The sequence below is a fragment of the Delphinapterus leucas genome, chromosome X (genome assembly GCF_059928025.1).
Source record: "Delphinapterus leucas isolate spDelLeu-1000000601 "Yukka" chromosome X, BTC_Dleu_Yukka2, whole genome shotgun sequence".
NCBI classification, from domain to species: Eukaryota; Metazoa; Chordata; class Mammalia; order Artiodactyla; family Monodontidae; genus Delphinapterus; species Delphinapterus leucas.
The window spans coordinates 39,624,993-39,769,171 of NC_143150.1; the positions used below are offsets into that span (position 1 = coordinate 39,624,993).

General features: G+C 47.9%; 2 protein-coding genes across 3 annotated transcripts in view; both read right to left on the bottom strand.

Moving 5' to 3' along the window:
* Positions 1-7,086, bottom strand: part of PRPS1 (phosphoribosyl pyrophosphate synthetase 1) — an 18,932-nt gene extending 11,846 nt beyond the window's left edge. Inside the window, exons 1-2 of one of the 2 annotated variants that reach the window (XM_089904224.1) lie at positions 6,816-6,920; positions 2,010-2,097 (exon numbers count right to left, since the gene is read on the bottom strand). In XM_089904224.1, coding sequence (XP_089760350.1) covers positions 2,010-2,059 — 50 coding nt within the window. In that variant the 5' untranslated portion in view covers positions 2,060-2,097; positions 6,816-6,920. Of the gene's footprint in view, positions 1-2,009; positions 2,098-6,815 lie in introns of both variants that reach the window. The other variant, XM_022556726.2, reaches the window with a different exon arrangement.
* Positions 7,087-28,475: 21,389 nt separating this feature from the next.
* On the bottom strand, positions 28,476-92,605 carry FRMPD3 (FERM and PDZ domain containing 3). The gene is given in 15 exon segments (XM_022556753.2): positions 28,476-32,301; positions 33,885-34,703; positions 52,206-52,350; positions 59,727-59,906; positions 61,739-61,828; positions 63,862-63,988; positions 64,324-64,460; positions 67,893-68,012; positions 69,698-69,829; positions 72,596-72,703; positions 76,153-76,257; positions 85,907-85,952; positions 89,244-89,346; positions 92,334-92,544; positions 92,546-92,605. Coding segments are annotated over 15 exon segments (5,325 nt in total). The 3' UTR covers positions 28,476-29,359.
* Positions 92,606-144,179: the final 51,574 nt, after the last annotated feature.

Below are 144,179 nucleotides of genomic sequence, written 5' to 3' on the forward strand. Positions count from 1 at the left end.
CTACTGAGCCCTTGCACTCTGAAGCCCACGCACCACAACTAGAGAGAAGCCCGTGTGCCACAATGAAAAGCCCATGCGCTGCAATGAAAGATCCCGCATGCTGCAATGAAGATCCCACATGCTGCAACTAAGACCCAATGCAGCCAAATAGATAAATAAATAACTAAATAATAAATTCTGAGAGGGACTTCCCTGGTGGCGCAGTGGTTAAGAATCTGCCTGCCAATGCAGGGGACACGGGGTTCAAGCCCTGGTCCAGGAAGATCCCACATGCCGCAGAGCAACTAAGCCCGTGCACCACAACTACCGAGCCTGCGCTCTAGAGCCTGCGACCCACAACTAGTGAGCCCACATGCCACAACTACTGAAGCCCGCGTGCCTAGAGCCCGTGCTCCGCAACAAGAGAAGCCACTGTAATGAGAAGCCTGCACGAGCAGCCCCCGCTCACCGCAATGAGAAGCCCGCAATGAGTAGCCCCCGCTCTCCGCAACTAGAGAAAGCCCGCGTGCAGCAACGAAGACCCAATGCAGCCAAATAAATACATTTAAAAAATCAACCAATTGCACTGTATGGACCTTATTTGCATACCAATTCAAGCAAATTGTTTAAAAATCCCACATTTATGAGACAAATGTGAATACTGGCTAATTATTTGATATTAAGAGATTACTGTTAATTTGTTTCAGGCAAGAAAATGGTATTGTGGTTAATGAAATGTATATGGGTGATATGACATAATATCAAGGTTTGCTTCAAAATAATCCAATTGTGGGGGGCGGGGAGGGGGAATAATAAATGAAACAAGATTAGCCGTGAATTGATAACTGCTGAACTGGGTGATGGGTGCATGGCAGGGAAATCATTTACTGTTCTCTCTACTTCTGTATATGTTTGAAATGTTCTATAACAGGAAGAATGAATGAATGAATGAATACCACTCAGGATTAGGCTGCCTCTTGCATCTGCTCACTTATGAACCTTCTGCAGGCCTGCCATTGTGAAAATTTGGAAGACTGAGGTTTATCGTCCCTCACAAAGTAACTCACCTCACACTAGAGGTAAGTGGGTCCAACGTGTTTCTTCAAAAGGTTTTGACAGATCTGCTCATACACTTTTACAGATACCCAGCTGACAGATATTTAATTTTGGGTGGAAGTACAACTTGATGGGTCCACCAGGACGCAATGGCTACGAAGAATTTTACGGCAGGATCCTGAAATAGTGATGCTGAGCAACATGATGAACTGAACAGCAATTCTGTGGACCCCAAGACACAGCTGAACAGACATCTATTAATCACCAAGATCAGCCTTAGGAAACAAGTAAATCTGTCAGCAATGTCAACTATGCTAATGCCAAAATTGCTTTCTGGAGACTTTGTTTTAAATTCAAATGGACAGGCACGAGAGGGTCAGGGAGGGCTTCCTGGGAGAGCAACTTGCATGCTATCCAAAGTGTAGGCCCTAGAGCGTCACTGTCCAGTAAGGGAGTCACTGGCCTCAAGTGGTTGTTGAACACTTGAAATGTGGCTAGTGTGACTGAGGAGGTGAACTGAGATGCGCAGTAAGTGTGAAATACCACACCTTACTGTGAAGCTGGTATAAATAAAATTAAAATTATCGATTTTTTATATTAATTACATGTTAAGTTTTTAAAAAAACCACTCAAATGGACAGGACTAAATAACACCTTGTGGAGGTGAGCCTGCTCTGCAAGTTCCTCACTGTGGTGGGCCCAAACAAGAGGCTGCGGGAGTTTCAAGAGACTTCCAGATCTCCTTTACTAACGCTGCCTGCCCTTTGAGAGGTTCCAGGCTGAGTCCCTTCTGTGTTTTATGGTGCACAACTCTAGGGCCCTGACTGAGTACTTCAAATATCCAGCAACTTCAAAACTGAAGAAATTTTATTTTATTTTTCAAGAAAATTTTATTTTATTTTATTTTTCAAGAAAATTTTATTTTATTTTATTTTATTTTAATTTTTCACTCCCTGCCCCCCCTGCCACCTCACCTCCTTGACCAAGCTCTCCACTTCTCTGGGGGAGAATGAAAGTCAGGCATATTGATTGCCAATAAAAAGCCAATCGTGTCCTCTACACCTGGCGTGGGAAACATAAACATAAAATGGAAATAAAGTGAATCTAAAAGTGCCTTTTGATTGGTGGTATTCTTAAGAAAATCTCAAGAATTTAGATGGATGTTGGCACGTGCAAAATATATGGGATTAACTAACAAAGGTTAGAGTTCTTAGGAAAATCCTAGGCAACCAAGGTTAAAGTCATCCCCCTCTCAGCCTATCCAGAGTAACCAAATAAACCAAAGTTATTTAAAAATATTGAAGAGAATTGAGTCCAAAAATTTAGTACATATAACAAGAAAGAAACAGACTCACAGATATAGAGAACAAACCAGAGGTTACCAGTGGGGAGAGGGAAGGGGGAAGGGGAAGATAAGGGTAGGGGATTTAAGAGGTACAAACTACCATGTATAAAATAAATAAGTTATAAGGATATATTGTACAACACAGGGAATACAGCCAATATTTTATAATAACTATAAACGGAATATAACCTTTAAAAATTGTGAACCACTTTGTTGTATACATGAAGCATATAATATTGTACATCAACTATACCTCAATAAAAAAAATTTAGTACATTCAGAAGTTTCAAAAGCCAGATGAATACTGTAACAGCAAAAAATTTAAAGAAAATACTCAGAGTTGGGCAAGTTACTTAACCTCTGAATCTTAGTTCCTTCATCCATAAAATGGGGATAGTAAGAGTACCCCCTCAGAGCAGTGTTGAGGGGATTAAATATTAGATGTGTATAAAGTGCGCAGCATAGGAACTAGCACATTTTAAGCATTCACTATTTATTAATTATTAATATCATCATTGCTGATAGCAGAACTCGTTCAACTTTTCTAGAAAGCAAATTTGGCAATAGGTATTAAAAAGCCTGAGAGGGACTTCCCTGGTGGCACAGGGGTTAAGAATCCGCCTGCCAATGCAGGGGACACGGGTTCGAGCCCTGGGCCAGGAAGATCCCACATGCCGCAGAGCAACTAAGCCCGTGCACCACAACTATCGAGCCTGCGCTCTAGAGCCCGTGAGCCACAACTACTGAGCCCATGTGCCACAACTACTGAAGCCCGCGTGCCTAGAGACCATGCTCCACAACAAGAGAAGCCACCGCAGTGAGAAGCCCGTGCACCGCAACGAGTAGCCCCCGCTCACCGCAACTAGAGCAAGCCCGCACGCAGCAAGGAAGACCCAACGCAGCCAAAAATTAAAAAAAAAAAAAAAGCCTGAGAAGTGGTGTATACCCGTTAACCTAGTAATTCCCCTTCTAGATATTTATCCTAAGGAAATAATCAGAAACAGTCAAAAGATTTACATTCAAGAGTTTTCATATAAAAGAATCAGATCAAAACTTTTAAATATGTAATAGACTTGCTTATCTAAAATTATAGTAAAACCATGACAAGACTATACAGCTATTTAAAACCATGTAGACTAAATATTAAGAGAAACTACTCAAAATATATTGCTGAGTGAAGAAAGCTATAAACAACCTATCTTACTTTTTAAAAAAAGTACATAAACAAACAAACATCTGGAAGTTCATAAATCAAATGTTAAGTTTATCTTGGGTGGTGGAATTATTTGGAATGTCTTTTCTCCCCTCTGTCCTCTTCTATATTTTCCACATTTTCTGCAATACCATCACCACCCCTTACCAACACTGTGAATTTGTTAGACAATTTTCTAAGAACTTTACTCCTATCTCATTTAATTGTCACAATAGACTCTGGGTAGATGCTACTTTAGAGATGAGATCACTGAGGCAAAGAAAGACTTAGGATTCAAACCCAGCTTCTCTGATTCCAGAGCCTGAACCTTTAACCTCTCATAGTTATTTGTGTGTGTCATACACCCACATATATGTATGTATGTTTCCTCAAAAACAGGACAGCAGGGGCTTCCCTGGTGGCGCAGTGGTTAAGAATCTGCCTGCCAATGCGGGGGACACGGTTTGAGCCCTGGTCCGAACACTGGTCCAGGAAGATCCCCCATGCCTTGGAGCAACTGAGCCGGCGTGCCACAACTACTGAGCCTGTGCTCTAGAGCGCACAAGCCACAACTACCGAAGCCTGCGCGCCTAGACCCTGTGCTCTGCAACAAGAGAAGCCACCTCAATGAGAAGCCCTCGCATGGCAACGAAGAGCAGCCCCCACTGGCAGCAACTAGAGAAAGCCTGCGCACAGCAAAGGAAGACCCAATGCAGCCAATAAATACATTAATTAATTAATTAAATCTATATGTATATGAAAAAACTAAAAAACTGGACAGCAAAGGATGATCCTGACGTCAGAAGAAAGCTACTCAAGACAGCATCAACCCCTGAGGTTCAGCCAAATTGCTGCAAAACAGTCTCATTTGAGGATGGGCTCTGCAGTTCCCCATCTGATGACCCAAAGCACCCACTGAGCTGCCCTGTCCGTGACCTTTAGATCCCAAGAGTCACACAGGGCAGCAGTTACCACTTATGCAGTGCAGAAAAGCCAAAGGTTGGGGGAGGGAGGTAAGGGGAAGCTCCATAAGCAACATATTCGATTATGTTCAATGAAGATTTCAGAACATCTAAGGAACCAAAAAGCTAATGATTAAGCCAGAAACAAGGCAACTTAACCAGTCAGCAATTTTCCACATTGGGCTTAATCTTATCCAATGTTTCCAAGCATGTTACTGTCCAGTTGTTTAAAAATGAATTCAGGGGCTTCCCTGGTGGCGCAGTGGTAGAGAGTCTGCCTGCCGATGCAGGGGACACGGGTTCGTGCCCCGGTCCGGGAAGATCCCACATGCCGCGGAGCGGCTAGGTCCGTGAGCCATGGCCGCTGAGCCTGCGCGTCCAGAGCCTGTGCTCCGCAACGGGAGAGGCCACAACAGTGAGAGGCCCGCGTACGGCAAAAAAAAAAAAAAATGAATTCAGCTTTTTATCTCAGGGAAGTACACTGGGACTCCTGCTAATTCCGATAAATCAATCAGTTAGAACAGTAAAGTGTTCTCCCCCTCCCCTCTCCCAATATAGCCTCAGGTCCTGATGTGTTGCAATAGGCAGAGGGTCCACAAAGAAAAAAAAATCTTTGTATTTTTTCATGAAGCATAGGAAAAGGACTTAATAGTCACAGTTCTCTAAGGGGAACCAAAAAAACCTCTAAATGAAAATCATTCTTGTCCCCTAGCTATAGTGCCACTTGCAAAGTCTGGTCCTGTTTTGTTTTATTACAGCCCATGAGTCATAATGCTGTGGTTAAAGCTAAAGACAGCAGCTCGGCTAGCCTTTTGACTAAGGTACTGCCTGGTTACAAATGGCATCAGTGTTTGCAGTATCATTTGCATCACAACCAATGGTACAATGATCAAGAATCCAGAAGGAAGCTGTCCACTACAGATGAATGCTCTTATCAGCAGGGTCTACAAAGGATAGGGGGAGTTACACTTTGGTAAACAGTTTAAAGAAAGATAAAAGGGAACAAAAGCATTTAGGAAAAAATGTTCAAAGCAATCTTCACTAATTTAACTGATTCATTAGGTTTGGTGTAAACTTTCCCCTTAATAGAGGACTGACTGTAAGACTGTGGGCACTGCTCTGATTTGATCAACAGGGTATCAACGAGAAACACAAAAAAACACCTAACAGAACCAGAAGATGCTATGTTTAGGTGGAAGGGGTATTGAAAGGATCAGGTGACCAAGCTATCTCTAAGATGGCCCCAAGGTGCAGGAGCACGGTAGAAGCGGGGGGGGGGGGGGGGGGCGGGGGGGAGGAGGTGCAAATTTAATTAGCAAGGCAATGAAAACAATTCATTGCAATGAATTGAATGAATTGCAATGAATGCTCTATGCATTCCTGGCCTTCCACTCCATGACCTTTTCTCGATTATCTTAATATTCCGGGATAAAACTGTTTCCTAAATCCCCCGCACAACGTTAGAAGTGGGCAAGTTCAGGATAGACTTTGGTACTGAAAAATATGCTTTTGTATTGTCTAGACCAGTAGCTACACTTGGGAAGATCAAGGATTCCAGAATTAAGGTTCCCTAAGATTTTCTGGATGGCTCAAACTGAGATGCTGGCAATCAGGATGCAGTTAATGCATCATTTTATCCGAGCAACTAGATTTAACTTAAGTATGGCTCCGAGTCTAAAGATGTGAAAAGCCAACGCTTGCCAATCTAAGGGAAGTCCTCAGTATTAATTTTGGCGGCCTCAGTACATAATGTCAAATTCCCTCAACAGGAAATCCGACCGACACCGTTTCGAATTGAAAAGCTACTTCTTAGACTCTAGGAGAAGCACTACGAGGGCTCAGTACGCAGTAGGATCTCCCAGGCAAGCTGGTCTAAGAGCTGAAGAGAACCCAATCTGATCTGTACGGCTCAAAAGCGAAGCGACAAAGCCACGTGTCCCCACTGCCGAGCCTAGGCGTCTTTTCCCTCTAGCCGCTCTAGGCAGCCACCATCCCCGCGTTGGGTCCTCCAGCCCTTGCCTTCAAACCCAGTAGCTTCGCCTCCTGCTCCATCTTGACTCCACCCAACCGCACGGTGAGAATGAACGTGACCCTCCCGCGAGAGGTAAAATAACGGAAACAGCCCGTGGGGCACGCTTGCCACAGAGCTGCCCCGTACCCCCCCCCAAAGCCGGCCCTTCAGAACTCACGCGGTGGCCCCATACCCCTACCCTCTGCTGCCCAAGTGTCGCCTGGCCGCCCCGGCAGGTGAGGCCGGTCGGGGTCCCAACTTCATCCTCACCAGGTCTCCTGGTTGCTGAATTTCTTAGTCACCACCTTGCCCAGCTCCAGGCCCAGGCGGTCGGCAATCTTCTGGGATAGGTCCTGGTGGGAGCTGCCGCTGAAGATTTTGATATTCGGCATCTTGGCCAACTACCCTAAGCACTCTTTGCTTGGTGATCGCTGCTGCCGCCGAGACCCGAACCGAGTCGGCCCAGAGACTCAGTGCTAAGCACTTCGCATTGCTACTCCGCCATCTTACATTCCCGCCGGCGCGCGGCTCTAAATTGCCCAGCGCCGGGTAGGCGGAGTCAGCGGGGAAGTTTACACCCCGCCCTTTCCGATTAGCTGAGCGCCGGCGAGGGGCGGGTCCTTGTTGTAGTTCTGCCTACACCCGGCTGTCTCAGGGATTGACTGGAAGCCCTGAAGGGGGCGAGGCTAAGGAATCGCCCCGCCCCCTATAGCGAGGCAGTCCGAGAGGGCTGACTAAAAAACGCTGAGATACCCGCGCTTGCCTGGGGGTGGAGGGGTGCTGGTGACGCGTAGGGCCAGATCTTTCCCGCAAGTCACTTTTTTTCTTCAGCACCTGAAAGCAAGCCTGGCTCTGGTTTACAGTTTCTTTTAAGAGTATCTGTTTATCAGGATGGCAGCCACAGTTCGTCTGAATGAAAGGGAGACTTCTCAACGTGATTGAGTGTATGTTTCTGAACATGATTTTTGTCTTTTTGTAAGGATGGGGCTGAATTAAAGCACGTTTGCATCACTCACAGACGCCCATAGCACAGGCTCATCCAAAGGGCAAACAAGCAATTTCAGTGTCGCCTTTGCCTGGCAGACAAGTCCCAAGGGGAAAGTGACTGAGGGCAGGCTACCTGAGTCATCCAGGGACACTGCAAGAGAAGTCTCATTTTGTTTTCAGCGCTGGGACCAAGTATGTTCAAACAAGTGATGAAGTATGGATTTTCCACGATATCTGGGCAATAAAGGTCTGATTTATCTGACCCTTGGAAAGGAGAGAAAATTTAGAATACTTATGGGACTTCAGATAAAGAACCCCGGAGGAATCAGAAAACCTGGTTTTTGGTCTTGTCTGCCTCATGTTGTCCTCAGCATCATATTCTGCGTGTTACTAATGTGTCCTTTTACACCACTATTTTATTATTTTTATGATGATAACTGCTAATTGGACCAAAGAGGGCCTTTATTCTCACCATATTTTCATTAAACATATTCCAACCATGAGTTAGAAGAGAAAAATCATACAATTTTAGAATCATACAATTTTGTTATGAGTGCCATAATGCTCATAACTACAAGCTGTAAAAATAAAAGGGACTTCAAAAATCATCTAGTCTGGGCTTCCCTGGTGGCGCAGTGGTTGGGGGTCCGCCTGCCGATGCAGGGGATACGGGTTCGTGCCCCAGTCCGGGAGGATCCCACATGCCATGGAGCGGCTGGGCCCGTGAGCCATGGCCGCTGGACATGCGCGTCCGGAGCCTGTGCTCCACAACGGGAGGGGCCACAGCAGTGAGAGGCCCGCGTACCGCAAAAAAAAAAAAAAAAAAAAAAAATCATCTAGTCTACTGGCTTCATTTTACATATGGTTGAAACTGAGACCAGAGATGGGAAGGAATTTGTCCAAGTGGCAAAGGCAGAAAATATTTAAAGCAGCATCCTGGCTTTCCCTTCCTGCCATTTTCAGCAGTGTCCTCAGAGGACCTCTCCTTCTGACCTTTTGTCATAATTTTATGAGTTCAGAAATGTAACACAGGCCTAGGTGTATAGGAATACTTGAAGAAGGAAGTAGACTGCAAGGCAGAATATTAGTAGTCTTCCATCACATTTCATTCATCAAAGATTTACTGAGTGCTTCATTGCATACAAGGCAGTACACTAGGCACTGAGGGGACTATAAAGTATTTGCCTCCAAGGAATTTGTTCTTTCAATATTTAATGAAATATTTATTGAATACTTCTAATGCACCGGGCCATGTTCTGGGCACTGAGAATACAGCAGTAAACAATCAGAAATCCCTGCTCTCATAGAGTTTATATTCTCAAACAATAAACATGTAAATGAAGAAATTGTATAATATATCAAGTGGTGATAAGCGATGTGGAGAAAAATCAAGCAAGGAAGTAGCAAAATGTGCCATGATGGTGGTGAAGGGGAGGAGTCTAATTTTAAATAGGGTAGTCAGAGAAGGCCTATCCGGGAAGGATACATTTGAGCAAAGACCTCAAGGAGTTAAAGGACTGAGCCATGTTGATATCTGGGACAAGCAGAGGGTACAGCAAAAACCCTAGGACAGGAGTGCATCTAACTTGTTTGAGGAATCGTAAGGAGGCTGATGTGTCTGGTGCAGAGTGAGTGTTGGGGTCGAAGGGGTAGAGCACACCAGTAAGAAAAAATAAGATCAGTGAACTAAGAGCAATTGGTGGGAAGGTGCCAACCATGTAGGACCTTGTAGGTCATTTTAAGGAGTTTTGCTATTACTGAGTAAGGGTATTTACCAAAGAATGACATGATCTGACTGCTCTCTTAAAAGGAATAGAGCGTAGGCAGCAAGATAAGAAGCAGAGAGACCAATTAGGAGATGGCTTCCTAGTAGAGATGAGACATTTATACAAATATTTATAAGACATGGCACAATTTAATACACTACCATAGAGAACCCTGTGTTTGGGTAAAGGGTAAGCTGCTGTAACACAGACCCTAAAACACAGTGGCTCAAATAACACAGATTATTTCTCTCTTGCATAACATGCTCCCAGGCCAATGGGACAATTCTGCTCCATGCTAGGTCATGAGCACATCCATGTTCCAGCCCATGGGAAGGAGGAAAGAGAAGAGGCAAGGGATTTCTTTTTAAACAAGTCACGTGGAATTTGCTCATTTCATTTTCCATCACATCCCTTTGGAATGAGCTTAGTCACGTGGCAAGAGCTTAGTTGCAAGTCACACCTACCTGCAGGAAAGACTAAGAAATGTCTTGTTAGGTGGCCCTGTATTCAGGATGCAGAGGAAAAGGGGATTTTGGAGGTACAACTAGACATCCGACCCAAACAAAGTCATATGCAGACTCAGCAGTAAAAAATATCACCTCTGCCTGGGACATCCTGTCCAGATATCCTGGAGGTATTTCTGGCAGCGGAAGCACATGAGCTAGGCCTTGAAGGATGGGCAGGGTTTTGACAGTGATGAAATAAAATGCATATATTGTGGCAAGACTAAATGTTTCTCTGCCCGTTTGGGCCTCCTCCCTCCCTTTTAGTGTGTATTGTGTATCTGCACTAACCAGACCTCCCTAGGAAATAACCTTCCTTCTCAGTCTTGTAAGGGTTCACTATGACCCACTACTCACTTTGTATGCACAGATCAGGATTATGTAAACTGTCAATGTATGATTTGATGTATAACCCTATGTCTCAAAAACTTATATATAACTGTGCTTTGACCTTTAACGGGCCGAACAGTCCTCACAGCTTTCTGAAATATTGTCTCCCACATTATAATCCTTGGGTTGGCTTGAATAAAATTTTTCATTTCTTTCTTAGTTCGATTAATTTTTTTTTGACAACAGGCAATGATTGGCAGGAGGTGGTTCTCCCCTGGCAGGAAGCAAAGTAGAGGTTTTGAGGAAAGGGAAGTAGTCTGCTTTGGCTGGAGTATCAGGTACCATGTTGAGATTTTATTCTGCCCGTGGTGGGAAGCCACTGACTACTCTGGAATAAGGGAATGACATGATCATAATTGTGCTTTTGGTAAATTTAACTGTGTGAATTAATAATAGGGAAGAGATTGGATGCAGGCAAATCAGGTTGGGAGGGTAAGTTAGTAATGTCCTTAATTGGGCCAGTAGCTGTAGGGTTTAAGAAGAGGGATGGGAGATGTGAATCTCAACCTTTTGGAAATCATGGACCCCTTTGAGAACTTTATGAACACAAGGGACCTTCTCTCCAGATAAATGATCAAAGAGCCCTGCGCTTATTAGATTAAAACTAATAATCCCATTAGGGCAAAAACTAAGTAATCTAATCAGAGAATTCGAGAATATAAATGTATGTGGGAAAAATGCTGTTGTCTTTGTTCCTTTTGTCCCTATCTAGAAAGGTAAACAATGTTAAGGCATGGGAGATAGGTGTCTTAGTCCATATCTAAGGTAAGGTAGTCCTGAGGAGAAAGTTTAAAGGAGACTTGAGTTAAAGTCATCTAGGAAAAAAATGTCCTCAGACCTTTAGGGATGGATGAACATGGACAAATTAGGCCATCAGAATAGGAACAATGTGTGCGAAGCTGGCATAAGGATCCTAAGATGTGAGGTTTTGAAAAGAGTATGCTGAGTTATATGTAAATGGTGATGGGTTCTGTAAGTTTGATATCATTCAAAAGAAATGTGCCGTGGGGCTCCCCTGGTGGCGCAGTGGTTAAGAACCCGCCTGCCAATGCAGGGGATACGTGTTCGAGCCCTGGTCCGGAAGATCCCACATGCCGCAGAGTGACTAAGCCCATGCACCACAACTACTGAGCCTGAGCTCTAGAGCCCGTGAACCACAACTGCTGAGCCTGTGCTCAAGAGCCCGCGTGCCACAACTACTGAAGCCCGTGCGCCTAGAGCCCGTGCTCCACAACAAGAGAGGCCACCGCAATGGGAAGCCCACGCACCGCAAGGAAGAGTAGCCCCCGCTCGCCGCGACCAGAGAAACCCTGCGTGCAGCAACGAAGACCCAACACAGCCAAAAATAAATAAATTAAATAAAATAAATTTATTAAAAAAAAGAAATGTGCTGAGATCCTTCTACACGCCAGGGCCTCTGGAGGATGGGTATACAGAGAATGAACAGTACACAATCCTTTCCCCCTAGCAGGCAAGACAGTTACAGAAATAAGGTTAAGTATGGGGGGTGGGGCGCGAGAAATGCAATCAAATTGAGAGGATGTGCGAAGGGTCTTGCAGGAAATGGGCCTCCTAAGACCAAGGATTGCAACCTTGAGAAGAGGATTGTTGCAGAGAAAGAAGGGGTGCAACAGGATGGTCATGTCCCAGGTCTCAGGTGAATCCCTGGGACGAGCTGCCAAGTATGGGTTCTTGGTTTTGCGCAGGAAAGAATTCAAGCCATAGTAAAGTGAAAGCAGGTTTATTTAGAGAGATACACATTGACAGAATGCAGCCCGTCTCAGAAAGTGAGAGCAGCCTTGGAAGAAACATACTTGACAGACAGAGTGTGGGCCCTGAAATATGGGGTGGTTAGTTTTATGAGCTGGGTAACTTCTAGGCTAACGAGTGGGAGGATTATTCCAACTATTCTGGGGAAGGGGTGGAGATTTCCAGGAATTGGGTCATCGCCCACTTTTTGGTCTTTTATGGTCATGGCGCTCGTGGGTGTGTCTTTTTATTTTTTTGGCCTCACTGCACGGCATGAGGGATCACGCAGGATCTTACTTCCCCAACCAGGGATTGAACCGTGACCCCTGCAATGGAAACGTGGAGTCCTAAACACTGGACCACCAGGGAATTCCTGGGTGTGTCATTTAGCATGATGATTTATTACAATGAGCATATAATGAGGCTCAACTTCTAGTGGAAATAGCATCTTCCACCATCGGCGTAGTTGGTTCTAACCAGTTTATGTTGTGTCCTCAACGGCTATGTCATTCTTTTAAAGGTCGTGCCCTGCCCCCTTCCTGACTCAGGTTTATCAAAGGCCCTGGGGAAGGCGAATGCACAAGTGGGGTGAGGTGAGGTGAGGGAAGGTGTGTTGGGAGCTGAGGCAAGAAAGGCAACTAGAAGCCTTTTATGTATCAACTTGTCTAGGCTGTGGTCCCAGTTCCTGAATCAAACACTAATCTGGAGGTTGCTGTGAAGGTATGAGGCTTCTCTAGTTGAGGCACGTGGACTCCACAGCACACTCAGTAGTTGCGGTGCGTGGGCTTATATTTGCCCCGAGGCATGTGGGATCTTAGTTCCCCGACCAGGGATCGAACCTGCGTTGGAAGGTGGATTTCTAACCACTGGACCACCGGGGAAGTCCCGGTATTTTGTAGATGTGATTAATATTCCTAATGCTTGTCTTTAAGTAGAGGAGATTTTCCTAGACAATTTGGGTGGGTCTGATTCAATCAGTTGAAAGGTCTTAAGAGCAGAACTGCAGTTTTTCTGAGGAAAAAGGAATTGCAGCCTGCCCTTCCTGATGGCCTGCCCACAGATTTCAGACTTACTGAGCCAGCCCCACAAAGGTATAAGCCAATTCCTTACAAGAAATCCCTTAATATACACTTCCTACTGGGTCTTTTCCTCTGGTTGACCCTGACCTATACAAAACCAGATTGTGGAGAGCTTTTTTTTTTTTTTTTTTCTGTACACGGGCCTCTCACTGCTGTGGCCTCTCCCGTTGCGGAGCACAGGCTCCGGACGCGCAGGCCCAGTGGCCATGGCTCACGGGCCCAGCTGCTCCGCGACATGTGGGATCTTCTCGGATCGGGGCACGAACCCGTGTCCCCTGCATCGGCAGGCGGACTCTCAACCACTGCGCCACCAGGGAAGGCCTGTGGAGAGCTTTGAGTACCGCTTTCCGGGTGCTGAAGGTAAAGGGCTGGAATCCTGATCCCCAAATTGGAGAGGAAGGGAGGAGCAGGAGCAGACTATTTTGTTCTAGAAAAGGCTGAGGAATGCCCTCTTGTCCATATTTCACATTTCCAACTAACTCCAAAGCTCAGGCCACTGGGAGAATTTTGTAAACACCCACCTCCTTGGAAGGGCCCCCTCCCCTCCCCTCCCCACATAGGGTAGGTATGGCTTTGCTTCCTTTTGAAATTCTAGGCATTATAGGAGGGTCTAAATTCATCCATTTATTCAGTCAGTCACTTCTTCTGTAGGTATTTCTTCGGCAGCAACTATGGGCAAAATAACAGTGCTCAGCCTTTGGATTACAGGAATGAATAAAACACGACCTTTTCCTTGAGAAGCTTTACAGACTCATAAATGACTACTTTAACAGCAGGCAGAGAGAAAGAATTCCCCCTGTAGGACTAGAAGGAAGGAGTTGCAGCAGAATCTCTCTTTCCTGGGCCTGCCACTTCAATCCCAGCGCGCAGGCTTGTTTTTTTTTTTTTTTTTTTGGCTGCACCGCGCGGGCTTGTGGGATCTTCCCCGACCAGGGACTGAGCCCTCGCCCCCTGCAGGGGAAGCGGGGAGTCTTGACCACCGGACTGCCAGGGAAGTTCACGCAAGGCTCCTTCTAGCGTCACCTTTGACTAGCTGGACCTCCTTGTCATCTTCAAGCAACCTTTCCTGCTCTTTCTGGGTATTAGCATTTCTTTCAAGACATTTTCTCTTTTCTGTCTACTGCCTTTGTTCAGATTTTTCCCTCTCGAGGCCAGTGTGGCCTGTCATTATTCATATCCTCAGCTTCGAATTTTCAGCCAACTCCTAATTCAATGCCAAATTGATGGCAGGTGGGCGTCTCTCTTTTGTAAGCACATCAGAGGGCTTTCGGGCCACCAGAAAGCACATCACATCTGTAGAGACAGCCCAGTGTGCTGCAGCCCACGCTGAGAGCACCAGCTCTCAGGAGTCAGCCCTTGCATTAGGACCTGGACTCCCAAACTTATGTTCTCTGTGTCTTCAGCAAGCATGCAAGCTCTTTGAGGCCAGAGACCCTGCATTTCCCACAGCCTCTTGCACAGACCCTCAGAGTAGATGCATTTTATTTTATTTTATTTATTTATTTTCACTTGTGGGAGTCTTTTAAAAGGTTTTTTTTTGATGTGGACCATTTTTAAAGGCTTTATTGAATTCATTACAATATTGCTTCTGTTTTATGTTTTGTTTTTTTGGCCACAAAGCATGTGGGATCTTAGCTCCCTGACCAGGGATCGAACCCACACCCCTTGCACTGGAAGGTGAAGTCTTAACCACTGGACTGCCAGGGAAGTCCCTGGATGCTTTCTATTTTATTTATTTTATTTTATTTTTTTAACAGGGAAGTCCCTGGATGCTTTTTATTTTATTTTATTTTTTAAAATTATTTATTTATTTTTGGTTGTGCTGGGTCTTAGTTGCGGCATGTGGGCTCCTTAGTTGTGGCATGCAACCTCTTAGTTGCGGCATGCATGTGGGATCTAGTTCCCTGACCAGGGATTGAACCCTGGCCCCCTGAATTGGGAGCTCGGAGTCTTAACCACTGTGCCACCAGAGAAGTCCCCTTGGATGTATTTTAAACCCTTAAGGATTTGAACTGAAAAACTGGATTGACACCGAAGATATATTAGGAGGTGAGTATTAATGGCTTTTCAAAAGGATTCACTTTAGGAGTCCTTTGAAAGAGCAAAGGGCATACATGTAAATCATGGTTTTATTAACAAACGTGTATCTTTTTTGTGTGTGTGCTGTGTGGCATGGCTTGTGGGATTTTTAGTTCCCTGACCAAGGCCCTTGGCAGTGAGAATGCAGAGTCCTAACCATTGGACCACCAGGGAATTCCCAACAAAAGTCTATCTTAAAAGCAGCCCTGCCTGTTCCAGAAGATTTATCTCATAAAACAAAGTTTGCTGTTTTACCTTAGGATTTGCCTGGACCCTTTAGATGCATTTCACTCTCCTAGGGTGCCTGTGAGTTGGTTTCCCGTGAATATAGGCTTTATTGTACAAGTTCAGTATCCCAGTGAGTTAGAATCATCTGGGGATTTAAAAGAGATGGGAGATTTCAGTCCCCCTTGACAGAAGGGAATTAGATGAAAGCAGCAGGGCCAAGCAGGCTCTGTGGTCTGTTCTGGTGCTTAACTTTTATGAGTTGGGGAGTTCTCCCAGTTTAATTACTGATCTGAGGAGTGTTTGGGTGATGCTAGAAGTACTTGCCTTTGTCCAAAAAATGTTTAATGTAGAGAAAATGTGCTTTTTTAAAGCTAAAAGGCCCTCTAGTTCAACCCACTCCTTTTATATGGCAAGACACTGATACTCAGAGAAGGGAAGTGAATGCCCAAGGTCACACAGCTAGTTCTTGGAAGAGCTGCAAGTAGAACCAAAATCTCCTGGCACCTGATGCAGCTCTGTTAACAGCGCCAAGCTAGCGTGGGCTCAGGGCTGCAGAAACTGCAAGTCAGATCAAAACCTCTTCCATTGTTCAGCAGGGGGAACATCTGTCTGTTTTCGACTTGGCTCTTTGAATTTTTCCAGGTCCCTGGAGGCATACATGCCTGCTGTACCAGGTTAGAAAAGGGGCAGGAATGCTTGTCTTTGCCTCTCTTTCCTAGCAATTCCCCTGTCCTTGGGGGCCAAGGGTCATGCCATTGCCATATAGCATTTTTCCCCTTTTTTCCTATAAACTGTACTAGGAAGCAGGAATGGTAGTTGCCTCCAAGAAACTGCAGAACAGCTTGCCCACACTGCAGGTTTAGCTTCCAATTTAAATGAGGGGAACTCCCTGGCGGACCAGTGATTAGGACTCTGCACTTCCACTGCAGGGGGCACGGGTTTGATCCCTGGTTGGGGAACTGAGATCCTGTATGCTTTGTGGCTTGGCCAAAAAAAAATTATTTTTTATATGAGGTAGGGAGAGACAGGTGGGCTTCTGAGTTTACAAGTGGGCAGGCTAAGGGATTGAGTGATTAGGGTTCTAGAGAAGGCGAAGAGAACACTGTTTACCTTGATGGCTTAGACCCTCCCCACTGGCATAATCCCATAACTGAGAGAAGGGATTTCCAGCAGCCCCGTTACCAAGGTCACAGGCATGCATACCAATTAAAATATCAGATTCATTGCGTCCTGCATTGGATATGACTAGATCTAACTTTGTAGGAAGCCCTGAGGCGCAGCATACTGCTCTGTGTGTTAATCAGATGGCTCAAAACCAAACATATGCCCATGATACCAGTTTTTACCTGGGGAGAGGAAGAGGTCATTTTGAAGGGAGAACAGGCCTAGAGGGTTATTACCATGTAGGGCATTGAGAAGCCAGAAGAATGCTTGAGGGCCCAGGACATCCTGGCGAGAACAGGGGGTAGGGAAGGAACCAGGAGGTGGGAATCGAAGCCAGCTTTGCCTTCTAAGCCATCTTGCCATGATCTGAGAACTGAACTACCCCTGCCCCCCACCATGGGTCTTCAAAAATCGTTTCTCCGGCTGCCCTTGGCATGCTGCCATAGGTTGGCAAACCGCTAGGGTGGGAGTGGGATGCACGGGAACTAAACACTGGGCACGGTAGCTAGAACTCGAAGCTGTCACCGGGAAGCTGGCTAAGAGTTTGGAGTTGAAAGCCATTTCCTGTGACCTAACCCTAAATGATGAAAAAAACCGAGAAGTTCAAGCCTCCTTGAATTATAGCTGCTTCTAGCGAAGAGGATGAGAATGAAGAGAGGAGAGGAGGGTGTCAGAGAAACAAGCTGGGATATTGGCCAAAGGCCAAGAAGAGTCTTGGGTCTGCCTGACTGTGTCCACCCCTGGACGTGGGTCTTCACTGAGGTAGCAGGTGGGCTTCCCAATTTCAAAAGAAAGGCCCAAGAGGGAGGAGGCAGGCCTCAAATATGTCTTTTTTAGGGGAAGGTGGTTTTGACGGAAAATAATGGATATTTGAAGGAAACAGACACCCAGTTTTCTAGTGCTAGGCTCTTGGTGCAAGCTTAATTAGTTTCTGTGGACCAGCTGCAAACGGGGCGGTTCAATTTGTACTTGTTAAGCTCATATGGCTAGGATTTGGGATTTTTATAGCTGTTTTATTCAGCACCACATCATTAATCCTCCGAGCCTCAGAGAGAGGCTGAAGACTCAGTCATCTTCACTTTAGAGAAGAGACCCAAGCAGGTGAAATGACTTGTATCCCATCATATGGCAAGTCAGCGGCTGGGCTGAAGATAGAACCAAGCCTTGATTCTAGGGGGAACCGCTCACCTTAGCCCACATGGCCTCCCTGCTTTGCTTGCTCATTACAGATGCGGAAATCTCGGCTGGCACAGAATCTGGCTCCCCTGTCTGTGCCTGGAGCTGACCCTGTGCTAAAGTGTATAAGAGGCAACACTGGGACTGAGAAGGAGGCTTTGATAACGCTGCCCCATCTCCTTCCTGGCACCCTGTTATGCCAGGTCTCTCATCCCCAAAGAAGTGCCTGACCCCTACCTATGCCCAGATCCATGGAAATAGGCCAGTCCTAGATGTCCTCCCCTTGGGGCCCACACCACTAGTTGGTTCGTCTGATGGACCCTGAGTGTGTCCAGCATTTCCACCAAAGCATCTCTGGGGTAGAGGAGAGTGAATCTGGACGCTGGGAAGGTGGACATGGGAATGAAACCAGAAGTATCAGGCACAAGTCTCAAGTGTCTTTGAAATGATGTTTTCTTTACAGGGTGTGCAACTTCTGCATTCCTCTCCATATTTTTATATAAAATCATTGAAGATATCATTTGTGTGATATTTGCCTCCAAAATCTTTGAGAAAAATGCAAATGCATAAGGAGTATGGGTCACAGCCTTGGGAGCTCAGACCCCAACTTGAGGAACACAAGGGGGGTCCCCTCATTTTGATGGTGCCTTTTTGGACACAGCTGCTCTACCCACAAATTTTCATGCACAGATACCACTCCAGCCCCTGGTTCCGAGAGGCATGTGGCACTAGGGCCACCTGGCGAAGGGAGTCAGGTGGGCTTGCCGTATCCCACACCTCACACCCCAACATTACCAATGTCTGGTTACCCACAGGCTGCCTGTACCCTGAACAACTGTAACAGGTTATCCTCTGATGAGTGTGGCTGCATCCATGCCTCTGTTTTCAGGGGAAGGGCTTCAGAGGTGGCACTGGGCTGAGTACTGCCGGGTAGCAGGTGAAATCTTGGGCTGGGCTTGGAAACCAACTGGCTTACCGCTTACCAGCTGTGTGACCTCAGGATAGGGATTTAGCCTCTCTAGGCTTCAGCTTTCTCCTAAGAAAAGTGGATATGCTCATAGTATCTCTCTCAAAGGATTGTTAAGGCGATTAAATAAGATCGTGGGGAATTCCCTGGCAATCCAGTGGTTAGGACTCTTTTTACTGCCGAGGGCACAGGTTAAATCCCTGGTCGGGGAACTAAGATCCTGCAAGCCTCTCGGCATGGCCAAAAAAAAAAAAAAAAAGAAGAAATAAAACTTAAAAATAATGAGATTGTGGGGCTTCCCTGGTGGCGCAATGGTTAAGAATCCACCTGCCAACGCAGGGGACACGGGTTCGAGCCCTGGTCCGGGAAGATCCCACATGCTGCGGAGCAACTAAGCCAGTGTGCCACAACTACTGAGCCCACGTGCCACAACTACTGAAGCCCACGTGCCTAGAGCCCATGCTCTGCAACAAGAGAAGCCACCAGTGAAAAGCCCGCGCACCGCAATGAAGAGTATCCCCCGCTCACTGCAACTAAAGAAAACCCACACGCAGCAATGAAGACCCAACACAGCCAAAAATTAAAATAAATAAAATAAATTTTTAAAAAGTGAGATTTTGCATGTAAAGTACTTAACACAGTGCCTGGCATAGGGTAAATGCTCGTACACAGTTGCTTGTGCACATTTAAGGGCAGCAGTCAAGTTTTCTGTGTTGTGCAAGGCTCCCGACCTACTACAGCCACATATCCCTTTCAGCCGAAGCAGTGAACATAGGAATGAGGAGTCAACATGCAGAAGGACGGACATCACAGACAGGAGGGCAGGGAAGCTCAAACTGAGCACATTGCTAAGTGGTAGGTCTAGAACCTGCAGCTGGAAACGTCAGCGAGGGCGTCAGAGGAGGTCCCTGTGGTGCTGGGAGCGTGGGTAGCACTTGATGCGTGGGCACGTGGTCATGAGTGGGAAGCAGTTGCTAGAAACCCAAAGTGAAACAAGCAGTTCTGTACTTGTGAGAAGGCAGGCCTCCATAATTTCCACCTAATGGTGGCTTCCAGGAGGTCAGGGCATTGAAACCAAGAGACCCGCCTGGAATCTGGAATCCAGGACATTTTGCCCAGGCCCGAGACTGAACCCTCAGAGGCCATTTCCTCCCACTCCATGGAGGACCTCCTCCTTGCTCCAGACACACACCCACACTCTGGCTTCCAGCCTACAGGATGGGGAATGGGGTGGAGTTATTACTGCCATCCTAGTGGCTGTTTGGAGGAATTTGATCCTAAGACATTATGCTAAATTCATGTTTCTTCCCAGTGCGGGCAGCTGATCCTTCCCTGCCCCTTGGGCAGTAAAGCTCTGGCTGAGGCAGGTCCTTTCACATCATTGTTGATGAAATTGCCTATTATCCGCAGTGCCTTGACAACAGCTTGGAAAAAATGTGACTGTCCCAGCACCACAGGCATCCTGGGCCCACACCAATAGCGTGAACCCATTTTCCTTGAATGGACTGAAGTTGGAAAGGCAGGAGTCAGGCTCTGGGGATTTGTGTCAGGTATGGGATGGCTGGAGAGCATCAGCTTCAGGCTCCAGCTCAGGCCAAAGCTGGTGAGCAAGATACTGGGGGGAAGATGTCCCTGCCAGCCCCCACTCAGGGCTCCCAGCTCTGCAGAGAAAGGCCCTGGGACCACAGAAAAGGAGCTTGGGGAGTTGGCAAAGCTTTTGGAAAGTAGTTGGTGAAACTCAGCTGAGTGCGTGGGACGCTGGGCGATGGACCTGACTCCTCATCTTTGATAGGAGGATGCCAGGCTGCCTGGCCTCGTCCAACTGCACTGACCCGGATTAGTCATTCCCAGAGGAGAGAGGACCCTTTTCACGAGGTACAGAGGCCTGGGAGGACTCACTCATGGCAGACATCTCATTCAACACTCATGCATTCAACAAATACTTATTGAAGAACTACTATGTGCCAGGTGGGTGGGTACCCAGAGTATAGAACCAAATAAGAATGCTTTCTGACTTTAAGGAATTACCAGTGTAGTTCAGGAGCCCAAGTTTCTGGACTGTCCAGTCAGGTCGTCTTGAGTGGTGGCAGGCCTCATTTTATACTGGCACCAACTTCCTGAGTCCCAACGTGATGTTGTGGGACAGTATCCCTGGCAGGCACATCCCTGATGGGCAGCTCTCAGTCTGACTGTGTTGTCTCTGGCTTCTCCTCCATGCTTGGCTTCCAAACCACTATATATATTTTTTTTTAGTTTTAAATTTTATTTATTTATTCATTCATTTATTTTTAATTTTTTGAATTTTTGAATTTTATTTTATTCATTTTTTAATATACCAGGGTCTTATTAGTTATCTATTTTATACATATTAGTGTACATATGTCAATCCCAATCTCCCAATTCATCCCACCACCACCACCTCCCTTCCCCCCTTGGTGTCCATATGTTTGTTCTCTACATCTGTGTCTCTATTTCTGCCCTACAAACCGGTTCATCTGTATCATTTTTAGAGATTCCACATATATGCATTAATATATGATATTTGTTTTTCTCTTTGACTTACTTCACTCTGTATGACAGTCTCTAGATCCATCCACGTCTCTACAAATGACCCAATTTCGTTCCTTTTTATGGCTGAGTAATATTGCATTGTATATATGTACCACATCTTCTTTACCCATTTGTCTATTGACAAGACACTTAGGTTGCTTCCATGAGCTGGCTATTGTAAATAGAGCTGCAATGAACATTGTGGTACATGCCTCTTTTTGAATTATGATTTTCTCAGGGTATATGTCCAGTAGTGGGATTGCTGGGTCATATGGTAATTGTATTTTTAGATTTTAAGGAACCTCCATACTGTTCTCCATAGTGGCTGTATCAATTTACATTCCCACCAACAGTGCAAGAGGGTTCCCTTTTCTCCACACCCTCTCCAGCACTAGTTGTTTGCAGATTTTCTGACAATGCCCATTCTAACTGGTGTGAGGTGATGCCTCATTGTAGTTTTGATTTGCATTTCTCTAATAATAGTGATGTTGAGCATCTTTTCATGTGTTTGTTAGCCATCTGTATGTCTTCTTTGGAGAAATGTCTATTTAGGTCTTCTGCCCATTTATTGAATGGGTTGTTTGTTTTTTTAATATTGAGCTGTATGAGCTGTTTATATATTTTGGAGATTAATCCTTTGTCTGCTGATTCGTTTGCAAATATTTTCTCCCATTCTGAGGGTTGTCTTTTTGTCTTGCTTGTAGTTTCCTTTGCTTTGCAAAAGCTTTTAAGTTTCATTAGGTCCCATTTGTTTATTTTTGTTTTTATTTCCATTACTCTAGGAAGTGGATCAAAAAAGATCTTGCTGTGATTTATGTCAGAGAGTGCTCTTCCTATGTTTTCCTCTAAGAGTTTTATAGTGTCTGATCTTACATTTAAGTCTCTAATCCATTTTTTTTTTTTTTTGGAGTACGCGGGCCTCTCACTGCTGTGGCCTCTCCCGTTGTGGAGCACAGGCTCCGGACGCGCAGGCTCAGCGGCCATGGCACACGGGCCCAGCTGCTCCGCGGCATGTGGGATCTCCCCGGACCGGGGCATGAACCCGTGTCCCCTGCATCAGCAGGCTGACTCTCAACCACTGTGCCACAAAGGAAGCCCTCTAATCCATTTTGAGTCTATTCTTGTGTATGGTGTTAGGGCGTGTTCTAATTTCATTCTTTTACATGTAGCTGTCCAGTTTCCCCAGCACCACTTATTGAAGAGACTGTCTTTTCTCCACTGTATATCCTTGCCTCCTTCATCATAGATTAGTTGACTATAGGTGTGTGGGTTTATCTCTGCGCTTTCTATCCTGTTCCATGGATCTATATTTCTGTTTCTGTGCCAGTACCATAGTGTCTTGATTACTGTAGCTTTGTAGTATAGTCTGAAGTCAGGGAGTCTGATTCCTCCAGCTCCGTTTTTTTCCCCTCAAGATTGCTTTGGCTATTCGGGGTCTTTTGTGTCTCCATACAAATTTTAAGATTTTTTGTTCTAGTTCTGTAAAAAATGTCACTGGTAATTTGATAGGGATTGCATTGAATCTGTAGATTGCTTTGGGTTGTATAGTCATTTTCACAATATTGATTCTTCCAATCCAAGAACATGGTATATCTATCCATCTGTTTGTGTCATCATTGATTTCGTTCATCAGTGTCATAGTTTTCTGAGTACAGTTCTTTTACCTCCTTAGGTAGGTTTACTCCTAGGTATTTTATCCTTTTTGTTGCAGTGGTGAATGGGATTGTTTCCTTAATTTCTCTTTCTGATCTTTCGTTGTTAAGTGTATAGGAATGCAATAGATTTCTGTGCATTAATTTTGTATCCTGCAACTTTACCAAATTCATTGATTAGCTCCAGTAGTTTTCTGGTGGCATCTTTAGGATTCCCTACGTATAGTATCATGTCATCTGCACACAGTGACAGTTTTACTTCTTCTTTTCCAATTTGTATTCCTTTTATTTCTTTTTCTTCTCTGATTGCTGTGGCTAGGACTTCCAAAACTATGTTGAATAATAGTGGTGAGAGTGGACATCCTTGTCTTGCTCCTGATCTTAGAGGAAATGCTTTCAGTTTTTCACCATTGAGAATGATGTTTGCTGTGGGTTGTCATATATGGCCTTTATTATGTTGAGGTAGGTTCCCTCTATGCCCACTTTCTGGAGAGTTTTTATCATAAGTGGGTGTTGAATTTTGTCAAAAGCTTTTTCTGCATCTATTGAGATGATCATATGGTTTTTATTCTTCAGTTTGTTAATATGGTGTATCACATTGATTGATTTGTGTATATTGAAGAATCCTTGCATCCCTGGGATAAATCCCACTTGATCACCGTGTATGATCCTTTTAATGTGTTGTTGGATTCTGTTTGCTAGCATGTTGTTGAGGATTTTTGCATCTATATTCATCAGTGATATTGGTCTGTAATTTTCTTTTTTTGTAGTATCTTTGTCTGGTTTTGGTATCAGGTGATGGTGGCCTCATAGAATGAGTTTGGGGGTGTCCCTTCCTCTGCAATTTTTTGGAAGAGTTTGAGAAGGATGTGTGTTAGCTCTTCTCCAAATGTTTGATAGAATTCACCCGTGAAGACATGTGGTCCTGGGCTTTTGTTTGTTGGAAGATTTTTAATCACAGTTTCAATTTCATTACTTGTGATTGGTCTGTTCATATTTTCTATTTCTTCCTCGTTCAGTCTTGGAAGGTTATACCTTTCTAAGACTTTGTCTATTTCTTCCAGGTTGTCCATTTTATTGGCAGAGTTGCTTGTAGTAGTCTCTTAGGATGTTTTGTATTTCTGTGGTGTCTGTTGTAACTTCTCCTTTTTCATTTCTAATTTTACTGATTTGAGTCCTCTCCCTCTTTTTCTTGATGAATCTGGCTAAAGGTTTATCAATTTTGTTTATCTTCTCGAAGAACCATCTGTTATTTTTATTGATCTTTGCTATTGTTTTCTTTGTTCCTATTTCATTTATTTTTGCTCTGATCTTTATGATTTCTTTCCTTCTACTAACTTTAGGTTTTGTTTGTTCTTTGTTCTCTAGTTCCTTTAGGTGTAAGGTTACGTTTTTTATTTGAGATGTTTCTTATTTCTTGAGGTAGGCTTTTATTGCTATAAACTTCCCTCTTAGAACTGCTTTTGCTGCATCCCATAGGTTTTGGATCATCATGTTTTCACTGTCCTTTGTCTCTAGGTATTTTTTGATTTCGTCTTTGATTTCTTCAGTGATCTCTTGGTTATTTAGTAACGTATTTTTTAGCCTCCGTATTTTTTTTGCGGTTTTTTTTCCCCTTTAATTGATTTCTAATCTCATAGTGTTGTGGTCGGAAAAGATGCTTGATATGATTTCAATTTTCTTAAATTTACTGAGGCTTGATTTGGGACCCAAGGTGTGATCTATCCTGGAGAATGTTCTGCGTGCACTTGAGAAGAAAGTGCAATCTGCTGTTTTTAGATGGAATGTCCTATAAATATCAATTAAATCTATCTGTTCTATTGTGTCATTTAAAGCTTGTGTTTCCTTATTAATTTTCTTTCTGGATGAACTGTCCATTGGTGTAAGTGAGGTGTTAAAGTCCCCCACTATTATTGTCTTACTGTCGATTCCTCTTTTATAGCTGTTAACTGTTGCCTTATGTATTGAGGTGCTCCTATGTTGGGTGCATATATATTCATAATTGTTATATCTTCTTCTTGGATTGATCCCTTCTTCATTATGTAGTGTCCTTCCTTGTCTCTTGTAACATTCTTTATTTTAAAGTCTATTTTATCTGATATGAGTATAGCTACTCCAGCTTTCTTTTGATTTCCATTTGCATGGCATATCTTTTTTCCATCCCCTCACTTTCAGTCTGTATGTGTCCCTAGGTCTGAAGTGGGTCTCTTGTAGACAGCATATATATGGGTCTTGTTTTTGTATCCAGTCAGCGAGCCTGTGTCTTTTGGTTGGAGCATTTAATCCATTCACGTTTAAGGTAATTATCAATATGTATGTCCCTATTACCATTTCCTTCATTGTTACGGGTTTGCTTTTGTAGGTACTTTTCTTCTTTTGTGTTTCCCACTTAGAGAAGTTCCTTTAGCATTTGTTGTAGAGCTGGTTTGGTGGTGCTGAATTCTCTTAGCTTTTGCTTGTCTGTAAAGCTTTTGATTTCTCCGTCGAATCTGAATGAGATCCTTGCTGGGTAGACTAATCTTGGTTGTAGGTCCTTCTCTTTCATCACTTTAAATATATCATGTCGCTCCCTTCTGTCTTGGCGAGTTTCTGCTGAGAAATCAGCTCTTAACCTTATGGGAGTTTCCTTGTATCTTAGTCATTTTTCCCTTGTTGCTTTCAACAATTTTTCCTTGTCTTTAATTTTTGTCAGTTTGTTTACTACGTGTCTTGGCGTGTTTCTCCTTGGGTTTATCCTGCCTGGGACTCTGCCCTTCCTGGACTTGGGTGGCTATTTCCTTTCCTATGTTAGGGAAGTTTTCGACTATAATCTCTTCAAATATTTTCTCTGGTCCTTTCTCTCTCTCCTCCTTCTGGGACCCCTATAATGTGAATGTTGTTGTGCTTAATGTTGTCCCAGAGGTATCTTAGGCTGTCTTCATATCTTTTCATTCTTTTCTCTTTACTCAGTTCTGCAGCAGTGAATTCCAGCATTCTGTCTTCCAGGTCACTTATCCGTTCTTCTGCCTCAGTTATTCTGCTATTGATTCCTTCTAGTGTAGTTTTCATTTCAGTTATTGTATTGTTCATCTGTTTGTTTGTTCTTTAATTCTTCTAGGTGTTTGTTTTTTAATTATTCTAGGTCTTTGTTAAACATTTCTTGCATCTTCTCGATCTTGCCTCCATTCTTTTTCCGAGGTCCTGTATCATCTTCACTATCATTATTCTGAATTCTTTTTCTGGAAGGTTGCGTATCTCCACTTCATTTAGTTGTTTTTAAGTTTTTTTTAATATAAATGTATGTATTTTTTTTTTTGGCTGCATTGGGTCTTCGTTGCTGCATGCGGGCTTTCTCTAGTTGCGGTGAGTGGGGGCTACTCTTCATTGTGGTGCATGGCTTTCTCATTGAGGTGGCTTCTCTTGTTGCGGAGCACGGGCTTTAGGCGCGTGGGCTTCAGTAGTTGTGGCTTGTGGGCTCTAGAGCGCAGGCTCAGTAGTTGTGGCACACGGTCTTAGTTGCTCCTTGGCATGTGGGATCTTCCCGGACCAGGGATCGAACCCATGTCCCCTGCACTGGTAGGCAGATTCTTAACCGCTGCGCCACCAGGGAAGCCCCATTTAATTGTTTTTCTGGGGTTTTATCTTGTTCCTTCATCTGGTACGAAGTCCTCTGCCTTTTCACTTTGTCTCTCTATGAATGTGGTTTTCCTTCCACAGGCTGCAGAATTTTAGCTCTTCTTGCTTCTGCTGTCTGCCCTCTCCCAAACCACTTTAGCCACGACTTTTGCAAACATGAGAAAAAGCATCTGTGCCCAAGCTGTGGAAGGAAGTTACTCATCAGGGCTACTGTAAATGGTTGTATAGTTTGTACAACCGGCCATCAAAGTAAGTGGGGCTGAAATTACCAAGACCTGTGCCCACAGGTCTAGCATCACCCAAAGGACTGGTTTTTTGTTGTTGTTGTTGCTGTTGTTTTCTAATTCATCACAGTGGGTAGGTCCCACAGGGAGAATCTTTTTCTAGTTGGCACAAAGGCATCTCATAGGCTAGAGAGGACCTGTGATTACCAGAAGGACCTAGAACAGGAGAAATAGAATCATCACCCACCATTAGGTAACTCTCTGAAAAGCCGGAGAAGTCAGCTCTGCTTAGGGTCCTGCTGCTTCTGTTGTATGGAAATACCCTCTCCCAAGAAATCGCCAGAGGCCATTGCAAGGGATTGGCTAGCCTGAGCTACAAGGCAGTCAAGCTACGTTCTGAGGTGACTGGGAACGTTTCAGAGGGAGAGGCCCCATTTCCCAAAGCAACTTGAGAGCTGACCTGAATCCCTATCTCCCAATTCCCAGGCTGTCCGGTGCTGAGCAGCACATTGTTTTTATGTGCCCAGCCCACCCCATCAGCTCTGAGGTCACAGCCATGGTGGCCAGGTGAGCCAAAGGACCCAAGGTCAAGAGAAAGGAGTAGACAGTATCCAACTCCCGTGACCAACAGGAGACTTCTAAGACGGGCAAAGGGGAGGCGGGAGGAGCAGGATCCTCATCTCTCCTCAACCACCAGGGCCCAGGTAGATGGGCGCAGAGGCCCGGGGGAGCACCCAGCAACCAACAATTCAAGGACACAAGGACACCCACACAGAGGCACTGCAAAGACTTATTGGGATAGTAAGATGAATAGATTTAATCATTCTTGTTTGAAAAACAAGACATAAATTAGTATATATATAGAATTTATATATTTTATGTAGTATATATACTATATACAGACATTAGAAAATATGTTCTCTCCGTGAAGCCGAGGGAGAGGTGAAGGATGGCGGTGGAATGAATGACACAGGCGGGGCCTGAGTGGTGAAGGGGCAGGATCAAGATGTTGGGAGAAGAGGCAGACCACATCAGCAGGCAGGCTCGCGGTGGTCGCGGGGGGCAACGGTTCCCCACTGGCTGCATCTCTGGCCCATTAAACAACTTGGTCCTGTGGGAGGAGAGGCAAGGAAGAGGGGGCTGGCTTTTGCAGAAGGAGCTCCCCTAATCCTTGCCGGGAGGAAGCGCCACTCAGGGGGTCCTTTATCGCACTCGGGGATACCAAGGGTGGGTGCGGGTTAAGCACAGTGTACATCTTTATAAAACTCACATAAGAACGGAAGGTTTCACGTGAGCCTCTCACGGAATGATGAAAGAGAGGCAGACACAGGGCACGAGCTTGTGGGAAGTGGGGGGTATGGAGAGGTGGATGAGAAGCAATCTATACAGAAGAAACATTGGCTTTCTTTGTTCCCTACAATGGGCAATTAGTAGGGACTCCGTGTCTTCACTCCCAGGAACGTTGTAGTGGGGGCGGTGACGGCAGCAGATGTGTGTCAAGGAGGATGCTAAACAGTGTGGATTCCCTTCCAGATGACTCCAGGGGAGTGGGGGGAGAGAAAGAGAGAGAGAGAGAGAGAGAGAGAGAGAGAGAGAGAGGTGCCGGACTGCACCAGGTAAGGCGCTCAGCTTCTTTTCTTAGAGAGACAAATCCACAGGGTCAATACACAGCCAAAAGCATATACTCAGGGTTAACATATCACGCTAGCTTCCAGAAGTTTAAGATATAGTCATCAACAGCCCCCCTGGCCCCTCCCCCCCACCCCCACCCCCCACCCCCCACCCCCCATCTGTAGCTAAGTCGGACTCCTAAGGACAGTCTGTCTGGTAGAGAGATGTTGAGAGGAGCCGCACGCCGGCAGCGACAGCCCCTGCACTGGGCTGGGCCAGGCGGGCTCTGAGGCCTGCGCTGGGTCTCCCCAGGGCAGACGTGTTCACCAGGTACCTTACCCAGAATGAGCGGGGTGATCCCAGATGCTTGCTCCCTAGTGGACTGAGTCGCCCTGCCTGTCAGCGAGGGGCAGGGCACTTTGGGGATGGCTGGTGTGGAGCTACTGGGCCCGGGGGCGAGCGCTCCCTGAGGCCGCCAGCCTGCTGGGCCGGCCACAAACAGCTGAGCGCGGCTGTTTTCTGCAGACCCACTACCCGGGCACAAGCCCTCTGGGGTGGCTCCTGCCGAGTTAGTGTGAGCCCAGGGTGGGTGGGCACGTCTGGACTGCATGCCCGAGCCTCTCCGCTCGCTCGGCGCTGTGGCCTGCTGCTACTGCCACTGCTCCCCAGAGGGGCACAGGAGCCAAGAGGAGCTCAAGGCCCACGGGCCCCCTGCTTCAGGCCCGCCTCCCTCCGGCTACCACGATGGAGCAGGAAGAGGACCTGACGTCACGTCTCAGCCCTAGAGAAGAGAGGCTATACAGATCTGCGGCTGGCGTAGTGACGGGGGAGGGGGGGCCTTGGCCCTCACAGTGACGCCCAGAGGCCAGGGAAGGGCTGAGGATACCCAGGGTGGCAGTTGCCGGGAGCCCTCAGGGACAGCCTCAACGCACGGAGCTGTCACTCCCTGGAGACTGAGGGCTCTGGGACCCTGACTGGCCCAGCAGACACCTATACTCACCACAAGATGCAAAGACCACAAAGCTCAAACCTGGGGCCACGGTTGGGGAAGGGGGGCAGGCCCGAGCAGATGGCCTACTTGATAAGGGTTTTTAAGGAGCGGGTGAATGTGCTCATAACAGTCGCTGAAGTGGGGGAGCCCGGTGTGTGCCCCGCGGCTGCTGCCTGCTGCTGCTGCTTAAGGCTCCGGGCGGTGGACTCCTCGGCTGCGCGCAGCAGGAAGGTGTAGTTCCTCACCACCTCTTCCACCTTGGCCAGCAGCTCTTGGCGCTGGGCCTCAGAGCGCACGATGAACACCAGCCGCACGAACGTTTCAATGAGGCTGCTCAGCACCTGGAAGCTGCCCGTGATGGCCGCCAGCATGTGAGTGGGGCTCTTGTCCACGTTGGCCACGCGGCGGCAGGAGGCCCGGAGCTCCTTGAACTTGAGAGCCAGCTCGAGCTTGTACTCAGAGATCTGGGAGACGTAGGGCTTGGGGGCGCGGGCCTCGGGGCTGGCCACGCACTGCCTCAGGACCGTCAGCAGCTCGTTGGTGTCCAGCCGGGCGGCCAGGAAGCCGTCAGGCAGGCCGTAGGCATGGGCCCGCAGGGCATTGATCTTGGCCAGGCTCCCCTCGAAGGTGGACACCCGCAGGTCGATCTCCTGGGTGCGGGAGGCCTCCGGGCTGCTGCAGGTGGCGGCATCCAGCACCTGCAGGGTCCTGCTCACCACGGGCACCACCTGTTCGTCCAGCTTCATGCCGGGCAGGATCTTCATGGGGATGGAGTAGGAGAGCTCGTCCTTGCCATCGCTGGTGTCATCCATGTCGCACTTGCGGTAGTAGAAGCAGTAGCGGATGGAGCAGCACTTGCCACTCTCGCTGTCCTCGTCCAGCTCCGCGGGCTTCCGGTACACCTCTTCCGGCAGTGAGAACACGGCCATCTGTCTGGGGCCTTTGGTCTCAGGGGCAACGTGGACGTAGGAGGGGTCTCCCAGGGTCGGGGATTCCAGCGACATGCTTTTGGGACCCACGCCTAGGGGGAGGCCTGCCTCTACCTCCTTGGCCTCCCTGGGCAGCATGCCCAGGGGTGGGTGCGGGTAGACGTCCGAGGTCAGCGAGGCCCTGTCGCCCTGGTCCAGCTCACTGATGCTGTAGCGGCGCATCAGTTTCCTGTAGTTGGGAGCTCCTAGACACTCGCCCCCCGAGGCACATGTGGTTAGGCATGAAACCCCGCTCTCAGGGTCCGATCGGCACTCTCGGGATTCCAGGCTGGTGGAGCGGATGCGCCGGACACTGGTGGGGCTGCCGAGGCTCAAGCCTAGGCCGGCCTCTGGCTGCCTCTGGGTCGGGGGGACCCTGTCCCTCTCCCTCCCCCGGAGGCCAGGCACCGGCGTCTGGGGGGCCTGAGGCCGGGCCCCCCGGCACATGCGCTTGCAATCACAGCTGCGCCTCTGCTCTCGGGACATGCCGGGCCCCTGCTGCACGGGGCTGCTGCGGAGCTGGCAGCTGCAGCGGCCTGGAGCTGGGGGTTGCAGGTACTCGGTGCCCGACAGCTCCCCCTGGCTTGGTGGCTTGAGAAGTTCCTCAAGGAACTCCAGCTCATACTGCTTCACCTTCTGCAGCTGGGCCTGCCGCTCATCGGTCTCCTTCTTCTGGCGGGTTGGGAAGGTGGCAGAGAATAAGTTGCGGAGCCGGAAAGGACCCCGGGACGATTTGGGCTTGGTGGGGCCTTCGGAGGCCAAGTGGGCTCCATCCAGGGTCGTTTCGATCTTTCTGGAGGGCATGGTGCTCACCTGCCGGCTGGCAGCCTGAGGCCTCAGCGGGCTCTGGCCTCGCTGCTGACAGCTGGGGCTCTGGCCTCGTGGCGGACAGCTGGGGCTCTGCAGAACCATGGGGTAGCCGGCTCGGGGGACCAGGCTGGTGTCTTCAAGCTTGCTGCTTTGGGGGGTGCTCTCCAGCTGCCCCTTCTCCCCCTGGCCGGAGACGGTGCCCTGCTTGTGCAGGGAAGGCTTAGCACCCTCAGGCCCGCCCTTGCCCGCCACCTCCCCGGTACCTTGCTTGCCCACTGACTCTCGACTCACTCGAGAAAGATAGCTTTGGGGAGGGAAACTTTGAATAGGCAGCCTGTCCTCTTGTGAAGAGAGGTACAGGCTGTCAGCTCGGCTGCCTGTGGGTGCTCTGGAGCCGGAAGAGACTTCTGGGCTCAGCTGCGGCTGGGAATTCCGTGAGGCCTCTGGAGCACTGGGACTCATTTTGAACTTAAGATTCTTATTGGCACTGCTGCTCATCATGCTAACTTCTGGACTTCCCATGCTGACCTCTGACCTCCCCATGCTGGCCTCTAACCTCTCCCCACTGTTGGGGGGGCTCCCCAAGGCCCCACCAGGGGCAGATAGACTCTTAGTATGAACCACCTGCTGTAGGGCGGCCGAGATGATGGCTGGGGTCACACTGCCCTTTGGGTCCAGGATAAGCTTGGGGCTCAACCTGACCTCCTTGGGCAGGCTCTCCCTTAGCTCAGAGACCTGCTCTTCACTGAGGGACGGTGTGGCCGCCCTCAGTGACATCTCTAGGCCCGCCCGAGTGTGGCCAGGCCCTTTGTCCTCAGGAACTGGGGACAGCAGGCTCAGATTCTTCTGCTCACTCAGCTGAGGGGACAGTGCTGGGTGCACACCCAGGGCGTACGTTCGCTCGTTCTGTGGCTGCGCCTCTGACGGGGGCACCTTCCTCCGAGCACCAGGGGCGCCAGGACTCTGGCCTGTGACAGCTGGCTGGAGGGATGGGTTGGGATCCGGGCGCCCGAGAGAATAAGGGGCCGTGAGAACGGCCTGGGCTGCACAGCTCTGGATCCGGAAGGGCAGGTCCTTGCGGGCCAGGAGGCTGTCCTTGTTGAGATGCTGGGCCAGGAAGTAGGTGGTATTCTGGTGCTGCTTCATGGCTGACATCACCTCCGACATGTCCGTGAGCTCCGAAGAGTTGGTTTCGTGGCCCGAGTCCAGCGACGATTCAGGGGTGATTGTGGCCAGCACAATCAGACCTGGAGGGACAGGGATAGGGTCTGCAGCATTTACTCGTGTCAAGTCCTTTCCAACCATATGTAGAGAGTCTATGAGGGTCAAGGTTAGTCAGCAGGATTTCAAGCTGGAAAAAACCAGTCAGGCCTGGGGGGCCTGCAGGGCTGAGGGTGGGAGGTCGGGAGGGGAGGGGACAAAGAAAGGCAAGCTGGGAGAGGGGTGATGAAGGGCTGGAATCCGAAAGAGAAACAAAAGAGGCCTAGAGAAGATCTGGGCAGTTTGATGGCAAATTAACATGCAGATCACAGGCAAAACAACATGCTAATCATCACTATTTTTAGATTCAACAGCTAGGAAATTTTTGTTAATTGTCCTGAAGAGAGCCAGCAAAGAGAGCTCCCTCTCTCTCTGGCACTCCTCATCTGGCCAGGCCTGCCTACAGTCCCTGCAGCTGAGGCCATTTAGCTGAGCTTGGCCTCTCTCTGGCTATCACATGGGCCTCTAGCCTGGGAGCAGCCAGTGCTTGGAGCTCCAGACTCTGAGCAAAGAGAAATGCCAGGCCTGGGGGCCGAACACATGGGGGCTGCCCGACACCAAGGATGCGCTCACATACAGAAAAGGCAGGTACTCGCTCTGGTCAGCGAGGCTCCCTCTGACCCCAATTGCTTCACCCTCTCTGTCCACACTTGCCCTCGCCTCACAGGCTTTCTCATATGCCTTATTCCTCCCTATTTCCTTCCTGTCACTGTATCACTGACCTCTTTGTTTGAAGGCATATGCGTGTGGAAGGATGTATGTGTGACTATGGGTGCATGTCTGACATCCGTGCTTGTCTACAAGATGGATGTATGTGGGTCTATAACAGGGAATAGCATGCATGCTGTATAGTTTGCCCACCGAATAATAATAACAATAATAGTGGCTACCACTTACAGAGTCCTTACTATGTGCTAGGAAGTGTTTATGTACTTTGCATGAACGATCTCATTTAATCCTCACAACAACCCTACGTGATAGGACTATTGTTCTCAAATCCATTGAAGATGACAAAAGTGAGGCTCAGAGAGGGTTAAGTGCCTTGCCAAAGCAAAGGTGACACTGAAAGTGGTGAAGAAGCCAGGACTCGGATGCGTCTGAGAGCCAAAGCTCTTAGGCGGATAAAGGTCTCAGCCCTGAGCGGTGAGGGCTCCTGGCTCCCCTGATCCCAGGTCCCTAGGTGGTTAGTTGGTCATTTTGTTTTTCTTCCAGTCATATGCATGCTGGATGTTCTTTGCCTGTCTTCTATATGTCTCACAATCTTGCTCTGATCCTCCATCCTGGCCTGGCTCCGTAGCTGTCACGGCCCCAATCCCTGGGGTCCATCGGCAAGACATTTCCAAAGCGATAGGAATGGTGAGAGCCAGAGCTCTAGCGGGGGCTGAGCAGTAGATCCCTGCCGCAGCTTCGTCGCTCCCCCGACCCTACCTGAACTGTCTCTGGCCCATCCACTGCCCTGACACACCACGCTGACTTTGACCTCTGCTTGGGAAGAAGAAATGTCACCTGCTGGGTCTGCCTGGCCAGGAGAAGGAAAGGGAGGCAAGAGGGAGGAGGAACGCGCTGTTACCTGCAGTCTGAGGGGCTGGGGGGTGTGGTCCATCCTCTGAGGCTGCCAGGGCTTCCAGAGCCTGCAGAGTGGACACCAGGGCATCATCTAGCTCCTGGGCATGATCTCGGACTGTCCGGGTCTGCACGCTGTCAATCAGTGTCACCGGAATCTCATCGTACAGGAGCCCACGCAGGTGGCGTCCTTGCTCCTGGCTCTGGACGGCCCGGCGCTTGGGGTCCTCTTCATCAGAACTGTTGTCTCGGAAACCAGGAGGTGGGGCAGCAATGGAAGGCAACAGCGAAGTGCTCTCATCTTCCTCCTCTTCCTCCTCCTCACTCCCGGGGGGTGGGAGGGACATCAAGTCTACCATATTGTCACGAGAGGAGCCAGACCTCCCACCTTTGCGAGGGCCCAGCTGCTCCTGGAGTTTGGCTTTGCAAGAGTCACAGTAGAAATTCAGGGCTTCAGCCCCAAGGGAATTGTCCAAAGTGTAGGACCGGGCCCTGCTGGCACAAGGCTCATGGTCTAGGCTAGCTGCATCAAAGTCAACAGGGATCACATAACCTTGGCCAGAACTCTTGGACGTGGGGTCAGACTTGGTCCGGGGCCTGGTCTCCTCAAAGAAGATTAAGTTCTCATTGACATCTGTCCGGCTTTCCTGATCCTTCCTTTGTTCCCGCATGTGGAGGTAGCAAAAGCTGACAAGCTCAGAGTCGGCAGGCGGGGGCGTGCAGCGGCTCGACTTCCTGGGGCTGGTGCCCATGCTGCCCACATAACTACTCTCCTTTTTCCCCAGGTGGCCCCCAGTGACAGGGCGGTGGGCGCTGTGCATGTAATCTAAACCCAGAAAGAGAATCAACACATGAGCCCTGGTGCTGAGGACTGTGGCCGAGTTTCCTTGGAGTCTCGGGCCTGGGTCTCTGGAGCCCAGTTGGGTGGTAGGTACTGAGAGGGAGCATTATCTGGCTGCTAGAAAGGAGGGCAAGGGGCAGCCACGCTGCTGCTGCCCCTGAAAGTAAAGTGAGTGGAATCAAATGGCCTGGGCTGCTAATAGCCCCATCACCTGTGAAATGGGAAAAGGCATGGGCTGGGGTGGGGGTGAACACCTTGGTATCTGGGCACAGCTGGACTCTTACACGGGTATGTCTGGTCTGAGAGTCAGCTGTAGGGTGAGGTTTGTTTTATGTCCCCCCTGGAACTGTCCCTGTCTCAAACCCCAATCTGTTCAGAACCTGAACCACCCCCAGTGCTCTGTTACACTCGTGTTATGCTGGATCTCTTGAGGCAGAAGGAAATGAATCTGACAGGTTAGGAGTGGTTCAGTGGGCAAGTGTAAAATAGGCTAGTACAATCCCAAGAGTGTGTATTTCAAAGAGGATTTTCGATGGAGGGGGCCCTAAAAGAATAGAGCCCTACTAGTAAAATTCAGTATATCTGAATGTGTAAAGCATATGAGGGATACGCTGGGATGTGGGAGGAGGGTAGGGGGAGCACTTTTGTCAACTCCTCAAATCATAGGACTTCTCTGTATTCATACAGGGCTAGGCTGCCTGCTCTACATACATGTGGCAAAATGTTCTAGTCAAAAGTTTTTAACGATGGTAAGTGTGTGCATCTGAGAATTATCCATAGCAAATGCTTTCTTTCTGGTTTCTCTCTTTTAGTCTGTTTTGGGGACCCCTTCCCATGTTATCTGTGAGAATATACTCAGACAATGCCAATTCCCTTTGCTATCAGCAGACAGACAGACAGATGGCAGGCATTAACTTAGGCTAAAGTCATAAACATGATCCTATTTAATCCTCACAACAACCCAGTGAGGTAGGTGCTATCATATCCCCATTTTACAGACAAAGAAACTGATCCATTCGTTTTGTGACTTACACAAGGTCACATGAGTTGTAAATGGCAGTATGGATTCTTTTTTATTTTTTTCTTGGCCGTGCCACGTGGCTTGTGGGGTCTTACTTTCCCGACCAGGGATTGAACCTGGGCCCTTGGCAGTGAAAGCACAGAGTCGTAACCACTGGACCGCCAGGGAATGCCCTGGCAGTCTGGATTTGAGCCCAGGTTTGAGGGTCTACAAAGCCCATGTTTCTTTTTTTTCTTAAACATCTTTATTGGAGTATAATTGCTTTACAGTGGTGTGTTAGTTTCTGCTTTATAACAAAGTGAATCAGTTATACACATACATATGTCCCCATATCTCTTCCCTCTCGCGTCTCCCTCCCTCCCATCCTCCCTATCCCACCCGTCTAGGTGGTCACAAAGCACCGAGCTGATCTCCCTGTGCTATGCGGCTGCTTCCCACTAGCTATCTACCTTACGTTTGGTAGTGTATACATGTCCATGCCACTCTCTCACTTTGTCACAGCTTACCCTTCCCCCTCCCCATATCCTCAAGTCCATGCTCTAGTAGGTCTGTGTCTTTACTCCTGTCCTGCCCTTAGGTTCTTTATGACCTTTTTTTTTTTTAGATTCCATATATATGTGTTAGCATACGGTATTTGTTTTTCTCTTTCTGACTTACTTCACTGTATGACAGACTCTAGGTCCATCCACCTCACTACAAATAACTCAATTTCGTTTCTTTTTATGCAAAGCCCATGCTTTTTAACCATTACCCTATAGTTCATCATGATTCTTAAGATGCTGGGAAAAAAAAAATCTCAAATGCCCTTCAAATTCCAGCTGGACAGGGTCAATGTGTCAGTGTTGCTTTTTATTAGTGCTTACAGTCATCACAAAAGCATGGTGCTGTCACTTAACAATGGAGCCGTGGAATACATGAAGCAAAACCTGACTGAATTGAAAGAAGAAATACACAACTCAACTGCAATAGTTGGAGACTTCAATACCCTACTTTCAATAATGGATAGAGCAACTAGGCAGAAGATCAACAAGGAATAGAGGACCTGAACAGCACTATAAACCAACTAGACCTAATAGAAATCTACAGAGAGAGGGGGAAGATGGCAGAAGAGCAAGACGCGGAGACCACCTTCCTCCCCACAGATACACCAGAAGTACATCTACACGTGGAACAGCTCCTACAGAACACCTACTGAACGCTGGCAGAAGACCTCAGACCTCCCAAAAGGCAAGAAACCCCCACGTACCTGGGTAGGGCAAAAGAAAAAACTGAGACAAATGAATAGGGACGGAACCAGCACCAGTGGGAGGGAGCTGTGAAGGAGGAAAGGTTCCCACACACTAGAAGCTCCTTCGCAGGTGGAGACTGCGGGTGGCGGAGGCGGGGAAGCTTCGGAGCCGCGGAGGAGAGCGCAGCAACAGGAGTGCGGACGGCAAAGCGGAGAGATTTCCGCACAGAGGATCGGTGCCGACCAGCACTCACCAACTCAAGAGGCTTGTCTGCTCACCCGCCGGGACGGGTGGGGGCTGGCAGCTGAGGCTCGGGCTTCGGAGGTCGGATCCCAGGGACTGGGGTTGGTTGCGTGAACACAGCCTGCAGGGGGTTAGTGCACCATGGCTACCCAGGAGGGAGTCCGGGGAAAAGCCTGGACCTGCCGAAGAGGCAAGAGACTTTTCCTTTCCTCTTTGTTTCCTGGTGCACAAGGAGAGGGTATTAAGAGCGCTGCTTAAAGGAGCTCCAGAGACGGGCGCGAGCCGCGGCTAACAAAGCGGACCCCAGAGACGGGCATGAGACGCTAAGGCTGCTGCCGCCGCCACCAAGAAGCCTGTGTGCGAGCACAGCTCACTATCCACACCCCCCTTCCGGGGAGCTTGTGCAGCCCGCCACTGCCAGGGTCCCGGAATCCAGGGACAACTCCCCTGGGAGAACGCACAGCATGCCTCAGGCTGGTGCAGTGTCACAGCTGCCTCTGCCACCACAGGCTCGCCCCCCACTCCGTGCCCTTTCCTCCCCCCGCGGCCTGAGTGAGCCAGAGCCCCCAAATCAGCAGCTCCTTTAACCCCATCCTGTCTGAGTGAAGAACAGACGCCCTCCGGCAACCTACACACAGAGGCAGGGCCAAATCCAAAGCTGAACCCCAGGAGCTGTGCGAACAAACAAGAGAAAGGGAGATCTCTCCCAGCAGCCACAGGAGCAGGGAATTAAATCTCCACAGTCAACTTGATGTACCCTGCATCTGTGGAATACCTGAATAGACAACAAATAATCCCAAATTGAGGAGGTGGACTTTGAGAGCAAGATTTATTATTTTTTCCCCTTTTCCTCTTTTTGTGTGTATGTGTATGATTCTGTGGGAGATTTTGTCTGTATAGCTTTGCTTTCACCATTTGTCCTAGGGTTTTATCCGTCTGTCTTTTTTTTTTTAATTAAAAAAAATTTTTTTCTTAATAATTATTTTTTTATTTTAATTATTTTATTTTACCTTACTTTATTTTCTTTTATCCCCTTTCCTCCTTCCTTCCTTCCTTTTTTTTTTTGCATTATGCGGGCCTCTCACTGTTATGGCCTCTCCCATTGTGGAGTACAGGCTCCAGACGTGCAGGCTCAGCGGCCATGGCTCACAGGCCCAGCCACTCCGCGCCATGTGGTATCTTCCCGGACCAGGGCACGAACCCGTGTCCCCTGCATTGGCAGGCGGACTCTCAACCACTGCGCCACCAGGGAAGCCCTCTTTCTTTCTTTCTTTCTTTCTACTTTTTCTCCTTTTATTCTGAGCCGTGTGGATGAAAGGCTCTTGGTGCTGCAGCCAGGAGTCAGTGCTGTGCCTCTGAGGTGGGAGAGCCAAATTCAGGACCCTGGTCCACAAGAGACCCCCCAGCTCCACATAATATCAAATGGCGAAAACCTCCCAGAGATCTCCATCTCAACACCAACACCCAGCTTCACTCAACAACCAGCAAGCTACAGTGCTGGACACCCTATGCCAAACAACTAGCAACACAGGAACACAACCCCACCCATTAGCAGAGAGGCTGCCTAAAATCATAATAAGTCCACAGACACCCCAAAACACACCACGAGACGTGGACCTGCCCACCAGACAGACAAGATCCAGCCTCATCCACCAGAACACAGGCACTAGTCCCCTCCACCAGGAAGCCTACACAAACCACTGAACCAACTTTAGCCACTGGCGACAGACACCAAAAACAACGGGAACTACGAAGCTGCAGCCTGCAAAAAGGAGACCGCAAATACAGTAAGATAAGCAAAATGAGAAGTAAGAAAAACACATAGCAGATGGAGGAGAAAGATAAAAACCCACCAGACCTAAAAATGAAGAGGAAATAGGCAGTCTACCTGAAAAAGAATTCAGAGTAATGATAGTAAAGATGATCCAAAATCTTGGAAATAGAATAGACAAAATGCAAGAAACATTTAACAAGGACCTAGAAGAACTAAAGATGAAACAAACAACGATGAACAACACAGTAAATGAAATTAAAAATACTCTAGAAGGGATCAATAGCAGAATAACTGAGGCAAAGGAACAGACAAGTGACCTGGAAGATAAAATAGTGGAAGTAACTACTGCAGAGCAGAATAAAGAAAAAAGAATGAAAAGAACTGAGGACAGTCTCAGAGACCTTTGGGACAACATTAAACGCACCAACATTCAAATTATAGGGGTTCCAGAAGAAGAAGAGAAAAAGAAAGGGACTGAGAAAATATTTGAAGAGATTATAGTTGAAAACTTCCCTAATATGGGAAAGGAAATAGTTAAGTCCAGGAAGCACAGAGAGTCCCATACAGGATAAATCCAAGGAGAAACACACCAAGACACATATTAATCAAACTGCCAAAAATTAAATACAAAGAAAACATATTAAAAGCAGCAAGGGAAAAACAACAAATAACACACAAGGGAATCCCCATAAGGTTAACAGCTGATCTTTAAGCAGAAACTCTGCAAGCCAGAAGGGACTGGGAGGACATATTTAAAGTGATGAAGGAGAAAAACCTACAACCAAGATTACTCTACCCAGCAAGGATCTCATTCAGATTTCATGGAGAAATTAAAACCTTTACAGACAAGCAAAAGCTGAGAGAGTTCAGCACCACCAAACCAGCTTTACAACAAATGCTAAAGGATCTTCTCTAGGCAAGAAACACAAGAGAAGGAAAAGACCTACAATAACAAACCCAAAACAATTAAGAAAATAGGAACATTAATTACCTTAAATGTAAATGGATTAAATGCTCCCACCAAAAGACACAGACTGGCTGAATGGATACAAAAACAAGACCCATATATATGCTGTTTACAAGAGACCCACTTCAGACCTAGAGACACATACAGACTGAAAGTGAGGGGATGGAAAAAGATATTCCATGCAAATGGAAACCAAAAGAAAGCTGGAGTAGCAATTCTCATATCAGGCAAAGTAGACTTTAAAATAAAGACGATTAGAAGAGACAAAGAAGGACACTACATAATGATCAAGGGATCGATCCAAGAAGAAGATATAACAATTGTAAATATTTATGCACCTAACATAGGAGCACCTCAATACATAAGGCAAATACTAACAGCCATAAAAGGGGAAATCAACAGTAACACATTCATAGTAGGGGACTTTAACACCCCACTTTCACTAATGGACAGATCATCCAAAATGAAAATAAATAAGGAAACACAAGCTTTCACTGATACGTTAAACAAGATGGACTTCATTGATATTTATAGGACATTCCATCCAATAACAACAGAATACAAATTTTTCTCAAGTGCTCATGGAACATTCCCCAGGATAGATCATATCTTGGATCACAAATGAAGCCTTGGTAAATTTAAGAAAATTGAAATTGTATCAACTATCTTTTCCGACCACAACACTCTGAGACTAGATATCAATTACATGAAAAGATCTGAAAAAAATACCAACACATGGAGGCTAAACAATACACTACTTAATAACGAAGTGATCACTGAAGAAATGAAAGAGGAAATGAAAAAACACCTAGAAACAAATGACAATGGAGACACGACGACCCAAAACCTATGGGATGCAGCAAAAGCAGTTCTAAGAGGGAAGTTTATAGCAATACAATCCCACCTTAAGAAACAGGAAACATCTCGAATAAACAACCTAACCTTGCACCTAAAGCAATTAGAGAAAGAAGAACAAAAAAACCCCAAAGTTAGCAGAAGGAAAGAAATCATAAAAATCAGATCAGAAATAAATGCAAAAGAAATGAAGGAAACAATAGCAAAGGTCAATAAAACTAAAAGCTGGTTCTTTGAGAAGATAAACAAAATTGATAAACCATTAGCCAGACTCATCAAGAAAAAAAGGGAGAAGACTCAAATCAATAGAATTAGAAATGAAAAAGGAGAACAACTGACACTGCAGAAATACAAAGGATCATGAGAGATTACTACAAGCAACTCTATGCCAATAAAATGGACAACCTGGAAGAAATAGACAAATTCTTAGAAATACACAACCTGCCAAGACTGAATCAGCAAGAAATAGAAAATATGGTCAGACCAATCACAAGCACTGAAATTGAAACTGTGAATAAAAATCTTCCAACAAACAAAAGCCCAGGACCAGATGGCTTCACAGGCGAATTCTATCAAACATTTAGAGAAGAGCTAACACCTATACTTCTCAAACTCTTCCAAAATATAGCAGAGGGAGGAACACTCCCAAACTCATTCTACGCGGCCACCATCACCCTGATACCAAAACCAGACAAGGATGTCACAAAGCAAGAAAACTACAGGCCAATATCACTGATGAGCATAGATGCAAAAAACCTCAACAAAATACTAGTGAACAGAATCCAACAGCACATTAAAAGGATCATACACCATGATCAAGCGGGGTTTATTCCAGGAATGCAAGGATTCTTCAATATATGCAAATCTATCAATGCGATAAACCATATTAACAAATTGAAGGAGAAAAACCATATGATCATCTCAATAGATGGAGAAAAAGCTTTCAACAAAATTCAACACCCATTTATGATAAAAACCCTGCAGAAAGCAGGCATAGAGGGAACTTTCCTCAACATAATAAAGGCCATATATGACAAGCCCACAGCAAACATCATCCTCAATGGTGAAAAACTGAAAGCATTTCCACTAAGATCAGGAACAAGACAAGGTTGCCCACTCTCACCACTCTTATTCAACATAGTTTTTGAAGTTTTAGCCACAGCAATCAGAGAAGAAAAGGAAATAAAAGGAATCCAAATCGGAAAAGAAGAAGTAAAGCTGTCACTGTTTGCAGATGACATGATACTATACACAGAGAGTCCTAAAGATGCTACCAGAAAACTACTAGAGCTAATCAATGAATTTGGTAAAGTAGCAGGATACAAAATTAATGCACAGAAATCTCTGGCATTCCTATATACTAATGATGAAAAATCTGAAAGTGAAATCAAGAAAACACTCCCATTTACCATTGCAACAAAAAGAATAAAATATCTAGGAATAAACCTACCTAAGGAGACAAAAGACCTGTATGCAGAAAATTATAAGACACTGATGAAAGAAATTAAAGATGATACAAATAGATGGAGAGATATACCATGTTCTTGGATGGGAAGAATCAACATTGTGAAAATGACTCTACTACCCAAAGCAATCTACAGATTCAATGCAATCCCTATCAAACTACCACTGGCATTTTTCACAGAACTAGAACAAAAAATTTCACAATTTGTATGGAAACACAAAAGACCCCGAATAGCCAAAGCAATCTTGAGAACGAAAAAAGAAGCTGGAGGAATCAGGCTCCCTGACTTCAGACTATACTACAAAGCTACAGTAATCAAGACAGTATGGTACTGGCACAAAAACAGAAAGATAGATCAATGGAACAGGATAGAAAGCCCAGAGATAAATCCACACACATATGGACACCTTATCTTTGATAAAGGTGGCAGGAATGTACAGTGGAGAAAGGACAGCCTCTTCAATAAATGGTGCTGGGAAAACTGGACAGGTACATGTAAAAGGATGAGATTAGATCACTCCCTAACACCATACACAAAAATTAAGCTCAAAATGGATTAAAGACCTAAATGTAAGGCCAGACACTATAGAACTCTTAGAGGAAAACATAGGCAGAACACTCTATGGCATAAATCACAGCAAGATCCTTTTTGACCCACCTCCTAGAGAAATGGAAATAAAAACAAAGATAAACCAATGGGACCTAATGAAAGTTCAAAGCTTTTGCACAGCAAAGGAAACCATAAACAAGACCAAAAGACAACCCTCAGAATGGGAGAAAATATTTGCAAATGAAGCAACTGACAAAGGATTAATCTCCAAAATTTATAAGCAGCTCATGCAGCTCAATAACAAAAAAACAAACAACCCAATCCAAAAATGGGCAGAAGACCTAAATAGACATTTCTCCAAAGAAGATATACAGACCGCCAACAAACACATGAAAGAATGCTCAACATCATTAATCATTAGAGAAATGCAAATCAAAACTACAATGAGATATCATCTCACACCAGTCAGAATGGCCATCATCAAAAAATCTAGAAACAATAAATGCTGGAGAGGGTGTGGAGAAAAGGGAACACTCTTGCACTGCTGGTGGGAATGTGAATTGGTTCAGCCACTATGGAGAACAGTATGGAGGTTCCTTAAAAAACTACAAATAGAATTACCATATGACCCAGCAATCCCACTACTGGGCATATACCCTGAGAAAACCAAAATTCAAAAAGAGACATGTACCAAAATGTTCATTGCAGCTCTATTTACAATAGCCCGGAGATGGAAACAACCTAAGTGCCCATCATCGGATGAATGGATAAAGAAGATGTGGCACATATATACAATGGAATATTACTCAGCCTTAAAAAGAAATGAAATTGAGTTATTTGTAATGAGATGGATAGACCTAGAGTCTGTCATACAGAGTGAAGTAAGTCAGAAAGAAAAAGACAAATACCGTATGCTAACACATATATATGGAATTTAAGAAAAAAAAGGATGTCATGAAGAACCTAGGGGTGGGACGGGAATAGAGACGCAGACCTACTAGAGAACGGACTTGAGGATATGGGGAGGGGGAAGGGTGAGCTTTGACAGGGCGAGAGAGAGTCATGGACATACACACACTAACAAACGTAGTAAGGTATATAGCTAGTGGGAAGCAGCCGCATGGCACAGGGATATTAGCTCGGTGCTTTGTGACAGCCTGGAGGGGTGGGATAGGGAAGGTGGGAGGGAGATGTAAGAGGGAGGACATATGGGAACATATGTATATATATAACTGATTCACTTTGTTATAGAGCAGAAACTAACACACCATTGTAAAGCAATTGTACCCCAATAAAGATGTTAAAAAAATAAAAAAAATAAAAAAATAAAAGGAATGTAATCATATAAAGTATGTTTTTTGAGCACAACAGAATTAAATTAGAAATTAATAACAGAAGGAAATTTGCAAAATTTATATACGCGTGGAAATTAAATAAAACATTCCTAAATAACCAATGGGTCAAAAGAGGAATCAAAGGAAATTCGAAAATACTTGGACATGAATGAAAATGAAGACAGTATATGAAAACTTATGAGATCTAACTAATGTAGGGTTTAGAGGGAAATTTATCAACACCTACATTTAAAAAAGAAGAAGGATTTCACATCAATTACCTGACCTTCCACCTTACAAAACTTGAAAAAGAAGAGCGAACTATGGGAATTCCCCGGTGGTCCAAGTGCTTAGGACTCGACGCTCTCAGTGCTGTGGCTCAGGTGCAGTCTCTGGTCAGGGAACTAAGATCCTGCAAGCCACACAGCGCAGCCAAAAACAAAACAAAACAAAACAAAACAAAGCAAACAAAAAAACAAACTAAACCTAAAACAAAGCAAGCAGAAGGAAATAAGTAATAAAGTATAGAGGATACAAAAATGGAGAAAAATAAATGAAACTAAAAGTTGGTTCTTTGAAAAGATCAATAATAATAACAAACCTTTAGCTGTACAGACCAGGCAAAAAAGAGAAGATTCAAATTACTAAAATCAGGAATGAAAGAAGGGACATCACTGCTGACTCTACAGGTATGGAATCATTTATAAGGTGAATATTTTGAATAAGCTTATGCCAACAAATTAGATAACCTGAGATAAAATGGACAAATTCCTAGATATATACAAATTACCAAACCTGACTTAAGAAGACAGAAAGTCTGAATAGGCCAATAACAGGAAGATAAACTGAATTAGTAATTAACTCTCCCCAAATCAATCAATCAAGTCAGTCAGTCAGTCAGTCAGTCAGTCAGTCTGTCAGTCCAGGCCGAAATGGCTTCACTGGTGAATTTTGTCAAATGCTCAAAGAAGCATTTAGAGTAATTTTTCAAAAACCTTCCAAGAAATAGAAAAGGAAGGGATACTTCTCAACTCATTTTGTGATGCCAATATTACCTTGCTACCATAACCAGACAAAGACATCACAAGAAAACTACAGACCAATATTTCTTATGAATTTAGATACAAAATATAGATCTCAACAAAATACTAGCAATCTGAATCCAGAAACATATACCAAGAATTATACACCAAGACCAAGTGGGATTTACTGCAGGAATGCAAGGTTGATTTAACATCCAAAAATCAATTAATATAATACACCATGTTAATAGAACAGAGGACAAAAGCCACATGATCATCTCAATAGACACAGAAAAATCACTTGACAAAGTCCAACACCTTTCATGATAAAACTCGACAAAATAAAAGGGAACTTCCTCCACACGATAAAGGTTAACTATAAAAAACCAAAGCTGGGCTTCCCTGGTGGTGCAGTGGTTAAGAATCCACCTGCCAATGCAGGGGACATGGGTTCAAGTCCTTGTCCGGGAAGATCCCACATGCCGCAGAGCAACTAAGCCCGTGTGCCACAACTACTGAGCCTGTGCTCTAGAGCCTGCAAGCCACAACTATTGAACCCGTGTGCCACAACTACTGAAGCCCATGCGCCTAGAGACCGTGCTCCGCAACAAGAGAAGCCACCGCAATGAGAAGCCTGCGCACCTCAATGAAGAGTAGCCCCCGCTCACCGCAACTAGAGAAAGCCTGTGCACAGCAACGAAGACCCAACACAGCCATAAATAAATAAACAAACAAATAAATAAATAAAAACAAAGCTTAACATCATACTCGATGGTGAAAGACTGAAAGCTTTCCCCCTAAAATAAGGAAAAGTCCAGGATTTCCATTTTCACCACTTCTATTCAACACCATACTTGGATTTCTAGCCACGACAATTAGACAGTAAAATGAAATACAGTCATCCAGACTGGAAAGGAAGAAGTAAAACTATCTCTATTTGTAGATGACATGAACTTATATAAAGAAAAATCCCAAGGAATCCACTAATAAGCTATTAGAACTAATAATCTCAGCAAGGTTACATACAGGATAAAAGTTTAATATACAAAAATCAATTGTATTTTTATGCCCTAGCAATAAACAATCTAATTGTAAAATTAGGAAACAATTCTATTTATAATAGCATCAAAAAGAATAAAATACTTAGGTATAAATTTAATAAAAGAAGTACAAGACTTGTATACTGGAAACTACAAAACATTTGTGAAAGAAATTTGAAGAAGATTTAAATAAATGGAAAGACTCTATGTTCATGGACTGGAGGACTTAATATGGCTAAGATGGCAATACTTCCCAAATTGATCTATAGATTCAACACAGTCCCTATCAGAATCCCAGCTGACTTTGTAGAAACTGATAAGGTAATTCAAAATTTCACATGGAATCACAAGAGACCTAGAATAACCAAAACAATCTTAAAAAGAAGAACAAAGCAGGAGGACTCATACGTCCCAATTTTAAAACTTAACTATGAAGCAATGGTAATCAAAACTGTGGTACTGGCATAAGACTTAGACATTATAGGTTATATGGAATAGAACTGAGAGTCCAGAAATAAACTCTCTTTTATGGTCAAATAGCCCAATTTAAAAATGAGCAAAGGATTTGAATAGATATTTCGCAAAAAAAGATATGCAAATGACCGATAAGCACACGAAAAGATGCTCAACATCACTAATTATTATGGAAATGCAAATCAAAACTACAGTGAGATACCACTTCACATCCGCTACAATGGATATAATAAAAAAGATGAACAATACAAGTGTTGGCGAGGATATGTTGAAATTGTAACCCTCCAACATTTCTGATGGGAATGTAAAATGATGCAGTCACTTTGGAAAACAGTCTGCAGTTTCTCAAAATTAAACATAGAACAGCAATCTTACTCCTAGATATAAATACCCAATAGGAATAAAAAAATGTGTCCCTACAAAAACTTGTACATCAATGTTTATAACATCATTATTCATAACAGCCAAAAGGTGGAAACAACCCAAATGTCCATCAGCTGATGAATGGATAAACAAAATGTGGTCTATCCATACAAAGGAATATTATTAGTCAACAAAAAGAAATGAAGTACTGATACATGCTGCAACATGGATGACCCTTGAAAATATTATGCTAAGTGAAAAAACCAAGCTACAAAAAGACCATATATTATATAATTCCATTTATACAAAATGTCCAGAATAGGCAAAGCTATAGAGACAGAAAAGTCAATTAGTGGTTGCTTAGGGCTGGGTGGGGGAATGGGAATGAGTGCTAATGGGTACAGAGTTTGTTTTAGAAGGGGTGAAAACATTCTAAAACTAAATTGTGGCAAGGGGCTTCCCTGGGGGCGCAGTGGATGAGGATCTGCCTGCCAATGCAGGGGACATGGGTTCGAGACCTGGTCCGGGATCCCACATGCCACGGAGCAACTAAGCCCGTGCACCACAACTACTGAGCCTGTGCTCTGGAGCCAGCGAGCCATAACTACTGAAGCCCGCGCACCTAGAGCCCATGCTCCGCAACAAGAGAAGCCACCACAATGAGAAGCCTGCGCACTGCAATGAAGAGTAGCCCCCGGTCGCCGCAACTAGAGAAAGCCTGCGACCCAACATAGCCAAAAATAAACAAACAAACAAATAAATAAATTTATTTTTTAAAAAAATGTGGCAAGGGGCTTCCCTGGTGGCGCAGTGGTTGAGAGTCCGCCTGCCGATGCAGGGGACAGGGTTCGTGCCCCAGTCCGGGAGGATCCCACATGCCGCGGAGCGGCTGGGCCCGTGAGCCATGGCCGCTGGGCCTGCGCGTCTGGAGCCTGTGCTCCGCAACGGGAGAGGCCACAGCAGTGAGAGGCCCACGTACCAAAAAAAAAAAAAAAATGTGGCAAAGATTGTACAACCCTGTGAATATACTAAATATACTCAAAAACACTGAGTTGTGAACTTTAAATGGGTGAATTTTATGGCTTAGAAATTATGTCTAAATAAAGTTGTTTATTTTAAAAAAAAAGCACAGCCCTGGGTACATGATGAACTCCCAATCATTATAAAAAGAGCAAAAATGTGCTCTGTACTTGAAAGGACCTTATGGGGTTTATCTCACATGATCCTGTCAATCCCTCATGAGGCAGGAACTATTATTATCCTCATGATCACACAGCTGGGATATGGCAGAGCAGGGACTGGAACCCAAGTCTTTCTGACTTCAGATCCCAACCCCTGCTGTTTTCCATAAGCCATGTTGCCTCTCTATACAGTCAATGTAACCACACTGAGTGGGTTCAATTTAGATCATAGTGGCTGTATCTAGGGAACTCTGGGTCAGCTGGGGGAGTAGTATGTAATGGCCTCTGTGCCTTAGGTAAGAAGTGCTCTAGGGGAGCACTGAGCCAGGAGCACAAACTATCAGTTCAGGAAGTCTCTACCCGCAGGCACTGTCCATGGGTCCTCGCCATGTACCCGTGCTAACTCCCTGTGACACAGCTGAACAATCAGAATAGCCAGCCTGGCAATAAGCTGCCATCAGAGGTGGCTCCCATGGGCATGTCCAATAAGCAGGTGGTGACTTCTCTCAGACAAGATCTGGAAGTCTAAAGGTGGCTTCCTTCCCTGCAAGACGGAAACATCGCCCAACATCAGGTTATCAAGGCCAGGTGATGCGCAGCCTGCCACTCGGTATTGTGATTTGCAGATCCAAGAAGCAGCATGGGGCTGTGTGGAGGAGAAAATGTGCCTGGAAAAGCCCAAATCTCCTCTGGACAAAAGGTTAGAAATGCCGGTAAAGCCAGGTGCGGTAGGCTGATGGCGGGGACAGCATGCCTCTCAGATTGTGAATCTGCTGTAAATTGCTCATCAGCTTTCCCCGAGAGGGATGCCCTAGTCTATCGCTCTGTACTCAGCTACTCGGAAGGCTGACTTAAAAGAAATGCTTGCAAAGAAACAGGACGGTGATCCAAGCAGATCAGCATATATATATGCTCAAATATATATCTCACACACACACACGCACACACACACACACACACACACAGCACAGTGTTGACCCGACCAGCTTTCTATTACTTGGCCTTGCTGTATTCTATAGTCCGATGATCATTACTGGTTATAATGACCTAGAAGACTTGGAATACGTTCATGTTCTTTCTGAATCATCATTAAAAAAAAAAAGAGTCTGTTATGTTCAGTCTAGCTTTAGCGCTCTGCATGTTGTGGAGTTTTAACTTCATGAAAATCAGTAAGCCATGCATGGGCTATGTAGTAGCCTTTAACCAATATTCAATTCACTAGACCAAACTGTTTTCTAACCATGGGAGAAAATGTAGAGTGAGTTCCTCCAACTGTGGTCCCAGTTGGGGCCCCCAAAGCCTTATTTTCCTGGATTTCCCCAGGACACGAGCGAATTCAAGGCTGGAGAGATGGTAGCTGCCTCTGGATTTCCCACCAGCGATACAGCTGGAGAACTGGTATTTGTCTGAGCCTTTCTCAAGCCCAGGTGTTGTTCTGTTGTGTCAGCTGAATTTCCTCTAAATAAATGCAAATGTACTTACTGCATTGACATTATCCCTTTAATCATCTCTCCGTATTCCCCCACTAGATTGTAAGCTCAGTGAGGGCAAGGACCACGTCTGTTACTCATGGCTCTATCCGCAAGGCCTGGCACATAATGAATAGTCGAGAAATAGTTGCTGGGTGAATAAATGAAATACCTACTGTGGGGAAACTACTGATAAAGCCTAAGAGGTAACCCTTCCATCCCACTTCCCCATTTTCCTTTTGTTTTCTCGGTCTCAAAGGAGAGGTGATGCTTTCCCTTTTCCACTTGTGGGTTTAAGAGCATCCTTTTGGCCCAGCCGGCTGAGCATTGAGTTAGCTAGCTGGCAGCCAGCAGCTGCAGAGGAACGAGAGTAGAGGGCCGGCCAGAGAGACCAGGCCCTGAGCAGGCTGGAGTTTTGGCCCCCGAGGGAAAAGCTCCGCTGAGGTTGGCAAGATTCCTGTTTCCTATAGGCCTTTGCTAAACAACAGGTAGCACTGGGGCTTCTGTTCTGATATGAAAGTGCGGGCCAATGGAGGAAACCCATCTCAACTTTGTACCAGATACTGATGGCCCCTCACTGTAACCTGGGCAGAGGTCTCCTCAGTGGTGCCGCTTGCTGTCCCCCTTGCCCGTCCTTGGGGCCATGGGATAAGATGTGCATACCAGCCCCGGACAAGCGGAGCTGTGAGGCTCACCCTGTCCCATTGGCCAAGAGCACTGGGTGGCTGCTATTGAACCCAGCATCTAACAGTCCCAAATGCCACACATCTGCGCCCCAAGCGTGGACTCAGGGCCTTGGGGAAGTGAAGCACTGCAAACAGCAGTGACACCACCATGGTCCATGTGGCTCCTGTATGGACACAGAGGCCTTGTGCTAGAGGCAGCCTGAGCCCCCGTCACTCTGCAGGCCCAAGGAGGCTCTCAGGAATCAGGGAGGGGCTCTAAAGCCATGCCCAGCATTTCTAGAAGTCTCCTTTCCAGGCTGCAACACCTCCAAGAGAAATCGATTTGCCTTTGGAACAGCTTCCCTTTTCCCTTTCTCCCTCTCTATCCTGCTCAGTAAGAGGTATCATTGGGTGTGATGACAGAGAGGAAGACCACAGGGGACACTGACAAAGCTAATGCCGGCCTTGCTTTCCTTTGGCCATCAGAGATTTGATAGTACAGATGGCCACCCGCTTCAGAGCTATTCACCTGGAGGTGTGTGGCAGCTCAGCCCCTGGGCTCCTTCTATTCTAAGTCAGTTCCTTTGCTTCTCTATGTGGAGCCTCCTTCATATGCTTTGAGGCCACCTATCCTTTCCCACATCTGTGGTGGATTGCCTTCTAATTCCTGTGGATGTGATGAGATGTAAACGTGGGCCTGTCACGACGTTCGTGATGAAGAGATCATGAGGTGAGAGGGTGGGTGTAGGTACACGGCCCACGGGGTGCTGGTCATCCATCAGGATTGTGTTTCTAGGGGCTTCCCTGGCGGTCCAGTGGTTGGGACTCCGCGCTTCCACTGCAGGGGGCCCTGCAGGTTCGATCCCTGGTCGGGGAACTAAGATCTTGCAAGCTGTGCAGCATGGCCCCCCACCACCAAGAAAAAAAGGAGTGTTTCTACTCTCAAACTCCTCGCTCTAGATCACACGGCACCACACCGTAAACCAAGACAGCTTTGAAGAGAGAAGAAAGAGTCAAGCAGCAAGGCAAGTGGATGGAGCCATCAGCACGTGAGGAGGGTGACTCCTGGGTGGTCAGTCTCAGCTTCCACCCATGATGTTTGGGTGCAGGGATGGGGAAAGCCTCGGGTCTAATACATAGAGTACCTGTTCTTTGGGTCTCCCCCTTCTCCTCCTACTCTGGTTCGGGGCAGCAGCATCTGGACTGGTCCGATTTGTCCTGAGGCCCCTGTTTGTGTCATCACCAGGACAGCCCTGAGGGGTGGCTGTACTGAGTTGCCTAACTGGGAAGCCTTCTGTTTGGGGGCAGCACTTGACCCTGTTTGTTCTCAGTGATCGTCCCCTCCTATCTCCAAGCCTCCTGCTGGATTGCATTCTGGGCCTGCACAGCCTTTCCTACCCCAGCCTTCCATGGCCTCTTACTTCAGGCAGCTCTGTCAATGCCGACTCTGATGGACAAAGAAAGGTTTTAGCTTCAGTTTCCACCTCCACTTTCAACTAAGCCAGAACACCCGTGCATCTCTCTTAGATCACTGTAGCTCTAAAGCTTTGCCTTAGATCCAATGCAATTCTCGAATTGGCTCTATGTATTGCTCGTTTGCTATTTTTATCTTATGTTCCTTGATCAACTAAGACACAAGGTATTGTCACAGGCATCCTTTGTGGGACAGGCCCATCTGAAGGCCAGCTGTCTTTTCCACTGCCTTGTGCCACGTAGGACGCAGTGGTACAGCATGGGCTCCTGGTAAACCAGGCGCTGGCAGAATGGGGTGAGCATTCCATGTCTCCAGGGTCCAAAGAGCCTCTGTTACACTGAAAACCGAGACTGAGCCCTACCTGCCTTGATCATTGGAGGTGGGAGAGGCTGGCTAGCAGGCCTGGAGAAGACCATCTTCCTGGAATCCAGCAGGAGGCGGCAGTACCCCGCAATCAGGCAGGCAAAGTTGGTGGCTTCGGGCCACTCCATCAACAGCACCAGAGGCTGGGGGAGACATGGGAGGAAATGTGAGGACACAGGAAGGAGCGGAGCAGGTGCGTGTCCAAGAGAACAAGAGCGAAGGCAAGATGACTTGCATAGTTATGAGAACATACTTTCTGAACCCCAAATTAAGGCACACAGCCTGACAAATAATTTCTTCTGATTTGAGAATTCATTTATAGTAAACTCTTACCCAGGTATCAAAACTAAATCAACCTTTAATTACACATTTAATGAACCACTTTTACTGAAAAAGACTAAAATAATATAACATCACATGACTGCTGTGTGGCTGTTTGGGTTTTTGGGGGCTCAGCAGATGTGCAGGCCTGCCGGGAGAGCAGGGCTGAACCTGGGAGTCTAGGCTAGGTTGGGGAACATCCTTGACAGGAAGTTCCTCAAGTGCACAAGCTGTCTCTTGCTCATCGCTATAACCCGTTATGGTACCCAGAACAGCCCCCCGGACATGGACACTCTGTGCAACCTGGTTCTCACTGTGTCTTCTGGGCCACAAAGTCTTTATGGTCTGCAGTCCTGCTCAGACCTTCATGCTCTCCCCCCCGTTTTCCTCTGTTTCCCAAAGTGCTCTCACGATGTTAACTGGCGCTCCTTAAAAGAGTTCCTTGGTCAAATATGTGGTGAAATGCTGAGTTAAACAAAGCTATACAGATACTTATACTTACGGGAATTCTCAGATCCTTTAATATATTAACATGCACTGTGAAACTTCAAGAGGGCTTTAGTATTCCAACTTTTTCCAATTATTTGATGGAAAAATCTAGTTTCATAGAACATCTCATGGCAGTAGGGTTGCCTTTTCTGTTTTGTCTTGTTTAACCCACGTTGGAAAATACTAGCATACCCTGTTGACTTCTGTTCCTGACCGTAAATCAGTCAAATTAATCTTGGCGTTAGCTAGTTGACTGCTTCAGAGACCTGGCAACGATATACCCCCCAAATCAGTACCTTTTAAAGAAACCTTCCCAATATCTACATTGTAATTTTATGGTTTGAAAATAAATCTGGGTCAGACTGAAGTCAGCCATGAGAGTATTCTCCCTGCCATAGGGCAGTGGCCTCCAGATAAAGACCACTGAAGGCTGGCTGAAGAGGGAGCCATGGGGTCGTGGGGCATCTCGTCTTTTGAGGGTTTCCGGACCAGGCATTAAGAGCTAAAAGAATTAAGAGCAGGGAATGAGTCTCTTCTCTGACTAGTGAGGGGTGAGGAGTGAGGTGAGGGGTGATTAGGGCCCCCACTAGGGTACTGGCAGTAAAAAGGGACATAATGAAGACTTGATGGAACTTGGTCACCAACTAGACTAGCCTTCTTTGGCTGGATCATCACCTTGGGAACAGTTCTGAATCCAAACCAGCTCAGCTTTTAGCTAAAGTTGTACCAGTTTTCTTTGCTATTTCTCAGGATCCTGACACATAGCTTGAGTTGAATATTTTCAGTTCATATAGACCAGGGGTTGGCAAACTTTTTCTGCAAAGGGCTAGATCGTAAATATTTTAGGCCTTGTGGGACACACGGGCTGTGTTGCAAGACCTCTGCTATTGTAGTGTGAGAAAAGCCATAGATCATCTGTAAGCTAAACAAATGGATGTGACGGTATTCTAAGAAAACTGTTTCCAGAAATAAGCAGTGGCGGGTCAGGTTTGGTTCATGGGCCATAGTTTGCCACCTGATCTAAGAGAAAAGCTTCTTTCCAGTTAAATACAATTGTCTGTATTCATTTTCACACCTCTCAGCTTGTTTCATTTGTCAACAGTGATCTCCTTGTCCACTGGAAATTCTTCTCTTGGCTTCTGTTTCTGTGAGGTGACACTGTGCTCTGGTTCTATAAATCTCTGACCACCTCCATCTCTGTCTCTCTCTTCTTGTGCAACCTCCCCACCCGATGTTCCAGGCTCAGTGCTCAGCCCTCAGTTCTCCGCGAGGGCATCAACTTTCACTTTTGAGCTGGGGATCCCAAAGTCACCATCTCTAGTCTATTTCCCCCTTGAACTCTTCCTATCTCAGAGCTCGTACAGTGCTGGGTCTATATCATACAGTCTCGTGCTGGATCGAATCCTCTCTTGAGTTGTTTAATAGTTATTGTTCATCCAATTATACAGCACGCCACGGTAAGGCATTCAGATTCTGCCCCACAGGCAGTGAGTTAGCGATGCTCCTATGGAACTCATTCAATACCATCAGGAAAAAAAAGGAACCATCCATACTCGGAAGAGCAATGTCTCCTTTCTCCAGTGAGAAAGGGACCAGGGATGAGATGTTACCTTTGGGTCATCATTTGGAAGGGGCAGAGGGGATGTCTGTACCTCCAGTTAATGCATGCTTCTTAATCACAACAGAATGGTCAACTCTGGGTACAACAAAGTAGAGACAGAAGGGGAATAGAATGGGGGTGGGGGAGAATAAGATGCCCTTCCTTTCTGCCTCACCCCCTCCCACCAATGACAGAGGTTTGGGTATGGATAGCTGCTACCGCCATTACTATGAGGTCCCAAGACCTGCTAAGCTGGCCTCCAGAGCATTCACAGACATCATGGCCGTCCCTGCTGCCACTGCTTTATTTCGGACCCTCAACATCTTCCTCCAAGGCCAAAACTTCTCAAGGTGTATGTGAATGGGTCACAAGTGTGCTGAGATCCTAAGCCCCTCAGCTTCTGGGTCCTGTTGCCTCTGGCCACAAGGTACCTCATCTGTTTATTCCAGTGGGCCGTACAAATTGTGGCATTTTCATGATATGGAAAAGGTGGGGACACACTAACCTCAAGACCTTCGGTAGCCTCCTGATCGGCCTCTCTGCTTCTAGGCTCTACCCACTTCACCTCCATATTGCTGCCTGAGTGTCTTCCTAAAACACAACTCTCACTTAAAATCTTTAATAGCACATCACCTAAAACCCACTGCCTTCCAACATCACACAAAGCCTCTTGTGACCCAACCTATAGCTCCAAGCATATCTCCCACTAACTCTGCCCTCCTCCCGCCACTGTCCCTCACCGTATGCTCCAGCAACACCACCTCATTTACAGGGTGCTAGAGAGGTCTTGTTGTTTTACCCATTCATACCTTAACCTATGTTGTTCCCTCTGACTGAAATGCTCCCGTGCCCCACTCTGTCCACCCAGCAAGCTGCTACGCACTGGCTAGATGGCTCATGGACCACGCGACCCGTTGAGAGGTGCAGCTGTGCATCCCAGAATGGGGCCAACGCAGGTCCTGCCCTCGTGGAGTTTATAAACCATCAGGAAATAAGACATAAATGAAGGGAATTTCCTGGCGGTCCAGTGGTTAGGACTCAGCGCTTTCACTGTGGTGGCCTGGGTTCAATCCCTGGTCGGAGAACTAAGATCCCACAAGCCTCGTGGTGTGGCCAAAAAAAAAAAAAAAAAAACAAAGACATAAATGAAATAATCACACAGAGGAATATGATTGCAAGGTATGATAAGCACTATGAAGGAAAAGTAGAGAGACCTACCAGAACACAGAATACCCTGGACTGGGGGATGGGTGGATGGGTGGGTGTGAATGTGTGCATGTGTGACTACTTTGGTTTCAGAAGCTGGAGGGAGCTTCTTTGAGGAAATGGCATTGGCTGACAAACAGAATGAGAGACCACTGGACCAAAGCACAGGCTGACTGGCTGACTGACTGATGGACAGACTGACAGACTAGCTGGCTGCAGAGTAGCCTGACTCGCTGATGTCCTTGCTGACGAGCCGTCTGCAGGACAGGCACAATGCCTCCCAGCCTGACATCCTGACCGGTTAGCCGCCTGGCTGGCTGGTCTGCTGGCCGATGGACAGATCGGAGGCTGAGTGCCTAACTGGCTGATGGACTTAACTGTCTGCCTTCAATTTCCCCTCTTCTCTCTTACCCCCAGTACAGCCCAATGTCGGTAATAAAACAGCATGAAGGCAAAACCTTGTGCCCAGAGAGGGCCGAACACAGCCCGAACTGGTTCAGCACAGCACATCAGCAGCCTCTCGTCTGCATCCACCCACAGCCCACTGGGTCCCAGCACCGGCCAAATGCAGCTGGCGAAAGGGACACAGAAGCAATTTTTGCCAGCAGGGGTAAAAATCACATCAAAGGCAGGCAAGCAAAGAGACCGGATAGGTTTTCTTAGAAACCTTCAGAAACAACATTTTATTTTAAATAGAATTTTAATGATCATGACGTCTAATGTAATGCTTGTCCCGACAGAAAGCACGAGAGCAATAAGGCTCAAACACGAGAAGAGGAGACACACTGGACCGCAAGAGATCCCTTGGGACTTTCCTTTGATGGTTTACTTTCTCCCCTTACGGGCTCCTGCGGTAATGGGGTATGGTAGTGGCCCAGAGCTGTCTCATTCCCAGACTGTGCTGTCTCCTGAAGAAAGATATTTGCATACTACCTCACGTTTGCCCCACTAAGAGCAAGTAAGCTGAGTGAAAACTGTAACTAAATATGCCCAGGCCATCTTCAAATGGAAAAGGAGAAAAGGAGAATGGAGTTGGAGGCATGGCCAGCCCTGAGATGGTACAGCAGGCATTAATTTGACATGCTCTAGCCCCATCTCCTTCCTGGGGTGCCCTGGGAGCTCAAACGCAGCCAGCACTTTGGGATGCCAGCTAGGGAGGGGACTGGCTTTGGGGTAGCCTTACCTCATGCTAGCATCCCTGAAAACAGGGGAAAAAAATCGGAATCCAGGGGCCTGGAGGAGTAAGTGTACAAGATGATGGTCCTTGAGTCCCAGGGGACCGGTACCTTTGAGTTCTTGCCTCCACAGCACTCACTCAGCAAAGTGCAACCTTCTCGTAGCCCCCTCCATGCACCAACACGATGTCCTGTTTATCCTGCGATGTAGGCTCTCACCTCTTCACCCACCCACGATTTGGACCGTCCGTGTGCTGTGTGCGCAGCACTGTCGTTCAGTGCACTCAGGATATAGGCAGCAGGCAGTAAGGGTTACGTATGACTTATGCTTTGTGTGTGCAAGACAGCAATGTGTAAGGGGATACGCATGCACTCTTAGTGATTCTATGTTTCATCCTCACTCTTTCTTTTCCATTACCACTGCTATTCCTCCAGCTCAGGCCCTGCCCTTGTCACTTCACACCTGCACTAGCACTACGATCCCCTCCCCGCCTCCCTGGCTTGGCACTAGCCTTGCAGACATCCGTCTGGTACACTGGTCCCAGTCAGCTTCCATCCTGTCACTCCTCTCTTCAAGGGCCTACAGTGGATTCCCACTAGGATTCTCAATTCCTCGGACTGGCCTTCGAAGCTTTTCACCAGCTTGTTCTGCCCACTGCCAATCTCTCTCCAATCTCTTTTCTCATTATTCTCCTCTCCAGTCAAGCAACTATGCTCATCGACCTGCACATATGGCTTACTTATTTCTGTGCTTACTCTCTTCCTGTGAACACATCCCACTTCTCCCTGCTAATCCATGCCTATCACTTCAAGATCCAGCTTCAAACACCCTCTTGTGGGAAGCCAGTTCTGGTTAACCCCTTCCTCTTCTTTTGTTCCATGTTCCACACCACACTTACCTACAAAATTTTACTTCATATGAACTTCTCCTCATTGCTGTTTTGCTTCGGCAAAAATAACAGGTCTCGTTTGTTGACTACTTGCTCTGTGTCAGGCAGTGTCCTAAGACGTTTTACCTACATTTTCTCATTTAATCCTGAACGACAACCTATGGAGGAAGGCACTCCATTTTGCAGTTGAGGAAATCAGGGTTCACAGAAGTTAAGACACCTTTTCAAGGCCACACAGCTAGGAAGTGGTAGAGCTGGGATTTGAACCTGGTCTGTCTGATTCCAGAACTCCATACATGTTCCAATGTGGTGTGATTAAGGCAGGTCATGTGCCTTTGTGAGTCTCCCCACTAAGAGCGAGACCCCTCCTGGGCAGCATTCATGCCCACAACTGTGGCCAGATCACTCCTAGAAATGAGAATAGTGTTCCTCACTCAGGCAACATCCACTGACCCTGCTTGGGCTGGTTCCTCCCAGAGCTTTGGACCCAGAGGTCAGTGGTTCTCAAACCTGGCTGTACTACAGAATCACCTGGGAAGTGAAAAAGAAATAAATCCTGACGCTCAGGCTGTACCCTGACCAATTAAATCACAATCTCTGGGAGTAGGGTCCAGTCATCTGTATTTTTTAAAAGCTCTCAAGGAAATTCTATTGTGTAGCCAACAGTGAGAATCACTCGTAGAACATAGGAGACTTGGTTGGAAAGGTGTTTCTCAGTTTTAAACCCTTTTTATTTCTCAGGAAGCCACATCTCCCCTGAATGTCTTGTCTTTCCTCCCACGCTTCCCTACCTGTCCGTTTGGCTTTTTACCCAGCAACATCTGAGGAGGGCAGCAATCATTGGTTGAGGAAGTGGCCACAAGCCAATGTAATACCAGCTCCGGGCAGGTTCCTAAACCAATGGGAAGCCTGTGAATCACAGGTGGAAAACTTAACATATTAAAGCTTCCTGGGTTTCACAAAGACACAAATAAATAATTTGCTCTTTTAGAAAGAGCAAACGTTCCACCTGTTAATCTGCTAACAATATCTCCCCCCGGGAAATCCTTTAAGAAAGGAAAGTTGCACCTCCTCTAAGAGCATCCGCCAGCTGGCAGGCAGGCCTTCCGCCACCCACGCTGGTCACTGGGTGTTGAAACAGGAGAGCCATGGAGGAGGCGGCTGGCCACGGCTGTCAGACTCTGCACAGGCGACAGCTGCTTGCCAGTCTGAACGAGCTGATCTATGGGAAAGGTTCTAAGATTCGAGAAGAGCTGGACTCTGGGAGGTGAAATGGGGACGAGGTTCTGCCTGCTCCCTGCCTCCCCAGGCCCCCTTGGTTCTGTCCACATACTCAGACACCCTCTCCTCCATGGATCCAAGTGTGCACGCCTACGGCAGAGCTCCCTAACTGGCATGCACATATCCCTTCAGCCTCGGGGGCAGCCAGGCGGGGCCTGGGGTGGCCAGAGTCCCCGGGGCTGGTCCATTTAACCCAGTGTCCTGCATGAGTATAATTTTCTCTGTGTGCTGTGACACGAGAAAGATTGGGAAGCAATGGCCTGGGAGGTAGCTCCAAGTTCCCCAATCCCCCTGCCCATTGCTGGAAACCTGTCACAGGTTGATCAGACACTTTCTAGCCTTCCCTAGCACCGCCTGATCTTAATATGGGGTCAAGACAGTGTCCCAGAGGGTTGAGAACAGAAAGAAAGATGAGCCCCCAAAGGCCCAGGGTCTGAACCACTTCAGAATCACTGAACCCCACCTAAGGGGTTGACACTCTGTTTCTCAAGTTTACTTCTTCCTCCGTTCCCAAGGCCTGTTCCTGGGAAGAAGTAGCCCCTCGAAGCCGCGCTTACCTTGGCATCCATGATGCTGGTCTCCACCCGGGCCACGCCCTGGTTCTCCCGGAACAGCTGGATCTTGCTGATCTTGCTGAACTCGGACAGCACAGTGGTGAGGTTGGTTTTGAGGTCAATAACATGGCTGATGCCATGACGGGGTCCCACTAGGAGGGTGGTGGCCGACTGCTTCTCATCCTGGTGCCCCAGCGTGGTGGGCAGCATTCAAAGAAAGAAGGGCAGAGGAAGTGAGGAGAGGAGGCGGAAGGAGGAAATAGAAAACAGGCGTTGGACCGGTTCTGCTGGAAGGTCTGGAAACATCTGGAGCTCAGTGCCAGGGCCAGAGGACAACCTCGAGGGGAAAATGGTCTGGGACGCCCTTGTTCTCAGGCCAGGGCCCCGGATCATCGGTCCAAATGGACACATTAGCCTCAGCAGAAGGGAGAGTGAAGAGGGCAGCAGCAGGGCTGGTTCTAGCAAAATCGTCAAATAGGTGAGGTTTATTTTGGCGCCTTGGAAGCACCCTCTTCCTACCAAGCCCCAGGGATTTTCCATTTGTTGCCTCAGGCCACTCAAGGCTCCCACCTGGTGCTCTGTCTGAACAGGTGGCATCCTGTGTTTGGTCTTTACCCTCCCTCACCAACAGCCACTTGAACTTGCACTTCTCACCTGGTGCTAAAAGCTGAAGTGACAAAGTAACTCTGCCCAAGGTGTCAAAGGTTGACTGGGCGCTTAATGACTGGAGGAGTGGAGGGGGACCTCCCTCCCTAAGAAGATATTTGCCCTTTAATAGGCATTACAGCAGTCTTACCCCAGAGGAATGACCTATAAGAATTTCAGCACTGGGCTTTCCATAATCCTCAAATCCCAGTATGTAAATGGCCACCTCTGCGCCTGATGGACTGGATTCCCTTAAGTGGTCGTGACAGGCTCCTTAGCGCCATCAAGCCTGAGCCCTCTGCCGGCCCATTCCCTGGCATTAGCATCATTCCCGAGGAACCTATTCCATCTGCTCTAGACGCTTCGGTAAGCGGCTTTCCATCAGTTGCCCCACGAGCATGACAGCATGTTCCCCAGAGCGTGACAAGCACCTGGATCCAGTCAGCAAGATGATTTGAATTTCCTTTCACCGAGGCTCACTCGGGTAAACTAGCCTGGGGCACAGTCTTAGGGGGACCACTTGTGCCCCGCTGGAGAGGAGCGTTGCTATAGTGAAGGCCCTGGCAGGGAGGGGGGAGGTCTGGGCTAGGGGATTGAGGGAATATGGGTAAGAGCAATGAAACAGGGCAGGGGTCGGCAAACTCTGGCCCACAGGCCAAATCCAGCCCTCTGCCAGTTTTTGTCCAGCTCACGGACTAAGAATGGTTTTATACATTTTTAAATGCTTGGAAAAAATTCAAAAGAACCGTATTTTGTGACATGTGAAAATCACATGAAATTCACATTTCAGTGTCCCGTAAACAAAGAGATATTGGAACACAGCCAGGCCCATGTGTCTATGCGTTGTCGACGGCTGCTTTCATGCTGCAATGGCAGGGCTGAGTAGTTGCGACAGGGACCTTCATGGCCTGCCGGCCAGGCCTAAACTATTCACTTATCTGGCCCTTTATAAAAAAAGTTTGCTAACCTCTGAAATTGAGAAAAGGGGGCACAAAAGAGCCTAGAGGGATACTGTAAACAAATATAGCCTCCTACTTTACATTTTATCTTTTCTTTTTGTCCGCATCGCGAGGCTTGCGGGGTCTTAATTCCCCAACCAGGGATCGAACCCAGGCCCTGGGCAGTAACAGCGCGGAGTCCTAGTCACTGGACCGCTGGGGAATTCCTGAAATTTTTTATTTTATTTTTTTGCCTCCTACTTTCACCATTTTACCAGAGGCGGGACCAGAGCACCACGGGAGGGAAGAGGGAGAAGAAGGAGGAAGAGGACAGAGCATGCCACCTGAAAGATCTAATGGAGTCTATCCTGTCCCCCCAGCCAAGGACAAGCGCCCCCGAAGGGTTCCCTCCCCCTTGCTGCCCTCACTGACCAGGCCCACAGTGTTGAACAAAACGCCCGTGAACGTCGGAAGTTCATTCAGAATTCGAAGATACTGGAGTTTGGCCTGAATTGCAGAGCCCTGTGGAAACAACCGACTCAGAAATATGAGAAACTTGAGGTGCACAGGAAAAGCAAACCCATGTTCCCAGGAAGGAGGGTCAACAGCTTAGGACAGGCACTAGTCAGACCAGTCAGAAAGCCCCACTGTGGGACGCTCGGGAGAACCACAGGAAGGTTCCAGTTTGGACAGCTCTTGCCAGACTCTAGCATCCCATCTCCCTTCCTAAACCCTCCTCCTATCCCCTGATCTTCATTCCTGAAGAATCCAGCTTACTCATTTTGTTCCTCGGTTAATTTCGACGCCCTTCCCCAACTCCAACACCCCACGACATCTATACCTCTCTCCTGAGATCCCTGATGGCCACTAGGTACTGGCCCTCCCCAACTGGGGGTCGCACTCAGTACCTTTATCCTGAGCACCTCGAAGTCCCGAGCCTGCTCTTCCTCTGGCAGAAAAGTCTCCATCAGTGGTACCCGCATCCCCCGGGCACTTGAGCCAGAAACCTGTGAGTCACACTGGACTCCTCCCTCAGCCTCTCACCTGAGGGCCACCAGTCACCAGATCATCTTGATTCTACCTCCTAACTCCCTCTCCACCCTACCCATCCCTCTTCTCTAGCCCCGTGGTCATTGCCTGGATGTCCCCCACTTGCATCACGGTGGCAGCCGGGTTACCTTCAGTACTAACCCTCCTTTCCCTCCATCCGTCCACATTTTCAGTTAGAGGGAACAGCCTAAAACATAATCACACCACTGGCCGCTTAAACCCTTCAGTGGCTCCATGCTGCCTACAGGGTGAAGGATAACCCCTTTCCACGGCACACGAGGCCCTCCGTGAACAGGTTCCTGCCAACCTCTTTGGCCTCCTCTCTCGCCCGCACCCCACTCAGGCAGCTTCCTCGAACCCTCCGCACTGGTTTATGCTGATCTCTTTGGATCTCCCTGCCTGGGAAAGTCTTCCTCCCTGCAACTCATCTAGACAAACTTCTATCTGTCCTTTAAGACCCAACTCTGGCATCAAATGCACCGATTCCTGGCCTTTTCCATCTCCTGCAGGCTGGGCTGGCTGCTGTTCCTCCGCGCTTCCAGGGCACCTGCACTGGTCGCACTGTGTTGTGACTACCTCTTGTTTCCCCACCAGCCTGTGCCTGACTTGAGGGCAGAGACCGGGCCTTCTTCATCTTTGTATCTCCAGCCCAAGCACTGGGGGTGGGGGGCGCTCAGAAAAAGTGTTTGCTGAGGAGATGGTTGGGAGCCCTGAAGCTCTCAGCTGGGAAGAAAACAATCTGATTAAATATGCACAGCAAAGTAGGAATGGCTTAACTCTCCGGGGAAATCTGCATCTTAAAAGAGAAGCTAGTTGGTAATGCAGGGAATCTGACATGGGTGGAATATAAGGGGGCAACTGTGTCCAGTGTCTCCATCTGCATGTGGATTCTGGTGCCCCTCACCACCCGCCTGCCTCCTAGGCAAGCAGACTGAGCCTTGCAAGCCTGAGAAGGGCCTGCGGGGCTGGGAAGGCAGGGAATGGGAAAGTGCAGGAGAGCACAGCAGTGACCTGAGTCCTCCACCTGCCACCCGGCGACCCATTCTCCAGGTCAGGCCTTGTCCCATGGGGCTGGGCTTTTATCTCCCAGAATTCCCTGTACCAGGGCTGATGAATTAGAAAGCTGATGAGGGACAGAGCACTTGTTTCCGTGGGTAACATGTCTCCCCAGGGTCCAGTGCTGTCCACACGACAAGTACTTCATCAGCACTGACTAAATGGGTGGAACGACCCAAGAATATTCTCCTCCTGCACCTCTGTCCCTTTGCTTTGAGGACCCTGGGCTCTCCCAGTGACTTGCCACTGAGCAGTCTCTGGGGGTGTCTCAGGCTTGGGGAAAACCCCTCTCCACAATCATGCCCCATATCTGGCCAAGCTAGATGTGTATCCAAGTCACAAACAGTGGGGAGGGTTCCCCAGAAGACCACACCTGCTGGGAAACCACACAGGAGTCCCCCATGGCCACTAGTGCCCGAGCAGGGTGCCCGGTGGCCTACTCTGGATACCTTGGTGCTGCTGGAAGGATGTGTTTGGTGCGCCTTCAGCTGCTGAGAGAGAGATTTCCGGAGGTTCTTCTCTTTGATGCCCTGTAGGAGGGAGGGGGGAAGAAAGGGTTCCAGGCCCCACTCCTTCCTAAAAGCAGAAGAAAAGTAAGAAATTAGAGAGACAAGGTGAGACAGAGAAAGCAAAATGGTTAAGACAGAAACTAGCTGAAATATGAGACAGAGATGGAGGAATGGAGATTAGGAAAGAGAGACAGAGAGGGGCTGGAGGCAGGCGAGTAACATTGGCCACAGTTCTCTAGTAGAAGCTGTAGCCCAAGGGCATCCTGGTCTAGGTGTGAGGAATTCCAATTCTCACTCCCATCCCAGGCCCACATTCCTAAAACGCAGAGCACAGCTCAACCACTGCACCTTCTCCCTACACAGCTATTTGCCCCCATCCTGAAGGGCCCTGGCGCAACTCACTCCACATTCTTGAGTGAGATCTTCTGACTAGGTCGAGTAGCTGAGACAGTGATATAGATGTGGAGGGCAGCAAGGCCCAAAAGCATCTCTGGCTTGGGGTCCATTCCAAAGCGTTCTCGGATGACATCGTTCCGACTCTGTGAGAGAGGGCAGTCCAAACCCGTCAGTTAAAGGAGACGTTCCCTCCCCACCCCCCACCCCACCCCACGGACTCCCTTATATCCTAGAAAAAACTCGTGGTGTAAGTGAGCATCCTAGATCAAGCGGAAGAGGAAGATTCTGCCCTTGGGGAAGAGGTAACAGAGGAACCTCAGGTCTCAGAGACACTATTTGCTTCATTCAGTGGATACTGGACAGCCCCCTTCTCAGTGACTGGTACACACAATGGCAAGGCACAAATGCTCAGAACATCTAGGGCGCTGCAAAAGTGAGACATGGCACCACTCCCTTTCTTTCCTCCTGTTACAAGAGACCTTTCTGCCTTTTCTCTGGGGCCTATACTCACCGCCCCCCAGCCCCAGCCATGGGAGGCTCCTCTACCAGCTCAGACGGGAACAAAGGAAGAGAGACATTGGGAGGGATTCTCTACAGGTCTCTGGCCCAGAAGCCCACAGTGAGAGATGGATTGCAGGGATGGGGCAGATATTCTTTCCTTGGGGTCTGCAGATCAAAGCAGTGATGAGTCAGTCTTCCCTACGCTATCTTAAAAAGGGTCTCCTGGAACTACTGGCCAAAGGTATGACAACCCCCAAACCCTGAAGGTCAGAATCCCAGCTATCAAGGATTCAGCCTTGGTTAGACCAGTTGCCCATTGTGCTGAGGTGAAACCAGGATGAGCTAAGAGACTAGAGAGCCACAGTGGTATCACTACAGCATAGGAGAGAGTGTAAAAGGAATACTCCATCAGTGATCATCTATGCAGAAAATCCAATGGAATCTACAAAAAAAAAAAACTACTAGAACTAATGAGTTAGCAAGGTTGCAGGATATAAGATCAATATACAAAACCAACTGTATTTCTACATGCTTGCAACAATCAGAAATTAAAGTTAAAATCAAAACCATTTACAATAGCATCAAAAAATGAAATAATTAAGGATAAATCTGTCAAAACATGTGAAAGACCTGTACATTGAAAAGTAGAAAACACTGCTGAGAAAAATTAGAGAAGACCTAAATAGATATATATTGTGTTCATGGGTTGGAAGAGTCAAACCAATGTATAGATTCAACACAATCCCAATCAGAATCTCGGCAGGTTTTTGGTAGAAATTAACAAACTAATTCTAAAATTCACATAGAAATGCAAAGGACCTAGAATGGCCAAAACAACTTTGAAAAAGAACAAAGTTGGAGAACAAACACTACCTGATTTTAAGACTTATTATAAAGCTACAGTAATCAAACGAGTGTGATGTTGGCATAAAGATAGACACGTAGAACAATGGAATAGAATGGAGAGTTCAGTAATGACCCACACATATACAGGCAACTGATTTTTCACAAAGGCGCAAAGGCAACTAAATGGAGAAAGGATGGTCTTTTCAATAAATGGTGCTGGAACAATTGGATCTCCATATGGAAAAAAGAAGAACTTTGGTCAATACTTTGTACCACATATAAAAGTTAACTCAAAATGGACCACAGACTTAAATGTAGAACCTAAAATGATAACACTTCTAGAAAAAAATAAGAGCAAAATCTTTGTGACCTTGGATTAGGCAAAGACTTCTTAGATATGACATCATAAGCACAATCCATAAAAGAACAAATTGACAAATTGGACTTCATCAGAATTCAAACTTCTGCTCTGTGAAAGACACTCTTTGGAGACTGAAAAGACAAGTTAGAGACTGGGAGAAAATAATTGCGAATAACATACAAATGACTTGTATCCAGAATACACAAGTAACTCTCAAAACTCAATAATAAGTAATCAAACAACCCCAATTTAAAAAGTGGGCAAAAGATTTGAATAGACACTTCACCAAAAAAGCTGTATGATGACAAGGAGGCACACGAAAAGGTGTTCAACATCATTAGTCATTAGGGAAATGCAAATGAAAACCAGAATGAGATACCCCTGCATGCTATTAGAATGACGGAAACTTAAAAAATCCTGCTAACACCAAGTGCTGGTGAGGATGTGGAGAAACTGGGACTCTAACACACAGCTGGTGCTTACATAAAATGGTACAGCCACCTTGGAAAACAGCATTGGAGTTTCTTCAAGAAATTAAAGAAAGATAGGTCTACCGTATGAATCAAGCCATTCCATTCTTAGGTATTTACCCAAGAGAAAAGAAAGCATATGTCATACAAAGACTTGTACGTGAATGTTCATAGAAGTTTTATTTGTAGTAGCCAAAACATGGAGACAACCCAAATGTCCATCAGCAGGTGAACTGTAAACAAATTTTTATACATCCATACGATAGAACGCTACTCAACGATGAAAAGGAATGAACTACTGATACACACAACAACATGGGTGGACCTCAAAACCATTATGCTGAGTGAAAGAAGTGAGATCAAAATAAGTGTTCACACCGTATGATTTCATTTGTATAAAACTGTAGAAAACGCAAAGTAATCTGCAGTGACAGAAAGCAGGTCAGTGGCTGCCTGGAGATGGGAGTATGCATTACAAAGGAGTCTGGGGAGGCTTTTGGGGGGTGTTGGATGTGTTTAATATCTTGAGTGCGGTGATGGTTTCGTGGATATAAACATATGTCAAAACTTATCACACTGCCATTTTAAATACGTGCAGTTTGCCGTGCGTCAATTAGACCTCACTAAAGCTGTTCAGTATAAAAGAGGAATACAGCTGAACACATCATCACAAAGGGGAGAGAGAGGGTGGACAAGGTCTTGTCACCAAATTCCAAACTATTTGAACTAAACATCCATCTCTGCACCCAGCAAACATCCACTCATCTTTCAAGGCTAACAGCATGCATGCATCACTTCCTCTGTGAAGCCTGCATTGTGCCCCTCCCAGGCAGAGTTGGCAAATTGCTTCCTGAGTGCCCCTACTGACATTGTACCCTGCCATCCTCATAGTGCGTGCCTGTCACACTGCCTTTATTTGTGCACATATCTGCCTATGAGCTCTAGCGATCTAGGATAGTTCTTTCACTTTGATTGTCAGCACCTAGCACAGGGCCTGGTCCAGAGTAAGTGCTCAGCAAGTGTTTCTGGATGAACTGAATTGGGAACCATCTCCTTAGTGGAGCTCGGGATTGGGGATTGGGACCTCCTGTTACTCAAATGCACTTGTTAAACCAGGGTATGCTGTGAAGATGCCAGAGTTACTGGGGTTGCTTCCTCCTGAAAACTGATAAGATCTGTCTAGACAAACAGACAAGACTTGGAGCCAGAGCCAGCTCAGGTTGCCAGGCCAACCAACTTGACCATGGCCTACAGTGGTAGCAGAAAATAAGAGAGCCTTCAGAGCTACCTGAAGGTTGGAAAAACTTACATAGCGACTTCATTGTGATGGCAGAACAGCCTGCCAGCTTGTTTGTCCATTGGTCTGTCTGTCTGTGTATCCCCAAGCCAGACTCTACCTGGATGTACAGGTACTCGAAAGCAGCAGGATCCCGATGCAGCAGCTCCACCGGGTCTTTGGGAAAGAAACTTATCCGGAAGAGGCATTTCATTCCATGATAGTGTGTCCGCTGCACTACCTGAATCCCAGGGGTGAGAGGTAGGAGGAAAAGAGAGCTGGGATCAATGTCTGGGTGCCAGGAGTCAGCTCGGCGGCTCTTCAAGGCAGGACCTGGCTGATTCCAATTACCACTGGGGAAAGTGATGAGGAGCTAAGTCTTTTCTGCCCTTCTGACCCAAAGTGACTAGAATTTTCGAACCACTTATCCACAACTTGGCCTTTATCAACAACCTAAGGCCCAGGACATGAGGTAGGAAGCAAGGGCTCCTGGCAACTTCTCTGACTCTTCTTGCTGTGGGGCTAATGCCTTTGCCTTGCAGAGGGGCTCAGCCTCAAGCAAAGGAAGTTGCTTATGAGAAACCAAATCAAAGACTTAAAATCCCATTTGGAGCTGTAGCTGAAACAAGTTGGCAATATACCAGTAACTGCTGAAGCTGGGATGGGTAATGAGGGTTCATTATCCAATTCCTTCTACTTTGGTGTATATTTGAGATTTTTTTGTAATAAAAATGCTTAAAAATCCCATTTGGAACAAGAGACCAGTTGGATCCACAAGGCCCCTTGCGGGGTGGGGAGGCGCTTAGGCCTCCCTCCAGGCAGGACACCCACCTTTCCTTCACAGGTGGGAACCTGTGAGTCTCTGGACTGCATCTGGCTGAGAGCTAAACTTGAAGAATTCTTCTTTCCTAACGCCTTTCATTTTTGCGTGCCTGATTTCAGCTTTTGTTTCGCTTCCTTCAGACATTTCTTCCCAGCCGTCCCTCTCCAACTCTCTTCCCTCCCTCCCTGGGAATATATATTTTTTAAAGCAACTGAGAAATTATTTATTTATTTGGCCGCGGCACGTGGCATGTGGGATCTTAGTTCCCTGACCGGGGATTGAACCCCCGTCCCCTGTATTGGAGGCGCGGAGTCTCAACGACTGGACCACCAGGGAAGGAAGTCCCCACTCCCTGGGAACATTGATTGGCTCTGGTTGCCTCTCTTACTCTCCATGGTGCATCACCACTGGTAAAATACTATCGAGCAATCCTGGATTTCCTTGGCCTTTTTCCAGAGGCTGGGAAGATAAGACACTTTCTCCTACTCTACTTTGGAACTTGACACGGGTGACATGCTGTCCATGCTTGGTCGCACTCAGCCCGTTCCCAGCCCACATGTGTCCTAGCCTCAGAGGTCTCACTAGACTCCACTCGCTCATCCTTCCATATTACAGCCTTCACCCTGAAGGTAAAGTTTCCCCTCGCAGGAGGAAAAGTCTAGCAGGACCTCCAGGAGACAGTGGAGTTGACACTGCTCAATTCAGTCTTGCACGCGGTAAGTCACCACCCCATGCTTTCCCCACTAGTGACCGCCAAGACTAACAACTGTCATGCCTTTCTTAGGTCACAAGAGACATTTTACAGAGTTTTTTTTGGCTGTGCTGTGTGGCTTGTGGGATCTTAGTTCCCTGACCAGGGATTGAACCCGGGCCCTTGGCAGTGAAAGCACAGAGTCCTAACCACTGGACCTCCAGGGAATTCCCAAGAGACATTTGAAAAGGCCTCTGTGGGTGGGTCATAAAGATCTTGATTGAGAATTGGGACTTCTGGGAGCTGGCTGAGCATATCATGATGAATTTTCCAGAAGGAGAGTACCTGGTGGCCTCTTCTCTACTAAAGGCCATCTGCAAAGCTATCAGGCCAGGACAAAGGAGTTACTTACATAAGCCAGGGGCTGCTTGTCCTGGAGAAGCAGGAACTTGTGGTTCTGTTCTGGCCCAGCATATTCAAGGACAAGGGCAAAGTGCTCAATGTACCTCAGGGAAAGCCGGTCCTGTAATGTCACCATGACATCCTGTGAAAGACAAAAGAGCCTTGAGAGAGAGATCCCTTCCAGCTCTAAGATACTCTAAGCACCCAAAATGGGAGAAGGGGACTGAACATCCAGAAAGATAGTCCTGGGGAGAAGGCTGAGGCTGGGAAAGTGGGCCAGACAGAGACACCGGCCTTTATGGTAGCCCAGGCATGGTGCTCCAGGATGAGGAGAATGACCCAGGAGTGCTGTTCAGAGGCTTGGGCCCTGGGGAACACCACAGGTGCAGGGGGTGGAGGGAGGTGTTTCTGAACTTGGCCGGGCCAGGCATATGGCAAAAGAAGGTCATGGCCCTTCCTCCCCCTCTCTCTCCTTTCATTCAACAAATTGTCTTCTGAGTGTGTCCTAAGTGCCAGACACTGTGTTGGTTCTTCCCTCAGCTTCTCACATAAGTCAGAATGTTCACTCTGGTTTGTCCGGCAACTTAGGAATTAACAAAAGCCAAAGCCACAATTACATGATTAAAAAGTAGACGATTTCTGGATTCATAACCTAAATTGAGTGACTGGAGTTACTGGCAAAATGTTCATCTTTGATTTAGCTGGCTTTTAGAGACGATCAATTTAGCAACTTGAAAAACGCATCCACGCAGAGGAACAATGTCACGTGTTTTACGCACAGTCATGAATTTGACTACTTCTGCTCTGCTGCCCTACGTTTGATATTAGGGTGTCTGGAAGCAGATCCATGGGGGCTGCCCACATGTCAGTTTTGAGACTTCTACCATCTATTTGCTGTGGCTTCAGCACACACCGGCCTCCAGCGTGTGTGTTCGTAGAATCGGCATCGCTCAGCCTCCGAAGGCCGGAAAGAAGCAGGCTTGGGAATGCGAAGCTCCCTTCCAGCCAGGGTTGCCAAACAAGCCCCTCAGTGAACATTGACAGCTGTTTAGCTATTCAAATGTTAGACTGGAAATTGGTGGGTACTTGAGAATATCTCTTTGTATTATCCAAGTAGTCACAGAGGCGCCAGTGTTGCTGAAGTGCTGGCAGGGAGAGATGAGATTTTTCTCTGCAGTTCGGCTGCTTTGGGACTGTGGACGGCCAAGCTGGTGATTGCCAACCGGTGTTACAAGTCTAACAGCTCCCATGCCAGGCTGTCAATTCACCCAGGTACCTCTCTGGGACAAGCGGCCTGGCAGCCTGTCCAAGTTCCAATGAACAGCCAGTGCACCCTCCCTGAAGTCATGGTAAGGTCACAAGCCAGGGGACGCTGCTGTCCTGGAAGGCTGGGGCTACCTGGAAGCACTAACGGCGGTGACATTGTGAGGTGGGAGGACGCTCAGAGGAGCCTCCACGGGGAAAGAGAGGAGTAAATGCTCCAGTGTGGAGACAGATCGACAACGGACATACCGGTCCATGATTTAACACAAAGGAGGATTCTGACACAGAGAGATACCCACATCTGGAGGAGGGGAACTTGGACACCCCTGGGTGGCCTAGTTTCAATGTCCCTCCCATAGACGGAAACCTTCAATAGTCAAGAGACCATTCTGCGGCACCCTAAGGAGTGTGTTTTGGTCCTAAGTCCCCTGGGGGACCCACCCAGGCCTAAGCCTTCCTAAGAAACTCTCGGTTCAATCAACACGGGTTAGGCCCGGGCTTTTGCAACTCGGGCGCTACTGGCGCTTTGGACAGGACAATTCATCATCCGGGGACTGTCCCATTCCTTGCAGGACATTTAGCATCTCTGACCCTGAGACGCTAAACGCCAGTAGCATGCCAAACCATGGGGATGACCCCAAATACCCTCAGACGTTCCTAAAAACTACCTGGGAGGGGACAGTGCCAACCCTGGCTGAGAACCGCTGGCAAGGCCAATTCTGAACACCTGATAACGCCTCTTAGGGCAAGTTTCCTGGCCCAGGGCTTGCTTTATTTATAGGGTTGTCTTAGCCCCAGCAGGGGCACCTCAGGACATTCGTGGGCCAAGGTGGGTTTTCTGGGCAGGCAGCACTGATTGCATGGAAACATTCATTCTGGCGATGGCATTCTCTTTCTGGAGAGAATCCAGAAGAAGCAGGAGCAGATATTTCTATCCCAGAGCAGAGCTGAACCTGGGGGTTAATGGTACATCGCCTCTCCTCCTCAGGACTAAGGGAATAACTACAACTTCTAGATGCCTGGCTGAGCCGTTAAGAATCAGAGCTCATTAATTGCTCTTCCTGGGAAAGGAATAGCCAAAGGGACTGTTGGTGGACTTTTCAAATCTTGGTTCAGTGCTTAAGAGCTGGTTGGTATTTAAAAAGCAAGCCATGGCTAAGCTAATCTCCTGAGAGATGGTTTGTTGATTTCTGTGTGTAAACTTGCGTAGGTGTTATTGTATCAATTTAAATCACTTTTGCTTTATAAATGTTTTAATGATCTTCATACTCCTTAGCTCCTAAGAGTCTTGAAGGACGCAGCGTGACACGGACACGAAACAGCAGATGTGTGCACACATGCATGCATACACACATGCATGCACGTGTACATGCGTGCACGCACGCACACACATACACACAAACAGTCACTAGCACACAGTTGGGCATTCAACTTTCCCTCCCCACAGTCATCCGAGGACTGTATGTTTTTGCAACAGGGTGCTCCCAGAAGCAGGAGTTCAAAGACCAAGACCACCTTGCTCTGGTAGCAAGCGGCTTGGTGCAGACTCAGAGGAACCCAAGGACCAGCAGTGGGGTGTGCTCCAGAGGAGAGCACCTCCTAAGAGAGGACAACACCAATCCGGGAGAGGAGACCCTGTGGGTACCTTAACAGTGGTCCGGCCATCAAACGTGAACGACTTGATCTGCCCATTTTCTAAGAAAACCTTCAGGACATTGGGGATGAGGAGAAGAGCTTCTTTCTTCATCATCTTCTGTGAACAGGCAGGGAAAGGACAAGGAGGGGGACTCATTTAGAAGGAGGAGGGAAGCCAGAGGAGGGGCGTGGAAAGGAAGAGAAAGGAGTGAGTGAAGGAGACAGGGAGCCAAAGGTATGGAAGGACAGAGATACAGAGGAAAGAACGCATCAATGATAACGTTAACGTGGAGACCAGAACCGAATTCTCCAAGAAGACACTGGGCCATATCCAAAGCTCACCCTTCATTCGATGTCACTGCACATCCACAGTCTACTGTGGCTCAAAGCTCCACAGCTCAGAGGGGGCTTGGCCCATAGAGACCACCACACTCTGAAGGGCTGATGGAAGGCCTTAGGAGCCTGCCTCACTCACCTGCTCCTATCTCCTGACTCCTGCCTTTCCACCTGGCCCTTCACACATCGAGATCACTTCCATGTCCATGCCTTTGCTCTTGCCAGTCTCCCTCCCTCAAGGCATCCTAGGTCTTCTGTGACCTGGCCCCTGCCTACTTTTCCAGAGTCACATCTTACCATTCCCGGTACCCACAGTGCTCTTTCATGCCTGCATACCTCTAACAACTCATCATTCAGGGACTGCCATAATCCCTGCAGGACATTTAGCGTCTCTGACTCTGACATAATAAATGTCAATAACATGCCAAATCGTTGGGATGACCCCAAACACCCTCAGATGTTCCGAAAAGCTTTCTGAGAGTGGGAGGTGCTGACCCTGATTGAGAACCACTGGCAACGCCCATTAAAAAAATATTTAATTAATTAATTTATTTGGCTGCACTGGGTCTTAGTTGCGGCACACAGGATCTTCACTGCCGCGTGAGGGATCTTCACTGCGGCATGCGGGATCATTTAGTTACGGCATGTGGGATCTACTTCCCTGACCAGGGATCGAACCCAGGCCCCCTGGATTGGGAGCACAGAGTCTTAGCCACCGGACCACCAGGGAAGCCCCCAAAGCCCATTTTCGAATACCCGGGGCTACAGCAAGCGCAGAGGACCGGGGTCTAGCCTTACACTAGTAGTGACCTGGCACACATACACAAATCCACTAGAGAACAACAATAACACCAAATCAAACCAACAGGTATAAGATAGCTAAGGTCTCCTAGATGAGGTGAATTGGATTTTGATTTTAAAGGAGGTGGCAGGCGTGGACTATTAGAGAGGCCAGACAAGAACAGTCCAGATCTAGGGACTGTCACGGACAAAGTATGAAAACATAAGCAAGTCCTCCTGGGTCAGGGTGTGGTAGGAGGAGGGGGGTGGTGCTATCGTGACATCAGATCATTTCGTGATGGAGTCAAGCCACAGTGGGGAGTGATGGGATCTAAAGTTGGAAAAGTGACTCCCCGGTTCTCTCCCTGATCCCGAGACGCCTCGCTCCCGCCAAGCCCAGAGGCCCCGGATTCCCAGGCTGATGCTGCTCAGCGGTGGCTGGTTTTATTTAGCACACTGGGTTGGACTCAGATAATTACTTAATTGATCTTGCTTAAAAATAGAGCTGGCAAGGAACACCCACAGGATTTATTTTTGCTCTGGCTACTTAATAAAGCCCTGGAACACCAAGAGAAAGGGATGATAGGGTAGCTGGGAGTCACCTGGGCCTGGAATCCCCCCGGGACCTGACCGGTGGTGAAGCTGCTACGGTCCACACTGGGGTGGTGGTGGTGGGGGTGTATTGTGACATCATTTCCTGAGCACAGCGAGAGTGAGAAGGTTAATCCCTGTGTCTCTCCCAGACAAGAGCCTCCACCATGCTTGGTGGCCTGTCCGGGAGCCTGTCCTGGAGCGACAGAGTAACCCTGGGGGACTTCTAGCTGCACTGGGGCATTTATGTGCAGGTTGGTCTGCAGTGGGGGCCGGCTTCTGCCTGTGGCTAGATGTGACATGTGGAGAGGGGAATCATGGGGGAGGAAGGGGGAGTGGGGAAGGGAGCGGAAGAAAGAGGAGGAAAAAGGAGGGAAAGAAGGGGAGGGGGAGGAGAGGAGGGATTCTTCACTGGGTGGCCTGGCCTTGGTGGGTTACTCGGTGATGCCAAGACGGGATAGGTTGTACCTATCTGTACTCTCCAAATTCAAGCCTCACTTCCTCTGGGTGTTCAAGGGTTCAGGACACAAATGTTCCCTTAGTGACTTGGACCTCAGGATCTGCTTTACTCCGATCCACAAGGACTCCACACCGCTCCCTTTCCCCTCTGCTCACTGGCCCCGGCTTCTCTTCAACCTCTTCTTCTGTGACTGACACGGGGCTCAGCCACCAATTATTCCGATGGCTTAGCCAATGGGGCCCAGGTGTCACTTGGGCTTCACAGCCTTCCTTGAACAGGGATGGAGGAGGGCCTAGGTGGAGTTTGGGTATGAGAGTCAGGGAAATGGAGACGGAAGACACCTCTGTCCTCTATCCATCCCTTCGTCTGGGTGGCTCTGCCTCAAAGAACTATAGGGGTGCCTGGCAACGCACTGATTTCTCCACTCAGGCTGGGCCTCCTAGCTTGTCTCAGCTGCAGCTGTTCCTCACTACAGAAATGCCACGGGCCTCCCGGGAGCCCAGCCCAGGACAGCCTGTAAATGCACACAGTGCCTGTTAGCTCCGGCTGTCCTTCCCTCACCCACCCCCATGGGATATCACCAACTTCTGCGGATTCCTAGAGGACTCGGAGTTATCATCCATGGCCGCTTAATACACATCTTTCTGCGCTCCACCCACCTCTTCTCATTTGCTTATCTGGAACAGATGGCTCAGTTCACGTTAACCCCACAAAGCAGTGCGAAAGAGTGGGCTGGCCATGACCCCCCAGATTGGCCGCTGCATGGCATGGGCGGTCAAGCGTCACCTGCTCCTCGAAATCATACCACCCTGCGGTGGATTCTATACTGTCTCAGTCTGAGCCGCTTGTACTCCCAACATCACTGGGAGGTATCCAGAGGCAGGGAACAGGCATTTATTTTGCATCCCTTGTAACGCTGGGAACACAGCCGGTGCCTACTAAAAGCTCTGTGACTTAATGAGTCTATATCATTTCCCCCAGGCTGCTTCACCCTTCATTGCACCGTCTTCTCCAATTGAGACCTGGAGCTGTGGGATCACTTCAACGTGAAGAGAGCTCAATGTCACCACCTCTTCAGAAAACCACTATTTCCTTCCTTCAAGTAGCCAAACGATGTTTATGGGGCACTGTGCTAGAGACGGAAATTTCTTGAAGCACCGTGAGGATTCTGAGTGTACTGATACATATTCCTTCTCCCCACAATGCCCAGGGCTTCTCTGGATGCCACACACCCCTCACTCAATACCCACCCAGAGTCCCGAGGTCCCCGCTCCAACCCCTTCATCATAATGCTGTCCGTTCTGAGGAGCAGCAGATGAGCAACTGGCCCAGAGCGAGACCTCGACGGCCAGGCCGACTCTGGCCAAGGGCCGAGGGGAGGAGGCTGAAGCTGCACTTACTGCATCTGTTTCTCCAATTGCCACCTGCTCAGAAAATCGGACCTTCACGGGATTGGATCTCAGCTTGGCCTTCTTCGCAGCACTGATGAAGGCGGATTTGGGGGACTGGAAAAAGAACAGAGAGGGCTGGTGAGTTCTCCATCCCTGGGAAAAACCTGACCTTTGCTGCATGGGACTTAAGATGTCTCCGTATGGGTACCCTTTGCCCTGCTGATCAATAAGCCAATAAATAAGTATTGATTCCCTACTAGGTGCAAGGCAATGTGCTAAGTGCTTCCTTAGGTGACTGGTACGTTCTCTGTAAGCTGGGCATGAATCGAATTGGAGTAAGTTGAATCCCATTATTAATGCTCTAGGCCTAGGGGAGTTTGCAAAAATTCTTTGTAATAACATGCACTGAAGTTTTATATATTTGATTTTCTTAATGTGAGATATACCTAAATGGTGGTTTTTATTACATCTGAATATGAACATCGCAAAGGATTTACAGAAATAATCTTATTCACTTCAAAGATATGCCCTGCCCCTAGGACGGAGGCTCATAGAAAATATTATTTTAGATGTGGAAGAAAGGAGGCCTAGCCCTCCAAAAGGATTTCTCCATTATTGGGGAGTAGAGCCATTAGGGATTTTACCCAGGTGTCCTGGCTTCCTAGTTCTGGGCTCTCCACTACTTTGTTCATCCAATTCTATAAGAAATGCTCAATCAGCTAGGCTCTCCAGTTTTCGAAAACTCCCACAAATTCAGCAGGACGCATGGTTAGCAAATGCTGGAAACGAAGTCTTTCCTGGGTGGGCCGTGGATTTGAGGAAATGCAGGAGTCCTGGTGAGGGGCACCCTCATGTCTTTGGGGGCATTTATTCATCCGTGTGACAAATTTAGGGAGGGCCCACTCTGTGCCAGGCACAGTTCTAGGTGATGAGGGATCCAGCAGTGAACAAGATGGGCAGAACTCCCTGGCCTCAGGGAGCGCCCATCCTAGCAGGGACAGACAGACAGACAATAAACACAGAAATATCTCTTAGGTAGCAAATAAGGACACGAGGACAAATCGAGCAGAGTGAGGGACTACAGCAGAGACTGAGGCCGTGAGGGTGGGGAGCGGCCGGGGTGTTATCTTAGACGGGACGGTCAGGGAAGACCTCTTCCAGGACGTGACATTTAAGCAGAGGCCTGAAGGAAGCGAGGTTGAGACCGCCATGAGGACGTCTGGAGCAAGAGCCTTCCAGGAAGAAAGAACAAGAAAGTCTCTGAGGTGGGAGGAGGACTGGGGTGCGTGTGGAACAGCCAGGAAGCCCAGTGTGGCCGGAGCGGAATGACTGAGCGGGGAGCCGCAGAGGAGTCTGGGGGCTGGATCACGTAGGGTCTTGTAAGCCGTGTCAGGAACTTTGGATTTTGCTCCACTGGAGGGTTTTGAGCAGACAGGATCCGACTTGCATTTAAAACGGATTCCTCTGTCTGCTGTGTGGAAAATAGTACAGGAGGGTGGCAACCAGAGAAGGGAGACCTGTTCGGAGTCTACTGCAGGAATACAGTTTAAAATATGATGGAGGCTTGGGCCAGGATGGTAATAATGGCGCTATGATCCCAAGTGAGTGGATTCTGGCTAGATTCTGAAGATAGAACCAAGATGCTATGTTGACGGACTGGTTGTGGGAGGTGAGACAGAGGAGTCAGCTGGAAGAATGGAGATGCCATTTACTGAGATGAGGAAGGGGGAAATCAGGCTTGGGGCTCCTTCAAACCATCTCCCCTACCAGTCTTGACATGGAGCCTGCGAGCCCTACAATCAAGCATTCCTTTGTGTTAAGGCCCTGAAGGGTCCCCACCAGCTGGGAAGGCAATACATTAAGCTATTTTCTGCCATTAACGCTGCGGTTGGGATTCATTTACTAGATCAGCCACAGGAGGGCAGGGCCCTAAGATAAAGACACACCAGCAACAAACGTCCTCGTCAGCTCTTGGGCCCTGGTCCCAGCTGTGTTCTCTTCCGGAGCCGACAATCTCACTCCCCACAGAGGGCGGACTGCAGAAAGCCACTGAGTCTCAGTGCTGGCTAGAGGGCAGAAACACCGGAGGGAGGAGCTTTAAAAAAAACCCCGGGGCTTTTAAAACATTTTTAAATTCCTGGGGATGGGGCCCAGGTATTGGTATCTTTTTAAGCTTCCGATGATTTCAAAATGCAGCTAAGGTTGGGAACCACTGAGCTAAAGGAACCTTAGACTTCTCATCCTGAGCCACAGAGACAATTTGTTGGCAGCAGACAATATAGCACAAGGAAATCCAGGGCTGGAGATCGTCGCAGAAAGCGATGACAGTATTGATTGTTCGTGGAAGTCGAGAGATGCCTTTGTGTTGCGCAACTTGGTGCTCAAATCTTGGGTGGAGGCTGTGGGCTGTGGCAGGAGCAAAGGGAGGGGGCAAGATAGAAGGATCTGTACTTCTGTTCAGGCAGCTCTGCTTGACTCCGTCTCCACAGTAGTCACATTTCCACCAGAGGTGCCAGACACAAGGTAGGTGAACTCCTTGTTCTGCCTGACAGCCACCCTCTCTTTTCTCTGTGATCATCCGTTATCGAATGCCCTCGTGCACAGTGTGGAATGAGGCATGTCTAGAGACCTGAATGGGCCATTTAGTCCACCCTTCATTTTTACATAAGAAACGGAGGCCAGGGAAGAGGATACAGTTTACTCGATGCATCAAAATAAGTAGTGGAGCAAAAAACAGAACCCAGATTTTCTGAGTCTTGGATTAGCCATCATCCCCCACAGCAGACTGAAGCTGGAAGTCCATTCCTGGTCTTTCGTTCGCTGGTCTGGTTCTACCTTGGTCCTAGTGAATGGATTTGAACAAAGGAAGAACCCTAACTGGTACCCTCTTATGTATCACGTATGGAGAGGGGACAGCCTCCTCGCTATCCTCAAGGATTACAGTCATTTCCAGTGTCTGTTGTACAGCTGTTTGCAGCTTGTTTGTGCCTCATTCCTCATTGACCCTTGTCCTGTTGGTTTCTAAGACTCCATCCTATTCTCGGTCTTCGGCCTTGATCACTGATGGTGACTCACTCGCTGTCAGCTGATCTCTGCTACATGTCACAGAGTCATGTCTAGCTTTATGCTGCGACACAGGTGGCACCTATCTTGCAGTGTGACTTGAGGGGCTCTCAAAGGTCACCCTGTCCCAAAGCATCTTCAAAGTGCAAATATGGGGTCTGAAGTTCTTGATACTAGAGTCGCTCATTTGAATTAAAAGTATTGAGAATTGGGAAGGCCCTGATCAACATTCAAATGTGGTACCTGGAAGGAATAATGAACCCACTTCAGGGGCCAGCAGACTATGGGCCTGTGTGGGCCAGCTCCTGCCCACCACATATTTTAGTAAATAAAGCTTTACTGGAACACAGCCATTAGGCCTACAAAGCCTAAAGTATTTACTATATGGCCCTTTACAGAAGAAATTCAGAGTCCTGCACTAACTCATTAGCATGCACTTACCCACTATGTCTAAAACTTACCTGATGATAAGAATCACTGGGAAATGCTCGTTAGAGAACACAGATTTCTAGGCCTACACCAGACTTCAAAAGTCAGAATCTCTGAGAGGGTAGTGCCCAGGAATTGTTGGAAATGTCCTAACGCACTAAGCATAGACTGAGTACCTTAAAGCTGGGACATCTGAGCTCCTGACTGACCCCATTTTTCCTCCAAGCAGCTGGGAGTCTCATTTTGCAATGGGCACCCTTTCTGGCTGAAATGAATTTTGGCCTGAAACAGGGGACTAGAATTGCTAATACCTCCGGGGCCATTGCAAGCCCCTTGAAGTAAATATGAAGCCAGCGGCTCCGTGGAATAAGCAACAGAAGAGAGAGGCTGCTTTTCCCTCAGGACTGAATTAAGCAGCTGGTGATCCTTTGACCATTTTTTAATTTGGTGGCTCTATTAGTACAGATTTCAGGGTTGTGTTCACTTATACCTTGGCCAAAGACAGGTATATGGCCAAACGTTTTAGTGTATGATAGGGCCGCACTTTGATAATTGTGAAAGGATTTTAAGAACATGGAGCTCAGGTTCCTGAAGCTTTGACAGCCTCCTGATTTCCCTTTCTGCTGTCTCATCTTCTTTGACACCTGAGCCTACTTATAAGCAATTCCCATAGCAACCACTGTGGGAGCCGGAGACAATGGAGGGCCATCCTGGTGTCAGGGGCCCACTGATAAGGGACCCAGGGGTCTTTCCTTCCTGCATTCAGGACTGCCTAGAGGGGAACATGTCCTCTCCCTGGCTTCCAAGGTCCCCCACAAACCACACATAACCCTCACTCCCCATCTATCGCCTAGTCGGGTGTTCTGCCCACAGCTCCCTGGACACACGGGGCTTCTTCCCACTTCTGTGTCTACCTCACGCTATCTCTTCACCATCCCCACCCTTCAGGGCCCCCAGCGTCCCTTTTGCTCAGCTAAATGCCACCTCTAAAACCCAGCTCAAACTCCACCTTGGTCCTGAACCCTTCCCCAACCTCGTCATTCCCCTCCCTGGGTTTCCTGTAGTACTCCTTGTGAATCCACATCACCATTGCTCATCTCCCTAACCAGGCTGCAAAAGAAGAGATGACATTTCATATTGCTGTGTCTTCCCCTAGCACCAAGCGCAGAGTAGGCAAATAGAAGGCAGTAGTTGATTGCTAGGGTTAATATCAAATTACTTCATCAATTCAGCAGATAGGGTTTGAGTACCTACTCTCTGCCAAGCAGTATACTGAAGAAGCTCTGTGGAAACTAATTCTTCTGCGGTGGTTCCCATTATTTTGGCTTTTTTTCTGGACAGGTGGTTCCAAGCAGAGGGGACTGAGACTCTTTGGGTACAGGCTAAGTTTTCAAAACCAGAAAACTAGGGTTTCATTTGAAGGGACTGTCTGCTTGCCTTGCCAGGGCTATTCTAGGACACAAGCCAGTACTTTATTTTAAAATATTTATTGAGGGCATACGATGTGAAAAGGTCTAAGGGTACCAAAATGAATACATATTCAGTCAATCACGGGGAATAGTTGGTCACTCAAAGATTAAAGAACACTCTTAAATACATATAGACTTAATAAGTGGCTATCTATGCAGTATGGTTTGAGGGTCCCTGGGAAAGGATTCCCTATGACTGCCCAAGATATTCCCCAATGATCTGCCATGGTAACAGTCACTCCTTTAAAAGGAAAATGCCATCAGAAAGAGACTACACATTAGACTGTGTACCCTGGCTACATATCAGAATCATTTGGGGAGAGTCTTCAAAAGATCAATACCTGGGCTCCATCCCCAGAGCTTCTAATTCAATTGGTCCGAGGCTAGACCCCAAGGATCAATATGTTTAAGAGCTTCTCAGGAGGTTCAAATGTATAACCAGTAGAGAACCACTGTATTAGACCATTATCAGCCACAGAATGTAGGAGTGGCAGGGGCCTTAAAGACTGTCTGGTTCAATGTTTCCCAAATTCTACTGAGCATCAGAATTACTTGTGGCTCTTATTAAAAGTACAGATTCTTGGGCCACAACCTGGACCTATCAGGAGATTTTCTTCTGGAGGCTGTCAAGCTTGAACATGAGAGTCTGGTAAGAGGCACCCATGAGATGCCAAGTGCTACCATGTTCTGTGATGTAGGAGCTGTAACAGTGAACATGTGCTGGGGGTCTTCAAGAAGCTTTCACTTTAACGTGAGAGAAGATTCTCTCGGTTGATTTCTGCTATTCATAGTTGTGTGAGCGCTGAACTAATGAATACTGAACAGTTGTTCCTGGGGGAAGTGTGTGTGTGTGTGTGTGTGTGTGTGTGTGTGTGTGTGTGTGTATCTCACATAGATTATAATCTTAAATTCTAAGAACAACTCATCCTGGTAGATTCGCTTTTCTTTATTTCACCAGGAGAAAATGAGGTTCTGAAGTGTTGTGACTTGCCTGAAGCTGCCCCATTAACAGAGTTGGCATTCAAACCCCATCCAACTGTCCCCAGAGCTGGAGCTTCCTGCACTACACTGCACTGCCCCCTACCATCTCCATCCTCTGGACAGCTCTGCATGACAGCTAGAACAAGAAGACAGAGCATCGTCTTGTTTGACCTCAGCTGGGATTGTGCATTGGGAGACTCAAAATTTTCACGCTGTGTGCATGTCAGCAAATGACCAGGAAGCTGCCGTGAGTATGGATTTTGGAGTCACAAATAAATTTTAGGCAGTGGACGAATCTGCAAATACGGAATCTGTGAATACTGAGGATCGACTGTACGTGTATGCAAGGCTGACATTTGGTTGGGATGCACTGGTATGGTCATACCTGTGGTAAAATATTGAGGGATTCTCTCCCACTGATTGGTAAGTAGTCAGTGCCCTAAGCTTCCTGGGTGCCACCTGACCTCTCCCCTGGGACCTCTTTATAAAAGATCAACTAAAGGGTTAACACCTGGCACAGTTAGACGGCCTGCAAGACTATGCTCCAGTGCCTGTGGCTGGCTTACATTTTGATTGGAAGGCCCCTCCTGTACAGGTTGCTAATTGTTTTACCTATCACTCCTGTTTTTACAATATACACTCCTGTGTATATGTGCTCACCCACTTTTCAATGTTTCTAGGGTTTAGAGAGCACAAGGCCAAGAACTAGAATGTAAGCTCTCTGAGAGTAGGAACCATGTCTGTCCTGTGCACTGCCATATTCCAAGCCTGGAAGAGTGCCTAGAATAGTAAGCGTTCAGTAAATGTTTGGTGAACAAATGAATGAACTAGAAACTCTCATTGGGGTTAGTCAGGCAAAGGTGTTTGGAAGACATGAGTCTCAAGGACAGAAGTCTGCAGGGCAGTGAGAACTAAGAAATGTACAAAGGAGAGAAGGAAAGCAGCCTGGCCATGGCAAAGAGGCCATGGGATGGGCAGTGGGGGCATAAGAACTGGCGGACCAAGGGGTGTTGGGGGCACTGGGATGAGAGTTGGGACAGAGATGCAGGGGGATGTTAGGCTCTTCATTCTGCACCTAAGTTTGGACGCTTGAGTTTAGTTTAGTTTTAGTTTAGGTTGCCGTGATGGCTGGAAGTTGGATTTCCTTCGTTCCTCCAACAAATGCTTATTGAGTGCCTATTCTATGCCAGCTGCTGTTCCAGGCGCTGGGGATACAGCAGTGAACCACAGTCTCTACCCTCGTGGAGCTGACATTCTATTGAGGGAGACAGACAATAAATACCTATAAGTATAATATTTCATGGGAATGTAAAATGATACAGCCACTCTGGAAAGTAGCCTGGCAGTTTCTTAATAAATTAAACATACGTTTAATATATGACTGAACAATCACACTTTTGGGCATTTGTCCCAGAGAAATGAAAACTTAATGCTCACACACACAAAAACCTGTACATGAACGTTTATAGCAGCTTTAACTGGGCTAGCCAAAGTCTGGAAGCAACCCCAATGTCCTTCAGTGGGTGGATGACCAAACAGTGGTACATCCATACCATGGAATACTATTCAGCGATAAAAAGGAGCAAACCATTAATACAAGCAATGGCTTGGATGAATCTCAAGGGCATTGTGCTGAGTGAAAAAAGCCAACCACCAAAGGTTACATACTCTATGATTCCATTTATATAATATTCTTGAAAGGATGAAATTACAGAAATGGAAAACAGACTGGTGGTTGACAGGGATTGAGGGTGGTGAGTAGGGGCACCATAAAAGGGCAACATGTGGGATCCTTTCAGTGATAGAACTGTCCAGTATCTTGACTGTGTTGATACACGAAGCCACACATGTGATAGAGTGACACTGAAACTTACGCACACATTGTACTGACATCAGTGCCCCAGTTCTGATATGGTACTGTAGGTATGTAACATGTAGCCACTGGGAGAAACATGGTAAAGGATGTCACTGTACTAGCTTTGCAACCTCCTGTGAATCTACAATGATTTCAAAACAAAAAGTTAAAAAAATATAATATTTCAGCTCTGCTAGGGAAATTAAGCAGTATCAGGAGATAGTGGCAGGTAGATTCTATCTTAGAAAGGATAGTCCAGGAAGGTTTGTACAAGGAAGTGACACTTGAGGAGACCTGACTAACAAAGTAACCCACAGTGGGTCTCTGAGCAGAGAGGTAAATTCCAACCACGCCACAAGCATCATTTTTGGGGGGAACTGGTAGCCATTTTCATGGCAGGTGATTGGGGAGTGAGGGCTGACTGCCCACTGCCCACTAGGCAAGTAACCATGTGCAGTAAGGTGGGGAGGGAGGGGCCTATTGGTAACACCCACTGAGGGGTGGAGCTTGCAAGCCCTGAGACAGGAGAATTGGAATTGAGAAAGGCCTAAATACCAGGAAGCGTGTGTGTATGTTTGTGTGTGTGGTTCATTGACACAGAAGATGGCTGGGGGCCATGAGGAGAGGCAGTAAATGCCAGAGTTTGATTTGAACCCCGTCTTCCAGACTCGTGAGCCCATGCCTTGCATCTATGCACATTGCCCCTCGCTTTGCACAGAAATGTCATCTCTCTCTGGATAATCTTTCCCTCCATCTGTGCCTGGGAAATCCTGCCCCATCTCTCAAGGTAGGGCTCAGGTGCAGCCTCCTCTGTGAAGTCTCCTCTGATTTCACGTCTCCCATCCCCAACAGATGTGACCTCCCCTGTGGCTATGGGATGGGGTTGGGACATAAGTGCTGGGGTGCAGGGTAGAGTTGGGGACACTGGAAAGGGACAACTAGGCTGGAGGTGGGAGGAGGGCTCTGAGTTTTGCATGCAGAAGGTTTGCACCTGGGTTTGTGAATTTGAGTTAAGATGACTAAAATGATGTGACCTAGCAATGGACACTGGGCCTTCTGATTTCAACTTTTGAGAAGAAGGGTCTGGGGACTTTCACTTTTTTTTTTTTTTTTTCTGCGGTACACGGGCCTCTCACTGTTGTGGCCTCTCCCGTTGCGGAGCACAGGCTCCGGACGCGCAGGCCCAGTGGCCATGGCTCACGGGCCCAGCCGCTCCGTGGCATGTGGGATCTTCCCGGACCGGGGCACGAACCCGTGTCCCCTGCATCGGCAGGCGGACTCTCAACCACTGCGCCACCAGGGAAGCCCCACTTTCACTTTTAATAAATAGTCCTGGTGACTATTATGATCAGGCAAGTTCAGGGAACACTGTTCTAGTCTAAATCCCTCAATTTACAGATGACGAAACAGGTTCAGAAAAGGGAACTAACTCACGCAGGGTCACATAGCCAGTTAGTGACTGAACCTGGACAAAGATGAACCTGTTTGTCCAACTGTACCTCCCCAGCAACTTTACAGTAAATCCCCCAAAACAGTGCTGTGTCTCACATATTGTAGGCCATTTAGTATACACCTGTGTGAATGAATAAATAAGATTAGCATCCACCGTCTGCAAGGATTAAGGGAATCGGACACCGGACAGGGAACTTTTGATGGGGCACAGCAAAAAGGAGGTAGAAAATATGTCTGGAACTGGGGCAGGGGTGGGGCAGCTTAAGTGGGGCAAAGCAGAGAGCACAAGGCAGAACAAAGCACTGTGTAGCCCTTCAAAATCCTCAAGTCTGGGATGTGAGTGTAGACAAGATGTTCCGAAAGTATGCTTCTAAGTTCACTCCTAAATCCCTGGCTCACAACAATGTTGGTCTTCGTCTCTCTCCTCGCCTTCTCCCATGGCTATAACTTTCCAATATGGGGATACGCTTGTCTCAGTCAGGAGGGAGGGCGGATGGCGAAGAGGCTCACTCACCTGATGAGTGTGCAGAACTGTAAGAACGATGAATTCCTTAGCGTTCCTACAGAGAGAAGAGGGGACAGGAGAGTAGTGTGTCATGCACTGGGTACTCATCTAGCACAAGAAGCAACACCAGAATTCTCCCCTGGGCTGCATTCAGGTATATGGATTAGGACAGAGGGCAATCTAAATATGTGCATGGCTGCCTCGCCTGCCATCATTTGTGGCGGCTGACATACACCATACATATAGGTTCACACAGGCGTCTGAAGATGGTATTACCATTATCTCTGGGGTTGTCATTTTTCAGGTCTTTTTAAATATTCCTTCTCACATTCTCTCTGTAGAAATCCTCAAACCCTAGGAGCAATTTTATCTATAGGCTAAAAAGTTCTCAAGGAAAACTAAAGACCTGAATTATGAAACTCAAAGGGAGCACAGTCAGAGTCCTGGGAAATGTGTACCATGATTATTGGCAATTTGGTATTTAAGCAAGAGGAGAAACTGAAAGGAAAAACCCAAAGGAGGTCATTTGGTCATCATGACTCATACTCAGCAGATTTGTTTTAATTGAAGGACCAAAAAAATGAGAGCCAGGAAGCAACAGATGGAAGGCAAGACTCTCCAGATAGCAAATATTCAAAAGGATGAAGAATTTGAAACTCTTCAGACAAGAATTACGCCAATGATCCAACAAGCTGTGAGGTATGAAAATTCTCTTCCAGGAGTACATAATCCTTTAAAAGAACTAAAGGAATGGAAAGAGTTCGCCTTGAAGGAGCTTCCCCTCTCTTTGTTGGCCTTTTTCAAATGTTTCTGGGAACAAAGGTGTTCAGGAAGCAGAGTCAAGATGCCCTTGATTCTGGGTATTCAAGAAAGGCCAAGGCTCCCTGCTCAAGGACTTGGACCATTTCCCATATTCAATGAGGCAGAGTCCAGGGATGAATCATCTACAGGGTCTGGGAAGCTCCCAGGGGAAGGAAGGAGTTGTATTCCAGGGAAAACACCATAGAAAATCCTGTCTCTTGACCAGGGCAGGTGCCTAGTGTAAATCGCATTATGTGACTCCTGCACTCCGGCCCCTGCCACATCTCCCCATGTCATGTAGAGCAAAGCCAAAGTCCTTGCAGTAGCTACAACTCTCCCCCTTCTTTACCCCACTCCACACGCTGGCTTCTCCCCTGTTCCCCAAACACACCAGACACACTCCTGCTTTAGGGCCTTTACGCTGGGTTCTTCTTGCCTTCTCTAACATGCTCATTTTCTTCAAGTCTTTTTTTTTTTTTTGGCGACGCTGCGCGGCATGCAGGATCTTAGGATCAAACTTGTGCAGTGGAAGCATGGAGTCCTAACCACTAGACCGCCAGGGAAGTCTCCAAGTCTTTCTTCAAATGTCACCTCATTGAGGCCGACACTGGCCGTGCTATTTAAAGTTGCACTCTGCACCCCTGTGCCCAGCATTCCTGATCTTCTTTATCCTGATCCCCTTTCTATTCTTCAATAACATTCATCAACTTCTAGTACACTGTACAATACTTATTTATCATGTTTATTGCTTATGGTGTGTCTCCTTCCACTAGAATGTAAACTCCAATGGGCAAGGATTTTCATCTAGCTTATTCACTGCTGTATATTTAGTGCCTAGAACAATGCCTCATGTACAGTAGACACTCGTTATAATAAATATTTACTGAATGAATGAATGATCTGCTAGCCCCTGAGGTTATCAAATGAGTGAGCTCTGTCTTGACCCAGAAAATGCTCTGGGCTCCCTCACAAAATCAGGCTACCTTGTTCTGGGGTGCAAAGATATCCACCAGAAACAAAGCAAAGACTTCCGAGGGGTCAGCCTGAAAGAACGCCAGTATACCCTGATGGGATTGAAAGAACTCACCCCATATTGGTGTGGTGGTGGAGTGTGAAGGGTGAAGGGTGGAGAGTGGGGGAATGCAACGGACAAACTGAACTTGGAGAAGAGACAAACTAAGGGTCATCAGGGACCAGACACATTCCAAGATATTAAGCTGGAGGGGGAGCATGTAAAGGAAGACCTGCTCTGGACTTCAGGAGGGAGTATTGCAAACCCCTCCAGAGCTAGCAAGGGGGTACCGCTCCTCTGCCTTTGAAGGGGAGGGAGGGGGTCTGGAGGAAGGTGGGCTTTGGGAGAACAAGAAAGACAAGTGGGATGGAAACACTCCAAATCAAGAAGGGTTGAGGAGATGGATGCAGAGATGGAACAGACTACAGCAGGCAGAGAGGGAGAGCGGGAGGGCGAGCACAGGGTTCCATTTGAGGGGAGACAGCCCAGGTCCTCCAAACTGAGGTCAGCCCGTGGAATCTAGAGCCATCGTCTCTACCATCTCATTCCTTATCAACACGTGTATGCAAGGGGGCGTGGCGGTGCTGTGTGTGCATGTGGGAGTGCCTACGGTACGTGCGTGTGTGTGTGTGTGTGTGTGCAGGCATGTTTGTAGTGCATGATGTGTGTGTGTGGTATGTGGGGGGTGTGTGTGGGGGGTGCCATGTTTTGTGTCTGTGTGTGTATGGTATGCATGTGGGTGTGTGTGTAGTATGTGGTATGCATGGTGTGTATGTATGTGGTATGTGGTGGCATGGTGTGTGTGGGAAGGTATGTAGCGGCATGGTGTGTGTGTGTGTTTGTGTGTGTGTGTGTGTGTGTGGTATGTGGTGGCTTGGTATGTATAGAGGTAAAGGAGAGGAAAAGTCAATGTGATTACTCCACGGACAGAGGGTGGTGGTCCTGCTAACACCCCTTTCTCTCTCTCACCTGCCCCCATATGGGGAGGGCACTAAGGGGTCACACACACTGTGAGCAAAATCCGCAATGGCAGGTTCCCTCCTTCAACCCACTGGCCAGGCATTTGGATTTTCTTCTTGTGTTTTTTTTTGGGGGGGGGACGGGAAACAGTGACTTGGTCACATTGTACTTATCTCAGAATGTCCTCTGAATGGCTTGTTTGGTTCTCACTGCTCACCTGGTCTGTCTCATTGGTCACTCACTTGTTCTCATTGGTCACTTACTGCACAGCAAGTCGAAAACCAAGGGGCATGGGTAAGGGGAGTAGCTGGGTGGAGGGAGGTGAGGTGAGCTCTGGCAGGAGGCTGTCCAGTGATGTGAGCAGTGATGTCTGCTCACATCACTGGGCGAGGCTAAGCCAGAGTGTGTGAGGGCCCTTGGGCCCCGGATGTCCTGGGTAGCCAGGAACCCTGGCTCGGGCTGCCCTTCCTGGGAGGGCTCCTCTCTCAGGGCCAGGGAGAGCTGTGGCAGCCATAGCTACGCCACTGGTGGGATGGGGAGGGCCGTACTCAGCTCTTGCCAAGGCCCTATTACCTGATGAGTTCTATGAACCTCTCCCTGGGGGCTTCGCTCACGTCCTCCTCATTAATAGCCACAATCTGGTCACCAGCCAGGAGCTTGTCCTCAGAGGGGCCTCCTGCAGAGGAGAGGAGACAGGCGTGAGGGTTGGGAAAGCGCAGGCCTGGGTGGGAGGGAGTTGACACTGCCTGAGGGAGCTGACGTGGGTGCAGGCGACGCTGCGGGCCACGTGGTGCCAGTGGCAGGGCCGCTGTTTGAGCCCCGGGCCACTGCTGCCTGTTGTGGATGGAGGGCAGAGGACTGGAGAAAGAGAATGGAGTGGCCCTCCTTTGGCTGGGAGTGGTGTGGTAGCAAAGGCCTGGTGCTCAGACGAGGTTCATGCGTGCTTCCTGGCTTGGGTCTAGAGAGGAGCACAGACTTCCGTTTCACCAGGAGGGATCTGCTTGGGCACGGAGAATGGCTTCCAGACTATTGGAGGGGCTACAGGTGATGGGAGGGGGCGAGGAATCTTCTTACTTGAACAATATCCAAACTCACTGGTCTGGAAGGATGTAGGCGCTCACTTGCCTGGAGACAAGGGGATGGACTAAAAGACCTGAAGGTTTATTTTCTTTCACCTCTGAGACATGCTACTCTCCAAGAAATGAGGGGAACAAGGCATAGACCCTAAATCACGGGCACTTGGAAATTTCCTTTCCCTCCTTCCCATCTCTACTGTCAAGGTTTAGAAAGCAGACCTGCCTGAGGGCCTTACCTTCCTGGTAGGGGTGAAGGGTGGGTTTGAGGGGTGCCCCGGGCTATGCTGCTCGTGGTGTTTAGCAAAGACCTTCTTGGAGGAACGCTTTTTAGAGATTCAGGGAGAACGAGAAGTTGGACCCAGCTTAACTCAAACCCTGAAAGGGATGTTTAACGACATGCCTCTCTCAAACCAGCCTGGACGCTTATTGGGATCCACTCAAAAGGGCCAGATCCCAACTATTCCTCTCTCTACAAAGAAGTGTGCTGTGCAAATTCCACAAACATGAACAATAACAAGGCCACTGTGTCACTTGAGCACAGCTCAGTGGCTCTGCAGAGTGGGGCCTGTGTGCTAAGTGTGGCTCAGCCAGCAGGCCCAGTCTCCTGACAGCACAGTGACTTCAGAAATGGGGAGCATGGTGGTGAAGAGTCCACTCTTTGCAGCCAGCCAGCCAGGCCCAGACTCTTAACCTCATATCGGCAATTCACTAGTTGTGGACGAGACATTTGATCTCTCTGAATCTTTCTTTCCTCATCTGTGAAATGGAGAAGTAACATCATGAGAATGTTGGGAGGATAGATGGGATGATGAGTGTATAGCACTTAAAACAGCTGATTGATGCTGGTAAGAATTCAATAAATGGTAGTTACCATATCCTCCAAGGGACAATTCCTTCAACTCATTTCATTCCTCCTATCTACTTCTGCCAATTATGCCAATCTTTTAGGTAGAGACCACTCTACCTATTCCCTCCCTCCCTTCTTTGCTTCCTCCCTTCCTTCCTTCCATCCATCCATCCCTCCTTCCTTCCTCCCTTTTAATGGAGGAGGTCCTCATGGAACTCAATCTCCATCACAAGCCTTGGCTCTCTGATGCAGTAGTAAGCTCAGTTTACTACTGTTTTCACGGAATGGTCTGTTGGCTTCTTCAACCATAACTGTTCCTCTATAGGATGCATCTTATCTTTTCTTGCGCTCTCAAAAACAAGTTCTCTGCAATCAGCCTGCCGGCCCCGTGGCCTCCTGTGGTCTCCCCTGCGGCTTTCCTTCTCTCCACTTCTCCAACCCCTTCTTCTACATTCTCATACCACCTGCAGCAACCTTATGAATTCTGTCTCCTCTGAAGTTAAACCAGGGGCTCCTGGTGGTCTGTTACTAAGTTTTATCTGGGTCCCTCTTTCCCAGGACAAATTTGATTTCTGATCAGAGACTCAAAAACCTTGCGCCAAACTGCAAGACTGACTCGGGAGCCTTAGGTCATCCATGAACTCTTGTACTGAATTGTTTTTTTACTTTATGCCCTCTAGTTGAAGAGCGAGCTTACAAAAATCTTTTTCTTTTCCTTGGAGGATTGCAAAATTCATCAAATTTCTGCTAGACCAGTTTGTACTCCGGCTGCTCCTCTTGACAGAGCGAGAAACTGTTGTAAACATCTAATGCCTCAGGCCCAGCAAGTCAGGAATAGAGCTCCTTTCGGTCTGTCTTTTCTGTCAATGCCGAGCAAGATTCAGAACAAAACAGTGCTCAGGCCCTTTCCCATTTCATTCATGACAGCAGGCTTTACAGTTCCGGTGGGGTTCTCGCTTGGTCCACCCCGCATGGTCCCATTCAAGCCCTGCTCCCCCCGCATGGCATCACACAGGCTTAAGTGCAAATCCTAGCTCTGCTGCTTCCTAGCAGAGTGACCCTGGACAAGTCATTTCCCTTCCTCTATGCCTCAGTTTCCTCATTTGTAAAATAGGAATGGTATTACTTACCTTGTGGGCGCAGCTGTGAGGATTGAACAAGATGATGTAAAGCACACAGTAGTACCTCCATCAATGGTAGGTGTTGTATTGCCACTGTGGCATTCAGAGATTTCACTCTCCTCTCCCACCTATGGTCTATCTATATCCTGACTCCAGTCTTTAATGGATGACCTATTTCATGAACGTGTCCTAGTCTCCAGAGCCTGATGGTTAGATTCTTGGGGACAGGAACTCTGTCTTGTATTTCCCTATAACCTTGCTGGGCTTAGAGTAGGCGATCAATACATATTTGCTGAATTGAATCGGATGAGTATTCCTCATCCAAGGCAGTATGGCTCTCCTAGGAAGGTTCTGTGCAAAGGGAAGTTTTATTAAGACCCAGACCCTACTGAACCATCAGCTACAGCCTCTGTCTAGAGCCCAAGCAGCCTCGGTGGTGTGTGTGGGTAAGTCTTAAAAGCCTAGCTCCATCACACAGTCACTGGTTGGCAAGTCTTCACCCACTCTTCATGAGTTCCTTGGCAACACAGTATACTCGGGTGCTCTGCTCTTTGGGGCGATGTGTGGGTGTTGGGGGGGTAGGAGCCAGGGCCACGGGGACACTCTGAGGGACACCTACCTGGCCTCACAGATCGCACCACCACAGGCCTCTCACTGCCGGCCACGAAGCCAAAGCCATATATAGGGTCCCGGTGAATGGTCACTTGTCGCAGCGTCTCTGCTCGCAGCTGCTCACATTCCATATCATGTGCGCTCTCTTCCTGTATCACATGACTGAGGGGAAGGGGAAGACGGGAGCAAAACAAGACGCAAAGGCAACTAAGCCTCAGAAGCAGCTGGGAGGGACACCGAAAAGGGTGCTGCCCATGGCACCAGGGAGTTCACGCACATCACCTCCTACATCCTCCGGCACCAGCAGAGGTGAGGACTGCCTCATATTTCAGACTGGAGAAAGAAGAGTCTAGAAAGGAGAAGCCGCTTGTCTACAGGGCCAGGGCCAACAGAGGAAATTGGCCTCATGGAGCCTGACATTAGAGTCAGTCCTAAAAAGGACTAACAGCTAGTTAGTTCAAAAGGTTATCACCCATTGAACTGGCTATTAACTCCCTAAGAGAAAGCAGAACCTTGAGGGAAGGGACCACAAAACAGGCAAGGAAGTGGGGAAGGAATGTGAGGTCATTTCAGAATGTGGAGCACCTTCAGGAAGTCCTTGTGTAATCTTAAACTTTAATGTCCCTTAGGTTATATATAAAAATAAACTATTGAGATGCCATATGTAAACAAACGGGCTCATGTGGAGGACCCGCACCTACGCAACCGTGCATAACGCCAGCTTATTTCAGTTAATGGGATAGCTGGAGAACGGCTCCCATGGGCAAGAAGGGGAGCTGCCTCCTGTGGCTGCCGGAAGACCCGAACCCAGACGAGCTGGGAGGAGAGAAATCGCTGGCTCAGGACTCGGGGGAGATTATAGATAGCACTCCTGATGCTGACGGCGCAGCTTACTGAAGCTTAGGAATTACACTGGGACTTTACAGAGGGTCTACAGTAAGGGCCAGGGTGAGGCATCCTGCAGCCAAGGATGGGTCTGAGCTCACTATCTGAATGAAGAGCCCTAAGGGGTGAGGGCGTGGGGGACTCTGGGCTTTGTGAAGGCACTGTGTGCAGGGGCAAGGGAAGAGGCAAAAAGGGGAACGAATGGCCAGCAGGCAGGAGAGGGCAGGTGGAGGTAGAAGAGAGCGGACCAGACCCAAGAGGCCCAGAGCCTCAGCCCCCTGAATTGGCCTAATAAAAGGGATTGAGTTTCCTAGCCTAGGTGTGTATATTCTCAAAAATTAAGGTTCCAGGCAGTGCCCTTCTGAACAAGATACAGAGGGCCAGGAGCTAATTAATCAAACTAGTGTAAGGTTTGGAAAAGAAGTGGGAGGTTCTGACACTGTGAGAGTGATTGTTGACTAGCGAAGAATACCAAATTCCTCGGGAGCAAGTGGTTGTAAGCAATTAGGTTGTTTATCAGGATGCAGATTCGGTAGGTTTAGAGTAATCGTATAAAAGAGAAATTCATAGTCCCGGGCTTGTCTCTCTCACAGAAGAACTCAGGCAGGAAGACGGACTGTGGCTGATCTGAATCCGACCACATCAACTCTGGCTGCACTCATGCTGGCTTGGGCCCTGTCTGGTGCCCCCTGAGGGAGGTGGAAGGAGCTGCTAAGATGAGGTCAAGCCTGCTGAAGATGAATTCAGAAACTGGCTCCTTCCCTCTCATGCTGGTAAGACAAATGGTCATTCTTCAACAGAAAGTCACTTGGAAGCTGGAACTTGGCTGGCCGGTGTTCTGGATAGGGACCCTCCCAGGAGGCTCAGTGAGGGTGGCCTCAGGCCGGCACCTCTCTCATTTCTGCTGCTGGTGGCAGGCAGGCAGGTACTTGGCCTTGAAGGGAGCCAGAGAACATCTTCCTGTAGCCGCCATCTTGCCTCACCCCTACAGCTGCTTCCCAAACGAGCCCTTTGTCTCCTGTCATCCGACTTCAACTCACTGGCACTAAAGGGGCCTGTTCTTGGGATGACACCAGCTCATTTCCGCCATGGGCACCAGCCAGGGCAACCTGGACGATGAGAGCCTGTCAGGCTGCACATCCTGGGGCATGGGGAGCAGGGACACTGCAAGGAAGATCCAGGCACCTGTGGGAGTGCTTGCTACCCTGTCCTGAATGCAGGGCCCCCGGGCCACTGCAGCCTCGGTTTTGCTGCCTTTTTCTTTTTCCAAAGCTGATGACATGCCAGTCTCCACTGGGCCTTGAGGCACCACCAATCCTCATGAAAACAGACACTCCTGGTGCCAGGGGACCCAACAAGCTAAGAGCCTTTTGTGACCCAAATGTTCTGCTTTCCTGTTTTGACTATGTTAATCCATCAGCAGGTATTTATCGAGGGCCTACTCACACAGTTGGAGCTTTGGGGGGCCCAAGAAGTTACAGATCTCTGCCTTCAAAGATCTTCCAGTCTAGGGCTTCCCTGGTGGCGCAGTGGTTGAGAGTCCGCCTGCCGATGCAGGGGACGCGGGTTCGTGTCCCGCTCCGGGAAGATCCCACATGCCGCGGAGCGGCTGGGCCCGTGAGCCATGGCTGCGGAGCCTGCACGTCCGGAGCCTGTGCTCCGCAATGGGAGAGGCCACAACAGTGAGAGGCCTGCGTACCACACACACACAAAAAAAGATCTTCCAGTCTAGCAGGGGGCGCGGGGGGAGAGGGGGCAGGTCAGAGAGACAAGTGTACACTGAACAAGAGAATTAGAGTGGTAACTGAGAATAGTATATGAAGTCCATGATTAAGGCCCAAATTGTGTGTTCAGAGAAGGGGGTGGAGGACCAGAGAGGGCTCCCAGGAGGAGACGGGAACCGTGCTGGATGGCCAGGAAAGGGCAGTGATGGGAAGAGTGACAAGAGGCTAAGCTCTGTCTGTGGGTGGCCCCCATCTCCCCACAAGGGACCCGGCTATTTCTCCCACAGTCACAGGCATGTCTCCAGGTGCGACTGGAGCACATTCGTCCCCGGCTTGTCCCTAACAGAGCTGGACTACCTGTCCCTAATTGGATCCTCCCCCAATTCTGCAAGCAGCCATTTTTTCACACTGTCTGGGCCTTCCCAGCTTCTGTGGTCAGGGAAGAAATACCTCCTTTAACTGACCAGAAGGCCATTTTGCAATGCAAATGGAAGCTGTCCCTGCCCTCATGGGGTTTGCATCTTTCAGTGTCTGCGGCTCAGTCCCTCTGAAATTTGCTGAGTGCCTAGAGACTTGGGAGTGACACTGAAGTCAAGCGGTGACGGATGACGGGAGCTCAGCTGTCCACGGGTCACGTGACTGCCATCCTGGGGAAAATACGCACTTCGAAAGATGCTTGGCTTCTGCCTTCTGGTCCCTTCGAACAGGGCAACCCTGAACAAAACTATGAAGCAGCCAAAGCTTATGGTCCTCTCTCCCCACCCTCTGCCCAGCTTTGTTTCTGGGATCTGCTATTTTCTTCTGTTTGCCCCAAAGCACGCAGTGCCTTCAATCTGTCCCTTTCCTACCCAAGGCCCCCAGAGGTGTCCCTTCACCCGGCGCCAGGCTTGCCCTCTCCAGTCAGTGACCCGGGTAAAGGTCTAGCCTTTTATCTTCTGCCAAATGATAACAACACCTTATAGCCATGTGTTTTTTTTTTTTTTCATTTTTACACCCATTACCTCATCAGAAAAATGGTGCTTTCACATCCATTATGGCCTCACACTCGCTAACTGTCCTGCCAAATAGGCTAGGTCTCTGATCCTCCTCCAGCCCAGACTCCAAGGTGGAGGCCAATGAGGGCCTTGGCTAGAGCCAAATTTCTTGGACAGGGCCCACAATCCCAGCACCCACACCCACACCCACTCAGGGTCCAGGACCCTCTGGCTATTCAGTCTCCATCGCAGGGTTGGCCCGACACTGCAGCCAAAGCTCTCCACATCCTGGCTGAGTCTGGACGGCCAGCCCACATCTTAATTCATCTGTCTCTGATCCCAGTCACTCAGTGTCATTGGGAGAATGAAATGACATCATGGTTACAGAAACACTTTGGAAGGCTTAATGTATCACGTAGATGTAGAGGTGGCAATGTTACTGGTAGCATCATTCAGGGTGACTGGAGGAGCAGAGGATGGGAGCTGAAGATAAACTTCACCCGCTTCCTACAATCCAGGCCCTTCCCCCATCAACTCCTTGCCTCTAAGTGGCAGCCCCATGATATGCTCTGCCCCCTCGTTTTCCAGGGAACTGTCCCAACGATTAGACGACCTGCCTCCCTGTGGACACCCTGACTCCAGTTCTTCTCGGGGCTAAATTCATCTCGCCATCACTGTCCAAAGAGGGACTGGTGGCTGGAGCTCATGCTGACAACTGTTGCTAGGCAGGATGTGGCTGAAGGATAGGTGAACTGAGAAGAAGATGGATTGATTCTCAGCTGCTGCTCTCTCCCCTGCACTTTTCGGCAGGAAGCTGTTACATTTCTAACAGCTAAACTCCTAGGCATCAGCTTTTGGTTCCTCATCCCTCCTTGCCTTTGGCTCCTTTTTCTTTACATTTGGTTAGCTCCTTGGGGAGTCTTGTCACTCCCCTTGCAACTGGCAGGCAATGGAGCCACAGGGGTCTGACTCTCCTGGAAGCTCCAGAGATCCCGCATGGCAGCTGGGACCCCAGGAGATGCCATCTTCTCCTTGTGGCGGGGATGGGAGCTCCTTCCCTGGGACTGTGAAGGAGCTTCTCTGGGTGTCGCCTCACTAGGACCTTGAACACTAACCCTTCTTCTGCTAAAAGAGCCCTCACTTGGGCTCCTTACTCTAGCAGTGCAGCTCAGCCTTGAGTGTGTATATGCACCACCTGGGGGTATTGCTACAGTAATTCTGATACAGTAGGTCTGGAGTTAGGTCTAATCTTCTAGCAAATTCCAGGGTGGTGCCCAGGCTGCTTGTTCATGGACCACACTTTACAATGCTATTCTCAGACGATGAGAGGGCCACAATTACGTGGGAAGGATGAGGTGCTTTCATTCTGTTGGATTATAGCACTGAAGTTAAAACACAAATGCTGAGAGGGCAGACAGCAGAAGCAAAAAGAACTACAATCCTGCAGCCTGTGGAAGAAAAACCACATTCACAGGATGATAGACAAAATGAAAAGGCAGAGGACTATGTAGCAGATGAAGGAACAAGATAAAACCTCAGAAAAACAACTAAATGAAGTGGAGATAGGCAACCTTCCAGAAAAAGAGTTCACAATAATGATAGTGAAGATGATCGAGGACCTCGGAAAAAGAATGGAGGCAAAGATCGAGAAAATGCAAGAAATGTTTAACAAAGACCTAGAAGAATTAAAGAACAAACAGAGATGAGCAATACAATAACTGAAATGAAAACTACACTAGAAGGAATCAATAGCAGAATAACTGAGGCAGAAGAACGGATAAATGACCTGGAAGACAGAATGGTGGAATTCACTGCTGCGGAACAGAATAAAGAAAAAAGAATGAAAAGAAATGAAGACAGCTTAAGAGACCTCTGGGACAACATTAAATGCAACAACATTCACATTATAGGGGTCCCAGAAGGTGAAGAGAGAGAGAAAGGACCAGAGAAAATATTTCAAGAGATTATAGTCGAAAACTTCCCTAACATGGGAAAGGAAATAGCCACCCAAGTCCAGGAAGCGCAGAGAGTCCCAGGCAGGATAAACCCAAGGAGAAACACACCAAGACACACAATAATCAAACTGACAAAAATTAAAGACAAAGAAAAATTATGAAAAGCAGCAATGGAAAAACGACAAATAACACACAAGGGAATCCCCATAAGGTTAACACCTGATCTTTCAGCAGAAACTCTGCAAGCCAGAAGGGAGTGGCGGGACATACTTAAAGTGATGAAGGAGAAAAACCTACAACCAAGATTACTCTACCCGGCAAGGACCTCATGCAGATTCTATGGAGAAATCAAAAGCTTTACAGACAAGCAAAAGCTAAGAGAATTCAGCACCGCCAAACCAGCTCCACAACAAATGCTAAAGGAACTTCTCTAAGTGGGAAACACAAGAGAAGAAAAGGACTTACAAAAACAAACCCAAAACAATTAAGAAAATAGTACTAGGGACATACATATCAATAATTACCTTAAATGTGAAAGGATTAAATGCTCCAACCAAAAGACACAGACTGGCTGAATGGATACAAAAACAAGACCCATATATATGCTGTCTACAAGAGACCCACTTCAGACCTAGGGACACATACAGACTGAAAGTGAGGGGATGGAAAAAGATATGCCATGCAAATGGAAACCAAAAGAGAGCTGGAGTAGCAATCCTCATATCAGATAAAATAGACTTTAAAATAAAGAATGTTACAAGAGCCAAGGAAAGACACTATGTAATGATCAAGGGATCAATCCAAGAAGAAGAAGATATAACATTTATAAATATATATGCACCCAACATAGGAGCACCTCAATACATAAGGCAAAACTAACAGCTATAAAAGAGTAAATCTACAGTAACACAATAATAGTGGGGGACTTTAACACCTCACTTACACCAATGCAAAGATCATCCAGACAGAAAATTAATAAGGAAACACAAGCGTTAAATGACACAATAGACCAGATAACCTTAATTGATATTTACAGGACATTCCATCCGAAAACAGCAGATTACACTTTCTTCTCACGTGCACATGGAACATTCTCCAGGATAGATCACATCTGGGTCACAAATCAAGCCTCGGTAATTTTAAGAAAATTGAAATCATATCAAGCATCTTTTCTGACCACAGTGCCATGAGATTAAAAATCAATTACAGGGAAAACAAAAACATAAAAAACACAAACACACGGAGGCTAAACAATACGTTACTACATAACCAAGAGATCACTGAAGAAATCAAAGAGGAAATCAAAAAACACCTAGAAGCAAATGACAATGAAACCATGATGACCCAAAACCTATGGGATGCAGCAAAACCAGTTCTAAGAGGGAAGTTTCTAGCAATACAATCCCACCTCAAGAAACAAGAAACAACTCAAATAATCTAACCTTACACCTAAAGGAACAAGAGAAAGAAGAACAAACAAAACCCATAGCAGAAGGAAAGAAATCATAAAGATCAGAGCAGAAATAAATGAAATAGAAACAGAAAATAGCAAAGATCAATAAAACTAAAAGAGGGGTCTTTGAGAAGATAAACAAAATTGATAAACCTTTAGCCAGATTCATCAAGAAAAAGAGGGAGAGGACTCAAATCAATAAAATTAGAAATGAAAAAGGAGAAGTTACAATGGACACTGCAGAAATACAAAGCATCCTAAGAGACTACTACAAGCAACTCTATGCCAATAAAACGGACAACCTGGAAGAAATGGACAAATTCTTAGAAAGGTATAACCTTCCAAGACCGAACCAGGAAGAAATAGAAAATATGAACAGACCAATAAAAAGTAACGAAATTGAAACTGTGCTTAAAAATCTTCCAACAAACAAAAGTCCAGGACCAGATGGCTTCACAGGTGAATTCTATCAAACATTTAGAGAAGAGCTAACACCCATCCTTCTCAAACTCCTCCAAAAAATTGCAGAGGAAGGAACACCCCCAAACTCATTCTACGAGGCCACCATCACCCTGATACCAAAACCAGACAAAGATACTACAAAAAAAGAAAATTACAGACCAATATCACTGATGAATATAGATGCAAAAATCCTCAACAAAATACTAGCAGATTCCAACAACACATTAAAAGGATCATACACCATGATCAAGTGGGATTTATCCCAGGGATGCAAGGATTCTTCAATATACGCAAATCAGTCTATGTGATACACCATATTAACAAATTGAAGAATCAAAACCACATGATCACCTCAATACATGCAGAAAAAGCTTTTGACCAAATTCAACACCCATTTATGATAAAAACTCTTCAGAAAGTGGGCACAGAGGGAACCTCCCTCAACATAATAAAGCCCATATATGACAAACCCACAGCAAACATCGTTCTCAATGGTGAAAAACTGAAAGCATTTCCTCTAAGCTCAGGAACAAGACAAGGATGTCCACTCTCACCACTATTATTCAACATAGTTTTGAAAGTCCTAGCCACGGCAACCAGAGAAGAAAAAGAAATAAAAGGAATCCAAATTGGAAAAGACGAAGTAAAACTGTCACTGTTGGCAGATGACATGATACTATACATAGAGAATCCTAAAGATGCCACCAGAAAACTATTAGAGCTAATCAATGAATTTGGTAAAGTTGAAGGATACAAAATTAATGCACAGAAATCTCTTGCATTCCTATACACTAAGAACGAAAAATCAGAAAGAGAAATTAAGGAAACAATCCCATTCACCATTGCAACAAAAAGAATAAAATACCTAGGAATAAACCTACCTAAGGAGGTAAAAGACCTGTACTCAGAAAACTATAAGACACTGATAAAAGAAATCAAAGATGACACGAACAGATGGAGAGATAAACCACTTTCTTGGATTGGAAGAATCAATATTGTGAAAATGACTATACTACCCAAAGCAATCTACAGATCCATTGCAATCTCTATCAAATTACCAACGGCATTATTTACAGAACTAGAACAAAAATCTTAAAATTTGTGTGGAGACACAAAAGACCCCGAATAGCCAAAGCAATCTTGAGGGAAATCAAAGGAGCTGAAGGAATCAGTCTCTCTCACTTCAGACTATACTACAAAGCTACAGTAACCAAGACAATATTGTACTGGCACAAAAACAGAAATACAGATCAATGGAACAGGATAGAAAGCCCAGAGATAAACCCACGCACCTATGGTCAACTAATCTATGACAAAGGAGGCAAGGATATACAATGGAGAAAAGACAGTCTCTTCAATAAGTGGTGCTGGGAGACTGGACAGCTACATGTAAAAGAATGAAATTGGAACGCTCCCTAACACCATATACAAAAATAAACTCAAAATCGATTAGAGACCTAAATGTAAGACCGGGCACTATAAAAGTCTTAGAGGAAAACATGGGCAGAACACTCTATGACATAAATCACAGCAAGATCCTTTTTGACCCACCTCCTAGAGTAAGGGAAAGAAAAACAAAAATAAACAAATGGGACCTAATGAAACTTCAAAGCTTTTGCACAGCAAAGGAAATTATAAACAAGACGCAAAGACAACCCTCAGAATGGGAGAAAATATTTGCAAAGAATCAACGGACAAAAGAGAAATCTCCAAAATATATAAACAGCTCATGCAGCTCCATATTTAAAAAACAAACAACCCAATCAAAAAATGGGCAGAAGACCTAAATAGACATTTCTCCAAAGAAGACATACAGATGGCCGAGAAGCACATGAAAAGCTGCTCAACATCACTAATTATTAGATAAATGCAAATCAAAACTACAAGAGGTATCATCTCACACCAGTTAGAATGGGCATCATCAGAAAATCTACAAACAACAAATGCTGGAGGGGGTATGGAGAAAAGGGAATCCTCTCGCACTGTTGGTGGGAATGTAAATTGATACAGCCACTGTGGAGAACAGTATGGAGGTTCCTTAAAAAACTAAAAACAGAACTACCATATGACCCAGCAATCCCACTACTGGGCATATACCCTGAGAAAACCATAATTCAAAAAGAGTCATGCACCACAATGTTCATTGCAGCACCATTTACAACAGGCAGGTCATGGAAACAACCTAAATGCCCATCGACAGACGAATGGATAAAGAAGATGTGGTACAATATATACAATGGAATATTACTCAGCCATAAAAAGGAACGAAATTGGGTCATTTGTAGAGACGTGGATGGACCTAGAGACTGTCAGACAGAGTGAAGTAAGTCAGAAAGAGAAAAACAAATATCGTATATTAACACACACATGTGGAATCTAGAAAAATGGTACAGATGAACTGGTTTGCAAGCCAGAAATAGAGACACAGATGTAGAGAACAAATGTATGGACACCAAGGGGAGAAAGCGGGGGTGGTGGTGGTGGTGGTATGAATTGGGAGATTGGGATTGACATATATACACTTATATGTATAAAATAGATAACTAATACGTACCTGCTGTATATTAAATTAAACTAAATTAAATTTAAAGAAAAAAGAAATCACAAATGCTGTCTTGGAAAAAGAATACATAAAGCCATGCAAACAAAGAACTCATTGCCTGAGTCAGAAAAGGAAAGAACAGGGAGGGCTCTAAAAGTATATGAAATAAGAAAAGTAAGGTTGCATTAGGGAAAAGGAGAGACAGATCTGGAGAGATGGCGCACCGTTTAGCCTTACTGAAGAGTTTGGTCATCAAAAGAACAGCCTGAGGACACACAACATCTGGGAGTAAGTTGAGGAAGATGCTGAGAGAGCACAGTACTGAAAACAACAGCTGCCATTCACTGAGCACTCGCAATGTGCCAGGTACGGTGCACATACTGCCTCGATCCAGCCTCACGACAACCCCCCAAGTAGGAGATATTATCACCATTTTACAGATGCAGAAACTGAGAATTTGTGAAGAGAGATTAAGTTAAACTTGCTCTGGAACACCCAGCTGTATACACTGTGGTGGAGCTACAATGTCACCCCAGGTCCGTCCAAATCCAGAGCCAATTTTCCCACATGATTTTGGCGAAGAACCCGTGGGCTAAGTAGAAGGCAATGAGTAGACGCGGGGGAAGAGTTAGCAGACCGCTCCTCTGCCAGTGAACGGAGGGCCACGCCAGTGCTCTCTGTCAGAGCAGCCTGCCTTGAAGCCACCACAGTAGAAGGGGCATATCAGAGACTCCAGCCGCAGAACTGACTTCCTACCTGCCTGTGAGTCCACCTTCCCATACGAGAGACTCAGCCCAGCGGGCCTCACATGCCTGTTAACTTCGGTCAACACCAAAGAGAAGTCCACTCGACTCTGGTCATCCCTCAGAACCCAAGGATTCTCATCCCCGTAGGGGTCTGTTCATCCCCTAATGCCACACTTCTCTTCTCTTCAAACCCTTCCGCTGTGCCCTCAGGAACTCTTGGTCAACAGCAACCCCCACTATATCTTTCATTTACTCTCTGAAAGTGCACTTTCACCTTCTTTCTCAATGGAAGCCTGGTCTATTCCTTGAGGACATCATTTGTCCGCCAGCCCTCTCAAGCGGAAGCTGGATTATTTTCCCTCTCAAATCTCAAGACCTTCAGGGCCTGTGGCGGGCGGAGGTAGGTGCAGGTGCCTCCTTGCTTGCCAGTGCCGTTCCTCCTCCTTCCTCTGCCAAAAATCCTGCTCCCTTGAGGAACATGCCTGCCGCCCACCTCTACCACTCTATCTCCCTCCCCACTGCTGTCTATGATATCCTGGGTGGTCCCCACAACTCACTGAGGACTTCAGTTCCTAGTCACATGGGATCTTCCCCTCTGCTTTTTTTATTTTTTATTTTATTTTATTTTTGGCCACACTGTGCCGCTAGCAGGATCTTAGTTCCCTGACCAGGGATCGAACCTGCGCCCGCAGCACTGAAAGCGCCAAGTCCTAACCACTGGACCGCCAGGGAATCCCCTAACTTTTTATTTCATTGTGGGAAAATGTACACAACATAAAATCTACCATTTTCATCATTTTTTAAGCACACAGTTAGGTGGCATCAAGTACATTCATATTGTTGTGCAACCATCACCACCATCTGTCTCTGGAACTTCATCATCCTCCCAAACTAAAATTCTGTATCCATCAAACACTGATGCCCAATTCCGCTCTCCCCACTGTCGCTGGCAACCACCATTCTATCTTTCTGGCTCCATGAATTTGACTACTCTAGGAACCTCGTATAAGTGGAACCATACGACATTAGTCCTTTCCTAACTGGCTGATTTCACTTAGGCTAGTGTCATCAACGTTCATGCATGTTGTAGCATAAATCAGAATTCCCTTCCCTTTTAAGTTCGAGTAATATTCCATTGTATATGTGTACCACATTTTAGTCATCTGTCAATGGACACGGGTTGTTTCCAACTTTTGGCTATTGTGAATAATGCTGCTGTGAACATGGGTGTACAAATATGAGTCCCTGCTTTCGCTTCTTTTGGGTATATACCCAGAAGGGAAATTGTTGGATCATATGGTAATTCTATGTTTAATTTTTTGAGGAATTGACATACTGTTTTCTACAGTGACTGTACCACTTACATTCTTTAATAAATGTATTTATTTGTTTATTTATTTATTTTTGGCTGCGTTGGGTCTTTGCTGCACGCGGGCTTTCTCTAGTTGTGGTGAGCGGGGGCTACTCTTCGTTGATGTGCGCGGGCTTCTCATTGCAGTGGCTTCTCTTGTTGCGGAGCATGGGCTCTAGGCACAAGGGCTCAGCAGTTGTGGCACGCGGGCTTAGTGGTTGTGGCGCATGGACTTAGTTGTATGTGGGATCTTCCCGGGCCAGGGCTCGAACCCGTGTCCCCTACATTGGCAGGCGGATTCTTAACCACTGCGCCACCAGGGAAGTCCCCCATTTTACGTTCTTAACAGCGATGCACAAGGATTCCAATTTCTTCACATCCCTGACATACTTCTTACTTTCTATCTTTTTAATATTAAACATTTTTTTGATAATAGCCACCCTAATGGGTGTGCCCACTCCAACTCTTGATGCCACCATTGGTGAATTCAACATCCACAGGGTGATGAAGAGGCCTCCAAAAACTGCTTCCTCTACCTTCACTCAGTCACTCACTCCATCATTACACCTAGATTTGGGGTCGTCATCAGATACTCGACCACCTCCCCAATCTCCCTTGCCAACATCCCACTCTGTATTCCCCATCTATCCTGCCAGTGTACCGCTGCAGGGACTCCCACTGCAGGACTAATCGAGATCACCTATTCACTTGTTATTCCCTTCCTTGGAAATCTGTTCCTCCATTCTTTGCAGAGCGAACTCTTCATTCACCCTTCAGGTCTCAGCTTAAATGTCACCTCCTCAGAGAGGCCTCCCTAAGCACTTGCCCCTAGTTATTCACTTTCTGCTCTCCTTCTTATCGTCACTTCCCTTCATGTTCACATCATTCTTTTGCAAACACCTTCAACTTCCTTACTTCCTCTTCCTCTGCTATTCTTCCCTTGCAAACTCCACTCCTCAATAAACTCAACCATATGCATTATCCATGCCTGTATCCAAGTAGCTAAAGGCAGCTGGAGAAAAACCACACACTTGAGTAGATGGCTTTCACTTTGTACCCATGGTCTCAAACCTGGTATGGGCTCTCAATGCTATCTGGCCACTATTTTCTCACTCTCTCAGATGACTCTCTCATAGCTCCTCCTCTCTCCTAGATCTTCCTTCCCCACCTCCCCATTTGTCCCAACAAGTCTCAGCTGATGACCTCATTCCATATGTTACTGAGAAAACAGAAGCCATCAAATGAGAGCTCCTTTATCTTACCACCACCAAATCTACACACCACCCTGTCTGCACCTGTCCCTGTGTTTTCTTTTTCCCCTTCTACTAAAATGGAGGATCTTTCTTTTCTCCTATCAATGGCAGATCTCTGCAGTTATGCTCTGGTGCCATAGAGGGTACTCTTAACTTCTCAAGGATTTTACTCCTTTGGGCATTCACTCTCTTCCCTAAGTCATCAATCTCTTTACCTCTCCAGAATCGTGCTAGCACACTGGTGGAAACCATCCATCCTTAAGAAAACTAACAGAAACCACCTGGCTCCACTCCACAATCCCCTTACACTGCCCCACTTCCTGCCCCCCTTCATGGCAAAATTGCTCAAGAGTTTTCTACACGTATTTTCTCCACGTCTTCGTCTCCCACTTGCTCCTCAAGCCACTCTAATCTGGCTCCCACATCTTTCAATTCCACCGAGTCGCTCTTGTTAAGGTCACCAATGGCCTCCATGGTTATCTCTCAGTCCTCAGCTTACTCAGCCTCTAACCAGCTTTGGACACAGTTGACCACTCCCTCCTTCTTGGGACACTCTCCTCCCTTGGCTTCTGTGATTGCTTCCTGACACCCAATTACCCTTCTGCCCACTTTTCCTTAGTCTCCTTTGTGGGTTTCTCCTCCTCCACTTAATCACTGGATACTGTGGTTCTTCTCAACTCGGTCACAGGCCTGCTCTTCTCTCTCTACTCTCTTTCCCAGGTGACCTCATCGGTCCCCTAGCTTGAAATACAATCTATCTATGCGCAGACAGCTCCCAAATTTCCAATTCTACCCACACCTCTTCTGTGAGCTCCCAAACTCCTACATTCCAATGATCTACTCTGACATCTCTGCTGCCATGTCTCACCGGAATCACAAATTTAACATGTCCAAAACTGAACTCTTGATTTTTTTTCCCCCTCAAGCCCAGGCCTCCCTCAGCCCTCCTGATCTTAGTACATGGCACCATCACCTCTTCAATGACTCAAGCCAGAAACCTCAGAGTCATTCTTGAGTTCTGTCTCTCCCTTTCCCTCACCCCCCCACCTCTAACCCTTCAGTAAGTCCTTGCAGCTGTTCTTTCAGAATCTGACCAACTCTCTCCATCTCCATGGCTGTCACCCAGTTCAAGCCACCATCATCTCTCCCCTGGATTGCTGCAGTAGCCTCCTTCCTGGTCTCCCTCTGTAGCCACTGCTGCCCCCTTTTAAGCCTGGTCACTACAGATATTGCAAAAGCCCGAATCAGATCCCGTCACTCCCCTGCCTAACACCCTGTAGACGTTTCCCACTGCAAGTGAAGAAAATCCAAAGTCCTTTGCCGTGGCCTGCGAGGCCCTGTTGTGCTCTCTTCCTTGCCAAACTCCTCTTATGCTACTCGTACTCTTGCCTAGGACAATCTGGCCCCACTGGCCTCCTTTCAGTTTCTGAACACATCAAGTTCTATGCTACCTCGAGGTCTTCCCACTTCACACTCCTTTTTCCTGGAAAGCTCTCTCCCCGTTCTTCACGTGGCTCATCTTTCATCCTTCAGGTCTCCATGTAAATATCACCTCCTCACAGAGGTCTTCCCTGAGAACTCTGCCCCTTGATATTCCTAACACTGCAACCTGATCTGTTTCCTTCGTGAGACTCACCAGGCTCTGTAATTATAGATTCATTTCTGTGATTATTTGGCTGTAAACCCTGTAAGAGTATTGACTATGTCTCTTTTGTTCAACAGAGTATCTCTACCACCTAGTATGTACCTGGCACATAGTGGGTGCTACAATAAATATTTTCTTTTTATTTATTTATTTTTTGGCCGTACCGCACGGCATGTGGAACTTCCCAGACCAGGGATGGAACCCATGCCCCCTGCAATGGAAGCATGGAGTCTTAACCACGGGACCACCGGGGAAGTCCCATATTTTCTAAATGGCTTGATGGATGCACGGGTAGGAGTGATTTTGAGGTATATGGATTAGAATCCTCTGGCCATTCCATGCAATCCATTATCAAATGCCTACTGGTTCTGCCTCAGCCTGTGAAAGATAGGTTTCTAGTTGGGGACTCTGGTCCACGGGAGAAACCCTTCAACATCTCTGCCCAAAGACAAAAATAGGGAGAGAATGGAGTAAAAGGAAGAGTACAGTACAGGAGGGCTACAGTCTAAGAAGAAGTGGGAGCCAGAATGCCTCCAGTCCTTTTAGGAGTACCAGGGTGGGAAATCTAACGGCTACTCCTCCCCAGGGAAGGAATGTTTCTTTAAAGAGCAAACAACTCCTCTTTCGGGATGGCCAGAGGCCCAGAGGGTGGGCAGGATGACTTTGGATAGATAGTCTTTTCCCTTCCTGGGAGCCTCTGGGTAGACAATTCGATTACTTTCCCAGGGCTGCCTCCTGGGCTTTTCTCCTTCTTTTCCTCCAGGTTTTCATGGCCCTGCAACTTCCTCCTTAGCTGAGCCTGGAGAGGGATCTTCTGGAAAACCTGCTGGCGTCTGGATTCGTTTTCTGGTTGTCCAAGCAGTTGCTTTTCCCTTGAGGGCTGGAATGGAGGCACCTATCACCTGTTCTACCAGGTCACAAGGGAGCAGGTAGAGAGACCAAAGCCATTTGTCCTTCCACAAATAACTGGGAGACTGGAGTCACCTCACAAAAGACCGACCCCATGAGGCTTCTGAGAGGATACTGCAGAGGACCCTCTTAACAGCCGACCCCTCCCCTCCCTACTTCTCCCCCTCAGGGGCTACACATCCAATAGACTCAAACGTGTTGTCTAATAGGCCCAGACACGCTCCTAAACCCTCCGTGCTGGGGCTGCCAGCCCAGTGACAGATGTGAGGGCTGTGCCAGATGTGAGGCTCATGCTATATGGCAGCATGGGTCACCAGGTCTGAAGCTGCTGACGCTGAGCTGTGGCGGAGTTAGTGCCTGCATTATAGACCCCACTCACCTGTCACAGGCAGAGGCAGTGAGGGGGACTGGAGCAACGAAACACTCACGGGAGCTTGAAGGAGTTGTCGTGTCACTCCAAGGGGCTCTGGGCACCCCGCCTCCACCCTCCACGTACCACACCAAGTATTTCTAAAGTAGGCAGAGACAGAGATTGACCGAGCCAGAGGGGGAGAGGTGAGGACAGGAAGGGAAGACGGCTGAGCAGGAGAGGGAGCCAGACAGAGCCAGGAGGGAGGGGAGAGGCGAGATGAAGCAGAGAAACCCAGACAGAAGCGCAGAAATGAGACAAGAGGAGGGCCTTGGAGACAGTGAAGGAGAAAGGACAGGCCTGGAGAAGGCAAGCCTGGCAGAGAAACTGTGCCCGCCGACTCTCATTTGCCTTGGCTTTTTTTGGCGGCCCAGTCCTGTGCCTCACCTGCTCTCAAAATGCCCTCGAGCTGTCCCCAGCTCTGCCCTCAGGCTCCGGCAGTGGGCCACGCAGTAATGAGAGCCTTCTGGTATAGGACTCCGGGCAATCAAGCTCTTTGGGGAAGGGCACTGCTATTCTGCCACACTGACAGCAGGACGGCACCCGCCCCATTTCACGGCTGGGGATGTGGCGAGCGAGGGGCAAATCCGAAATAGCCTGAGGAAGAGGACCCAGGACACCGTCTCAGCTTGGGCCAATTCCCCAGCCACCAGAGGCTGTATTTTTCTTGCAAAAGAGAATGAGATCGAGAGGAGAAAAGGGGAAGGGGAGAGAATTCCAGAAGGTGAGAGGGAATGGTCATGATGGGAAAAGTGGAGTTGGCAGGGAAGGGAGCAGTAGGCCTGAATTCTTCCCCTCAGTGAGCACATCTCTCCGAGGCCAGGCTGGGCTGCAGAGCTCTGGCACAGAGCGCTAAGCCGGCAGAGGGTCCCTGGCCACCCAGATCTTTCTCTCTTTTCAGATCCTAGCCTCTAGTCTGCCCAGGGCTGAACTGTAAACAAGGTTTGGAGGCCAGATAGGGGGAGCAGGTGTGGACAGGAGCTGCTGGGAACATCCCAACAAGTAGCTTTCCCCAGCAGCCAAAGACCCAGGGCTCAAACAGCGGCCCTCTGGGGGCTGCTTGGCAGGCGCCGGCTGCACAGGGTTCCAGGCAAAGCCTCCTGAAGCCAAACGAGGGCCTACTCAGTGGGCTGTCTGTGCCATCTCCCTCCTCTCTGTGAGGCTGCCAGGCAGCGATGGGCCGGGCCGCCAGCCTGGGAGGCTCCAACCCCTGACTCTGGTCAAACAGCTGGAGAATCTCAGAGTTGCCGGGGACTTGGGAAGTTATTGATTTCGCCCTTATCCACTCTCTGCGGATTTCCAGAAGCAGCAGGCCAAGGCTTTCTGGAGGACTGCAGCTGGGGATTACAGGAGGGGTCAGATTTGGGCCCGTAGAGAGGGAGGGCACGGCGAACTGGCTCAGAGTCAGATGGGGCGGGGGCGTGGCTGGAGGCACGAAGAGGACAGCCCGAGTGGGAAAGGGGTGCTGGGGAGAGGTGGACTGGGGGAGCAAGTAGCTGGAGCTGACGCAGGGAGACAGCGAGCAAGTAAACCTCCTCGCTCCCTCTCTCATGTCTGGCTCTGCTGGGGCATAAGGTCCCCTCCCCAGTGCCCCCTCGGGGCAAGCCAGCCTAGTCGTAGCTGGACAGAGAAAGGCACATCCTTCCCACTGCTTTGCCTAGATGGCCCATCTTCCCCCTCCTTGCCTGAGATGATGCGGGTGGTATGTGAAGCCCAGGCACCATGCCTAGCAGGCACCAGGCAAACCTCTTGTGAGGGAGCAAACCGAGCAAGGCCCGACTTCCGCCCTGTGCACCAGCCTCAAGCTCTGTCCATTGAGTCAGGGGGAGGGGAGACAGGGCAGAAATCAGGCCAAGAAGCAACTTAACAAAAGAGGCTATGTGAGCAGAGGCCTGGTAAACTCATGTCACCCCGTTTGGAGAGGTCCAGAGATGCCAACTACAGCCTCAGGGCAACGAGACACCTTTTATTCTGCCTAATTGCATCTTCCTGCTGAGAGGGAGGAAGGAATTAGAAGGTCTTTCCTAAAGCACAGGGAAGATCCTATGGTATCAGAAAAGGGGGAGCAAGGTTGGTGAACCCTCCGCCTAAGGACAAAAGTGAAGGGCAAGAGCAGGTGCTGATTTTCTAGCACCAAACACTCTGCACCTCTTTCATGTTATTAGTTGGGTCCCCCTGTCAGTTTCGAGGATGTGAGTAGCAGTAAAACTGCAAACCTCAAAGGGCTTGTAGGCTTGTCTTTGGGTGAAGGTGGTAAGGTGATTACGCCATATTCTGCAACCAGGCTTGGGGAAGATAGAATCCTAGGGAATCCCAAGAACCCACAGGCTACGTACTTGACAACACAGATTCAATGATGGACCCCAGACTCAATTCGCTAATTCTGGTTTTCACTAGAAAACCAGACCCAGACACTGTAGAAAGACCCAAAAAGGGTAAAGAAAAATGCCTACTTTTTTTTCACCTAACCCTCAGTTATCCAGAACGTGCTACTAACCAGAAAAGCCCTTCCCCAAGCATTCAGGTTTTGGCATTATGGTGTATTTGTATTTTTTCAGTGATTAAAATCCACAGAACTGGGACTCTCTGTTACAGAATAATGCCAGCTCTGCTCCCACCTGCCTTCTTGTATGGGGAATAATAGCAGAGTCCCTTGCTGTGAGTCAGGGACTCCCTCCACCGGCTCTTAGATAGCATTCATTCATATACACAACAAAAATGTACTGAGCACCTACTATGTGCCAGGTACAGTGCCAGGCACTGAAGAGAAACTAGGGCCAGTCTTTCCCCTCAGGGAGGTTGCAGTCTGAGGTGGGGGCAGGTATGTCGACAGATAAAAAATCATGTGTCACCTGGAACCACAGGGGTCAGCAGAAGATGTTATGGGAGTAAAGAGAAGGGCCATTGCCCCCACCCCATGACTCCCACCAGACCCCAGCACCACCCCAAGCTGAGTGGTGAAAGTGAACAGGAGTCCAGCAGATGGACAAGGCAGAGAAGGGCATTCCAGGAAAGGAGAAGATTCAGTAAAGAGGGAAACCTCTAGGTATTTAAGCCACTGTAATTAAAATAAGTCATTGAAAAAATGCAGGCAAAACTGAAGTGAATCTGTAATTTCTAGCCACAGGAATGAGGGCAGAGGACTAGGGCTACCCAGTGGCCCCTTTCCGTGCAGCCTTCTGACATGATGCACTGAACTCAGGAGAGGCCACAGAGACAACCAGGGACACAGCCCAGCACTGGATTACCAGCCACACATCCTATGCACCACCCAAAAGCTACACGTGGAAGACCCCCATCTCATGGGAGGGGGCAGGAGGGGTGGACGGCCAGCAGATACACTGAAGTTCAGCCATAGTAATGGAGACCAAAGCCACGAAGCTCACACGCTGTTATGTCCACACCGAAGAGGGTCTGTGGAAGCCAGCTCTGTGAATGGGTCAGGGCTAATGGTGGGAAATTACAAACATCCCCACTGCGGGGCCAGACGTGCCTCAGGAAGAGCCCCTCGGAACCTGGCCACATTCTGTTCAGTTCACAGGGGCCATCCTGGGGGAAGGAGGAACAAAAATCAATAGGAATAGCAATACTTCTACACAAGTGTCTTCTGCAGTCTCTGCTACTGAAGTCCTGGCCGAAAGAGAAGCCCCCTCTCCCTCTGCAGGAGGTGGGAAGATGGCTTTGCTCAGCATTGCAAATAAGTTTCTAAAAATGTTTCAGAAAATAATTCCTAACAGTGGTACTCAGATAGAGCCATAATGTTGGATTAACAGCTCCAAGCCAGCAGACCAGACACTTGTCCAATTAATAAAACTTATAAAGCAGAACAGCTTATTGATGTTACAGGCACAGCACTTAGTGCAACGACAAAACCCAAATCCACGCAGAACACTCCATGTTCTTTAGAAAGCCCTTTCTCCACCAACCTGTACAATCCTTTCTTCAGTGCAAACAGGGGGCTGGGGAATGGAGGGAACAGTGCAGGGCTCTGGACAACTGGCGGAGGACGAGATGCCTCAAGGAGTTGGCACAAATCTGCCAAAGGTGAGATCTAGTCTGGACTTTGGAGGCAGAGGATCTGGGCTGGAATCCGAACTCTGTGGCAAGTTACTTAACCTCTTGAGCCTCAGTTCCCTCATCTACAAAATGGGGTTCATGATAGTACCTATTTCAAAGTACCTACATGAAGATTAAATGTACAAAGTAAGTGTTGAATCACTGGAGGCTATTAGCAATCACGATTATCATTGTTATGTTTAGGTACTAATAGGATCTGCTGTCCTGTTACAGTCCACTTGGTTTGCCTCTCTCCACAGAATGTAATGAGGATGATTTGAAAATTGGTTCAAATCTCTTTGGACCTTGGGCCCTGACTTCAGATCTACAGAATAAATAAGCTGCACTGTGGGGAAAACAAAGCCTGTGTTATTACTTCATTAAAGTCAAATTCTCACCCTATTTCTAGTGGTTAACAGTCGGGGTGCAGACGTAAGAAGTGGGGGTGTGGAACACGGTGGGGGGGGGAAGCCCAGCTCTGCTTCTCACCAGCTGTGGGACCTTGGGCTTGTCCACCCCTCAATTTCCACCACCTCAATCTCCTCATCTGTAAAATGGGGAAAATATCGGGTTCTACCTCACAGAGTTGTTGTGAAGATTCAACACACGTAAAGCACTTACAACAACTGTGCCGGGTACACAGAAAGCACCGAGTGAATGCCAGCTACAGTTCTGACTGTACACGAATTCTCATTACTACCTAAAGAGGTCAGCACGATGCTTGGCACACAGTAACAGTAGCTATTATGATCATCAGGACTCTTGGAACAGATGAGAATCTGGGGGGCGGGGGTGGGAAGCATAAGGGAGATCTGGGTCTTCTCTAAGAATGGGACTCTGTGACTTTGGATGAACTCACCTTTGTGATCTCAGACACCACCGTCTCCCCCACCCTAGAATTTTACACAGCTCAGAAAAAGAAAGTGACAGGTACGGGCCTGCATATTCCCACCTGCCAAGCTTTCTACAAATAATGCATCACCTTGTCGGGCGGGCGGTCTTGTTTCTCAGCGCCGAGATGCTTCGTGAACGCTGAGGCCACGCGAGGGCAGGCCAGCCAGGGTGCGCCGGCCCTGGGGAAGCTGCGCCTAGAAGCCCCCGCACTTCTGACGTCGGGCTCCCGCGGGGGTGCGGAGCTTCGGGACAGGGCTGCTGCGGGGAGGGCGGGGCTCGAGTCCCCCAGGGGTCGCCCCTGCCCCCGCCGGCGTGTGCCTCTCGGCTTCTAGCTCTCCTCCCCCTTCGCCACCGCCACTTTCAGAGGAAAACTTTCCGCTCACGCCGCCACTTTTCCACAGGCGTCCAAACCCTCGGCCCCGCGCATCTTGTCTTCCAATCTCCTCGCGGGTGGCGCCGCGATGGGGCACGCGGGTGGCCTGTCAACCCGAACGGCTCCTTAGGGACTGGCGGTGGGGTGCTGGCGGATGGTGGGGAGGAGGGATGTCGGCTCCGGACGCGCCAACTCCGTCCACGGTCCATCGACTGCGGGAGCCCAGCGGGCGCGCACCCGGGACGAGGGACCCATGCCAGCGCCGCCCGGAGTCGCTGTGTGGGGCTGGCGAGGACCCCAGCACCCGGCTGCCGACCCCCCAACCCCACACACCCCGGCCTCATCAGCTGGGCGCCCCGCTTTCTGGTCCTTTCCCAGGCGATCCCAAACCCCGCTGCGCGGAGCGCGGTACTTACTGTCGAGGCCCCCTGCGGGCCGGGGCTGGGCGGCTGCCCTGCCCGGGGAACCCTCTGGCCACCCTCTGGCCGTCTCCCCCTCGCGCTGCCCCGGGCTGTGCCCAGTGCCGACGGTAGCGGCAGCGGCGTCTGTAGGAAGAGAGAGATCACGTCTGCCTTAGAAACCCAGCCCCTGCTGTGACCAGAATCTTAAAGAAGGAGGCGACTGGCTCGGCCCCAGAGCCGCGGCTGAGCTGAGGTGGCGAACTAGCGAGGCAGCTGGTAAACACAGCGTCTGCTGCCTCTCGCCCGCCCCCCGCCCGCAATCCGCCGCGGAGAAGCTCCCCCCTCACCCTTTACCCTGGACAGGCCCCCGCAGGGGAGCCGGCGAGGGGGGGCTCCAACTACAGTGACGTGCGGATAACCCAGCTGCCACTGGGTGAGCACTTACTAAGCGCCGGGCACTGTGCTTTCCGTCCATTTTCTCACCTCAGCACCCTCCCCATTGTACAGAAAATAAAACCGAGGCTCAGGGGAGCAAAGGAAATAGACCCAAATGCAGGAGCTGGTAATGAGTGGTGGGGGAGAGATCGGAAACCCGAAGGGTCGCAAATTCAACGCTGCCTGCCTCAAAAGCCACTCTGTGCTACTGCAAAGCAATTATCTGAATACCCGGGTCTCCACCTCCTGTTCCCCCGTTTTCCTGCCAGGACTAGGGACAGGTGGCAACTCCAGGCCAGTTTGCTGGTGGAGGTGGGGTAGCGGCCCTGGGAGGTAGGATCCTGACTGCAGTGCCTGGTGCCATGGAGCGGTCATCCCTTTTTAACCTCAGACAATTCACCTACTACGTGCCAGGCCTTGTGGAAGACAGAAAAAGGTCTAGGAGGTAGTCCCGGCCCAGGTGTGATCCAGGAGACAGGCAGTGAGCCTGTGAGGTGTGGGTTATGCTAGAAGGGTCAAAGGTGGCGGGTGCAGAGGCCCTAAAGGAGCAAGTAACCAGTGTCCTCAGACACCCACCGCAGAACCTTGGGGAACCGCTGGCGGGGATCACACCACCCACTCCTCTTTAAAGGATGAGTGGAAGGCAGCCTTGTTGGGAGACTGAGCCCCGTGGTTTCTCTCTGGGAGCTACCCTGCCATGGCAGTGAGATCTGTGAAATGGGAAAGATCTCTTACTCCACCCTTCCTGGTCAACATGATGAAATAACACCGAATTCCTGCCCTTGTATTCTGATCATAAAAAAGAGAGCAGTTTTAGAACTTGTATTCCTCCCTGCCTTGCCCCTGCTTATCCACTCAGTCACTCATTTGGCAAATGTGTATTAGCATCTACTGCGTGTCAGGTACCACGGTAGGTGCTGGGCACCTCCACAGTTCTATGGGGGAGTCTACATGGGAGGTGGAAGGCACACAGGGCTGGCAGTTAGGAAACACATTTTAAGTCCTAGTTCTTTGACTAAATAGCTGTGTGACCCTGGGTGAGTCATGTATCCTTTCGGGACCTCAGTTTTCTTGTTGGTCAAACAGGGATAATAACACCTTCCCATCCTATTTCACAGGGGTGTTTTGAGACTCGATGGAGACGATGGATGTGAAGGAGCTTTGAAAAGTATAAAGCCACTCGACAAATGTCAGGGATTAGTCTGTCTCCAAGGTGGGAGGGGGCTGCTGGGAAGTAAAGCTTAAGAGAAATCCTGGCTGACTTTCCCAAATGGATTGCACTGAATTCCATCTTCCCCAAGTCACTGATTCTGCACTCAGGCAGAAGTCTCTGCTCTGTGAAACATCATCTTCCATCAGCAGTGCCCATGACACCAGGGTTAGTGATGACCTGGTCTTAAGCCAGGGAGATTGTTTGGGGAACTTGAGTGGAACCAGGGGGGCAGTTTTGCCTCTGGGTCTCTAATTCCTGTTAACAGCAGCATCCTCCCCCCAAATCGAGCCCGCCGGATGTGTCTAGATAGAAACCACCTGAGGCCCCCAGAGACACCCTTTCAGGAAGCACAGGGCTCATGTCAGACAGCAGCGGTGGCCTTGAGGGTGGATGCTCTCTCTGTTCTTTTGGAAGCTAGGGGTTCTGGGTTCAGCCCAGATGACTGAGATCTGCAACAGAACCAGGGGAGCCTCTGGGAGGGTCTTCAGTGTGCTCAGTTCAGCCCTGCAAGCAACCTCAAATAGACCTATAGTCTAAATCATACTACTACACTTGTTATGCAACACACAGCTACAAGACAAATTCCCGAATTTCCAAGAAGTACTCTCCCCTACCCCCAGCTACCCCAAGTAAACACACAGTCTAAGGAAATACAGGGTCTTACCAGGCAAACAGCTTCCAGACAAACCTGCTAGCCTCCTTCCTTCTTCCCTCTCCCCCTTCCCCACCAGACTGTCAACATGAAGCCCCTTCCATATAAAAATAGAGAACCGATGCAGAAAAGGGAGGGCTCTGGGGACCATGGCCGGGTGAGTCCAGAGCTGCACTACACAGCTCTGGAGCCAAACCAGGATGGAAGTCAGAGGGAGAGACAGAAAGGAGCCCGGACTTGGGCCAGGGCACCTCCAGTCAGCAGGCCCCTGGGGGGAGGTGCAGACTCCCAACCCAGCATCTCTTGGCAGTCTCAAGGCACCTCTCAATGTCCTCATAGATTCCGTTGTCACATCCATCTCGCCCAGGCTGCTCCTCTTAATCAAGTGCCCCTGCGGCCACGCCAGACGGCCTGATGTTATCCTTCTTCACTCTCCCACCCTCCTCCCCAGCGTGGGCCACACAGTAGTGATTCAGGCCTCCTGGGTCACAATACAGTCTCCTGGGGAAACGCTTCCTGAGTGCCCAAGCCAGGGTGTGACGAAGCTTTGGGTGTGGGTGTATCAAGTACTCCTTCCTTGCCCCCTCAGAGTGGCCTGGGCCCTGGATTCAGAGTCTCAGCCTGCATCTTCCTCCCTGGGCCAGCTGCCGCTGCTCTCCCCCCAGCTATATAACCTGAGTCCAATTTGCAAAGCCCTTCCTCGGTGATTGTCAATAAATCCCCCATCTATATCCCCCTGAAAGACCAGAAAGCTTCAAGATCCAAAGGAATGAATCACTCATGGTGAAATTTCAGGCACAGTGACAGGCAACTGAGGAGACATATTTGATCACATCATGTTTACCTATGTGTAAGGCTGGCCCTGAGGATATTCTGGCATTTTCCCTCAACTATAATGAAGACTTGGAATAATAGCAAAGGAAGCCATAGAAAACACACCAGGCTGGGAGCAGGGACATCTTGCTGCTCATCCCAGCTCTGGCGCTAGTTAGATGTATGGCCCTGTACTTTCCCTTTCACAGCCCTGAATGCCCTCCAATGTCCCCACCTCCTTCAGATCCAGCAACTAAAGGGTTAATGCCTGGCCCAGCAGGGGCTGATCATTCTGCCTGGTCAGCCCTATAGGCCATATAATTAATATTTGTATTATCACCCCACTCTAGGATTCCACTCTAGTCTAACACCCCTTCCAGGCCATTTCTCTGTGAAGATGTGTCAAGGGCTTTCTGGACCAAGGTATGCCCCACTTCCCGCCTCTGAGGCAGGTGGGTCCTGGTTGTTTCACAGAAGGTAGAAAACGAAGGGAGCAGGGGTGTTGGGGGTGACTGGCTCTGCAGTTAGTAGCAGCTGCCCTGGTGACTCTCTGTCCTGTGGTCTGGATGCACTTGCCAGAGGATGAAACCAAACGTGTTGAAGCTGGAGGGACGCTCCTTTCGACTATTACCTGAACGGGGCATTGATTCTGTACCCCTCCCTGGTCTCCCCCGTGCCCCTGCCACCTCACCAAGGCCTGTCAGGAGCTCTTATCTGCTCCCCAGGCCTACCTGGGGTGCCTGCTACCATTTCCTTTCCCTCCTTAGTAGCTGACCACTTCCCTTCTGCTCTTAGCCAGAGCCAGCCTCCTCAGCATTGAAAACCCCCCTCACTTGGCCTGTTTCCCCGCCCTCTGCTCTTCTACTTCTTTTTCCCTGCTAAGGCCTGGCTGCTCCAATGGGTGCTTTGCCCCTGTGGTGTGAATGTTCTGTTCTCGCAGGACCCGGTGTTAATTTGCCGTCATTTGTGAGCTGCTTTGTTAACCTAAGTGGCCTTTTCTCGATGTGTCTGCTTAGTGCTGCCTCTGTTACCTCCCCACCACACCCTCCTTAATCTTGTAATAAGAGGCCCTTCCCTGTGGAGAAGGGGTTGGGCTTTTTCAAAGCCCTTTCTGGTACAGGCTTTAGTAGCTCAGTACATCTTCACAACCACCTGAGGAAACACAGCGAGTGTGATTACTGATTCCTGCGGCAACGATGAGAAACCGGGGGTCAGGAGGGCTGAGAAGGCCTGTCTGCTCAGAGATACAGTGTGATGGCCGAGCAGGCCTAGAACCACAGCTCTTTTCCATAGGACCCCGCATGCTTATGTCATTCATCTTCGACACTGTTCTCTGAGGCCCCAACCAAGACCCCACAAAGGTCACATATGCACACAAGCCCATATGCAATTTTACTTACGAATTTGTGAGGGCTCATAGGACCTCTGAGGGTCAAGCCCCCTGCATCAGTATTCTTTTAAAGCTGCCCAGGTGATCCTAATGCGTTGCAAGGAGTGAGAACCACTGCTTGAAAGGAAGGTGTGAAAATTAGAGATGAGAGTGTAAAAGTTTTAGGAGCCAAGAGTTTTCTTTAAAAAAAAGCCTTGGGTGTCCCCGATAAGAACTGAAGGGAGACTGGGATGGGAACTATGGCATAGCTTCCCTGCCTCGGTTTACTCCTTTCTGCCTGAAGGAAATCATTCTGCAGGCCTTCACCACCCCTCCCCAGCCCTGGACTGGCTTTGTAAATCAGTCAGCCCTGATTTTGCTGTGTGAAGGGACATTAAGAAATGCACCTCCCTCTCCATATACACATATTGGCTAATTGCTGGGTAAGCACATCATTAGTATCTTCCGCCTATAAAGGTGAAGCTGAATTCCCCTGAGTAAGGCATGGGGGTCTCTCTTGAGGTGAAGGTTAGAGACTTTCATGTCAATCACCTAGAAAGAGGTGCTCCTTAGGTAAGACACTGGAGCTCCTAGGAATAATAATCCATCCAGATAGCTATCGTGGATTAATCACTTAGTATGTAATAGGCATTTCGCTTACATTTCCTCATTTAATCCTCAGACTCATCCTTCTTTTACATATTAGGAAATTGAGGCTCAAGTAGTTACACTACTTGCCCAAAGGTCACCCAGCTAGTAAGCAAGTATGTTTTGTTTGGCCAGCTCAGTGTTTTCAAAAATTTTACAATTTACTGCTAAGATTTATAAATCCTCAGATTTCATACAAGAATCAGGATTTCTGACTTCTCTTCAGAAATCCTACCTGGCAACCCTGGGCCTTAAAGTCCCACCTAACCAGGATCAGCTGGCGCCAAGCAGCAAAACCCCTTCTGGATGAGGGATGCGCTCTCCCAGTCCCCCCAGCCCCCATCATTCCTTCTGTCCTCTAATCATGGGGCCAAGTGTCAGCTGCCATTTAATATTGTTCTTGTAGTGCTGTGTTCCTGGTTTTATTTTTTATTATTTTTCCACTTTATTTTTTAAAAAACTTTTATTGGAGCATAGCTGCTTTACAATGTTGTGTTAGTTTCTGCTATACAGCAGAGTGAATCAGCTATACGTATACATATATCCCCTCTTTTTTGGATTTCCTGTTTTTATTAAAAGAATAATAAAGAGGAGAATGAAACATTTCTTGGGCATACATCTAATCTTGCCCTAGTGAATACATTTACTCCTTTAGGTCTGGCCCTGTAGGCATCTGTGCCTATGATCCCTCCACGCCATTCCTGTGCACTGCCTCTTTAACGTGGGGAGAGAGAAGGCTGGGCACCCCAGTTTGGGAGGGCACTTGGTGGTGGTTGGGACTATAAGTGCTCTCTGGTCCATGGAGGTGGGCTGGGAGTTAGGAAGGAGGAATGGGTCCCCAGGGGACCCCAACAGTGAAAGATGACTGAGCGATATCTTCTAGGGACGATTGTCTAGTCTAGCTTCCTGGTCTTTATCTGTGAAATGGGTGTAATGATCATAAGAGTACCATGTCTACTTCATGGGCATATTAGGAGGGTTAAAATGAGTATATGTGTACATATACATTTAGAATCGTGCCTGGCTCAAAGGAAGTGCTCAACAAACGTTAGCTATTTTCATTATGATTATTCTCCATGTTGGTTTCCCGGAATCTTGTCATCTCCTAGCCTTTGACATATGAAACTTTCAGCCTGATCTAAACAATACTGTAGAGTATTGAAAGAGCCCTGGGATGCGTCAGTGTTACAGGGGAAGATGAATCTCACTGATGCTTCTTCCCGCTGAAACCATCTCTTTCTAGTGCCAATCGTGGAGGTTCTGGGTGACATTTTACTAAGTGAGATGACATTTCCTACTCTAGGGAGCAGGCAGCCTTGCCTTGCACACCAGAATGCCCTCCACCACCTTGTCTACCTGGCAATCTCCTACACATCCTTCTGGGCTCAGCTCAAATCACTTTCTCTGGGAAACCCTCTCTGAGCCTCATCTGCCTCCCCAGGTGGAGTTACTATAAAAGTCTACCCCTCATTAGAATATGAGCTCATTGAGGGCAGGGCAGGGCATGACTTGTCCACTGGATCCCCAGTGCCCAGAACAAGTATAGGTGCTGAGTAAATGCTGGTTGAATGAACTGGGAGAAGGGGGATGTGGGGAAAAGAAAGGTTCAAGCCATGTCCTGGCTATTGTAAATAGAGCTGCAATGAACATTTTGGTACATGACTCTTTTTGAATTATGGTTTTCTCAGGGTATATGCCCAGTAGTGGGATTGCTGGATCGTATGGTAGTTCTATTTTTAGTTTTTTAAGGAACCTCCATACTGTTCCCCATAGTGGCTGTATCAATTTACATTCCCACCAACAGTGCAAGAGGGTTCCCTTTTCTCCACACCCTCTCCAGCATTTATTGTTTCTAGATTTTTTGATGATGGCCATTCTAACTGGTGTGAGTTGATGCCTCATTGTCGTTTTGATTTGCATTTCTCTAATGATTAATGATGTTGAGCATTCTTCATGTGTTTGTTGGCAATCTGTGTATCTTCTTTGGAGAAATGTCTATTTAGGTCTTCTGCCCAGTTTTGGATTGGGCTGTTTGTTTTTTTGTTATTGAGCTGCATGAGCTGCTTGTAAATTTTGGAGATTAATCCTTTGTCAGTTGCTTCTTTTGCAAATATTTTCTCCCATTCTGAGGGGTGTCTTTTGGTCTTGTTTATGGTTTCCTTCGCTGTGCAAAAGCTTTTAAGTTTCATTAGGTCCCATTTGCTTATTTTTGTTTTTATAACCCTAAGTGTCCATCGACAGATGAATGGATAAAGAAGATGTGGCACATATATACAATGGAATATTACTCAGCCATAAAAAGAAACGAAATTGAGTTATTTGTGGTGAGGTGGATGGACCTAGAGTCTGTCATACAGAGCGAAGTTAAGTCAGAAAGAGAAAAACAAATACCGTATGCTAACACATATATATGGAATCTAAGAAGAAAAAAAAGAGGTCATGAAGAACCTAGGGGTAAGACGGGAATAAAGACACAGACCTACTAGAGAACGGACTTGAGGATATGGGGAGGGGGAGGGGTAGGCTGTGACGAGGTAAGAGAGTGGCATGGACACATATACACTACCAAGCGTAAAGTGGATAGCTAGTGGGAAGCAGCCGCGTAACACAGGGAAATCAGCTAGGTGGTTTGTGACCGCCTAGAGGGGTGGGATAGGGAGGGTGGAAGGGAGGGAGACACAGGAGGGAAGAGATATGGGAACATGTGTATATGTATAACTGATTCACTTTGTTATAAAGCAGAAACTAACACACCATTGTAAAGCAATTATACTCCAATAAAGATGTTAAAAAAGACAAAAGAAGAAGAAAACTGACTAATGCCACGTGTTGAAAATTATATGTTTGAAATAGTTGGTGAAATCATTTAATTTCAAAAAATATATAAAAAAAAGAAAGAAAGGTTCAAGCCACATTTTCGGGGGGCTCCCTGGCTCCCAGAAGACCTTCTAAGTCTGCTTCTGTGTGGCTCCCTAAATTCTTCAAACCAGCATCACAAACTCTCTGTGCCCCTCCCAGGCCTATTTTAAGGCTCACCTGTAAGGTAGATGGATGTGACCGTTTTTTGGAGCCTTCCCCAACTTTCAGCATGGCCCTGCTCCTTTGAACAGCCCCTCACTATGATGGACCCATGAGCTTCCATCCCCTAGGCTGTTCAGGGTGTCCCCAAAGCATTGAGCACTTCCTGGGGCATCCCTCATGAGCATCAAAACTGAGATGTTTTATGTCCCCATAAAACATGTCAGGCCCTGCTCTCCCACTAGGTCTTCCTTCCCAGACGAGATATCTGAATCTCCGATGCCCCCATCCAAAGCGGATTTTGAGCACTGGGAGGCTAGCTGGGGAGCCACTTCTGTGTGAGTAGGGTTCCAACAGTAATACAGCTGGGGTGAGATTTGTATCATCAACCCTGCCACCCTCCACTAACAATAACCCAGGGCAGCCATGGAAACCCCCTCCCAGCCCTGCTCAGCAGTCTCCCCCAACTCTGCTCAGTGTGATCCTGGTCACCATCTCCTACCCCACTGCAACTTCCCTGCCCCATTTCCTCTGGATGATCTGAGTTCCTTTACCAGGAGCAACCTGTCTGCGTGCAAAAAAACAACTTGAGAGCCATTAACGGGAAAGAGCATCTTTCAGAAAAGCCAGATGATTTTAAAGCATTAACGGACACCTTTGCAATTCTGTCTCAGGAGGAGACGATGTCTCGTAAGCTGGCACTGGGCTGAGGACTGCTCCGCACAGCAGCCCTCCAACACTGAGAACACGTGCCCTAGAACCAAAGATATGCCAGAAGAGCCAGGTGACACCCGAGGAGCAGTGAGAAAACCCAAAATGTGAGCTCCCGGAGTGCCAATCCCAATGCACGTGTGCGTGCACATGCGCGCACACACACACACATCCAGAGACACAGGCGGGGCCACACATTGGCACAAAAACACCACCCACACTCTTGCTATAAGACCCACGTGTGATTTGCCAACAAATTGCAAATTAACCTCCTAGTGAACAGATTAATGATATTCATGGTAATTTACACTCCAAGTTTCATAGCAACAGACTTTGAGCATACTGGTTGCATAAGAATTCAAGGATTTTCAAGTTCCTGGAGACACTGTAGTAATTAACCTGATAAGCCTATGCAAATTAGCCCTAATTTGACACTGTCATTTTTGAATCCAATATCCAGGGTATTTGCCCAGAAGGTTGCCTGTCGCCGCTCCAACTCCTTGGCTTGAGGTGCTAAGCTGACAGATGCCAGTCTGCATTTGTCTATGCAAATGAGGCCCCAGAGCAGAGCTCCCCATCAGGCTGGGGAAGGGACTGGACATGGGATCCTTGCACCGTGATGAGAATGGAGTCAAGGCTTCTAGGAGAAATGGGGAGGGGGCTCCAGTCAATTTGCACACTACTGACAGAGCTATCTTTTTAAGATCCTTGGTTTGAGGACAAAAATTACTGACTTGCACAAGAGTTTGAGCTTTTCACCTGAAGGTCAGAAAGAAGCCTCTTTGCGGCCTGTTGCCAAGTGCCATTGGAGTTTTTATCTTTCCAGAAAGATCAGCTTCTAAAAATAAAACCGAAAGCTGGGGTTCCCCGTTTCTTCCCTGGGAAGGTGAAGTTTAATTGGCTCTATTTCCCATTTTGAGCAAAAAATCACAGAACGTACTCAACTCCCTCATCAAATCAATCAGCCTATGGGCACAGCATGTGTGTTCTCTCCATGGGTGGGCTGGTTCCTGTCTGATAATGTTTAGCCTCAGAAGGTGGCCACTCCTCCACCCGCGCCCCACAGAGCTCCATCCTTGACCTCCTTCTTGTTTGAGCTCTTGAACCACCAGGAGTCACTGAACCCCCGGGGTAATCTGCCCTGTGCTTCGCACTCTGCAGGGCACAGTAATGAAATGTCACAGAGGACAGTATTCTTGGCCCACTGGCTACCCACTGCTGCCCCCAGCTCAGCTCTCCCCAGGATCTCAGCTGGTTGCTCATGGTGCTGCCACCCCACAGATTGGTTTAGAAACAGCTTTCTGGAGCCCCGATTTGGGGGCAGGGGGTGAGGACGGAAATAGTGCAGAGAAACTGTCCAGGTCACCCAGATCCAACCTGCCCCTAATGGGCTACCATCTGGAGCTCAAAATTCTCTGGAATGCAAGGCCAGGCAAGGTGATGATCAGAGCAGCCTCACCACTCTAGAAGAGCTAATACTTGCAGGTCATAAAACACTTGAAACATATACCAGGGCCTTTCAGTAATATATCTTTACCTGTCTTCCTCAGTAACCTTTGGTTAAGTCAGGATTTCAGAAGTGTTGGAAGGTCACCTGTGTAACTGTTGGCTTCCTCTCTGAATGCATACATCAAGCCACCAGTCCAAGATGATGCCACTCTCCCTCTTGTCTACCTTCCCCTTCTCACCATGTCCACATCCCTATTCACCCAGCTACCAACCCCTCTTCTTTGACTGCCAACAACACTTAGTGTCCACCACACTGACCCCCAGAACTGTGTGCCCAGGACTCCTGGGCTGCAGCGTACTGCAAGAGGGATGCACATCCATACACTTTGAAGCACTACCTGTGGATACGTCAATCAATAACCGTACTATGGGGCTTCCCTGGTGGCGCAGTGGTTAAGAATCCGCCTGCCAACTCAGGGGACACGGGTTCGAGCCCTGGTCTAGGAAGATCCCACATGCCGTGGAGCAACTAAGTCCATGTGCTGCTACTACTGAGCCTGTGCTCCTCAACAAGAGAAGCCACTGCAATGAAGACTGAACCCAGCCTAAAATAAATAAACAAATAATTAATTATAAAAAAAAATAAATAAATAACCGTACTGTGATGATGATGGTGGTGATGATAATAATAATAATAATAATAACAGCTTCCATTTGGGGAGCATTATACTACATGCCAGACGCTTTACATGAGGTTGACATGCAATATCTCATTGCATCTTCATAACAACTCTGTGAGCTTGGTACTGTCGTTAGCCCCGTTCTGCAGACAAGGACGCTGAGGCAAAGGTTTAAGCAACTTGCTCAATATCACACAGGTAATACTTGGCAGTGCTGCAAATCAAACGCTAGCTGACAGACGCCAGAGACTAAGCATTTAAGCACCATCCTAAAACATCTCACACGTGTATGTACCACTATTTTCCAAATGTGAGGCAGACGTCATAATGATGAACAAAATTACTTTAAAAATATCACGTATTTAGATGACTTTGTGGTCATTATGTGTTTCTCAATCAATGGATACTAAGAGTAAAATAGCTATAAGAAGTGTCCAGAATATGGGTCGTTGGCTTTAGCCAGATTGAGAACCGTGGGTATTTTGTGCATAGAGTATTCCCACCCCAGGTCCTCTCACCCATGAAGGCGCACATTCTTTTTTCTGCTCATCTTCTGTTTTATCTCAAAGGACCTATGTGTCTCTGTAGCTATGATGCAGTGGGGAGCCATGTTTAAAGCTATCTGTACATTCATTAAGCAAACATTTATTGAGCTCCTACGACCTGCCAGACACTGTTCTAGACACGGGGGACGCTGCAGTGAACGACGTAGCTAAAAAATCCCTGTCTTCGTGGAGCTTGCCTCCTAGTGGCAATATACAAATAAACAGGTAACATCACATGATATTTTAGAGAGTGAGAAAGTGCTTTAGAGGAAAAATGAAGCAAGGAATCAGGGATGAGTGGTTGCCATTTTAAACAGGGTGGCCAGGGAAGGCCTCTGTGAGAAGGTGACAACTGAGCAGAGTCCTGAAGGGAAGGAGCGAGCCCTGTAGCTGTCTGGGGGCAGAGCCTGCCTGACACAAGGAACCGCACAGGCGCAGGCCCGGGGATGGAGTGTGCCTGGGGTGACCAAGGACTGCGAAGGAGGCGAGCTGTTGGAACAGTCTGTCTACGAGAATGTTGTATGTAGAGAGGTGGATTCAGAAATGGGCTCTGTCGTTCTCTCTCCAAGTGGCCTATGAGGGCCACCTTAACCTCGGCTGGTTTGCAGGACTAGCTCAGGGCAAAATTATGAGGCAAATGCTTCTGCCCATCACTCTTCAACTCCCTAGTCCTTTCTTGTTTCCTCCTCGGGAGCCCATTTGCTCCCCTCTCCCCCAGCATTTGGGGCCTCTCCAGTCCCCCAGCCTGAGAAATAAAGAGTACGACTTGGGGGTCCCAAAGATCTGGGCTTTTGCCGCCTGGTTCCGCCTCTGGGACTTGCCCTGGGTAAGCCATGTACTTCTCTTGAGCCACAATTTCCTTATTTTTAAAATGGAGATAATAAGGTATTGGGAGCATTAAACGAAATAAATGCATGTAAAATGTCGAGGCCTGTGCTCAAGAAATGGTAGCTGCTATTTTCATTCACACCCAGGTATAAGCTATAGAGACAGTCTGTGTGCCTTGGGACCCCTGAAAGGCCTGTGGATTTCTTGCAAGGAAAATTCTCAAATACACCAATTGTGGGTTGTCAGCAGAGAGAGAAAAAAATGCAAGTAGAATCACTACTGTCGGCAGTGTCCTAAATTTTTAACATTACAAATGGGTATCGATACTTAGAAAGCTTAGGAACTACTGGCATCAATTGGCAATGTCAGCATCATTGAGCAGGTGGGAAATTCAAAGGAAGCCTTGGATCTTCTGATCCAGCGTGAGGAGGTATTTCCAGAGTCTCTTCCCTCTTTACTCTGTTGCTTCTGCTCACATGGGAGAGTGGGAGAGGTCAGAATCATGGTTCTAAACCCAGAGTGGGCAACCTCTGGGGTTGGCAGGCCTTCCAGCCCAAAGGGCCTAATGGCGTATGTCTTTTTTGCTTTCACACATCTCTAAGTACCATCCCGCTGCTCCTGTTACCTCCTCTTCCTGTACTCTGAGCAAACATTCCTGGCCAGCCAGAGAAAGTGGCCACTGAGAGAGTGCTTGGTGATGACATCCAGGAAACGCTGCTGAGGGCTTTGCCGTGACCTAACCAGAGCTTGGGCATGTCGGTCCCTTACTGTACAGAACGGTTGCAACCTGGACAAGTTTCTCACAAATCACAATTTCACATATCAAAGCCTATTTTCCGTTTAACTTTGAACATAAAATTGGAGATGTGTTTCTCAGAGGAGGAAAAAAAATGGAGCCTGAGACTTAATAAAAAGCATGTTTATGAATGCAATGCAGCAACACACTTGAAAATCACAAATGTTAGTGGAAAAAAAATGAGAATTTTCTTATAAAATATTAACAATGCCCTCAAATGAGTCACAAGATCTGAATACAAAACAGCTATAGTGTTATTTCGATGTTTGGCACAATAGCTTAAAGGCCCTAAAGAAAAACAACAACAGCTTAACTGAACAGGACACACTGGACTGAAAAGTTGCCCTATAAAATTGCCTTTCTAACGTTTTACAGCAGGGGACCAGGCACATTCTTTGGAGGCTCGGATCCTTAGCTGTAGCACCCTGGAGAAGATGCTGGATTTCAGAAACGAACAGGTTGATCTGGCCCAGAGAATAGACAAAGCAGCACAGCCATGGCGATGCTTAAAAATGCCCCAGGAAATGAGTTAATTGGGATCGTAGAGGTATAGGAAGACTTTCTGGTAACACAAGTCTTGAAACTTCTGTAAAGTGAGGCTTTGGGTCATGTACAATGAATCAGTCCCTCAATTTCTAACTGTTGCTCTGGCTAATGTCTTTCTATGGAGTCTCTAGACAATGAGAAATTCCTATGAAGGGCTTTCTACCCTTGGCACTTCCCCCAAAGTATGTTGCAAGGAACACCGATCCCAGAAGAGGCTCCATAAATGCGTTTCATGGACAAAAAAGTGTGAGAAATGCCTGGTTCTCTAAATCAGTGCTTCTCAAATTTTAATGTGCATACAAATCGACTGAGGATATTGTTACAATGCCGATTCTGACTCGGAAAGTCTGGGGTGGAGGCCTGAGATGTTGCATTCCCAGCAAGCTCCCAGGTGATGCATATGCTGCCAGTCCTCAGACGACACTTTGGGTGGCGAGGCTCTAAATGTCCTCTTGGAGATTCATGATTCTCATTAGTATGTTAAGGGCTCTGTGAAACCCTGTAGTAAAGTTGAGCTTATCTAACCCAGCATTTGTTAAACTCATTTGTACTCGGAAACCTTTCTCTCTCGTGGTACCTATTAATCCCTCACACTCTGGGTACTGTGGAAGCCAATTTGGGAAGTGCTGCTCTAGCTAATACTACCCTACCTGGAGTGATTTCGCATCATCTGAGAAGTCTATATTTTTGGGTCGTGGCCATAGCCCTCATCTAGGGCTGGTTAATAGCCCTGCAGAGACAAAGGTATGCCAAGGGCTGTGAACTGCCGTTGGTTTTCAAAGACTCCAAGCTCAATGACAGCGAAATACTATACAACTCTATTTACCTTCCTGCCATACTCACCACTTTCCAAAATGCTTTACAACCTTAATGTGGCTTGAGCTGAAATGAAAGGGAAAAGTGAAGAGATTTGGAGCACAGAGGGGCAGGCATTTTCAAAAGAGGAATGAAATAAGATGAGCAAATGGCACTGAAAGCAGACGGGAGGTAAGGGACTCAGGGGTTAGCTGGGGTGAGGAGGAAGGAAGAGGCATCAGTAAGAGATGTCAGTGGGCAGGGTGTCCCAGAAGTGCAGTGAAGAGAGAATATACACTCTATAAAACCCAACCTCATAGAATGAGGAAGAAGAAAATATGAAGAGAAGAGTCTTCTTGTTTACCCGGCGTCCACCTGTACAGGTCTCAGCTATGTATTTTCCCAAAGTTCTGCTATACAAATTGTTTGGCCGGGAGGCCCTCTCTGGGCAGGTTTCTCATTCTCGTGGCATTGGCTGCCAGATGGAAAGGGACTGGGTTGTCAGTTCATGTAGGAGGGCATCTGCTCACACCCGTGGTGGCCTGTCACTCCAGCCCCTATCCCAATTAGCAGACTGGTCCGAGAGAGCTCTCCAATTATCAGAAGCCGGTGGCAGACAGTGTTTCCAAACTGGAAAACAGGGAGGGATGGGAACTCCTGCCCTGGGAGTCAGACAGAGACCACACCTGAGCTCCGCTGCTCACACTAGCTGTGAGGTCATGGGGTAAGTTAGCCCATCGAAACTTCAGTCTTCTCCTCTGTAAAACAGGGTTAAGAATAGGATCTATCTCCCAGCAATCTGGTGAGGAATGATTAGGGTGATCCTGGTAAGACGGTTAGGACAGTGCCTGACACAGAACAGGAATCCAGTAACTGTTAACTGCTATTAGTATTATTCTTTTTTTTTATTAATAAAGGCTGTTTAGTGCAGTTGCTTGGCACAAAGAAAGTACTTGACAAATGATCGCTGATATGATGACAGGATGACAATGACCATGACAATGATGACAGTGATAATGTTGTTGTTCTTGATGGTGAGGGAGCTTGCCTTCCCTCAGCCCTGCTTTGGTAGTAGCATCGCAAGGGGGTGTGCTTTGAAAGGCTCTGGGGTCTGATAGTCCTGGGTTTGAATCCTGACTCTGCTACTGACTAGTGGGTGAGCAGTTTTCCCATCTGTAAAATGGGGACGATAATTCTACTTGCCTCCCTGTTGTGAGCAGGGAAAGAGATGATGCATGGGGAGTAGGAAGCCCAGTGCCTGGTGTATTGTGAGCACCAATAGCTGTGAGCCGGCTAACTAGCCATCCAACGTCTGAGAACTTGAGAGAGTTCTGGAGAGCGAAGTGGCAGGAGTCAAGGTACCCTTACAGTCCAATCTGAGAATCACAGGCCCATAAAAGGTGAACATACACACCACGTGCCTTTTCACACATTACCATTTCACACATACAAAAGGGAAATAACTTGTTCAGGCCCATATGCAGAAACCCACTCGTGAGCTGAGAATTTCCAGTGCATAGAAATTCCTGACTCAGAGCTTAAAGTGTTTGTTTTTCTTTTTTAAAATAGTGCCTTTTTGTTCAAGAAGAGTAGTTCCAAAAAAAGATGACTAAAACCCTCTAGACTGCCAGCAGCAGGCATGCAGGTTTGGGTCACCATCAAATCCAAAACACCTAGTCCAGTGGCTGGCATACGATAGTGCCCAATAACTATCCACTGACTAAAACATTACATTTTCACCTCAAAGTAGTTTTGTAGCAAGAGTATCTATCTATCTATTTTTTAGGTCATGAATCAAGGACGTTTTTATCGGCACTTAGGAAAGTCCCGTCAAGCCTGCACATGGGCCAAATTTGAATATTAGCCATAAGGGCTAGACACCCACAAGTACACAAAGACTCCCTCAAGTGGATACACAGACAGTCACTCTCTAAATGCTTTGCCAACTTTGGGCCTCCCCTGCAAGACGTGGGCCCTGCTTCTTTGGATGGAAATAGCAGAGCACGCGTCTGTGATCGTTCTCAGAGCCAGTGGAGATACGGTGAAGAGGCCATCCAGGGTCCTTGTCAAAACCAAGTGGATCTGGGGTGAAATTTCAATCATCTCACCAGCTGGCACCAGAATCCCTCTTAAGGAGAGAACGGGGACTGTCTTTAGGAAAAGATGTTGATAAGCTACTTGCCTTGACAGCACTGGTAGGCAAGAGTCAAGGCAACAGAAAAGACAGCATAATGCCAGGTGGTGAAAGTGAACAGAACTTTGGGGTTGGTGGGGAGCAGAGGGGAGAGGAGTAGATGGAGGAGAGAGAAGGGAACTGGGGAACATGCTGGGAAGCTAGAGCCTGGCTGGGAAAATGACCAAGGCCTCCCTAGGTCTAGGATTCCTACGTTTACATTCTCAGTTGTTTGTACAAGTTGTACAACAGAATCACCTGAGGGAGCTTTTTTCAAAACCTGGGACGCCCCCGGGGCTTCCCTTCAGAGATTCTAACATAATTAGTCTGGGGTGGGGCCCAGGCATCAAGGCTTCTAATAGCTCCCCAAGTGATTCTGAACAAGCCAAGGTTTAGAACCACTGCTCCAAATGGAACTCTTTCGGGAGAACCACGTGCTGGGGGTGAGCGATGAGGAGAAGGGAGGCCTTCCCTGGGAATGCAGAGGTCTGGGAGGATGGCGATTTGGAAGGATCTCGATCTGCTGGGCAGAGAGGACCACGGGGACGCCTGGATTACAGGGATAAGTGATGCCTATTGTCTGATTTCCTCCTCGGCTGCCCAGTCCTCCCTCCCTGCACGAGCAATTATGACTCTCGGCTCAGCTAGCCCATTATGCTTCTCCTTGTCACAAATATAACCTCTCTCCCCTTCCCATCAAGCATTACTTGCCCTGGATCCCATTTCTTTGTGCGCCTGATTTTGGCAGGTAAAAGCCAATGAATCCGATATATGAAAACTTTCCTCAGACCAAAAAAAAAAAAAGATATTTTAACAAAGGTCTTCAGAGGACAATGCCTTGACTCACAGCAATAATGACAAAGCATGGAGAACACATTCTGGGGTGGAAGGGACCTGTGGAGGTCCTCAAAGCACACCTTGTGAGTAGATGGCTAGCCATGAAGCTGATGAATGGAGATCCACGTCTGAGAAATGTCGGGAACAGCTGGATCCATTCTTTGTGGGCAACTGGAGATGGCACCCAGGAAAGGTCCAGGCGTCCCCCAGCTTCATGGGGTTCTTCTGACATCCAGCCACCAGTGTCTTCCTCCCCACTCCTCCACCAGCCTTTCTAGTTCTTTACCCCTTCAATACAGCTCTGAAGAAAATAAGCTCCACAGGCCAAGCTACCCTGTTAAAAGCTCACTTCATCACGGATAAGGCAGGAGTCAGCATTTTAGTGGCACTTTGGCCTCCGCCAGAGAAGACATAGGCAGAGAAAGGCAGATTGCAGGTGCCAATTCCCTGGTTTTTATAGGCCCAGGCCTGAGGGATGGATCATCCTGTGACACCTCCTGAAGCGAAATGTGACAAATGAGTGCTTTTCAGTGGGAAAACCATTAAGTAGGATGGAACCAAGGAGGAACAGTCCTCCTTCCCCTGTGGCCCTCCCTCTGTCCGCTCCTGCCCTCCACACGGGGAAAGCCTAAGATAAGGTGAGGCTTCCAAGAGCCTAGGGTCTCAGAGGCTACCAGTGAGCTGTGGTCACAGCTCCGTTTCCCAGGGTGACTTACTAAGAGGCAGGAGCTTGAATGGAACAGGCTGTAAACTCTACATCAGAATGAAACCTGTTAGACGAATGGATAAAGATGTGGTACATATATACAATGGAGTATTACTCAGCCATAAAAAGGAACGAAATTGGGTCATTTGTAGAGACATGGATAGATCTAGAGACTGTCATACAGAGTGAAGTAAGCCAGAAAGAGAAAAACAAATATCATATATGAACTCATATATGTGCAACCTAGAAAAATGGTACAGATGAACCGGTTTGCAGGGCAGAAATTGAGACACAGATGTAGAGAACAAATGTATGGACACCAAGGGGGGAGGGAAGCGGTGGGGTGGGGGTGGGGTGATGAACTGGGCGATTGGGATTGACATGTATACACTAATATGTATAAAATGGATAACTAATAAGAACCTGCTGTATAAAAAAATAAAATTCTAAAATTCAAAAAGAAAAAAAAAAGAATGAAGCCTGTTAATTTGCTGACCCCTTCCTTCACTGAACTGGGATTCCTGTCTTACTGAACACAGAACTAGAATGCTTTTTAAAACCTAGTAAGCCAATTAAACCTGGGAAGGAACCTGCATATTTTCTAACATTATTGAACAAAATTTAAACACCTACTGCATCTGAGCAGGACTAAACATTTAATTTGGTCCAGGATCGTTCTCCAAAGCTGGGAGATGCTTGTTTGGGAACTCTTTCCTCTGCCTCGACCTTTCCCTCTGCTCCCTGGCCCCCCATCTGTCCGGTGTCTCTGTCCCTGAGCTCCCCACCCCCGCAAAGAAAATCTCAACTGACAAGTTCCTGCAGTGGGATCCCTGCAAGGACGTACTCAGCCCTAAACCGGATTCCCGAAGACCCGACTCACCAGCAGAGGAGCCCAAGCTCCACGGCACAAGCAGCCCTTCCATCCCACGATGCCTGCCCCTTTCCTTCCCCCTCACCAAATTACTTGGTTGGCTTAGCCCACTGGCGTGACTAAATTGGAACACTCTTCCAGGGTGTGTGGTTCTTTCCAAGAAGACTTCAAAGAACCCGGAAGCAGACGTTTCTGACTGAGAGCAAACTGATCTGGGGTTCCCTCTGTAACCCTTACCTCTTGGAATGACCAGATCTTCGGCCTTCCCAATTAGCTAACCATCTCCTTTGGGATTTGCACCCACGTCTGGGGAGCAGACTGAACCGTGAGAAGTCCGGGAGGTGGAGGATGGTGCTGAAGCAGGCACTGGGAAAACCAGCAGCTTCGATTTCCCTGAGAGGCAGCAGAGGGACTACTATTGGACTCTACAAAGCTTGGCTCCCTGTCCAGTCGGTATCCATCTAGAGTTGGACTTGCCCTGGTCTGTATATTCCTTAAAGGACCCAGGCTTGCTGGGCTTCTCTGCACCCCCGGAAGAGCCCCCCACCTTCTGCCCTGGCCCCTGGCTCTAAGACCCAGCACCCGACTGCGTCCTGTCTCAATGCCCCTGCTCCTCTTGGCCGAGACCCGAACCCAGCTCCCCTCCCCCTTGCCCCAAGGAAGTCAGCAGGAGCCAGGGATGACGCAGCTTGTCAGGACAGGAGATTGATGGCCGGCCCTCTGCTTTCTTTCCCCGCCCCTTCTTCCACTGTCTGGCTCCTTCCAGCTCTGGGATTTGGAGACGAGGGAGGAGGCAGAGAGGGAAAATGCTTAGCTGTTCCATTCACATAATCTTCTTGATTCAAGGGCTTTTGCTAGTCTTCATTTGAAGGGGTTCAGCTGAGAAGACGCTGGCCTCCTTGTCAGAGTGGAGAGGTTTAGGGAACTGGGCTCCCTCCCTGTCGCCTCCCCCCTGGCTGGCCCAGCGCTGGTTCTGACCCGAGGCCCCTTTCTGAGGCCCCTCTCGTCTCAGAAGCACTTTGGGCAGTTTGCTTCAGGCCCATCTGGCACCATAACCCCCTGCCGTCTGGGAGGGCCCAGAGAGCTCATTTGGAAGCTTTGGGCCTGGGCCTTCACGCAGTGTGGGAGGGGACGCTTTAAGCATCACCAGAAGGAACTGCTGGATCCCAAGGACTAACCTGTCCTCCCCTCAACACGCAGGTTTCTCCCTGTTCCTGGCCCTGCCACAGCTCCTCAGCTGCAGCTCGGTAGGACAGGGTGGGGTCTTGACAGGCACTATGTGGATACAGCAAAGCTGTGCAGCCGAGAGCCCCTGGCCACTGTCATCCTCCTCGCCCACCTGGCACACGTGGTCTCTGGCAGTGAAAAGCACCAACAGGAGGCCTCCATCCAGATAGGCAGGCAGGAGCAAGAGTGAGCTGGTGTGCTGAAGGCAAGCCCCCCACCCCCAACCAGGGCCCCGCAGGCCTAGGGGCTGAGTGCTGGCTGCCACAACTGACTACACAGGCGCAGAAAACTGGGGACACGGCCGTCAGAGTCACGATTCGGACAAACAGTTGGCACCAGACTACCAGGAAGGGAACGGGCATCCAAGACGTGGTAGCTGAGCCAAACAGGTGGGCAGAGCACAGGAGCAGAAAATGCAGGGCTGAGAGAGCTGAGAAATCTGGGAGTCTTCCTGAGGTGGGCCTGGGGCCCAAGAGACCTGCCTCACTAGATCTCCCGCCCTCATGCTCAGAAGATGGCTAGCAAGAACAAAATGCCTGGGACGAGGGGGTACACAGGGAGGGGGAGAGCCTCGGGGGGGGACTTAGGAACCTAAGGGTGGGTCACCATGGAGCACAGGAGCCCATGGCTGATGGCAGCCAGAGCTGCCAGTAGTCTATTCAGTGCCTTTGTGTAGAAAGCTTAGAAGAAGCTACTCCCTCTGGGTGAACACAGCCCCATGAACATATGGCTTTGTCAGATGAAAAATGTACCCCTTCATCCAGGTGGACTCAGCCCGGCACGAGGGCACATGATTTGCGGAGCAGACTACGGGCGGGATTTCCTCCCCTACTTACCTCTTTGTCTAATCACCTTTATGCAGTTCACAACCTGCACAACCCAGAATGCAACAAATAACTCCCCTACTCCTCCACACTGAGGCGCAGAGAGACTGAGCTGCCGAAAGCCTTGCCCACATCCCATCCTCACCGGTTTAGAAGCAAGGAAAGCCGGGTTCACCGTTGGACAGGGACAACGGTGAACCCGGCTGGGGTACCAGACCATTGGGAGGCTACATTGTGAGATGGAGATAGAGAGGCCTTTTCCTTTTTGAGAGAGTTATTTTCTAGGTCCTTCTGCCTGTCAGCAACTTTGCAACTTTTTGTTTTTCTGTGTTTTTTTCTGTCATGGAAGCAATACGCATGTCGTGTGTGTGTGTTTTAGGGGTCAAGGTTTTTGATGCAATACATACAAAAAACCTATATTTATTCTATCACCAACACTTATCCAGGAATTACTTTATATATTTTTTTAAATTGTGGTGAAGTATACATAACATCAAATTTAGCAGCTTAATTATTTTAAGTGTCCAGTTCAGTGGCATTGAGTACTTTCATATTGTTGTGCAATACACACGTGTCTTTTGCATCCCCCAACGTCTCACCTGCATTCCCCTCCCCCCAGAGCCCCCATGTAACCACCCTGCCCAATAGTGTTGGTATGAAAGCCAGCTCTCTGTGGCTCTGCTCTAAAGTAGAACCTAAGTAAGCTATATTATTGTGACAGTGCTCCTCAGTTCCCTTATCTATACACTGGAGGCAGATCAATGTCCCTTCCTGTTCTGAGGGTCTGTGACTATGAAAAGCCCGTACCACCCTCTGCCCCAGTGTTTGCTTCCTGACCCCTCCTCTCCGGCAACTCAACAGAGGGCCCCACGGCCCTGGAAGTTGGGGTGGGAAAAATTACGAACCCCAGGGCAGAATCTGGTGACCGCTCGGCTCAGAGCTGAAGGGGAGAGTTGGGCCAGGTGCAGCATAGATCAAGCGCCTCAGCCCAGGACCAAGGGAGATAGATGGCTGAGCCCGTAGTCAGCCAGCAGCTACCTACTAACGAGCACTTCACTGACATTATCTTCATCCCCAAGTGGCCTTTCCAGCAAGTCTCTGCTGACAAAGGTAGGGGGGTGGGGGGCGGGGCTTGAGGGTGGGCTGGAGACTGAGCGAGGACCTACTGGATCCTGGCCTGACTCCAGAGCATGGCTACCTTGCTGGGTAAGACAGGGACGGAGGAGGGGCGAGCCTCTTCCAAGACTGAGCTTCTGTCAGGGCCACCTTGCAAAGATGTTTGAGAGAAAAAAGAACTCTCAGCTCACGGGGGTTTTGCCTGCCAGCATAATGTGTGTTATGATTTATAAACAGAGGACTGGAATAGGATTCAGGGGCTCCACCTGGACTAATTAATTAGCTGGGTGACCTTGGGTAAGTCCCTTCCCGTCGCTGAGTCTCGGTTTCCTTCTGTGTACGATTCGGAAGGAAATTGAACTAGTCAATCATCTCCAGAATTCTATCCTATCCAGGTCTGTCCAATCTCCCACCTGCATTCATTCGTTATGATGACACTGCATCAGGCCCTGCTCACAGCCTGATTTCTTGCAGCCCCAGACTCCATTATTTTGGAACATGGCCATCAAACATGACGTGGAAGGGGATCCAATTTTCAAGAGGCTGAAGTGAGAGCTCACCACAGATTCCTTCTGGCCGGCTCTTTTGCAAACCATCCTGCTCCCCTCCCATTAGGCCTCACTGCTTGCTCAAGCGTGCGCCTGCTCTCTCTGTCTCTCTGTCTCTCTGTCTCTCTCATTCTTGCTCTCTCTGGCTTGCTCCATTCTCTTGGTGCCATTTATCCTTTATGGTGATTAATGTAGACACCAGGCAAATGCTGGCCAAAGGAGAATGCAAATTAAGTCCCTGTCCCTTGTGCACTGGGAGGGGCAGTCAAAAGCCCTTCTATCTGTGTCTGCTGAGGAGGGATGAGGCCTGAACCTGGTGGGTCTAGCAAAGCAACAGCAGGGGCAAAGTGACCCTTACAAATTACAGCTTGTCATGTGCTTGGGAGGGCCAGACCCCACCCTAATGGCTCTGTCTGTTGAGTTCTGAACTGACCTTAAGCCCTGCCAGCAGTGAGATGGATGGCACCTTCATACTCCAGCCAAGAACATCTGGAAGGTCCCCCAGCACTGGGCTAGACCCTTCTCTCTCATCAGCAAAGGCTCAAATGGCCGACAGAACACACGAAGGTAGAGCGGGTGACCGAATCACAGGTCTTTCCTTTTGACTCCTCTTCTCGCCAAACCCTGGACCACCAAGCCATTATGGGTCACCTTTCAGCAAGCCCTTCTGACGCCCACCTAGAGGATGTGTATTTTGATAAGATTTCAAGAGTGGAGATGAGTCCACAAAACCAACCAAGTGAACTGATGACAGTTTTAGCGACTTCTATTTCTGTGTCAATCAATCAAGGAAGACTCACAAGCATCTCCATGGCCCAGAGAAAGGGATGAGGCAGAAACTGGATAGCCAGCCTCTGAATAACTTAGAGCCCTTGAGATACCCAAAAACATGAGTTGTGTTATGTTGCAACCTAGGGACCCTCCATGTGACAACTTTCCTATCACGCACCCCAGGTAACATCCAGAGTGGAAAACTGTTTGAGCTCTGCCATCATACCCGTCAACTAACCAACAATGGCCAACCACACAGCAACTCATCATTGCCTCCTCTCCATCACGTGTCCCAAATTTCCACGTGCCCTTGGGGCCCGTGACTCATCTCTGGTACAATGTTTGGCTGCTTCCGACAACCATGTGTCCATTTCTCCATAAGCCTGCTCATACTAAGAGTTTCTTTTATTCCCTATGTTCTACTACGAATATTTTCAAATATACGAAGCTGCTAAAGTAGCCCTAAGACCAATACAATAATCACCTTTATAGTCATCACCTAGATTCAACATTTATTAATATTTTTGCTGTCTTTGCTTTATCTATCTCTGTATATTTACATATATTTTAATTGTGGTAAAATATCACAACATAATAGTTATCCTTTATTTTTATTTTTTTAAAATTTATTTTGCGGTACGCGGGCCTGTCACTGTTGTGGCCTCTCCCGTTGCGGGACACAGGCTCCGGACGCGCAGGCTCAGCGGCCATGGCTCACGGGCCCAGCCGCTCCGCGGCATATGGGATCTTCCCAGACCCGAGCACGAACCCGTGTCCCCTGCATCGGCAGGCGGACTCTCAACCACTGCGCCACCAGGGAAGCCCCGTAATAGTTATCTTTTAAACCATTTTTAAGTGTACAATTCAATGGCTTTAAGTACATTCACATTGCTGTGCAACCATCACAATCATCCATTTTCATAACTTTTTCACCACCCCAAACCAAAACCCTGTACCCATTAAACAACTCCCCATATTCCCCAATCCCTATTTATATCTTTTTAAATGCTGTATCAGTTTACTAAGTTTCAAACATCATGACACATCGCCCCTAAACACTTCATCATTCGTCTCCTAAGAATCAGAAAATCCCCACATAATCACAATGTCATTCTCACACTGAAGACAGCTAACAATCTGTTATCCAGTTGTCGGGGTCTTCTTAAATAAGCAAAGGGTTCTCCATGTAAAATGAGGGGAATGAGTCACACGTAGTCATTTCATAAACCATGGAGTGCTGTATAAATGTAGGACATTAATAACCTTATTAGATGATCTTGAAATTTTGGTTCAGCTCTAAAATTCAATTCGTGTTTCTGATTTTCCAAAGGGTTCCACCTCCAGATCAGCTGGTATGCCAGAGGCAGCTGCCAACCCCGCCCTAGCGCCCCAAGGCAGGGAGACACTCCTGGGGGTGAGAGCCTTCATTCCAGCTGCCTTTTCTACCCTTACACCTGACCAGCAATCAACAAACATATCAAATAAATCCGTACAAATCCCAGACTGACTCCACAAAGGAGTAAAAAGGCCATATAAAGTAGGTTCTAAAGACTCGGAACACGAAAGGAGCTGTAAGTACCTGGCCACAGCCGAGGGGGCCTTCATCAGCACGTGGAGGATGGCAACAGCCAACATGGCCGCTGGCCCAGGGAGCAATAGGTCCCAAAGCAAGTGGGGTGCCGAGGGCCCTCCCTCCCCACCTCTAGCACTGCCCCCACCTCTCCTCAAACTAGGTTCTTGGCTCTGTTAGCGCAAATATTTGAGCTCCTTGGTCTCCGTTTTTGTCTCTGGCTCCAGATATCTGTGCACAGTCACCAATCACTTGACTTTTCAGCTGCTTTTTTCCCAGCCATCTTAACAATCAATTTCTGTATGATTGCACGGCTTGGCTTTGCAGTCTAGCACAACCAGGCACTGAGTCAAACATTTTCTTTTTCTTTATTTATACTGTGTCTTGTTTCAGAAAGGATTTAAAACGAGGAGACAAACATTTAGTAAACATCCTGGACCAGATGCTCGAAACTGCGCTAGGTGCTGTGGGAAATGCAAGAGAGAACACATGGTTTTCTGGGGGGTTTTGTTGTTTTGGTTTGGTTGTTTGTTTGTTTTTACCCTCAGTTGAGTTTACAATTCACTTGGGGAGACACAACTCTCTAAGGAGGCAACTAACCCACAACAGCTCTGGCCCGGGAACTGGGAGCCTGAACACCTGGGTTCTTGCTCCCAGCTCGGCCACTAGCCAGCTGTGTGATCTTGGAAAAATCACCTCACATTCTCTAGGCCTCAGTTTCCTTACAGGTAAAATGAAGAAGCTGTGTATGAGCGTACAGACAGAATGAAGAGACTGGTAATATTGATTTTCTGAGGGGACAGGATCAGAGGGGCTGGAGAGGGGGATACTTTTTTGTTCTTGAAGCTTCTCTGTATTTTTTGACTTGTAATGAGCACGCATTACTTTTGTGGTTAAATAAATTTAGCATTTACAAGTGGAGATGGATGGAACTTGCTAAATTCTGCTTTGGCTCTAACCGCGGTCTGTGACTATCTGTGGCTCGGACAACACCGAGCCTTTGGCATTGGGAGAAGGGGAAGCTCACTGATGGCTCTGACAGTCAGGAAAGGCTTCCTAGAGGAGGGGAGACTCCAGGCGGGTCTTGAAGGGTTGGCATGCTTTGGATTGGGAGAGACATGGAGAGGGCATCCTTGGCGTGGGGTGGAGATGGGCAATAAACTAGCTGAGACCATAACAGAAGACGGAGGACAAAGAGTAGAATAACTCTTTCCCAAGGCCCAGATGCATCTTGGGTTGGGGATGGGGGCATCCCAAGCTGGGGAGGGAGCTTGAGAGCAGGAACAACGCAGCTCAGTCCCCTCCCAGGGGGCAGACGCCAGGCCCACCTGCCATCACAGCAGCTGCAGAATCTGAGTGGCAGAAAGTCTAGAGGCCCCAGCCTGGTGCTCTTGGATCACGGAGTAAGCATAACACTTGGGTATTAGCTAATCAATCTCGTAAATTCATCTCTCTTTTACTGGGATCTGTCAGGAAGCTGATTAAATGCTGTGCGAGTGGGATTTGGCTCAGATGCTAGCCGGGAGCTTGGGGCTGAAGTTTTTCAATGCTCAGCTCATGCATAAAATTCATAGTTTATCATTACCCAGACTTGCTTCTCTAGAGCTATCCAGATGGGAATGCTTCTCCGTGACAGTCCTATCCTGGGTGTGCCGGTTGCCTGGCCTCGCCCCCCAGTTCTTTCTGCAGTAGGTGCTGCCCTGGCCCCCACCACCAGCTCAGCTCTGTCTGCAGAATCACTGAGCCAGGATGCCAACAGCCCTGAGCACTCAGCTGGCTCTTCCTCTTTCCTGGGGCCCCAAAGGGATTCCCTGGGGCAAAGCCAGCACCCTATACCTCCGATGTCCTCGGGCAAAATTGGGGAGTAGGCTGGATGTCTTGAAGGAGAGATGTATATGCCACCACTACCACTCCCTGCCCCCATCCCTGGGTAGATGCCCTTTGGCTGTCTTTTTAGCCTGGGTGCCCCATTCATCCCTGCTTTCCTCTCTCAAGGCCCCAAGTTCCCCAAGTAACCTAGGCCTGGACTCCTACCCCGGAGGCCAGTCCCTCCTTTATCCTAAACCCTCAGTCTAACCAGGTGAAGTAATCCCAGCCAACAGGCCGATGGGAAAGGACCAGGGAGGAGACTGAGCCCAGACCACAACCTTCTTCAGCTTTGGTCTCTCTGCTTCCCTTTCCCCTATCTTCTCCGAAGGGACAATGGTTAGATTTGCCACCAGCATACCGCCTCTGACCTTGTTTCCTCATCTGTAAAGTCTCTTCCAGCTCTGCTATTCCCCTTGCTATGATTACACATACAATTCTAGCAGTCCCAATGGAACTGGAGACTCCATGTTCATTCCTACTGTCTTCCCCAGTTTCTAGGTAGCCCCCAAAGAATAATGATACTAGGACCAGCAACTACCATGCATTAAGCACTCACTGAATGCCAGGCCCTGTGCTTGTCCAGGTCTCAAAGCGGGGATCCCGTATGAACCTGCAGCCTGGCCAGGGGTGGAGGGATGAAGGCATCAACACAGGCACAGATGTCAAACATGACTAAGCATCGGGTAGGTGCTTGCAACTGAACTGGAAGCTAAGGGGTTTGAATGGTGTGGGGCAGATACAGTGTGTCCTTGGGGGGTTAAGAAATGGGACAAAAGTCCAATCTTCTGATCCATCAGTTGATCACATACACTTTTTGTTCACTTGGCTGTTTGGTAAAAGAGGCAAAGGCTAATGAAATAAGCCTGCATGAGGGAATGATTCAAGTAAGTAATTATCAGGGGGTAGTCTGGATTCAGTACACATTTTTGCCTATACTTTCTCCATCCTATAAAAATAACAAAACTCCATCTTACAGACAAGGAAATCGAGGCTCTAATAGGATAAGCCACAGCCCAAAGTCACACTGCTAGTATGTGGCTGCACCGGAAGTGGAACCTGCATCCTCTGACTTCTAAAAATCGGTGTTCTGACTGACATACCATACTATCTTCCTGTGACCCCAAACATCGGGGCTGACATTCAGAAAGCAAAGTCCTTAGTCATCAAACAGAATCCATTTCACTGAGCCTTACATTCCAAGGCAAGAAAGGGGCCTCAGACTTTAGAGAGAATTTCAACAATGAATTGAAATGAAAACCCTCAATCCACCAGAAAACTGCATTACTATCTGCCCATTCCCAAATATTCTGGTCAACAGAGGTTTCGCTCCATCTATGGATAATTCTCTTTTAGGCATCTGGAAACAATGGCCGAGCTGACATTTCATTGGCTCGGAGATTCTTCTCAAACCAATGATTGCTTCCCCCTTTGGATGTTGTTGAGGAAATAGCAGCTCAGGCTAAGGTTGGGGCAGAGGAAAAAGGAACCGCAGAAAACAAAAACACATTCCCAGCTGGGGCCCGTCTTCCACAGAGCAGAGCAAGACACTTGACAGGAGCTCAGGGAGGAAAGAGAGCTGGGATTAAATGGCCTTCACAGGCCAAGTAAAGATCCACTGCCACCCAGACAGCGGACAGAGAGCATAATCCCTTTCACACACACCGTGTGTGTTATCCATGGGTGTGCAATGCGTCTGTGTACTGGGAGAGGAAGTGTTCCTCTCTGGGAGCACACATACACAACACACACACACACACACACACATTCAAACACATTTGGTGGCCTTACTCTAAATTCAGAGCTAGCCCTGCTGTTGGTGGAGGTGGGCCTGATACTTCTGTAAAATAAGATTCTGGAATATACACCCATCTCTGGGGAGTCTCCCATACCAGGCCTTGATTTAGTCAGCTTGTCCTCCTCGGGCTGCTGAGCAGAAAGCCTGCATCAGCAGCCCTGCCCTCTACCCCCTCAGAGGCAGTTTAACCTGTTGCAGCCTTTGTAGACCCTTTTGCTTCTTTCCTTTTCTTTACTTCTTGTTATTTGATTTTCTTCAGTCTCATCTGCACATAGGAGGTGCTTTATAAATGTTGCTCATTAGTGGCAGCAGGGCCAAGGGGTGGCTAGGGGAGAAACCAGCCTTCCCCATCATTCTCTAACAAGCACCTGCCCCCTGCAAGCTACCCCCAAGAAATATGCAACCTAAGTGAAAACCATGTGCACAAAGGCAGCTTCCAGTCAAGGCCCCTCAACTCCCTACCAATGAGACTGTTGCCCCTATGTTCGCCCTGCAGGACAATTGCGGAGGCCACTCTTTCAGGTTTTCTCTGCATTTTGCAATCTGAATTTGCCCTCCTTAACTTCCCTCCATTCCTCCTGTCTCTCAAACTCCACTCTTCCTTGATTTTCTCTTCCCTTTCCCTTAGCCTCTCTCAACCCTTGTGCTTTTTTTCTTGATCCTCTTTTGACCTCTCAGATCCGCATATTCCTCACCTCACCTGCCTCTCTCTCCACACTAAGCCTCAATTCTGGAATCTTCTCTATTCCTAATTCCTTGCCTCAGACTCCAAGGGTTTCAAGCTCTTCCCTCTCCGCAGCTATTGCGGATAAAGAAGAGGATGAGTCTGTCGTGAGCTGTGAGTCCAGGGCAAGTTGTAGCCAGCCCAGATCCCCACCTCCTGCTGCAGGGACCGAGGTTTCCCTTGGTAACGAACGAGGGAAGGGGATCTGCATCTCTGCAACGCTGACTGTGCTCTTGGAGCTTAGCATTTTGAACAGGTCCTCAAACACACCTGCATCCGCTTCCCAGTTTCT